Consider the following 121896-nt stretch of genomic DNA (forward strand, 5'->3'; position numbering starts at 1 on the left):
CTATCAAAACCAGAGACTTCACCAGAGCAGGGCGAGGAAGACACACTCCTCCATTCCATATCCGACCGCTTCCTTGAAAGATGGCAGAGACTGGCCAGCAGCACACGAGGGAAGCAGACCAGCCTGCCAAAGGAGGGCAGAGGCAGAAGATCCCTGAAGCTCTGAGAAGGACAGAGCTTTCATCCAAGTCCTCCTGGTCCCCAGAGAGAAAGATTATGAACAAGATAGGCCAAAGTTAGCTTGCCCCTCACTGTAGTCACAGACACTTCATTAACATCTTAATTCAAGTCCAGTTTAAGGGGGGTGGGGAGAAATGGGTGAAGGGGTCAAAAGGTACCAACTTACAGTCACAAAATAAGTAAGTCCTAGAGATGTAAAGTAGAGCATGGTGACTACAGTTAAAATACTGTATTCCATATATGAAAGTTGTTAAGGGAGTAGAACTTAAGAGTTCTCATAAAAAAAAAAAAAAAAGTTTGTAACTATGTGGTGATAGATGTTAACTAGATTTATTGTGGTGATCTTTCTCCAATGTACAGAAAATGTTGAGTCATTCTGTTGTACACCTGAAATTAATATAATGTTATAGGTCAGTTGTACCTCAACCAAAAAAAATGATCACTCTCAAAGAAGGTCTACTCCTCTCAAATCCATTTGCTTCACAGAAGCCATTAGACTTCCTGGAATTTTTATTCATTACACTAATTAGCCAGCAATAATACTAGAACCCCAAGACCCCTGTTACCTTCGGAGGGTGGTGGGAGACATAGTAAGAGGTTTTGGAAAGTAGGCGGAAGTCACACTGCTGAAGACTGAAGGAAGAGGTTGGGAAAATGGGGACATTGAAAACAAATCAAGTCAGGGCACAGTCTTGGTTAAGTGTCTGACTCTTGGTTTTGGCTCGGGTCATGATCTCTGGGTTGTGGGATCAAGCCCCACATGGGACTCCGTGCTCAGTGTAGAGTCTGTCTGAGATTCTTTCCCTCTCTCTCTGCCCCTCCCCACAACATGCTCACACATACTTGCGCGCGTGCTTTCTCTCTCTCTCTCTCTCTCTCTCTCTCGCAAATAATTTAAAAAAAAAAAAAAAGTCAGGCAGTGAAGAGGAAAAAGAGTCACACTTATAATGGGCACTATATTATCCCTTTGATGCTACTTTTTAAAATATACATTATCCATTTTTATTTCAAGAATATTATGGTAACTGAATCCAGTTGCAATAGGTAAGGCTACCTAAGGCTGCATAACATTTCTATAGTTTCAGACGTATAAAATAGATTTCTGGCACTATGCTTTTTCTGTCATTTTGCAAAAATGTGTTAAGGACTTAATTACAAGTAGACTCCACAGTAAGCTAAGAACACGGGGCTAGGGCAGAAAGACTCGGCTCCATTACAATCAGGGGCACACCACAGGCATGTCCCTGTGCCTTGGTTTCCCCATTTATAGGATGTGGAACAAATTATATTTAAGCTTTCTTCCTTCCCTAAGAACTAAAGATCCTAAGTTGAGATAAGATTGGCCTTCTACTGCCAGTGAGTTTCCTTGTGTGCTGCATTTCGACCCTATTAAATATAGCTGAAGGGGAAAAAATTCTTCTTATTAAAAATCTAATCAATAGAAGATATGCCTTCGTTTTTACCACACAATCCCTAAAAGAGCTATTTAATACAAATATATGTGGTACTGGTTAGGAACAGTGATGTATTTACTAGCAATATTTTCAGACAGAATTTATAAGCACCACTCTGAGTCTCCATCTTCTAAGGAGCGTTTCTGTGTGCTCTGAGTAAGGTCTTGATTTACAACTCTCATTCTTTTGCCTTAATAATGAGAAAATTTTCCATCCGAAGCTTAGGCTTTCCTTAGCTCAGTGTCCTAATTTCCCCTTGTCAAAATAGCCTCTTTTAGGGAGTCTCTATTGATCTCAAGTTAATTTTAACACTAAATTAAAAGTTTCATATGGTGGTGATTTTAAAACATTTTACTTCATATGCCAAAAGGTACCTCCCCAAACTACTTCGATCATAATTGTTACCATCGTTACAATAAGGTTTTCATATAGAATCTCTTTTAGGCCCCAAAGTGTTCTCTAAAGACCACACTTTGAAATTTCTGTTCTCTCAAAACATACCCCGTACGTTAGATAAGGGGTCACTGACCTCATCTTACAGACTTAATAGTCAGGAGAGCACATAACTTCCCATTGGATTCAAAGGAAATAGTGGCATTTAAATCCTAAATCTAATAATCTAATGCTATTCCAGTGGCTTACCCTCTTTTTCGCCTTTTCTTTTATTCCAAGTTTTCTAAAATCATCTGGGAAGTAATAGATCATATTTAATTGTTCAGGCTTTTATGCTGCGCCTTCAGAATCGCTTCTGATTTGTGGTCTGGCTCCGGTTCAGTATTACCCGGCGCGAGATTTGTCTCATCCGCCCGGTATCAAAGCTCCCTCACTTTAGCCAGAAATTAAAATAATAGCTTTCAGTTTCTCCTCCCTGTCAAGGAGCTAGTCAGTAACGCAATTTGCCATATTTTGTAGATGACTCTATATGCTCTCCATTAAAGTGGGATATATAATCCCTTTATTTATTTAGTGGAGGCAAAAAACAGAACCTTTCTTTCCTGACTTTACTTCCTTTTAGCACTACAAACTGTCGTGAATCCTGCAAAGGGACAACTAACAGATTTTACCCACACGTCTGAATAAAGCCTAGGATACCTGAGGTACTTTGCCTCGCATCTCTTCTAAGAAAGATTTAGCATCTCTTCTAAGAAAGATTTACGCAGACAAATGTCGAGTGAGGAGGGAAGAGTGAAGATTCCAGCAGTGACCAAAGCAGCCATACACAGTTCTAAGATGATTAAAAACAAAACACTCCAAATACAAAGATTACCAGAACAAAAGCTCTTTTGTGGTGTAAGTCCTAGAGACAGGACAAATGCCCCCAGAGTAATCTGAGCTCTCCCCTAGCATTAGCACTTTCTAAAGCCCACATGCAACTTTGATTTGTGGGTTTGTGCTCGAGGCGGAGGCCGTGCAGCCGGGGCCCGGAAGCCTTGAGGGCTGAGTTCTTTGCTCGGCTGCCTCTGAGTGACCTTGTGCAAATAACTGCCAACGTCCCAGGTACAGGAGAGGGAATCCCGCAAGCAATCTGCCTTCCACCCTGACTCACACACCTCCTGTGTCCCCAGAGATGTGATGTGGACAGGACACAGGTCCCGAGCAATTCCTCTCTTAGAGGTGACTGTTACAGAAAGCGATTAACCCTCCAACACCTCCTATGGTTCGGGCGAAGCCCCAGACTACAGCAGTTCTTACCACCTTCACTTGAAAACGGAAGGTAAGAGTTCAGGACTGCAGAGTCCATTTTCCTACTTTAAACCTCATTTTAATATAAAAGAAGTCTTCCTTACTGAAAAATTTACTTTAAAAAGTTAACTTCTGTTCACCTGCAGCTCAGATGAAAACGTGTCTGCTATGTCTGTACCCTTTTGATGTGACTTGTAGAGGCAGCGCGGATTATGAGCTAAGAGCATATACAGCTTGGGTTCAAACCTTATCCCCAACACTTACTAGTCACTGATCTTGGGCACATCATTTCAGGTCCTTATGCCTCAATTTCCTCTTCTATAAATGGGAAAAAATGGTACTGTTGGAAAATAAAAATCCAATCATGTCACATTACAAAAACAAAACCCCTCACTTGCTAACTCTTCTCAATCAAAACTACATAATACTTTACGGGCAATAAATCAGTGTTCTGACTTTTCTATTTAACTTGTACAACCCAAAAATAGTCATTGTAATTGAAATAGTAACTATCCTTGATAAATGGCAAGGTTCCAAACCTCCTAAGTTGCCAAGTACATTCTGTTAGGAATAAAAAGTGAATTGACTAAGGATGGGCTATCAAACACTTTTTTAAAATGAATGGAGATTTGCACTACCAAGGGTTTCTGGTTTGTTTTGTTTCACAAGAATTCTAAAATCTATGCGAAAATGCAAAGGGCCAAAAATATCCAAACCAGTCTTAAAGAATAAGATGGCAGGCTTTACTCCAAACCTCATCATAAAGCTACCAAAGATATCATGGAGTAATATTAATACCAATAGAAGAACAGAACCAAAGAGAGGACCCAGCAAAGTAACACAGACATGCACAGATGTTTGATGTGTCCCAGAAATATACCACGGAGTAGGAGACAACAGGTTGGCTATATAGAAGGCTCCTTCCTCACACCATCACAAATAATTTCTGGACAGCATCAACGACACGAAGGAAAGGCAAAACTACAGAGCACTTTCTAACAAAACAATTTTAAAAGACAGTATTTTCATGACTTCAGAATAGGGAAAGTTTCTCTTTAAAAAAGACACTCAACAAAAAAAACCTGTAAGTTTGCCATTAGGAATTTCTGTCCAACAAAAACACTGTGAAGAGAATGAAAAGTAATCCAGAGAGGAAGAGGGTATCCGCAGCAAACATAACTAATGATTAGTATCAAGAATGCACCTTACGGATCGGCAAGGAAAAGGACAGCTGACACAAATACAACAGAAAGATGAACAGAAGTTTTGAAGGGACACTTTTCACAAGAGGAAATCCAGTGATCAGTAAACAAGATGCTCAATGCCATTCCTAACTAGGGAAATGCAAAATAAAACCAAAATAAAGGTCTACTATCAAAACATCACACTGGCTAACATTCATGTCTGGTAATATCAGGCGCTCGTGTACTGGTACTCTCAGATGGGCTGGACCCTGGGTGGTAGGAATATTAAGTGTTGAAAATATGCATACCTTGTAATGCATCAATTGAACGCCAAGGTAAATACCCAACAGAAATGTTTATGCACACAAAGATGCTCTCATTGCAGCATTGCTTGTAATAGCCCCAAACTGAGAATACCACGGGAAGTGCTCGCCACACCAGATGGAAGTGGGATTGATGGAGTGGCACATTACACAGCTATGAGATGAATAAGCCGCACTTACGCCACATGAATTTCATAAGCAATGTTGATTGAGTCAAAGACACCAAACACATATACAGTAGGATTCCATGTTTGTAAGACAAAAGTAGGCAAAACAAACTAACCGTATTATTGCCTATGTAACTGGTACAACCATTGTTTAAAGAGGGGTTAGTATTACTCTAAAGTCAGGAGAGTAGTTAGCTCTGGGGGATAAAGAGCATACCCACAGGGGACATGGGGACATTTCAGAGTCCTGGCAATAGCTTTTCTGCATCTGGCTTGTGATTACATAGCTGTTTGCTTTACCCATTAAACTGCACACCTGTTTTGTGTACTTCTCTGGAGGTTATACTGGACAGAATTTAAAAGAATAAGGGAGAAATTGTATACCAAATATTAACCATAATTATTAAAATAATGCAGGAAAAACTACAAGGCCCAGAAATAGGCCCACAGCACAAGACACATGGGAATTTAATATCCTATAACGACAGCATTACAAATCAGTGGGGAAATGGTGGTTTATAATATTGAACCAATTGGTCAACTCTCTGCAAAAATTAAAATTAAATCTTACCTTATATGGCTTCCCCAAGAAAACCTGAGATGGATTAAAAATCTCCTTTTGAATTAAAGAGAAGTATAAAAGTGAAACTTTTAAAAAGTCCTAGAAGAAAGTAAAGATGAATACGTATCCATCCTGAGGCTAAGGCAGGCATGCTCAGACGTAACCACAAAGGCAGACTTCTGAAGAAAACTACTACACTGAGACACCACAAACTATTACAAAGAAAATAACACACTAAAACAAGAACATATGACAAAAGCTGGACATCTTAATTCATCAAGAATTTATAGACCAATAAAAAAAGCACACTGTCCAAGAAAATACAGTTAAGATATGAATAAGCAATGCTCAAAAGAATGAACATAAATGGTCAACAGACATGAAAAATCACTCACCCTTCATTAAGCAAAGAAACATAAATTTTAAAAATCATCCTTTCCTGTGATTATTCAGTTAGCAAACACTTTAAATAGCAATTTTCAGTCCTGGGAGTTTGATATTGCTTGGAGAAATAAAGGGACACAGTCTTTGTGGTGAGTGATATAGATCAAGAATCTCAAAAACTTAGCTGTACTCCCAACTAGCAATCTCCCTTGTAGAAAGGTATTTTCTGGAAAGAAAGAATTTTTGTACAAATGTGATTATCTTTTAAGATGTTGATTGCATTGTTGATTACAGTTTATGCTGTAACAAACAAATTGTTAAACAATAAATTAATTTTAAAAGTTAGGACACACCCATAAAAGTGAATATTCTGGAGCTATCTAAAATGCAAAGTATCTACTAATGGGAAAATGTTTACCATACATAGAGCAGGCTATAAAACAACTGTGCCATATGACTGCATTATTGAAAATAGAAACATAGAAGAGTATGTAAAGTAGATATACCCAAATCTTAACAGAGGCACTCTCTGGGTGATCTGACGACAGGGGACTGTGTGTCCACGCATGGGACCCCTTCCACATTACTTGGCTTTCCAGAAATGTATCATTTTATTCTCTAAGGAATAATTCTATGTTGTGAAATCTATTTATTATTGTTTTTTAAAAGGAGAAATAATGAATTTGTTAGCTCAGTGTTATTTTCATATTTTTAGGGGGAGGGCAGAAGGGTGCCAGGGCAGGGGTGGAGCAGGGGGATGGAAAGCAACAGCTGTATCTGGAAGTCCATGCTGGAAAACCCAGCCCTTCCTGGCACTCCTAAATGTGTTTGCAGGAAAATGTCTTATATGAAAGTCTCTTTTAGAGTAAGTTAAACTTAATTAAACACCCATAAAACATCACCATTAACACTGTGAAGTTGCTCTAATATTTTATTCTTCCTTTCAGCACTGTTTAGAATCTCTAACATATTAAACAAAGAAATCTCTGAAAACCATGTAATCCTTGAAAAGTACATAAATGTGTATACATATGAGACTGAGATTTCTGTAGCCTATATACGGCTCTTGCGGAGTGGGGAGAGGCGGTGTATTGACAATTCAATTGTAGTTTAAAAAAATTTTGTATTCTTACCAAACTGAACCTGTCACCTCTTAGAGCAATGAACTCAAGTCAGGTCAAGCCCAAGAACAGCTCCTCCCTTCACCTAGTCACCCTAGACTTTTCCTGTATCTTGTGTCACTTTGGGCAAATATGATCATCCAGAAAGACCGTCCACCCTCCAGCACCAACTGAAAGTACTCCTATTCCTAATCAGAAGATAACATTCTTCCTAAGGGAAGACAGAAGAAGGAAACAAACATTTCAGAATCCTGTAGGAGTGTCTTCCTAGGTATTTCACATCCAATTACTTCATTAACCCCATGCAAACATGCATAAAATTTTCTAGGCTGCTCTCTTCATTCCTTGAAAAAGGAAGGAACTCTATGTTCCTAATTCATTTTAGGTGATGCCCGGGGCAACCAAGTATTTCACTGACAGACATGTAATAAATGCTATTCCACAGAGGTAAGAGCCAGGAAAAGAGCAGTTACCTGCTTCATTTGACTTAGAGAAAAAAATCCTGTGCTTACTATGTACTAAAATATCAGACCAACACACAACATACTGCAAAACTTTAATACAGTATGGTTAAAACACAATATTCAAATATTAAACTTTTTAAGCACATGAAAGTCATCTTTTGATAAGACAAACTGGGCTGTTTTTATAGCTACCTTTGTGTAACTTTAAAAAATACCTTCCCTCGACAATGTCTGACACCGATCTTGATACTTGTTTTAAAGTCTGATGTAGGATCATGACAACTCAACAGGCAGAGATTTACATCCCACTGGCATCTTCAGAATTCATCTCCAGAGGACTGATCGTCGTCTTCATCCCTCACTTCTCGGTACTTCCTTGAAGCCTCCCCTTCGGGATTATAGCTCTGCATCTTAATGTTCAGTCTTTCAGCTAATTTTTGTGCTGCGAGTTTGGCTTGCATCTCCTTAAAAAAAAAAAAATCAAAGCAAAACATTACATATTCACATCCTTTCCATACAATTTTTTCAGCAGGAAGTCATTTAAAGTGGAAATAAAAGGGCATACAGCTCCCCTCAGTGCTCTCTCTAACAGTGTGCACATCTTGAATTGTGCCTACCATGGATGGGCGGGGCAGGCAATGCTGGTGAGGGCTACAGCCTGCCAAAGTCGTGGTCAGACGTCCATTCACACACAAGAGTGCACTGAAATACCCCACCTCTGCGTGGAAAACCGAGGAACTTGCAGAGCACTATGAGTTACAAACATGAACAGAGTTTCAAGTATGGGGACACATACACGTGTGCATACACACTCACACAGCAGTTTCAACTATCAAGGGTCAAAAATCACTAATGCTGTGTGGATTCTCCAAAAAAGAATCTTCTTTCCTCAATGAAACCATGGCTTTCAGGCTTGAGAGTTGTATTTCAATGTCACAATGAAATCAAGAAACCAATACTTTTAAAAAGCCAACTATCCCTCTCCAAATTAAGTTCCCATGAAAATTACCGTGACAGAAAGTCCAAGCAAATTTTAGACACTGCCAATGTGCTCACAGACACCCAACGAGAGGACCACAGGCTGATGGTGGTGGCAATGCCCATTTTCAACCTGGCTCTTTGCTTTTCTTATGCTTTTGCCCCTACCACTTGAACCTCTTGGTGTCTTTTCCCTCAGGCCATGAATATCCTGGAGAGGCAGGACTGAAGCGGCAGCTAACAGCGCTCTGTCGAGGAAACTGGTTTCCAAGGAGTTGAATTCAACCTACAGATATCTCAGGACAGGCACTCAAGATCGTATAAACAATTTAAAAACCTGTTCCCCTAGGGGGTAGTCGTAACTAGGCAATAATACTTTAATACTCAAGGAAGCAAAATGGCTTTTAAAAAGGAGTGCCTTGAAAATGCCAATCCATGCCAACTGCGCTTCGGTGAGAAGCCAAGTCTGAACAACAGCCTGGTTTTGTCTTGACTGGCATCTACTACCTGATTAAAATCTACGTAAGCAAGTCTACGAAGCTAAGCTGCTATTCTGGGGGAGGCTCAAACTATTACTGTAAGTACATTGGATGCTTTCTTTTCTCCCTCCCATCTTCACCTATTTTCTCCCATCTCGTTATTCTACACACAAGCTGTCCATATACACGCTTAAGGTGCAGAACTCCCAGATCTTTGAAGTAAGTGCTATACAAAATGAAGTTATTAAAAGTCGGCGATTCTTCTGTCTTCACGAGGGCCTGCACACCATGCTTTTAAGCTCCGTGTCCAAATGCCTGTTGGTAACATCACACCACTCTGATGTTACGCTCTTCCCTGTCTGGCAGGAGACAGAAACCTGGAGGAGGCTCCCTGATTCTTGGTTAGCTTCCACCACAGAGACCCTCTCACATGGGGCTTACGAGGTGGAAGACAGAGAAGCATGGCTCCTGCTAGTCTGACAGCATGGGCGTTAGACTAGGGAATTCTGCAGTGGTCTTCCCACATTTCCTGGCAAAAACCACTCCGCTGTTGCACGTAGCTGTGATCATCTCCAGCTGCGTCCTGTGGTTCTAGCAACTTGAAGACTCTCAGAAAACCAGAGGCTCACATCTGAGAGCTAATGGCAAGAGCTGACCATTTCTCAAGCACCCTTCTATTAAGTCCTATATCCTCTGTGAACTTCTGATGTAAATTCTGACTTAGCAGCATCTAAGAAACATTTGAAACTCTACATACCTCATAAGTCTGTTTCTGTTGTTTCTGAAGTGCCAAAGATTCTTCTATGGAGAGCAGCTGTGCGGGCATATGGTGAAGTGGCAGAAGCCGGGCTGCTGTGACATCATCAAGATGCTTCTTATCCCTGAGCTGCCTTTCTTCCGAGGAGATGGGAGACCCTCTTCTCTGCCAATGACTAGATGAATCATTCTGTTGTGAAGGTAATCTGGAGGGCAAATTTGTTATATCATCAGACTATTTTCTTTTTATAGACACATTTACAACATTCCCACACAGAAGCAGCCTTTAACCTTAGCAGTTAATTATCCTACAAAGATAAACATAAGTAGTTTCCAATATTTATATTCGTAAAGACCCTTCCTGTTTTTGAAACGTATTTACTCCAGAAACAGGAGTATTTAACTTGGCACCTTTTTGGAGAGTAATAGAACAATCTACTGTTTTAACAAATAGGAAGGCTGATAAGCTCTCTGCATTATCCTTTGCTCTTACAATCTTACACTTGAACTGAAGCCATCTTTCCATCTTTCCCTTCAAAAACGTGCGCAAATGGGCTTGCTGTCCAGTAAACAAACTTGTACACAGTTTCCGTGCCATAATACCACCCGTAGAACACTCCGCAGAGGTGGTGTTCACACTATACGTACTGTCACACTGGAACAGAAAGGAAACCTAAGTTCTAATGGAAGGCAGGGAGGTTGTCAGAAAAGCTTTTAAAGAGTGAATTTTGAGGAATCTTGAAATAATAAATGCTCACCATGTAAATGAGGGGAGGAGGGCATCCCAGTGGGGAGTGAGGGGCACATGGTGTGGCGCAAAGGGAGTTCAGGGTGTGGCGCAAAGGTGTGTCGTGTAGAGGAAAGGCCGTGAGATAAGGCTGGCAAGTAGACCGGGCCCAGTCCTCGTCAAAGAGTTCTGTGTAATGGGCTCAGATCTGCACTGTACGAATTTCACTCTGAGCAGTGCAGAAGATGAACTAGAGGAGTTAAGCCTAGAGTCCAGACCAAGCCAGTTTTAGCCCAGGAGAGGGAGGAGAGCCTTCACTTTGACAGGAGGATGCATATAAGAATAATTAGAGATGAAAATCAACAAAATATACTGTCGGTCTTTACGGCTGGCAGATAGGGAGATGAAGCAAAAGACACCTTGGGAGAAAAAAATAAAGTGGCGGCACTATGAATTTAGGGAATATGGGAGAAATCGTGGGAAGAAATGCGTTCTATTCTGTACATGGTTAAGTCTGAGGTGCCACAGAACACCCACATGGCCAGGTTTCATGGTAACTGGCCATGCAAATCGGAAGCTCTGGAAACACCTAAGCTATAGGGAGGTAAGAGGCAGCTGCCAGCACCCAGGAAATACAGGGTGCCCAAAGGCACAGTAGAGACCAAAGGTAGAACAGAAAAGGAGTCAAAGGCTGCTCATCCACGGAATCTCTTGATCCACACGAGTCCAGGCCCAGTCTTTCCGCATCTGCTCTAACTACACGGGAGGCCTCTGGCTCTCCCCACTCCGGCTTCTGGCTAAAGGACCACAGGAAAGGACCAGGATCAGTGTATCCTCTGACCAACTAGATGCTGCTTCTGGTTTTCTCTTCCTGGAAGTGAGGAAATACACCTCACTGCACACAAGATGGGAGGTTACTCACTTTGTACATCAAGAGTACAAACATTACTTTTTATTCCTACCTAAAAATTAATGTAATTAATGTAATTCATCTTCCTGGTTTTTCTAGAGAGAATAAAATGTTTTCAAGTTAAAAAAAATGGCAGGGTTAAACTTTAAAGACTCTATAATAATTCTCTGAAAGTTTTAGGTATTTCTAACTAGAGCTTCTCAGCTTTTCGAAGAAAAGTAGTAGTGATTCCACTTTGTGCGTAATGTAAGCCTGGTAATTACAGACAGGTAGGCTAAATACACTGGATACTCCCTGACGCGAACGTTACATCTGCCTACAAGTAAATAAAATTCCTTTCTCTTCGAAGAGCTTTTCTTTTTCTGGAAATCTCAGAAACAAAACTATGACAAGGAACTCAGAAGCATGGTTCATTTACCCTCCTGCCCCAATCTGTTTTTCAATTTCTTTAACCCCTTCCTAGCTCTTTTCCCCCTCAAGTTGTTAGGATACAGTTCAATGGTCTTCCCAGTGGGTAGGCTTTGGGTCTTCACCTAGATCCTGAATTCTTTGAGGAATGGGATCTTTACTTCTGTGCCACTCCAGCACCAGTTGCTTACCTACAGTGAGCACACAAACATCTTTCACTGTCAAGTCTATTGGCTTCTAAAGCTGCTTTTCCCGTAGCTTACAGTCTAATCAAAGGGTGAGCTACCTACCAAAAAATTATTGTGGAAAATAGTCATAATAAATTCTCTCTCCGGGTTTAATATCAAATGTTGGCTAAGCCCACCCTGAACTCTAATACTCTACCTGCTATTTAAACCCGTTCAATCATTTGGCTGAAAACCTAAGTATTTTTCAACATGAACCCTCCATTCCAGCCAGGTTATTTCCACAAGACGCTCTTTGCTAACTACAAGTAGCTCCCACACAAAAAAAGTCCACTGAACTGAAAGCATTCTTCCAATTTTTTGAGTTTAACAAATAGTATGTGCCTGTGACAGGCCTGTTTCTGATAGTACTTACACATTAGTTTTAAATTTGTGTAGTGGGGGTACTGGGTTTTTGGCTCGAGTTTCTAGCACTTCCATGAAATGAGGCTTCTTCTGTGCTCCACTATCGAACCTTGCCAAGTTCTCAGCACTCCTGTTCTCTTCTGAGTGCTCTTCACCTGAGTCCACAATTGTGATCCTCTGTAACCTATTAATAAACAGGCTGTCAGAGCTGCTCAAATTATCTTCTGCTTGACTTGAAACACGATGCTGAAGGAGACGCTCACCAGCTGCGCAGGAGGAAGGCGCGCTGGCTCTGCTACGGGAAGCTGGGCACGCGCTCACTGTGGACTCAACTTCAGGAGCCTCTTCATTGCCTTCGTGAGGAGGATGTACAAGTCCCCGCTGCTGGGAGGTGGTTTTAGATGACCCGGTGTTACTTACAGAGGAAGAGCCACAGACTAGCGATGAAGTATCAAGTATCCGGTCAGAACTCTGGGCTGTTTCAGTGTCCACATCAACAACTGCAACTGCTTTTTGCCGTAGCTTACAGTCTAAACTAACAGGATGAAACAGTCCACTTTTCCCTCTAACTTCACATTCGGCAATGGCAGCTTTCACTTTGGCAACAGAGTCTAAGATCTTTTTACCTTTGTCGGGCAATTTGCAAATGAATTTTCTGTTGAATGGAAAAAAACGAAACAAACATGTATCTGTCAAAGCCATGTTTTCAAACTTGAGATATAAAGACAAAGCATTATCCTCAAAGTGAGAAAAATCTATCTGTAAGTCAAAAATCTGACTTCCAACAGCCTCAGAACAGGAATGAAGTAAGTCGTCATCTAAATACCCTAAAAAACAAACAAACAAGGGGATGCAGGAAAAACATCCTTCATATGCCTAATTAGAATTTCAGCAAAAGTATTTTAAACATATAATACTCTTTAATATACTCCAAAACTTGCAGTTTTTAAAGTGAGATGTCCAAGATCTTCGTGGGGAGGGGAGGTGGATGGTTCTGCAAGGCCAGAATTATTTTTTTAATAGCACTAAGTCATTATTTGCCATTTCCACGTTCATTATCTTATAGGGGTACAACAGAGATTTCCAGGGGCCACATGATATGTGGTATCATTGCTCTGATGGCTCATGATTGTGTATTCTTGTGTTTTAAAGATCTCTCACCTAGAATTCCTTTTTTTTTTTTTTAATTTATTTTGAGAGTGAGAGAGCGAGCGAGTGAGCATAAGTGGGAAAGGGGGAGGGAGAGGGAGAGAGAATCCCAAGCAGACTCCATGCTGAGCATAGAGTCCAACTCGGGATTCCATCTTGAGTCTGAGATCATGACCTTAGCGGAAACCAAGAGTGGAACGACTGTGCCACCCAGGTGCCCCTCTCACCTGTAATTCCTAACACACCAGTAAACATCAGTAGATGTAACACCCATAAAACAAGAGCTCCCTGGCATGCTCAGTAAGTCTTAACAGTATAAAGGGGTCCTGAGGCCAAAAAGTTAAGTCCCTGCTATAGATTAAAAACCCATTCTCACAAAGTCAAAGTACTTGCCCTACTAGAAAGCTCCTAAATGATCATTTTTGCTGAATGACTTAGGTTCCTTTTCAGATTCTCTTTTCTTTATCCGTGTAAGAAACGGAGGGAAGAGTACACCTCTGGCTTTTTATTCTTTCACACAACATTCCTCCCCACAGTTTCAACATTAACATCCCTCTGCAGTTGAGATTCCTGTATGTCCTCAGCCTTCTCTCTCCGGGTCCTCAAGACCACTTCTCCAGTTTTTAAATAAATATAATTAACTCTCCCCTCAATTCAGTACCCCCTCCCTAAGTAAAATCAACCTCAGATCTATTCCCCAATTTTTGTTCTTATTAGTGGTTCTCTATACAAGCTGGAAACTTCAGCCATCTCCTTCACCTACATATCCAAATTACTCCATGCCTGATGTAGTTTTCCCAGTCCCAAAACCACCCTTCTACACCCCCAGGCTGGGAAGTTCTCTGAAAATAACCTCCAGCTGTCTTCTGTCTTTCATTCCTTCAAACCTTCCTACATACACCAAGCTGCTCAATTAAGTTTTTTTCACTTTCATTGTATTGTTCAGCTGCTAAAGTCGTTAAGACTGCCAGCTGAATGAGACCAACTTTTCCTGCTTAATACAGCACTCTGTGTCCCATTCTTTCGATTTCCTACAGGTCCTAGAGATGAAACTGACAAGATGTTTTGGGGACGACAAGGGCGGCAAGGGAGGCTGGGGTACACAGGTATTTAGAATACAGGCCCTCCCTTCAGGGAACCGTCACAGTGGCCGGGTAATTAAAACAAGGAGCTAAGGGAACAGCTGAAACCCCTAAGCTGCCTTTCCGCACGCTAACCATCCGCACGGGCCGTAGGTACGTGCCAAACCAGGACGCAGCCGGCTTTAAGGCTGGAGGCCCTCTACTCGCCGGCGGGATCGAAACGGATCTGAGACAAGGTCACCTTCCAGGGAAAGGAACCCGGTATGGAGGAGGGGAAGGAACGCGTCTCAGGGACACCGAACCGAAGAAGCCTGGCGGTGACTCGGCGGGACCCAAGCTTACTCGTTGCGCAAAAGTCTCTCCTGGCGCTTCAACATCTCCCGCAGCTCTGCCAAACTCCGCCGCCCCAAGTCCTCGGGAACTTGGGGCTCGAAGCCGCGGGCCAGCGAGGACATTCTGCGGGGGCTGAGGCTGGCGAGGCGGCGGGCAATCGGTTTCCTCAGCAGCCCCCGCGGCTAGCGCCGGATCCACCGCCGGCGTGGACTCCGAGGTACGAGTGGGAGCCGCCATTTTCCCGGAAGAACGGGTCTTCTTCGAACCGAATCGAGCTTTATTGAAACACCGGAAACAAACACAGGCAAGGAGAAGGGGGCGCCGGGAGGAGAGGGAAGGGGCGGAAGTTCCCGCGGTTTGGGGGAGACGGTGGGGACCCGCCGCGACTGGGCTCGCGTTTACGCCGGTTGTGTTTTCTCGGCTCGTCCGCTCTTCACGTTTATTCAAAAAAGTGTTGGTTAGCGCCACTGTGACCCCGACAAATATCCACGAGTCCTGCCGTTATGGAGTTTACCGAGGGGTGGAGGGAGACAGACATTAAAACGGTAATGATGAAACAGTATAATAGTAAGATTGGTATGGGCACCAGGGCAGGTGCCTCTGAGAAGGGAACTGTAAGTCGAACCTGAGCGATGAGTTGGTTAGCCGTTGGTGTAGTTGGGGAAATGTTCTGGACGGGGCTCGAGAGGCTTTGGCCCGGGGTGCTGCCAGGGCTTAATGACGTCCTCAGAGTTGGAGGGAACCTTGGGGGGAGTGTCAGCATTTCTTAATGGGACTCTGTGGCATTTGGAGCAGGACTTTTCATTTGCGGCACTGCCTCAGGCATTGCGAGACATTTGGTGTCTGGCTTGCGCCCGCTAGTTTTGTGGGCATCCCCAACTCGGAACAATCCAGAACGCCTTTACCTCCCCCTCCGCCCCCCACCCTCAGCCTGCTGGTACACACACATTTCCAAAGGCCCGCAAGGGATGATGGTGGGAGGTGCTGGACAAGCCACTGAGAACCCCTCCTTCATCATTCCCTGTTTCACCTGTAGAAAAACACATAATTAAGTATTATCAGGGCCCAAAACTTAGTAAGTGATAGCGCCAGATTTTCACTCAAACTCCCAGCTACTCTTTCTACAACACCTATTTGAAAATCTCCTTCTTGGCTTTATGCCTATATCCTAAAGTTTAAAATTGTTGAAAGTGCCTTTTCAGGCTGTTAAGCAGAGTACAGCAGTGTCAAACATCCCAAACAGCTCTTACTTCTCTTTACAATTCAGCTACCAGAGCTGTGTCCCAAAATAAAGAATAGGAAGCATACAAGAGTCCCAACAGCTATCAGTTGGTAGGTTGGGACACCCACGTAACCTCCAACACCACCTCCCCATTCTTTGATATGGAAAACTTAAATTTTCTCAATCCCATGTGAAGTGCTGTAATAAACAGAGCAGCTCCCTCCCAGGCAGACTGAAGCTCTAGGTAAAATCTGAAACCATGCCAGGGAGTACGGTTTAAGTCATTTCTATAGTGTCCCAATCTAGTTCATTCTGATCAGGTTAACTGAAGTATTAAAATTCTCAGCATAAGCCTTGCTTTCAAAGATATCAAGAGCCTGCTTCAGCCCAGCTATATAAGAGATACTTGAGTAAGGCCTTTGAGTCAGGTAGTTGGCCCCCAGCAAGCTCCCCAAAGCCTCCCTCAACCTGTCCCTGGGCCATAGCTGGAGGCTTTTATTAACCCGACAGTGGTGAATCCCCATCTTCTGGTCCTAGGCCACAGGTGTCCTCAAGGCAAGGATGTCTTCTCTCCAGACTCTGAATTTTGAATTTTGCCCCCTACTGTTTTCTTTTTGTGGAAAGCTGTCACTTCACCCATTATAAATCTAAATTCAAGCCTCATCTTCTCCCTGAGCATTCCTAGGTTATTCCAACCCCAATTGTTCTTTCTTTTGAGCATAACTATGCCTCTTAGAGCTCAAATCTGCTGTTACGCTTCTCCAGTCGTGTTATGCATGGTGAGTTCTTTTTCCTTTCTAACAAAGTTGTGAAGTCAGGGAGTTCTGTCAGGGAATTATGTGTATACTTTTCTGTCTCTCCTAATGTATACAGCAGGTATTAGTTGATGGAATCTCCCTCTCAATTTTTCTCACAGCCTTTCTCTCATGTTCTTCTTAATGAAGTGTCCCTTTCATATGTATAATCGTAAGCGTTTTATGTATAAGTATCAGCCATAGTGATTGTGAAGATATTTTCAGTGCTATGGGATAGGATCTTTGACACAACCTAGCTTAGAACTTCAAGATGTCCTAATACAAATGTCAGTTTTTAACAGCACCCATGCACAAACTGACTCGTTTTGTCACCAACCAAGAAGTTTGGCAAGTGAGGGAACAGCACCGTAAAACCTAAAACCAGGCTATTTGTATTTCAGTATGAAAGGTCATGTATTCTATAATCCATCAAACAAAGGAAAGATAAGTTTTAGAACAAATTTTAACAGCAGTGTCGGGGTGGGGGGACTTATGTAAAATGGAGACATTTAACAAAGAGAGAAACAATAAGTACCATAGATTTTAACTGTCTACTTGAAAGGAAGCCCACAAACCACAGGCAGCCAATCTCTGCTGAAGAATTCCAGTTGATATCAAGAGCCCATCTGTTAAAAGCTGAATCTAGACAAGCATTTTTAGTTTTTGTCTTTGGGTTTCCATGCCCTTTAAAAAAGTCTAAGTCACTTTTCCAGTGGTACTTGGACGAATATCCAGAGTATTAATTATCCTCAGAGTAAACTAATGAATTTGACTATTAGCAAGAAAAATTCAAAATGGAGAATTAAAGGAGAGGATGATTTCATTATGTGAAGTGCTGCCAGGATGACTTAGCCATCCCATTGCCGCCAAGCCTTAAAGGTGTCCTTTGAGTGCAGTTTAAAAGGACAAAAACTGGGGCACCTGAGTGGCTCAGTGGGTTAAAGCCTCTGCCTTTGGCTCAGGTCATGATCCCAGAGTCCTGGGATTGAGCCCCGCAGCAGGCTCTCTGCTCAGCGGGGAGCCTGCTTCCCCCTCTCCCTCTCTCTCTCTCTGCCTACTTGTGATCTCTTTCTCTGTCAAGTAAATAAATAAAATATTTTTAAAAAAAAATTAAAAAAAAAAATAAAAGGACAAAAACAGGCGCCTGGGTGGCTCACTCGGTTAAACCTCAGACTCTTGATTTCAGCTCAGGTCATGATCTCAGTCAGGGTCCTGAGCTCAAGCCCTGTGTGGGGCTCTGTGCTGGGGAGGTGGGGGGGCAGGGGGTGGAGCATGCTTAAAATTCTTTTCTCCCTCTTCCTCTGTTCCTTCCCCCCCACCCCTATTTGCATGCACGTGTGGTTTCTCAAGAAAGGACATAAACAAACCTGGGAAAGATTTCCATTTGTCCTTAGAGTTGAAAATAAAAATTAGAAATCAGTTGTAAAATTGGTAGCATTGGTCCTCAGAATCTCCAGGCTGCTCTTCTGTTTTCTCCCAGTGGTTGTCAGGCCACAAACTGGCCGTGGTATGCCTGGGGTCCACCAGAATGGCGGCAAAACTATTTCTCATGCCACATGTTCTTACTATGTGAATTTAACCCCCCTCCCCAAGAAATGGGATTGGTCCTCCCGATCCTTGAATCTGGGCATGCTTATGACTAGAGCAAAAGTGATTTTTCCAGTCTTCGTAGTAAAAAGTAATGCAGCTTCTGCCCAATTTTCTTGGGGTGCTTACTGTTGGAACCCAGCCAGCAAGCCAGCTATGCAGAAACCTGAGTTTGTGTGGGTCTTTGGTGTTTTGTCAGCCTAAACGGGGGTTTCCACCAAAAGGCAGCATTAACCACGAGATACTCGAGTGAACAAAACTTTGAATGATTCCAGCCCCCGACTAGAACAGCCTTCTAGGCTCCCAAACTGAGGCCTTGACCTACAGAATTCGGGCACGTAATAAAATGGTTGTTGTTTTATACCTTTAAGTTTAGGGTGATTTGTTAACAGCAGTAGTAGCAGGAGCGTTAATCAAGATGAATTCTACCAGCTGTGATCTGGATCCCATCTATTTGCCTCCTTGGGGATCTCATTCATTTGTTCACTCAACAAATAATTACTGTGTGGGGGACACTATTCTAGACTTTGGAGGTATCATGGTGAGTGAGACAGAAGTCTCCTGCCATGCTGAAACTTACATTCTATTAGTACCAGTGTCACCTAGAGAGTTAATACAGGTGGATGTTAAGGAGCTATTGGGAGGCTACCTTGATTGAGGTGATGGAAGGTGACTGAGGTTGGTTTTTCTGAGGCCATTTGTAAGCTGAGACAAGAATTAACCATGGGAAAGTCTCCCATGTAGAAAGGGAAGCATACCAAGTAGAGGGAAGAACAAATGCCAAGGCTCTAAAAGGAGAGGGAGCTCAGCACGTCCAAATAACAAACAAAAGGCCAGGACTAGATCTTGCAGGGTTTAAGCCCGAATACGGAGTTTGAATTTTGCTCCGAGAGAAATGGGAAGCCATCTGTTGTAGGCAGCCTTCAGGATGGGTTCCCAATGGTCCTGCCCTATTGTAATCCCTTCCCATTAAATGTGGAATGGACTTACTTCTAACAAATAGAACATGGTAAAAAAAATAAAACAAATGGTGAAAGTGGCGAGGTATCACTTCTAAGGTTAGATCACAAAAGATTTGAACACACATTTCACTGAAGGTATATGAAGAAATAAGAATATGAAAGGTGAGCATTGTTATTATCCATTAAGAAAAAGCAAATTAAAAACCCAATGAGAGAGCCTGGGTGGCTTAGTTGGTTAAGCATCCGCCTTTGGCTCAGATCACGATTCTGGGGCCGAGGGATCAAGCCTCCCCAGTCGGGCTTCCTGCTCAGCAGGGAGCCTGCTTCTCACACTCTCTCTCTGCTGCTCCCCCCACTTGTTCTCTCCCTCTCGCTCTCATAAATAAAATTTTAGAAACAAAAACAAAAATATAGTGAGATACTACACAATTATTAAAATGTCTGAAATGAGGGTCATGATCTCAGGGTCCTGGGATTGAGGCCCCGCATCAGGCTCTCTGCTTGGTGGGGAGCCTGCTTCCCCACACCCGCCCCCCCACCCCGCCTGCCTGTGATCTCTGTCAAATAAATAAATAAAATCTTAAAATAAAATGTCTGAAATGAGAAAGATTGACCATACCAAGTGTTGGAAAGGATGTGGGACAATTGGAACTTACACTGCTAATGTGAACGTAAAATAATACAACCGCTTCAAAAAACAGTTGCGTAGGTTCTGAAAACCTACCACATAACCCAGCCGCTCCTCTGCTAGGTCTTTACCCTAGCAAGAGAAACAAAAGCCTGTGTCTGTCTGAAGACCTGTATGTAAATGTTCATCGCAGCTTCATTCGAATAGGAAACGGAAACAACCCTACATCTGTCACTAGGTGAATGGATAAACAAATCAGAGTGTGTCCATACAATTGACTACTGTCCTCCATGCAGCAGCCTTAGTGAATCTCCGTTATCCTGAGTGAAGCCAGGAAGAGTCCTGATTGTAGAATTCCATTTACATAAAATTCCAAAAGGTGCAATCTAATCTTTAGTGACTGGAAGTAGATCAGTGATTGCCTGATGATGTGGGATGTCAAGGGGAGGCTACAGGGAAGGATTATGAAGGGGCGGTAGAAAACCTTCGGGGATGATGGATACGTTCATTATCTTGATTGTAGCGATGGTTACGTGAATACATTCATTTCACAAGTCACACCTTATCCCGTTGTACACTTAAAATATGTCTGCTGCATGACAGCTCCGTTATGTCCCCAGTGAAGCTGTTAAAAGGACCCCCTCTGTCTTCCACCCTTTTCTCTGTTTTCAGGGCTAAGCTGCCTAAAAGACTTGTCCGCACCCTCTGACTCCATTTTCTCCGCTCACCAGGGCCATGAACCCTCTCACGTCGTCCTATCCAAAGAAGCAAGTTTCAGTCTCTTACCTCCTTGCTGCCTCTGGCCTGTTGACCACTTCCTCCTCCTTACAACTCTCTCCTGACATCAATCCCATGCTACCGGTTTCTCCAGGATTTTTAGCTCTGGCGGTTTTTGCTCTCAGGCTCGAATCAGAGCCAGTGTTAGGACTTTCCCACCTGGATGTTCCAAAGATTCCTCCGGTTCCGCTCTCCAAAGCTGAACTTATGTTCCCTTCCCCCAACTCACTCTTCCTTTTTAAAATTCCCATTTAATGGCATCCCCGCCCACCTAGTTGCCCAATCCTGAAACTAAGTATTCATACCCAGCCATTCTCTTAACTCAACCCCACCGTCTAAATACCTTCTTTCTGGATACTTCTCCCTCTTCCCAGCATTGCCTTCATCGCCTCTCTCCACCTCCTTGAGTGAACTGCTCTAACAGTTCCTAAAAGGTATCCTATCCTGGCCTTATCTGTCCTTTTCCTTCTAAGTGCCGTTGTATAGTTTTCTTCCTTTAAAAAAAATAAAAAAATAAAATTTTTTTTTCTTCCTTCACTTGCGATACTGAGGAGGGAAACACCAATATCAGTGTAGCAAAAACTCGAAGTGTTCATTCCCTACTTGTTGGGCCTCTCAGCTCCCGGAGATGGTCCCGCCACCGCGCTGGCATCACTGCACAGTGTAGGTGGGGAGCACTGCAGGGGCACACACAGAAGCATGCCCAGTCTCTCTGCCTAGAATTGTCAGTGGTATATGGTCACAGTGACAGTGGTGGGTGATGAAAGCGTAGAGGAAAAATGTAGCCCAACTCCTGTCAGATGGAATCTGGGCAGCAAAATGATGGTTAGTAGGAGGTGAGTCCCACAAGAAAATGGAAAGGAGAGGATAGGCAGATATTTGAAGCAGACAAAGTCACTGGGAACAAGGATCACCAAAAAAGAAACTTTTATTACTTTTATGTGTTGGTTGCCTAGGTTATGGTGCTCAGATATTTGGACAAACATTCTTCTAGATGTTTCGGTGAAGGTGTTTTTTGGCGGAGATGAATGTTCACATCGGTGGGCTTTGAGTAAAACCAATTGCCCCCCATAATGTGCGTGGGTCTCATCCAATCAGATGAAGCCCTTCGTAGAATAAAGACTGACCTCCCCTGAGCAAAAAGGCATTCTGCCAGCAGACAGCCTTCAGACTTGAACTGCGCTAGTGGTTTTTCTCTGCCTCTCCAGCCTCTTGCCTACCTGCAGGGATAGGCATGCGAACCAAATCTCTGAGATTCATTTTAAGGAATTGGCTCCCATGATTATCTACACACATGTGCTACTGTATCTGTCTCTCTGACGAACCCTGAATGATACAGAGCCAATAACATTACTCTGTTAGGAAAATCAAGGGTCCCTCAGGACTTCAGAGGGAGAGGGCTGACGGAGGAGAGGGAGGGCTGGCCTTTGCTGTGCTGCTTGCTGTGTCCTGGGCATGTGAGGGAGACATGGGAACCAAGAGTCATAACCACGGTTGAAGCAATTTCTTTCCTTTCCCTTTCCTTTCCCTTTCCTTTCCCTTTCCTTTCCCTTTCCTTTCCCTTTCCTTTCCGTTTTCTTTCAGCATTCATTTGGGAATGGAACATGCTGAACTTTCAAACAAACCATAGTGACTGTAGCTAATGAAATTAATAAAGAACGGTAAACCTTGGACTTCATGGTACAATAACGGCTGACATCTGTGTACCGTTTACCAAACCTGCTCCTCCAGGCAGTCCCCACCTGCTTTCTCTGAGGAGCAGAGAGCCGTGGAGACTAGCCCCACTTTACAGAGGGAGACACGAGTGCTAGGACTTCCTGCCACTCGTCCTGTGACTTTGTCTGTCCGTCCCTTGGCACAGAGCTTTCCAGTCAGCTTTCCAGGAGCCTGGCCAGTCAGGGGAGAGAAATGAAGAAGGCACCAGGGAAGTGGAATCAGGCATGAGAAGAGCAGAGCGGAAAAAGGAAAGGAAGGGAATCAGTAAAGAGGGAGACAGAGCAGTGGGAGGGGCCGTAGGGATCAAGTTTCTCTGCACAGAAATCAGAAACAGAAAGCTTCATCGGGAGCCTTATGCTGAGAAATAACCTGATAAATTCTTCATTTCCCTTCTAGCTCTAAAATTCTATACTGCAAAATGTCACATATCCCCTCTTTGTATTTTACTGTGATCCCACTGCAACAAAAGGTTTTCCTCAGCTACCCAAGGGCTTAGGCTGTAAAATGCATGTACTCCGCACTAAAAGTAAATTCTTGCATTAGTTATCCAAACTGTTTGAAATGAGGAACCAAATTTTCAACTCCTATCTCCCTCTTTATCAGCAAATAGTAATTTAAAGCCATTTACTGGGGCTGTGGTTACCAGGGAACAGACTGTGGCCTATTAAAATTAATCCTGACAGAAGATCCTTGCTGCTTTCTCCAAGCACATTCAGGCCATTGGTTTATGAACAGGATGAACAGACGGCCCATCCCAGAGGGCTTGAGGGAGGAAGCACGTTAAAATGGACGCCTGCATCTTTGTTTGCTCAGCTGCTTGGAAAAACTAAGACTGAGGGAAATGGGATTAATCAAGGGGGCAGTTGCCCATGGAAAAAAAATAGGAAGACTCTGGTGAGAAAAATCCCAGCCAAATAAGGTTCAAGTTGAAGGGAAAGAATTCTTTTCTCTTCAGACTTTCACATGGTTGAGTGTTATTTGGTGACAAATCTCCCATTTCTGGCCACCACGGTGTTTTATGATCTTTGTGATAGTGTGGGAAGAGATATTTTAGGGGGAAAATAATTAAATGTTTGATTCTCAAACATTTCATGTAATTTTACCTTTAATTAACAAACATAATGAAGATTATTGGTTAGTGATTGTGATTGAATAACATCTTTCTGTGATTTTTTTTTCCATGTGCACAAACTCACGAACCAGAAAAAAAATAGTCTTGTAAGATCACATGTACTGCTCTGTGGCACAGACTGTGGGCACAGCAGAGACCCCTCCTCTTAGTTTAGGAGAAAGAATCTTGTCAGAATCAAGACAAATTCTTGATTTAAAATATCTTCCCCTACCCTTGACTCATTTCACTTCCCTTTGACACATTGACTGAAATTCCAGCAATAAGATTACTGCTTAACAAGGATTTTCCTTTGAGATCATGGATAGGCCACAACCTATTTTGATCACAACCTATCAGCCATTTACACATGAGTATGAATTGGTTCCAAACCACTCTCTGACAAAAGGCTAGTTGAGGTGATAGCCTACACTAAAAGAGTGGAATTTGATAGGAGGACAAGAGGGGAATTTGAGAGAATTTTGAACAATCGGAGAGGAAGAATAGACCACAGAGAGTATTACAACAGGGTTTACATAGCAGGAAGACCCCAGAGGACCGCCTATCCAGGATTTGGAAAAAGTGGAGATCAGGCAAAAAAGGAGAATGTCAAAACCAAAATTCTCTTAGAATTGGCTCATATTCCATGCTGGAGGGCACACCTCCTGTATGTACATGGACTTTGTCCCACGTGTGTGGGAGTACATGGTATACCAAAAGATGACTATAAAATAACTTCATTAAGAAATACACTCAGATATGTTTATACTTGTGCTCAGGGAATATGTTATCCTATATCAGAAAGTAGAAGAGTAAGAAGGTAGTTTGCAAAGTCACAAAAGAGTGAGATGGTATAATTTCAAGTGCTTCAGGGGAGGGAGTTCAGAGTTGTGCCTTCCACGGAGGGGAAGAAGAACCAGGTCCCTACTACAATGTCAGCACACCATATATCTCACTCTTTGGAGTCTCATGTCTGTCAGAGGCTCTGAAATAAAGTGGTGGCCGGCAGGAGGATGGAGTTAGAGAAAGCTGAGTGTGCCTTTCCTCTCATGAGGCCTCGCCAGAATCATGTGTCTGATCACCTTTAATGTTCTGTCTTGCACGGAAAGGAACACAGCTCTGAAAAGCTTCAACTACAGGAAGAAGGGGGGAGGTCCAAGGGACACCCATGGAATACATAGGAGAATGATTCAGAAGAAGAAAAAGTCCTTGATTTTTCTTCCTAAAAATTTGGAGGAGAAGATCTAGGACAGTGAAGGTGATCCAGATCCAAGAACTGAAGGGGCGGTTGTCAATCCCCAACTGTGTTTTTGTGGCGAGGGGGTTTACGTACCATTAACTTTGTGGCCAGTCCGTGAATTTCTCTGGGTCTCCGTTTTCTTGTTTTAAATGACGGTATTGAACCAGACAAACTCCAAGATGCCTTTCAACACTTAAATTATATGATTCTAGGATGATTAATGTTATGATACATTCTTTGGAAACATCTGCATCTATTTAAGCTCATAAATGTTGAAGAAATATTTGGTATGCAGTAAACCAGGAAGCAGGTAGCTCCCTTTAAATAAATACTCATCCAACATTGATGACGTTTCAGGTTTTATCAACCCCTTGCTGTACTCCCATACTTGCCCATATCTTCTGGACTGGATAGTGTCTTCCATCACCTAGAATTCTTGAGCTTAATTTAATTTTTATATCTAGTGGTTGACAGCTCTGAGTAATTTAAGATTGTTTATGAGGTTTAAAAAAAACCCCTGAAGTTGTCAAAATAGTAGAAGACAAGCAAACTGTAATGAATGATGTGGGAGGAACATCATTTCAAGCAGACTAGAGGAAAAGTGCTTTAAAAAGTACAAGTGTTGTTTTTTTTTTTAATAATGCATAGGAAAAAAATTAGATAATATAAATAAAGGATTGCAAATTGTGGGTCTGTGGCCACATCCAATCTACAAATGGATTTTTTTTTTTTTTTAAGAATTGAGTTTCTCAGAATCATGAATTTGAGTGACTTTAAGATGGTGTGTACTTATCATCTGGGTAAACATTCTCCCAACCAGACTATACCAGACCTTTGCACCTCTGTGCAGACCCTGGGCACCAGGGCATTTGAACTTTGGGTGTGTCATGCAAGTATAAATGAAAAATTTTGCCCAACATTTTTTTTCTGAGAGGCTACAATTCTAAGGAAACATCCTAGGTCACTAGTACAAAATACATACTTGTAACAGGAAAAGGTTCTTTACCTCCAAATGTCAGTTTTCCTAAGGTCTTCTAAGTTTTACAGATCCCCACAAACACGGTGCCTGGATGGCTCAGTTAGGCATCTGACTCTTGATTTCAGCTCAGGTCATGATCTTAGGATCCCAGGATGGAGCCCCTTGTGGGGATCTGTGCTCAGTGGAGAATCTGCTGGAGATTCTTTCCCTCTGCCCCTTCTACATACTTTCTCTCAAATAAATAAAATCTTAAAACAAGAATCCCCACAGATGATTCTCAAATAATTTATAGAATTAATGTTCCCTTAGATTATAAATTTCATTGTGATTACAGTTTTTTTTTTCTTCTAGAATTCAGTGTAAAAGGCAAATTTTAACTAAAAAAGACCCTTTTCTGGGAGGAAACCAGTTGCTTTGCTTTATAGTCAAACTAAAAAGTGCTATAGTCAAAGGTTATAATTCTGTTATTTTGAACATTTTCTAAAGAATTATTTGTATGCATCTCAAAGTCATTTTTTACAAAGCTTGATATAACATTTTTCTCTATTAAAAACTTTAAAAAGTCAAAGAAAATGATGAATTTTTATGATCTCCGTGGAAACATCTTTATGACTTTTTTTTTTTTTCTATTTTCAATTCCATTTTACGGATTTGGAGACAAAAAAAAAGGTTAACTTGAGACAGCCCTAATTTTCTTCCCCAGCTCCCCAAAAATGTTTAAATAAATTCGTGGGTACCATAAAGATATTTTATTTTAGGGTTGGGCCACAAAGTGACCAGTTAAGTTTTTCAGGCTGAATGTGTTTTGTTTAGGAGGTGGCAAGTTAAGAGGAAAGAAGAGAATTAAAATATTTGCAAGATGTCATTAATCTCCAGCAAGAGCCTAGAGTTGTTTTTTTTTCCCTCTTCATTTCAGAACTAATCCAGCTTTCTGTTATTTGGCTCAGAAAAGTCTTAAATCTGTAACAAGAGAGTAACTTCCTGTTCTCAAGAGTATGGCTGCCAAAGAAAACATTTACAAGAAAAGTCCCAGGGCCAAAAAATTGCCTACTAATTATATCTTAACCCCCTCCCACCCCTAATTCAGGAAGGTGAATGCTGTAAATGCTCTATGTTAAAACTCCGAAGTATGTGTTGAAAAATTAAGAGAAAACCCCTAAGAACTGTTTGCTATTTATTTATATTTTATTGCATTCAAATTACATGAGTTTTATGGCCCTTGGGCACAAATTAATGTTTCTTAGAATATTTTGTTCAGAATTCCACAAAGATTATACTATACCTTTATCAAAATACATTCTGGAAATTTTTACCTGGTACCTTCCCAGCTGGAGAAGGGAGAAGCAGCCCCGACGTTCAGGATCTGATCTAGTAACTCTCAGCTAGGCTCAGCTAGGCTCCAAGTTGACCTGACACTCAGCAGTGAGAGGTTTTTTGTTTGTTTCTTTGCTTGTTTTTTGTTGTTGTTTTGTTTTGTTTTGTTTCGAGGTTTATTTGAGAGATCATGCAAGTGGGGGTTGGAGCGGACGGAGAGTGGGAGAGAGAATCTTAAGCAGGCTCCCTCAGCACGGGACCCAATCCTAGGACCCATGAGATCAAGACATGAGCCTTAACCAACAGTCAGACACTTAACTGAGCCACCCGGGTGCCCCACTGAGCAGTGAGCTCTTGGTGTTCTCCTTGATGATCTGTCTATTCTGTGCAATGCCAGTCGAAATCCCAGAGCCTTTGGTAGACATGGATGGACTGTAAAACTCATACGGAAATGCAAAGGACCTAGAACAGCCAAAACAACTTTGAAAAAGAAGAACAAAGTCCTAGAGCCTATGCCATGTGACTTCAAGCCATATTAGAATAAAATGGGCAAATAGATCAGTATATCAAAGTAGCGAGTACAGAAATAGACCCAATGCATCTATAGCCAGTTGATTTTCAACAGTGGTACTAAAGCAATTCAGGGGAAAATGGGTAGTCTTTTCAACAATGGTGCTAAAACAATTTACACTCTACACCATGTATTAGTAATCTAATCCTGTCCCCAAATTTAATGGCTAGTCTCCCTCTGGTCTTTTTGCCCCTGGCCTCTCTTTCCAGAAACATATCTCTAGTCTCCCTTTGGGGCTTTCCCTTCTCTGACCAATTCAAATGAGTTGTCCTCAAATTCGAATATGAGGAAAAAGTTTATTTACTTTTATTACAGTTTATTGAATCTGTTTATCCATTTTCCCCCCATATCCCTTCTGCACAGTCCCACTCACTGAGATTGAGTTTCTAGTCTGTGTCCAATAAGAAATCCTTAAATTTGCAAATATTCCTGATGCAACAACACCACCTTCCCAGTAATTATAGTGATAATGGCAGGTATCAATTGTGGGCATGTCTCTGGCGCAGTGCTGGAAAATTTTTCGAGGGTCTTTCATGTGAGCTGCACAGCCAGCCTATGAGGGGGATGTAATTCCATTTTTAGGCAAAACTGCTTATGGGAGCCCTGAGCCTGAAACAGCCTGACCAAATGGGTATTGTGACTTAGTGGCAGACCTGAGACCAACTCCAAGCTTCCCTCCTGTGTTCTGGAATCAGGCCCACGTGGTTTCAGGCAATTTACATCTCTCTTTGAGTTCCATTTTCCTAGTCTGCAAAATAGCACTAGTAGGGCGCCTGGGTGGCTCAGTGGGTTGAGCCACTGCCTTCGGCTCAGGTCATGATCTCAGGGTCCCGGGATCGAGTCCCGCATCGGGCTCTCTGCTCAGCAGGGGCCTGCTTCCCTTCCCCTCTCTCTGCCTGCCTCTCTGCCTACTGTGATCTCTCTCTGTCAAATAAATAAATAAATAAAAATCTTTAAAAAAAAAAAATAGCACTAGTAACCACAGAGAATGAGTGGTTGCAGAGATTTAGTGGATATATGCTGGGCCTAGCTTAGTAGCTCTTGGTCTCCTGTATTAACCCGGCCAGGGCTCTTTCTGGAAGACTTTCGATTTGTAGATTTCTTCATGATTATCGAGGTTTGCAATGAATCCCCTCCTTGATGGGAAATTACCCCCAAAGAGCTTGCATCACAGGAGAGACAGGAAGTGGACGTGATGATCAGTTATTAGATGTAATAGGACAAGAGAAGGCTCGGAAAAAAGCCCCCTGGGATTCAAAGACAGTTAGAGATCAGGAGGAAACAGACTGGGAACGATTTTAGAGAGGGAGGGTCTCGAGGTGCATATACCTGTCTCCCCCCCCCCCCCCCAAATCTGGCAGGTGGCACCTGACATGTGCTGATTGAACTGAACTGGGCATCTGAGTCTGGATATCAAGAAGAGTACTGTGGTCTGATGTGGTCTCAGCCAAGACAGGAAGGAATCCTGCCCTTCCTGCCACGTGCCCCCACCTCACCCCCTGCCCTTGGGGGACCACCCTGGAGCTCCTGGAGCAGGAAGATAGCATTTGTTGGAGAGGAAGAGGGTTCCCAGGGTAGACTCCCCGTCCGCTCAGGGGCCAGCCTTGGTTGGTGCACCCTCTAGAGGGAGGAGGGCAGGTCTATCACGCAACTCCAAGCACTTCTTAAATGTGCCTCTTGCTGGCCAGTCCTGAAATCTCCGCTCTGGGGCAGGTCCCACCCAGATGCAAACTCAGTCGCATGACCTGAATTTTTTGTTTCCATGGCTGGCTCTTGCCTCTGACTAAGCAGCAGGCTTTCTCTGATTCCAGGATCCTGAGGGAAAGCCCCACTCCCTTGCAGCCCAGGCCTGTTTCCTGTTTGCTGCCCATGCTCTCTCTGGGCCCTGGGGACGCCTACAGGGCCTGCAGCTCACACCTGCACAGTCCCTCAGCTCCGGGATCCAAAGGCAATATCCTGAAGGAACTTTTTTCACTGCCTGTTTGGGGGACGGGTCTGCCTAAAGCAAGCAACTTTATACACTCCTTCATTTCTCATTCCCAGTGTTGGCAAAGGGGTCAGGAAACCCCATTCTCATCCTGTTGTAAGAATTTACGTGGACACAGATTTCAACAGGCCCAACTGGACCATATGCACCAAAAGACTTAAGTTTGCATGATTTTTGACCCGACCTAATGATTCCTCTTCTAGGAATTTATCCTGAGAGAGTAATGAGGCAAGTGTACAAAGGTGTGTGTACAAGATGGTTCATCAGAGGACTGCTTAAAAAAAGTAAAGATAACTTCCCAAATCCCAACATGGTTGGGTAGGTCGAGTAAATCATAGTACATCAATAATATGGAATCCAGGTAACTGCAAGAAATGGTGGCCTGGATCTATATATCCATACCTGTATAGAATGATCATAATACAGTAAGTGAAAAAAGGTCACAAAGTATGTCATGAGAATAGCATTTATTAACTGCTTACTGGGTACTAAGCACTATTCGAGAACTTCGTGGATAGTAACTCATTTAATCTTCCCACCAACTCCAGCTAGGAAAGAACGATCATGTACCCCACCTAACAGGAACTCGAAGAGGTTCTATAACTCGCCCAAAGCTCACACTAGTGACTGAGCTCAGTCTCCAGAAGCCATGTTCCTAAATATCATGATTTTGCCTTTCAATACAGTGCCATATGTGTTTTAAATACAAAACAAGATAAATAGTATGTGCATGTGTTTTAAGAAAGCCAAGAAGGATTGAAATGAAAACATTGATAGAGGCATTATTATTAGGATGTTATTATTATTATTTTTTTAATTTAGGACAAAACCTTGCATACAAAACTATTTCTCACTTCAGGAAGATAAAATTACTATGTAATAATTAGAGTTAACTAGACAACTTCCAGGGTTTACACACACACACACACACACACACACACACCCCACCCCCAACCCCCCCATCTTAAGGTTTATAAATACCTCTATGGACTGTACTGAAAGAAAGATCACTGTACCCTGACTTCAACACTCCCGAGCCCCATTCTGTTCTCTACCCTTGCTACTTGGTCATGGATGAAATCCAGAGACAATGTAGGTAGAACAAAATATATGGCATTTATTTAAACATATGTAATGTAGGTTATATCAGAGTAGAACATGCATGAACAAATTATTTAAAAAAAACAATTGATACTGAAAACATTCAATGATTACCTTTTCACATAATAGTCTTAACATACAAAAAAATTCTTTCAGTTAAAGTGAGAAAGGGAAGAAAAAATCACAGGTGAAATAAATACACTGATTTCAGTGAGCCCCATGAAGGCATAAGGCACAAATTAAACCAAGGATTAGCACATGAGAACGAGGCACTTGTGCCTGCAGGAGGCCAGTCTCCACCCGTGGCTCCCACAGCCCCACACAGATCCTGGGGACCAAGAGGAGTGAGCACCCTTCCCTGGCAGGGTCAGGTATCCCCAGGTGCCCCTATGCCTATGGACAGGCTTCTTGGCACCAGAGAAACATCACTTCTAATACTTTTATGGGTGAATAAAACCTTCATGCTGTAACAAATGATCCTGGTGTGAATAACATGAAATTTCAAATTAATGCCCTTTTTCCTCCCAACCGAAGGCTAGCGAACCAGAAAATAAATTGTGAAGGAATTCTCCTGACAGAATTTCAGTGTCTACTTGGAAAGCTAATGATGGCCCTGTAAAGCATGGTTGGGTATTTGAAATATGACCTTGTAAGCTCTCTCTCCTGGCCGCCCCCCCTTCTACCTCACTTTTTCTTCATGTTTTAGAAGTAGATCAGAACCTCAACAGTCTCCTTTCTGGCTGAAACTTGGATAGGAGGAAGCAGAAGCCTCCCTTCCCAGACCTCCAGCCGCACGGTTCTAGGGCTTTTGTCCATCCGTACAAAGTGTGTGTCTCCACGTGCCTAAGTCAGTGTCTTCTTCGTGGTTAACTCCAAGACCCGTGTGTACGGAGTGTAGTTCCTGGAAGGTATCGAGATTTCACGAGTCCTACCTGTTGGGCTGAGAAATGAGAAAAGGCCAGTCAGGAAGATGGAACAAAACGGTCCATACTCTTCATTGTAAGACAACTCCAGGAAGGTTTTGCCAGCGCTGTACCCTATAGTTTTATAAACTGATAGTTGAATTTTCTATTTAAGTATTAGAAGAGGGGCCTTTATTTTTAGCAACTTTGTAAGATTTATTTGAGAGCAAGAGAAAGAGAGCAGAGCTGAAGGAGGGGTAGAGAGAGGGAGACAGAGAATCTGAGGCTCCCTGAGCCGAAATCAAGAATGAGACACGTAACCAACTAAGCCACCGAAGCAACCCTTCAGCAACTTTCAAAGGTTATGCTAGGCATCAATAATTCAGGGGAAAAAAAACCCATGTATTTAAGGAACTCCTAATTTAGTGGGAAACAGATGTACAGAAATAACTAATGTGTTAGGTGCTCTAAGAGACACGTGATGAGCTCTGCTGGATAGTCTCCATTTGCCCGTTCCGATTACTCTCCCCTGTCTCCACCTCTGTGCCTTTGGGAAACTGATCAGTTTCAGTGGTCAGCATCAATGGACTCCCTTACCCCTTAGCTTCCGGTTGATTCTGACCAGTTGGGAACTGGTAGCAGGGGATGAGAGACTGGAAGGACAGAGCGGTCAGGACCTGTGTTCCCTCCCGGCCAGGCTGCAGCTTGGTAATTGGCGGCGTTCCCCTAGCAAAGGTCGCAGCTTGCAGCTGTCCCCATTGTCTGTCCTCCTGGCTTCCTCCCCCTGCCTCTTCAGGCCCAGGCTGGTAACCACTTCCGCTGTGCTAGCCCCAGAGTGTGCCACTGCCCCTTGTTCTCTTCGGTCTTCCTGGCCTGTCAGGACCGTGAGCAATACAAGAATTGACATATCATGGGCACATTGAGGGCAGAACGAGTTAGCAGCACTTAGGAGGGCATCTGGAAATGTGCACAGAGAGGGGAATCTTGCAGGGTGCCTAGGCGTGCCTCAAGTGGTCAAGGAGGAGATGGGAATTCAGGCAGAAGGGATAGGGTGTGCAAGGGCAGAACGTGAGCACAGGGACTGTGGCTGTGGAAAGGAGACACGTTTGGCAGAACTGGAGCGAAGAGTTCGTGGTGGAAAGTGACAGAAGACGAGGCCCGGTGGAGAAGGGCTCTGTGTGCCCCGCTAAGGAGTTTAGAAGGGGACACAGAGCCACTAAATATTTGGAAGGAGAGGCAGGATATGCTCATCTTTTTATTCGAGCAAGATTCCTCAGCTTCACTGAGGAAGGACTGCAGAGGGCTTAGTCTGGAGGCAGAATGTTAGGGTTTTTTTTGTTTTTTGGGGTTTTTTTTTTTTTGCTATTTAGAACATGGAAGACAAATCGTGAGAACTTGAATTCTAATTGTAGCACTGGAGGTCAAGTAGCAAGGAAAGGGTAAGGAGATACTGGGGAAGTAGAATTAACCAGGATTTGGTGGCTGAGATGGAGAAAATCTTCCATTTCTTTTTCCTCCTGGACTCATAACTACCTTTCCCAGCATCCTTTGCAATTTGATGGGCCATGTGCCTAAAAGGACGGAAATGATGTATATGAAACTGGAAGAGAGAATTTCCTCTTCCAGGTTTAACTCATAAAATCCTCTTACATCATCCTCCCTGCCCAGTCTCTTCCCTTTTGTGCAGAAGATAGAGTGGGGGGTCCTAGAGGACTCCAAAGCCCAGGCAGGGTGAGCAGCTGGAAGAATCCGGGCTCAGAATGACTGCAGTGAGGCCCAGGTCAACCAGCCTTGCTCTGTAACAGGAGAAATCAGTCTTGATGTTGCCAAGCTGAGGTCTGTGGGCTTTTGTTACAGCAGCTACATTCCTTCTCCCCATAATGCCATGGCGGGTATGAGATAGGAGTCCGCTCCCTTCCCTGAACAGCCTGTGCGTAGCCTGTCATTCCCAAAGCGATGTGGATTCTGCCTCCTTAACTGTTTTGTCATGTCTTCTCTATTCCATCAGCCACTGCCCTGGTTCAGGCTCTCAGAATCTCTCTCTGAGTCCTGGAGTAGTGTTCTCAATGGTCTTCCTCCTCAAACCCTCTACCCAGTTTGCGGTCTGAGATCTTTCTCATGAGCGAAGCAGTAATACCGTTCTTAAAACTTTTCCAAGTCTCCCCATTGCTTCCAGGATGAAGTCTAACCTCCCGTGCAGAGTCTTAGAGGTCCTCTGCCATCTCCTGTCGTATCTGCTGCCTGGCCTTGCTAAGAAACACAATTGTCACCATAGCCACACTGCCATTCTCATGCCGTCCCCTCTGTCTTGACTGTTTCCCTAATCCAATGGATCTGATGAATCTCTGCCTGCATTTCGAGACTTAAACCAAACATCACCTCCTGTATGACAATTTTCCAGATTCCCTACTCCAGGGATCGAAATGATCTTTCCTTTCTTTTTGTGCTTTTTGTCCATTTCCTTGAGCGGTGGTGCTCAAATTTTCTGCTTCCACGAGGTCCACTTTTGCTAAACTTTCCTAGCCATTAACATTTCCCACTACGCTGCGGTGATTTTTCAACCGTAGGTGGCTTATAGCTGCTTCATGGTGTGTATTAGAAGCTTGGGGGAAATTCGAAACTTCACATGTCTCTCCCCAAGAGATTCAATATGTCTTTTCCATACCCTCCAAACTACCCTCCCCACATAGACCTTGAAAAGGACTGTCATATAGGCTTTTTTTTTTTTAATATTTTATTTGAGCGAGAGAAAGCATGCGCGTGTGCAAGAGAGAACGTGAGAGAGAGGATGAGCTGGGGGAGAGGGAGAAGCAGGCACCCCACTAAGCAGGGAGCCCAATGCTACGATGTATGGGGAGGCTTGATCCCAGGACCCTGGGATCATAACCTGAGCCAAAGGTAGGTCCTTAACCGACTGAGCCACCCAAGGCCCCTAGATTTCTGATGCACCGCTGGAAGCACCCCATTGTCCCCCTCTGGTCTGCACATCCTCTACTAGTCTTAGTTTCCTGAAGGCTGAAAACCACACCCATCTTCGTGACTCCAGCAGCTCCCTCAGGCCAGGCACAGAGCTATCACGAAATGTACGGATGTTGAAGGAAACCAGAGGACAAGGGATTTCCAGGAGTGAGTGGTTAGAGTGTCACCCGCCACAGAGGCGCCCACAAGATCTGGGAATTCAGGGGTCCCCAGCGACCTGACTGGTCAGGTTAGTGGAGTGCTGGGGCAGAAGCCAGATGGTGACTTTGCCAACCACTATGAAAATTCCACATAGCAGAACTGGTCTCTGGTGATAATATTCTAAAAGCCTGTAAAAGGCAGAAATATTCACAAAGGTGAGTTTTCTGGGTTTCCAAAAGAGGCTCGGATATCCCAGCCTTTCAAAAAGCAGTGAGGTATTTTATTGGGTTGATGACCAGGGAACAACAGGATTTCAAAGAACACAAATGATTGGAACCACAACTGAAATTCAACCACTTTCTTTAACAAATTTAAGCTATTGGTAACCTGTTAGTCCAGAAAGAGGCAGGTCCCCTGGGGGAAACAACAGCAGAGTCAGCAAATTAGTGACAAAAACTACTTTGTGTTCTGGTTTCTACAACAGAAGTATGAACATGTTGGCACTTTAAAGCACTTACTATGTGCCCGGCACTTATGACCACAGGGAACATTTTTCATTACATCACACCCATTAAGACATAATTTCTGAGCTTGCTGGGGACCAAGTGTCACTAAGGGGCAAGGAGAAAAAATTTCTTTTTCTTTCTTGTTTTTCATCTTTCTCTTTGAAGGAAGGCTAGCGGGCTGGAAATTGCTCTCAGTGGCTTTCACTAACATGTATCAAACCTTTAAATCAAACGCTTGTGTCTTTTCTTTAAAAAATAGCTATTTAAAAGCCTCTGAAATCACAGTGAATGCCTTCTCCCCCCCTTCCCTCCCTCCTTGCTCTGCTGTAAGATCTCTGCATTCTAGAAACGTATGGAATGCAAGGGTTGGATGAAGAGGGGAAGGAGTTGAGGAGAAACTGGAGGCAGAAGGTGTTCTTCAGTTGACTAGACCTAGAGAGCCCAGGTCTCCAGCAGGCTGGTGACAGTGGGACTGAAGGGAGGAGACAGACAGCCCTGTATGGGCACTGAGGCTGTCCTGGGGGCACCGGTGTCTGGAGTGAACCAACCTCAGGGACCTGGGAAGGTGGTGGCAGCATTAACGGAAATAGGAAAATGCACCCATCCTGCTGGGCGCTTTATGCCTGTGTCCTATCTCACCAGCCCAGCAGCCTCCCGAGGGAATCACTGTCAGAATCTTCTAGTTCTGGCTGAGAAACTGAGAAAAAGCTGTAGATATTCGCAAGAGGCAGATCCTCCAACACAGGTTTATGGAACATCCAGAAAGTGCCAAGCTAGTCCTGTACGGGCACTGGCCTGAGAGCCCAGGGTCCCTGTCCACTGGAGTCCAGAGTTGGCACACATGGGGAAGCGGTGGCAGTGTGGGGAGGAGGTCACAAAAGGGGCTTAACTGGCTCTGTAAGTAAAAACTGATTTTGAATTTTTCCAGCATAAAAATGGAGCAGCAGTCATTGTAAGGGAGACGCCGTTAGCAGTAGGACAACATGAAAAGGCCTCCAGGTGGAGGGAGAAATAAGTCCGAGGTGGCCCGCTCCTGTCCCATGAGGCTGTGTGCCCAGCCCTGGAACATGCCAGGGCCACTCTGACATCTCCGCTGACAGAGGCCTCATCCATCATGGGCCTTCCAGAGTTTTATGCACTGTCTAGACGGTTCCAAAGCACGGAGAGTTTAATTGGAGAGCTTAATGCATACTGAAGCACCATTTGATCCGTTGAGCAAAATCACTTATAACCACCAGTAAAAAGTGAATGAAATGGTCTTGGCACCCCCAAATTCACTTATATTTGATGCATTGTCTTACAAGAAAAATCAGAGCCTTGGTGTAGTTAATAGTAATAATTGCTATTCTTTACTAAGTAAGTGCTTAACCAGTTACCATGCTAAATGCCGATTATACATTTAGTCCCCCTAGAAACCTTCTGAGATTTGGTAGTGTCCTCTTTGTTCCCACTTTAAGGATGAAATAATGAAGGCTTCAGAGCAATTAAGTGCTTGCCTAAGGCTGTGCTTGGCTGGCAGCTGGCTGGGCTGCGCAGCCCCATAGCCTGAGGCTCCCGAATGGACTACACTGCCAGGTTCTTTGTGAGAGAACAGGTAGAACAAAACTCATCTGCAGAAGAAAGACTTAATGCAGTACTTTGATCTAAAACATTTTGGAGGGGGCCATTTTCAAAATATTCTGGAAAACACCATGGGACCTTGTATTAGATGCAAGTTCAAAGTCCAAGTAAGAACCAGGAATTTGGGGGCGCTTAGATGGCTCAGTGAGTTAAGCCTCTGCCTTTGGCCCAGATCATGATCTCAGGGTCCTGGGATGGGGCCCCGCATCGGGCTCCCTGCTCAGCAGGGAGCCTGTTTCCCTTCCTCTCTCTCTGCCTGCCTCTCCACTTACTTATGATCTCTGTCAAATAAATAAATCTTAAAAAAAAAAAAAAAGAACGAGGAATTTTGTTAGAACATTCACAATACAATTTAGCAACCCTGTTTATTATTTTAAAATGACACACGTACCACACCAGGACTCCAAAGGCTTGCTTCCGATCCTGGCTGTGTGGCTTCCAGTGAATCACTTACCTCTCTGAGCCTCAATTTTGGGATCTATCAAACATGGGGATTAAACCCAACGAGGGGGTTCCATTTTCTTTATTCAAACAAAATCTTATTTGGGATCCAACATCTAAAACACACTAAAAGCTGCGTTTCTCAGTTTTGTGTCATTTTTGTTTTTCAGGAGGGGAAGGGTCCCCACAGGCCAGCTCTTTGCTCCCCTCCCGCACCCTGAGGCATCCGGAGGCCTCTCCCTGAGCCCCAGCATGGAGCCCGGAGCCTAGTGAGGCAGCTCAGAGAAGCACAGGTGGGAAACTGCTGCTCTGAATTCTCTAAAGACCCCGTGCTCCTTGCCACTCAGACCCGTGTGGCACCTTTCGCGTAGTAGGCACTTAATAAATATCGGAGAGGAAACGAATGGAACCTTACCCTGCCTTTTCGGAAATGCAGACGCGTAGCTTTCATTTCCTCTGCTGACTGACCTACGCAGTGAAAGTGCTAAGATGGATCCTGGGGGAAACCAAATGTTACATTTATGGAAAAGCTGCTTTTAGATGCTGAAGTGGCTTCCAAGTTCACCATGGCCATAAGTTAAGGGTCTGTCAGCACTTCCATTATGAAAACCGCTTTGTGGTTTCATAACTTAGCCATAAAAGTTTGCTTCAGGCTATCCTTCGGCATACAAATTGAAAACCTTGTTTTAAGCCAAAACGTGGGAATTAGAAAACAAACAATTTATTGGTTTCAGACATAGTTTTGCACCCATCTCAAGCCAAACAAGATTTATTATGTGGGCAATTAAAGTGGACTAAACGACTTGGTTCCTGAAAAATAAAAGAGAAGAGAAATGGCCAAACTATTTATATATCAGAAGGAGGCCCTGGACATGACCATTCTTTTTGGCCACATTTTTATTATGGACTTTGCCCCTGATATTAATGAGACGTTGAGTCTATTTACGTATCTTTTTCCCTGCTTGAGCCTGTTAAACCTGAGAAATCTACTCAAAACCACTGACTTTGCAGATTGGGAAATGGAGGCTCCAGCAAAGACGGCCCGGCCTGATGGCCTCGTGCTGCTCGCGAGGACTCGATCCAAGGTATGTGACATCCCAGCTCAGTGATGGGCTCACAACCCTTTCCCGCTAGATCGAACCATTCAAGGTTCCAGGATTCTGCACTTCTGTGGCCTGCTGCTATCTAACAGCCCCGTGATCCCACGGGAATTCACCCTCCTACACACAGTCGTTGGGGTACTTTGGGACTTTGGTTACCCAAATCACGGGCCACAAGCCGTCAGCCAAGGGCATCCTCATTCTCACCTTGTTTTACGTCCTCTTTGGGCCGAGCACAGCTGCAAGCACCTGGAGATGGTGGGTGGGTTACTGGGTCCCAGATTCTGATTTTACTAAGGAGAGACCCAGGCATGGGTGTGTGGAGCAATTTAAGGACAAATAGGTCAGTCCTCGAGCTCAGAAACGCAACTGGACCAACAAGGTTGTGGTCCTTGTTCACCTGTCATGACTGAAACCGCTCAATTTATTCATGACACTGAGCCAGTGCTGGACTGTGTCATGGCTCCGGGGCAGAGATGAATTTGTTCAAGCTTTAGACCCTCCCTCCTCTGTGCTACCAAAGCACCTCGCAGGTCCCTCCTGCAGTGTTGTAAATGCCTGCCTCTGTGTCTGTCTCCCTTCCCAGACTGTGGGTTGGGAAACCAACTTCATTCCTAAGCCTCTGGCACAGGTAAGGTGCGCAGCAGATGTTTGCTGAGTGAATGAATGAGTGCACAGAGGAACCAGTGCATTCACTTTCTTCAGCGCCCATGTCTCTCTCTCTGGGACGTGGCTTCCCCAGGCTTCTCTTTGCTACCCCCTCCGCCCTGCACAATGCCCCCAGCTGCCGTTTATCTTTGCAGAACTATTTTTGATAGAAAGAATGCAGTTCTGGTAATCACAGCCCCATAAAGTATTTTTCTGAAGTCAGAGAGGAATTTGAGTCAGGAAAATAGGAAATTCCCAAATACCTGGGGAGAAGATCGCAGCCCACTCCAATCTCTCTGGTCTCCACCTCAGGCTTGGCCTGGGTTTCTATTAAATAGTCCAACCTGCTTTGTAGTTCGTTATTCTAGAGAGGAGGAGAAAAGTACTTTTAGTCAAGCAAATAGGTTCCCCCACAAACATGCATGATACAATTCATACGTGTCATCCGATTTTCCCCTATACCATGGACATCTATCATAATGTATTTATTGAGCATCTCACACAGTAGGAATTACAGAAATAGATTGCTTGCTTCCTTACAGATAGCTTTCTGTGCATGTACGCACATATGTATCCAATTTTACATCAATGGAAACAAACAAAATATCCTTTTCTATGTTTAATTTGGGGTTTTCTTCACTCAATTTGTTGTGAATATCCTGCCATTGTGTATTAGTTTTCTTTTTAGGTCAGCAAGCTGTTGTAGTGGGTTCATTGCGTTCCATTGGGTGGATGTCCATTATTTATTTAACTGGTCTCTTATTGATGGCATTTAGATATTTATCACTTTTCTTGCAATTATAAATAAGGTACAGCTCATGTTTTAATACTCCCTTATTAAACTATAAAATGAGTAAGTCTATTAATTTAATTTAGTGGGAAATACCTCTATAACTTAATAATTAGTATTTCATGGGTTTGGAAAAATTCAGAATCTCAAACATATAAAGTAGAACAAGCTCCTTGGGATTAAAATTAGCATTCTAAACAGTTTTTTTCAGGCCAGAGCCAAACATTACATAGGTTGATGATTAGATGCTCAGGAATTGGAAATATGCCCCATGGGGGAAATGAAGGACAAAGGAGCAAGAGGGTTAAGGCTATTGGAATGAAAAGAGGAAGAGCAATGGTGCCTGATGCCTAAAGGACAAACATACACAAAATCCAGAGATTAAACCACTGTTATCTTGGGGTATTGAGTTTTTAAGTTCTTCTGTATTTTTCTATAATTTTTCTACATTTTCTCTTTTTGCATATTACTAGTTTAACTTTTTTTTTTCATCATAAGTATCCTCTTTAATCCCCATCACCTATTTCCCCCTCCCCCAACCCACCTCCCCACGGTGGCCCCACCAGCTTGCAATCCCCCGACAATGCAAGACGGTTCCTTTTTGTCCACATCCTCACCAACACTTGTTGTTAGATAGGTGTTGCCTCATGAAAATTCAGTCTATCTTCTTAGCTATATTCTCAGAGCAGGGCATGCCCAGAGATGCAAGATAAATATTTATTGAATAAATCAGTGCATAAATACTTTTATAAGGAGCATGTTATCTGCATGATTAGAAAAAGATGAAAGCATTTGTCTTTTCTTTTCAGGTGGACCGGAAGCTCACGTGTTCTTCTAAGACACTAGGTGAACATAGGAAAGTTCTTTGAAAAAGAAACTCCTTTGTTTCTAAAGGAAGAATGTGGCGTTCTAGCTCAGCAGCTCCTGCTCTGAATGGGCAACACCACGGAGCAGAGCACCAGCTCTGGTACGAACTCAGGAACTCACTCACGTTCTGTAAAGAAGGTCTGTGGATCCCTTCAGTGGGAATGGGACATGGTAGATGGGAAGAGAGTGCATTCCAGATTCCCTAGCAGCTCATGAGCCAGGACAGAGGGATGGGCTCCAGATTTCTCACCTAATGCTCAGGATGGGAGAATGTTGCTGGCTTACTGCCTGAGGTACAACATTTACACACACTCAAGTACACACAGCTTCCCCAGCAATGTCTGGATTCCCCCATTCTTAAGAAAGACAAAGGCAGAAGAGGCTTGCCCATCAACAAGCTCCAGAAATCCACCGCCTTGTCTCTTCTCAGTGTAGAGTTTAATAATTTCACATGATTCTGAGCTGACTACCTATAGTTAGGGGGCGTGAAAGGAAGACAAGGTGAGTAAATACGCCTTACCAATACACTGAACACAGTGCGTAGGGGATAAGGAGCCACAAATCCTTTGTTCTATTTCAGAGGAACTGTGTGTGTGCACACCAGACCCCCCACCGAAAGCAGAAATGAAAAACTGTACTCTTAAATTTAAATGCAAAAAACAAAAGCATCAACTACATATCAGGGAGTGTGTAAAGTTAGCTTGAGGGGAGCTGGTTAGCTGTTAAAGAACTAGGGCATGACTGGCACCCCCTGAGTTTGGTCTTGTGGGGGTTCAGACAACCAAGCAGAAGATAACAAAGCCATAAGTCCCATGCCAGAGGGACCTACCGAATATTAAGTGAGAAGTCAGAGGGGACGCCAAACTCAAGATAGGGAAAATGAGTGAACTCCATGAAGGTTTGCTGGAATTATGCAGGGGAAAGAGAGTAAAAGAAACAAAGGGATGAGTATTCCAGGATTGTGGAACATACCGGGTTGAGAACAAGCACCTTGTTGCAGCATACAGGTAGCAAGAGACAGTTACAAAGGGCTACATCTGCCTTTATAAGGACTTTGTATCCAATTCTATAAGGCCAGAGTCAACACTCGATTTTATTTCAGTCACTGGGCTTCCAGGTGAAAACCATCCTGGAAGGAAATAAAACTGGGCAAAAGGAAAGAAAACTCCTTAATTAGTCAAGGAGGTCACCGCAATTTCCTAGTTCAAGGAGTGAGCGCCACATTTATAGCCCTGAGGGCGGGCCCTTAATCAGTGGATCCGCCAGCAAAGAATAGTTATAAACTCTGGAAAGAAAAAAAAGAACAAAAACAAAAACATCTCTTAACAGTCTTTGGAGACTGAACAAGGACAGGCAGGCTGTAGGGGGGAGTGACAAGCTTAGAATAGGTTTTCTGTGACTCGTGTGTTTGTTTTTGTTTGCAGCTTTGCCCAAGAGCAGTATAGTCATCGTGGCAGCGGCACAGACACAAAAGAAATTCAACAGAAACATCATCTTGCTGGTAGATAAAAAACAGTAGAAGGAGCCCAGCATAACCAGGACTGCCAAGAGTAAAGGGGGAGCCAAAAAGGGGAGAGTCAGAGAAGGCAGAAACTTTAAATTCTGTGTAGAGACTCCACTCAAGTCTCTGGCAGATCCCCTCGAACCAGGCATGTGTGAAAGAAGTTTGCAGCCAAGGCTTCGAGAACAGAACCGAGATCTGAGCCATCGCCCAGTAGAGCACGGCAGGGTTGGCGGTGGGGCTAACCAAATCCACTGCCTAAAACAAAAACCTCAGCGCCATTCAGAACAGTAAAACAATCCAAAGCCTCCACAATAGAACATTTCCAATGTCCAGGATATAATCCACAGTTACTGAATTTGTGAAGAGTGAGGAAAATAGGATCCATTTCCAAGGAGAAAGTGAACCAACAGATGCTAATCCCAAGAGGACGTGGATGTTGGACTTTTCACACAAGGACTTTCAAGCAGCTATTCTAACTATGCTCAGTGAGGTAAGAGAAAATATTACTAATTGATGTAGTAACTACACACACACACCAAACGGAATTTTTTTTTTAAAGATTTATTTATTTATTTGACTGAGAGAGATCACAAGTAGACAGACAGGCAGGCAGAGAGAGAGAGAGAGAGAGAGAGAGAGAGAGAAGCAGGCTCCCTGCTGAGCAGAGAGCCCGATGCGGGACTCGATCCAGGACCCTGAGATCATGACCTGAGCTGAAGGCAGCAGCTTAACTCACTGAGCCATCCAAGTGCCCCCTAATGGAAATTTCACTGCCTGAAATTTTAAAAAGTCAATAGACTGAAGAAAACAAGGGAGATGACAAAGGAAGGAGTCAGGGAACATGAAGACCTAGTAACAAATCATTCAATCAAGGGTGTCTGGATAGAACAGTCAGTTAAGCACGCACTCTGGTTTCAGCTCAGGTCATAATCTTAGGGTCGTGCGATGGAGCCCCACGTGTGGCTCCATGCTCTGTGCAGAGCCTGCTTAAGACTCTCTCCCTCTGCCCCTCCTCCACTGCACTCTCTCTAAAATAAGTCTTTTGAAAAAAATCATTTTGATCAGAATAAAATGAAGATAGAAAAGATTGAAAATAATAAATGGAGCTTCCTGGAATTATGGGACAATTTTTTTTTTAAGATTTTATTTGTTTGACAGAAATCACAAGTAGGCAGAGAGGCAGGCAGAGAGAGAGGGGGTAGCAGGCTCCCTGCTGAGCAGAGAACCCAATGTGGGGCTCGATCCCAGTACCCTGGGATTATGCCTGGACCAAAGGCAAAGGCTTTAACCGACTGAGCCACCCAGGTACCCCATATGGGACAATTTCTAATGCCTAACATAGGGATACTAGAATCATAGAAAGAAAGGATAAAGAAGCTAGAGCAGGAAAAATAGTCAAATAATGGGTAAACATTGCCCAAATTTGGTGAAGGACATAAATTTGAAAATCCAAGAGTCTCAGCAAACACCAAACAGAAATCTACCATGGCACATCCTACTGAAACTACTGAAAATCATAAAGAAAAAAAATCTTGAAAGCAATCTTGTTTTATATATAGGGGAACAATAATTTGGATTACCACAGAAGTCTCCTCAAAAAGCATGGAAGTCAGAAGACAGCACTAAGAGAAAGAAACTTGTCCCTGAACACTCTGTGATTCAGTCATGAAGGTGAAAGGAAGAGCTCACTTTCAGATAAAGAAAAACTAAGTTAATTTGTCCCCATGCTGCTATCCTATACAGAATGCTACATAAAAGGTCTTCAGGCTGCAGAGCATTGATAACAGAGAGAAAGAGGTTTTCAGGAATGAGTGAAGAACATCAGAAATAAATACTGTATGAGTAAATATGAAAGACTGTATTTTCTCTTAATTTCTCTAAAGTACATGTGACTATTAAAGCAAAAATTATAACAATGTATTGTGAGTTTATAATTCATGCAAATGTGATACCTATAATAACTATGACAGCGGGGGGGGTAAATGGACATATATCTTGAGAGATTTCTACATTTTACACAAAATAGTACAATATTACTTTTAAGTGGACTATGAACAGTTAATATGTCATGATCTGCAGAGTGATGGCTAATATATTAGAGAAAAGACACAGCAAAATGCCAATAGATATATTAAAATGGGATTCTAAAAGACAAATAATCCAAAAGAAAACAAGAAAAAGGGAACAAATAAGCAAAACAAACCAGAGGGAGTAAACAGAAAACAAACAACGACAGACCTAAATCCTCATACCGATTATTAAAGGTCAATGGACCATATACTCCAATGAGAGAGACTATCAGAATATATTTTAAAAAAGCAAGACTTAAGTATGTATGACCTACCAGAGATGCACATTAAATACAGAGACATCAATCAGGTGAAAATAAATGCATGGAAAAAGATACACTGTACAAACAGTAAACTTAGAGGGCAGGAACAGCTATATTAATAACGCGCAGTAACAGACTTCAAGATGGAATATGAACAAGGCAGGGACCAACATTTCATAATAATGAAAAGGCCAATTTACCAAGACGTAACAATCAAAAATGTATAGGTATAATTTTTTTTTTTTTAACTTCATGTATTTTGAAGCTAAAGGGGCACCGGGTGGCTCAATAGGTTAAGCCTCTGCCTTCAGCTCAGGTCATGATCTCAGGGTCCTGGGATGGAGCCCCATCGGGCTCTCTGCTCAGCAGGGAGCCTGCTACCCTTCCTCTCTGCCTGCCTCTCTGCCTACTTGTGATCTCTGCCTGTCAAATAAATAAAAATCTTTAAAAAAAGGAAAAGAGTAGATGGTCTAAAGCCATAGTAATGGATTTTAACACCCCTCTGTCAGCAACTGTAATTGTTGTCAATTACGCAAAGATCAGGAAGAACATAAATCAGATAAACAATACTATCACAAAAAACTAAGTCTGATATTATAGAACACAAAAACAGCAAACTGTTTTTTTTATACTAAGCAAGAGAAACCATGTGCTGAGCCATAAAACAAGTCTTGATAAATTTAAAAGAATTTAAACCATACAAAATATGTTCTCTGACCATAACAATTAAATTAGAAATCAAAAAACAAATCTAAGAAAACCTCATATTTGGAGGTTGAACAACATACTTCTGAATAATACATAAGTCGAAAGAAGAATCTCAAAGGAGATTAGAAAATACTTCAAACTGGATGATAATGAAAATACAACCTGTCATTGCTTGAAGGGTGCCACTGAAGCAGAGTGATCAGGGACATTTATAGCTGCTGATCGTAACAGAGAAGAGAGCTCTAAAATCAATGGCCTAATGTCCACCTCAAGGAGCTATAAAAAGACGAGGAAAGTCATACAAAATAATTAGAAGGAAGGGAATAATGAATATCGGAGCAAAACTCAATACAATGGAAAATATCAACAAAGCCAAAAGCTATTCTAATTTTTTAAAACATTAACAAATGGATAACCCCCCAGCTAATCTGATCAAAGAAGGGGGGTACAAATAATAAGAGGGGTCAAACTAAAAGGGAACAACTAGATATCTACATGGGAAAAAAATGTATTCCCTTTCTTCACACCAAACACAAAAATTAGCTCCAAGTGGATTACAGATCACCATTAAAAAGCCAAAACTATAAAATGTTTAGGGAAAACCCTAGGAGAAAATCTCTGATTTTTTTTTTTTTTTGTAGTAGGCAAAGATTTCTTAGCACACAAAAAGCATAAACCGCAAAAGAAAAAAATTTATAAACAACTTTATCAAAAAATAAAAACCAAAAACCACGTCTTGAAGAAAATGAAAAAGAGGGGCACCTGGCTGGCTCAGTCAGGAAAGCATGGGACTCTTGATCTTGGGGTCATGAGTTCAAGCCCCATGTTGGAGGAAGAGTTTACATAATAAAAAAAGAAAGAAAGAAAGAAAGTCATGAAATGAGAGAAAATATTCACGATACATGTATCTGACAAAGATCTGATATCCAGAATATAAAAACCACACTTACAAGTCGATAATAAGAAAACAAAAAACTTGATAAAATAGTGGGCAAAAGATTTGAACAGACACTTCAAAACACAAAATATGTAAATGGCCAAGAAGCATTTATAAAGACACGCAACATCACCAGTGACTATGGAAAATGCAAGTCCAACCGCAACAGGACACCACTCACGCACCCTGCAGGATAGCTGAATTAGACTTGACAATACTAAGGGTGAGGATGTGGAAAACCTGGAACATTCAAACCGCTGTTGGGAATGCAGAAGACTACAGCCCCTGTGAAAAACCGTTCAACAGCTCCTTAGAACGTTAAACCTGCATCTACTATTAAGCCCAGCTAGCCCACTACTAGGAATTTACCCCAGGGGAGTAAAAGCCTACGTCCACGTAATGACTTGCCCAGTAATGCTCACCGCAGCTTCATTCACAGGAGCCCCACACCGGAAACAACCCGAATGTGGATGAACAAACACGTAGAGACAGAAATACAGCAGAGTGCCTGCCCCTCTGGGATAGAGGGGGCTGCCTACGACACAGATGCGGTCAAAATCATCACGCGGTGCGGGAGACGCTCGGTGCGAGAGTCCGCACTGTAGGATTTCATTTGCAGAGAATGCAGACAAGTCCACAGTGACAAAAAGTGACAAAGTGACCCCTCCCACTGAAAATAGAAAAACAGATCACTGGCTGCCTGGAGTGGAACCAAGAAAGGGAAACGGAGTCTTTCGGAAGTGGTGGAAATGTTCCGTATCTGGATTGCGCGGTGGTTTCATAGGTACACACAACTGTCAAAAAGTCCCTGAACTAGATACTTCATTTTTTTTTAAAGCTGTAATTGACAGATAACATTGTAGTAGCTTCGGATATACAACATGATGATTTGCTCCTGGTATATACTGTGAAATGACCACCATTATACATCTAGTTGCCATCTGTCACTACATACTTTACATGGATGAGGTTTATTTATGTGTAAAAAAAAAAAAAAGAAAAAAATCAACATGGTTAACCAGAAAAACCAAAACAAAAACAAAACACAGAGAAGGCGAGAGCCCTGAATATGGGCAGTAGGAGACAAATTAGAGAAGGAGGACGGATTAAGAAAGAGTTAAAACAGAAAAGTGCCAGGACCCGGTCCTCCGTGCGTCCCACAGACTATACTTGGGGTGAACTCAGGAAGGGCAACCTTGTGGAGGCCTGGCTCAGGCTCCCTGAAAGGCTGCTTCCTTCTGGGACCCTACCTCCAGTTCCCAGGTCGTCCTGCTCTCAAACACCGCCCCCTCGTGTTTAGATGGGAAATGCAGCTTGGGAGGCTGAAGGCCTTCCAGGAAAGAAGGACCTGGTACCTCATCTTTTGGCATTTTTTGGAAATCATGTCACAAATATACGGCAGCCACCTCCTCCCCCAACTCCCTCGGGCCCAGGAGAGCTTGCAGCCGGAGCCATAGCACATGCACTAAACAAGAATGTTTGCTCAATAAAATGCGGCCGTGGAGCCCCGGTACCCAGTGCTGCCGCCCCACTAGTACCCTGGAAAATGAGTAACAGTCCCAGCAATGCACAACGGACACGTGGGAGGTTTACGTGCCATACAACACACATTAAATGCAGGATGAACAAAACCAAGACGTAGCACTTCTTTCCTCTGACCTTTGAATTTTGCTGTCAGTTCAGGATTTTCAGCAGAGAAGAATGGAATCAGTTCTGAGTTTCGGAAAGCTGATCAACATTACGGAGGTATATACTTACGGTTTAAGTTCAGTAACAAGCTTCTATCAGAAATAGGGAATAAGATATTCCTTCTTCAGGAGGTGGGCAAGTGTAAATAGGGAATAAGGATAAAAGAATGGACGTATTTTTGTATAGAAAGATTTTGAGCTGGTTGATGAAAATGCAGTCTGATGGGGCCAGGCTAGAGCAAACTTCTGGGGATCTGGTGGGACTGGGGGGCTCAAAATTTGATAAGTAATCCTCAGGAAGTACCAATGATGGATTCAGAGACCAAGAGTATCCACATTTTCTGTTTTAAAAAGGAAAAGTAGGGGGAGGGGGAGAAGGAGGAGAAGGAAATATGTATCCATGACAGTGAAAGGAGACCCTGGGGCCCAGACAATTGGAAAAACAGTAAACACATACGGCATTTACAATGAGCCATATACTTTTCGAATCACTTAATATTAACTAATTTAATCCTCCTAATAAGTCTACAGAGAAGACACCATTTCAGAGAAGACACCCTTTAACAGATGAACAAACTGAGGCCCAGAGCAGTTAAGTAACTCGCTGGAGATCCCATAACCAGTAAGTGGTAGAGCTGAGATTTGAACTTGGGCAGCCTCACTCTGGAGCCTGCAGTTAGGGCCTTAATAAAAAATAGCTACTTTATTAAGATGGCATATAAGAGGTTACCAGGTATGTCTATCAAAACTTCGTAAAGATATTTGAAATACCACTTCTGGCATCAGGAGGGTTTAAAGCAGGTGATGGAAAGCTGTGGTATAAAAATGACTAGTGTTAGAAAGGCCAAGAGTATAGAAAGTCTTAGTGGCCAACAGAACCCGTATTGTAAAGTGATGTAATTAAATTTGGAAAATGTCAGTGTGACTTCACAATCTCAAGAAGACCCCTATTGCCCCCAGTTCTGTCATGACTAGTACTGGCTTAACAGTAGCCATAGAGCTTTAGCCATGACCAAATCCCGTGCCCAAAGTAGTTCTCAGTATAGCTCACCACTAAAATAAACCACGGCTCCGTGGACACAAGCCAATACTCTATGTTGAAACAAGACAAAAATGAGGATGAAAAGAATGAACCCAAAAGGATCAGGAGCCCTGCTACACAGGCAAAGAAGCTGATGGAGGAAAACTCTCCCTAGCTGAGTTGCGACAATTGACAATCAAAAAAGGAGGAGGAGGGGCGCCTGGGTGGCTCAGTGGGTTAAGCCACTGCCTTCGGCTCCGGTCATGATCCCAGGGTCCTGGGATTGAGCCCCACGTCGGGCTCTCTGCTCGGCAGGGAGCCTGCTTCCTCCTCTCTCTCTGCCTCTCTCTCTGCCTGTCTCTCTGCCTCCTTGTGATCTCTGTCAAATAAATAAATAAAATCTTTAAAAAAAAAAAAAAAAAGGAGGAGGAGAAAGAAACTATTATGATGGAAACAAGGGGAGTCTGAGAAATGCCTTGTGTTCAACAGTGTCTCTCAAAGGGAAAGTTCCTAGGAAGTGTACACGAAGATACTTTTTAAAAAAATAATTGTTTCAACTTGGTCCTGACAATGTAGATTTATAGGGCAATTTGTTTTGTTTTTTAAAGATTTTATTTATATATTTGACACAGAGAGAGAGATCACAAGGAGGCAGAGAGGCAGGCAGAGAGAGAGGGGGAATCAGGCTCCCTACTGAGCAGAGAGCCCGATGTGGGGCTTGATCCCAGGACCCTGAGACCATGACCTGAGCCAAAGGCAGAGGCCCAACCCTCTGAGCCACCCGGATGACCCCTGAAGATACTTTTAATAGGAAAGAAGGGTGATCATAAAATGTTAGGTCACAATTTATGTTGATTTTTAAAACTAGGAAGCCTTAATATATAAGGTGATATTTCTTTTATAGAGTATTAATTGTATGTATGTTTATAAAATTTGTGTCAAGTAAAAAAGACTAACAAAAGGAAACAGGTCATCCCAGACCTTAGAACCCACTGAAGGACCACTTGGCATTGGTAATCCTACAACAACCAGGAGGAAAGAGCGGCAGAGATCTACCGCCATTAGTGGTCACACACAGTTAACAAGGAACCAACAGTCAGCAGTGTGTTTGTACCATGGTAGGCTAGTCAGGCAGCCTAAAGAGGAAAGCCAAGTACTCAAACTCAACCTCTCATCTCCCAGAAGGTGAAATCTCTACCTGGCCCAACAAGGTAGAGTAAAATATTAATAAGGAATACGTAAATTCTTAATAGTTCTGACAGCTAGGTCAGTGCATCATGATAAGGGGTCCTGACCTTGAATCACCTTGAAGCCACCTCATCCTGAGGGTACCACCCACTCCCACAAGAATCAGCACCCTCTGACCTTTCAGAAAAGCTGTTCTGTCACCTTTGGATCTGAAAGATCCCTGCTCCTGTCTGGAAAGTGTTATAGTGATGTCAACTCTGAGAACACAGGGGGATAAGTAAAACAGCTTTGGCAAGATACAAAAAATAAGCACAGAAACAATGAAGAAATAAACTACACCCAAGATAGTTCATATTTTAGAGTAAGTTAAAGTATAAACATATTATTAAATCTTGTCATTATGCGCCCTATTTTGTGTGTGTTTCATCTGCTATTTAAGTGGACGTAGGAAGTGATCAAAACGAATCAGCCATACTACGTATGTTCATAGTGGGATTTAAAGAGCTTATGGGAATTTAATCAAACAAATTTATAATCAGGATTTAAGTGCTCAAGGAAAACTGGTTCTCAAAGTCTTGCTTATTGGACACACACCGAGGACGCTGCTGGCCCCGCCCATACCCTCTGGACACGCACCACTGCCTGACCTGCCACTTGTGACTCTGCCTGGGGGTTTCTTCTAACCACCAGACTGTACCTGGCTCTCAGGGCAGGCCATAGCTGCCGCATCCCCCAGAAGCAAGGCCTCAACCGATGGCAGACGGGTGTTAGTGGACCAATGCCCAGCTCTCTGACCTTTAGCTAAGGACAACTCCGAGGCCAGTACATCACGTCTCCCGGAGTCCCCCCACGTGACTGAACTGCGGCTGCCCACAATGGCGGCCTCCTCAGCAAGACACCACCCTCTTCCTGACTCACCCCCCACCCCTCCTCTACTGGGGCTTCCTGGGATCACTCACCAGATCTATTCTGTGGACTAATATCCACATCTCAGGGTCTGGGCAAGAGAGGAGTTTCAGAACTCGAGCATTAAACAAACCTCCATGTGGAATGTTCTCTATACACAGGATCCCCTCGCGCTTTCATAATCTACTGCAGAAGAGCTGTCCTGAGGGGCAGAGCCAGGGGAGGGAGAGGGCTGGTGGGCACTGCCTCTCCTGTCAGCACCTCCTTCATCTGTCCTGGACCCACAGGCGCCCACATGGACACCCCCTCTCTGATCTCACTGGGGAAGAAGGTGTGATTCCTCCCATGGGTTGTTCTGATTGGGGAGGACATTCTTAGAAACGTCCATATGTAAGGCTGGAGCTGCACCCAGGGACCACGGAGGGGAAGGGAGGAGGGGGACAGGGCAAGTGCCCATTTACTCAGCTGTTCCCACAACAAGACCCATGAGCTTGAATCTACCGCCAGGTCCCTGTGGGCCATGACTTTTCTAGGCGGTTCACTCTTCCCACAAACATGGCGATTAAGAGTTCAGGCTTTGAATTCAGGCTTATCCATTTCTACCATCACCTTGGCCCGGCTCCTTCATGCCCCTGAACCTCAGTCTCCCCGCCTATAAAGTGGGAGAAATACAATCTAACTCCTAGGGTTGCCTCTTAAGAAACATGCCAGGCACTTTCTCTGCACTCTCGCTGCACCGTGACACACCCGCAGGTGCACTTACCGTCCTCATTCTGTGATTCTAAGAAACCTCCCCAGCGTCACCCAGCTAATAAGAGGCAGATCCAGAGTTCAAACGTGGGCAAGTCTGATTCCACTCTTAGGCTCCAAGTTATACAAAGGATGTGGAAAGCAATTAATAGCGCCCAGAAACACCAGCTGCCTCACCAATGTCCTCTCTGTCCTGTCTCCATCCTTCCTCACTGTCTCCTGAGCTGTCTTCCTCGGGGAAGAACTACGCTGAGGTGCACAGATAGGAGAGATTCATGAGGCTCAGAAGGAAGGGGCTCGATGCCAAGCTCTTAATGAAGAGCCTCCAGTGCAAATGGATTTTGGCTTCTGCTTCCATTAATACCTAAGCTCTTAAGATTCTTCCAGCTCCATAATTTCCTTTTTTGGATCCTACACCACATCTTCATAAGGACTTTCAAGAAAGCCAGAAAGCCGGGAAAACTAAGCATCTTCAAAGTTTCAGGTGAAATCGAGTCACCTCCAAACCTGTTGACTCACTGTCACAGAGAAGTGGAGTCAGAACCCTGTCTCTCGGCCTGGCTCCGGCCTTACCCAAGCTGGGGGATCGTGAGCAAAGCCACCTGCTTCCTCTGGACCTCCTATTCTTTCTTTATTTTTTTTTCCCCTGTGCCTCCTTTTGAAACATTTGTTATTATAAAGACAACAATCCTTGTCTTGCCTTTCTTAAAGTTGCGGAGAGAACCACGAGAGGAATGTCCATGAAAATACCTCCCAAGTTATAAAGCCCTACATACATGCGGGAAATTATCAGTGTTACTCAACAGCTTATCAGACTCGCTAAGAAAATTCTGGAACAAGAAAAATGAAAGCCAAAAAGCAGAGGTGGGCAGCAGGCTGGGATAAGGAGAGTCGTTGGTAAAGAAAAACTAGCTGTCAGAATCCCATTTTCAGTGCTGGCAGTTAACCTTCAATCAATTTTATAAGGCCAGGAAATAGCCATATTTTTAATTAAGTGTCGGCGGTAGGCTCGGCAACATAAAATTTAATGGTAGAGAAGACACCAACTTAAAGAAACACAGCTTCTTACCTCTCCTTCTAAGAAAGAGATCTTTTCCAAAAGCTGCAATATTAAGAGCTGTTTCTGCTGCACCTTCTTCTTCAACGATTCAATCTGGATAGAAACAAATGAAGAACTGTTAATGAAAACCACACACAACGGTAGACACACACAAGTTAATCAACCAGAAGAGATGTCTTTGGTTGTCCTCCAATTAGAACCCGCCCTTCGGTTCTCTGTGTGTCTCAAGGAACAGGGTTAACACGAGACGCTCCCTGAACAGAGGGCTCGGTGGCCACATGATTTTGGAGTCGCACCCCATTAGGTTTGTTTGACCTGACGTTTCCAAACTGATTTTGCTGTGTAACCCTTATTAACATCCCATGTATGGGCCGGAGAGCATGCTCTGGGAGTACACACACACACACACACACACACACAATACTCAGCTTAAATTCGAGAGTCAGCCCGCATTTCAGACATTCAACACTGTTATTCCTGTTAGTAGATTCATTCAATCAGGTGTCAGAAGTTGTGGTCTGGGAACAGGGTCACTGTCACTAAAAAGTGCAAATGGAATTGAGAGGATCCAAGATTCATGTGGCTTGGGACAAAGACAGAGACTCAAGCTGGGTGTTCGCCTTTGTTTTTACAACGCGGTCTATCTTAGCTACTCTAACTCTGCTTTTCATTCATGTCATGTTCCACAGACAAACCACAGATGCCCTAAGAGCAGGAACCGGGGTGCTCCATTCCAGGCTATGCCGTAGACAACAGGCAATCATGGGAACAGTGTGCGGGTTTAGTCAGTAACCGGTGATTTGGAAGAACACACTAATTTCCCAACAACCTAGTATATTCAATTTGTGCATTTGCAAAATCTTAAAAAAAAAAAATCCATCTCAGTGCAAAAATGACACACATCTCCCTTTAGAAGTGAATCTAGCCAGAGCTAGGAAAAGACAGAAGTACAATCACATTGCCCTTTGACCCAGCAATCCCATTCCTAGAAATAGATCCCCAAAGACACATCGGCTAAACTACAAAATGACCTGGACAAAGGATTTGGGGCTTTGACAAGACACAAAGAAAACAGAACTCCATCAATCAATAAGTGGTTGATTAAATAAACCACGGTTCATCATGACAACGGATGACTGCGAAGATCTCTGGAGCAGATAAGCTGTTTCATAAGAAATACATGGTACGCAAGCTTTAGTGTAAAACCGAGGAGGCCATCGGAATGCATATACACTTGCAAAAAGAAATCCTGCAAAGGAAAAAGAAACCTTAATTATTAAGAAATAGTTGCCAATAGGGAAAGAAGGAAATCAGAAGCAGAAGAAAAGACTTTTTGGTAATACCTTGTTACCTACATTTAATTTTGAAAGCACATTTTACAGATTCAAAAAATAAATCTAAACCAAAAAGAAAAAAAAAAAGCGAACCTGAAAACTTGAAAATGCGTCAAAATAAAGGAGCTCCACTATATATCCAGTTGGTGAAAAGAATCAAGTGTAGTTTGAACAAGCTAATTTGGCTCTGTTTTTAGTGGGCTGTATTCTAAAAACAGAACTGCAAAGAACTCTCTTATTCGCTAGGAAAACTGTTGGTAATAATGTTAGTATTGTTGTTTTGTGTTGTTTTGAAACTATTTGAGATATTGCAGTATAATAATGTTTGGAACCAAGGTTTTTAGTGTAAAAGAAGGAAATACAAGTGTGAAATCAAAGAAATAAAAAGTTTTGTTAAGTTTGAAATGAAAATATTAGTATGAACTCATAAGTAATATTTTATTTTCCTCTGTTAAGTATACATTTCTTAATTCTGTCCACTGAGGAAGCTTAGAAATTTTAACAATAAACACATAACATACCCAAATTGTGGCATCTAAATACTAACCCTCACCAACCAAACATGGGTCATCTTCGAGGAACGGCTCATTTCAAGGGGTAAAATTTTCTAGGGGAACCCAAGACACCTTATGCCTGAAAACAAATGCATGAAGGGTCTCCCTTGGGCTAAGGATTATGACAATTTTAGCATCAAAAAGAATAATGAATGTAATTGAGTAAAACACATGGAATAAATAGGTTTTTAAAACCCTGAGTATGTTATGATTCTTCAAAAACCAAAACCAACAGCATTGACTAGGGAATGACTAGGGAACCAACTTCTTACTTAGAAACTTGGCAACTTAGAGGCAGACTTAAAGGCATGTAGCCTGCCTTTCTTGTACAAACTGCATTTTGAGATTGCTAATAAGTCCTAGGTAATGAGGGAAAGAGTTTTTCAGAAGAATACCAGTGAATAAATGGGGAAAGGATGATAGATGTAGAAAATCACCATTGTGCAATCCCTAGGAAGTAAGTGGCTCATTGTATTAGATGAATTAACAGATGAACCAGTCAGAGGCAAAGGTAAGGAAGAACTTTACAACTGCATTTTGGGCTGTCCCCATCTGAGTCCGTGATTGGCCTCAGCATCCCCCAAAGGGGGTCAATCAGACATGAAGACAGAGTAAACAGCACAGCACCAGGAAGTGTGCTTCCTCCCCACGCCAGCCCCCAAGAAAGGGAAAACTGAATCTCACCGTGTGCTAGAGCTAATGAACAAAAAGTGAATTCCCGAACGCAGAAACATTTATAGGACAACTGACCTGTCTCCTACAATGTCTCTGGGTGGGGGAAACTCAGCAGGGGAGAAGGATACACAGGGAGAAGCCTGTTCTAGATTAAAAGACTCTAGAAACATAACCACCAAACAAATGACCTTCTCTGGATACTGACTGAAGCAAGGCTTCAGTAAAAAAGACCATTTTAAAGACATTCCAGAAAATTTTAGGACACATGGGTATTATTGCATGATACCAAGGAATTATCATTAACTTTGTTCGGTGCGACAATGGCATCATGTTTATATAAGAAAAAGTACGTATGTTTTAGAGATGGATGGTGAGGTGTATAGGAAACAGAAGCAGGATGTCTGGGATTTGGTTTAAAATGACTGCATGAAGGGGAAAAAGAGGAAAAGAAGGAGCAAATACAGCAAAGAGAGCCAAGTTTTGCTGTTTGTTGAAGCTGGTCATGAGTCCAGGGGGCTTCATCGATCAGTCTCTCTGTCCTGAGTGCATCTGACATTTTCATGATAAAATATTTTAAATTCCACCTGGTGCCAAAAAATACAATCCTCCCACGCAAAAAGTAAGCCATAGAAAACAGAATATAATAAGAAACACATTTAAGAAAAACTGTCCAATGTTGATAATAATTAAAGAAATTATAATTAAAAACAGTAACAAGTTACCCTTTAATAATGATTGAATGCGCCCAAAACTACCAGCTAAAGAAATCAGCCCTGAAAGAGCTGGGAGGGGCAGCCCTTCTCGTGTGTTGCAGGTGGCATTGTAAATTAGAATGACCCTTTGGGCAATTAAGCAATAAATATTAAGAGCCATAAAGCTGTTCATACCCTTTGACCCACTAATCCCACTCCTGGGAATTTATCCTAAGGATATAATTCAGACATAGGAAAAAAGCTATATATACAAAGATGTTCTTGCTCCTATTATTTATAACAGAAACTGGAAATAACCTTAATGTCTAGCACTAAGGCACGGGGTGGTACATTATGGAATATCAATTTGATGGAGCGTATGACACAGACACTGCAAACACACTGCCGAATGTAAAAGTGTTTATGAAAATCCTTGAGGGATAAAAACAAAATAAAACAAGAAAGAAAAACCAAAGCTTGCAACGATCAAAAGTAAAAGCTGGAGGTTAGCTCAACAAAATCATACTGAAGTTGCTGTAGAATTACGGGCAAAAGGAAAGTTTCTTTTTCTTTAAATTTCCCTCAGTGTTTTAGGAATGGTTTTCAAAAAATGGTTCTTACGGTGTTCTTCTTTCATTCCTTCTTATAGTATTAAGACCTTTTAAAAAATTGATTTGAATTCTTTAAATGAGAGGCAAGATGGGTACTGAAATGAGCTACAATATTCCAAGGAGGTCTGGGTAAATTTCATCAATTAACATAAAAAGGGACTTGGAGTACCCTTATTTCACTCTCTCTGAAGTAATCAGAGTGGTTGGTGAGTCCAGGGAAGCAAGAGATGTGATTGAAGGCATTCTAATGGGCAGTTCATAGGAAGATATTGAGGATTTTCACTTAAAAATGGAGGAGATACAAGGCAGATATGTCGTCTGCAGGATGTGGAGAGAAGGCAATTCTGTGAGTTCTGAGAGAACAGAGGGCTGATGCTGGAGCAAACAGGCCCTGCCTTCTGGGGAGACAGAACGGCTATGGGAAGGATTTGGGGGGGGTAGGTGCTGAAGCTTCTGCTGACAAGTCCTGCCTTTCAGCAACTGAAGCTTCGAGAAGCAATCGTGCTCTTGGGCTGAGGGAATGCTGGGCCCACGCATTGGCTTTCATCCTCGAGCGTTCCTTACAGGAGCATCTTCCACGGGGGTTGATATGTTCGGATTAGACGAAAAAGGACACCAAGGATGACAGACAGGACATGCCTCGGCCCTCCTGTCCTACAAGTGTGTCAACTCGGAATCCCAACTCAGCCCAACCCACGCGACCTCCTAAGAGACACCCATCATGAGGCGCTATCTCTAAGTCACATATCTGAGGGTAAGTGTGTTATTTCTGACTGCTGACTTCAAAGTGCCTTCAACTATTGTCTCCTATAGAGCCCAGAACATGATAAACACTCAAAATCTAGCTACTACTGTGTTACTGCTGGCATTCCTCCCCACTTAGACTGGGAGCTTGAGAGTGAAGACCTTGGTCATCTTTCTACTCTCAGATAATGAATGAATGAATCAGTGACTCCATCCGTCCATCTCTCAACAGTCTATTCCTTAGACTCCAGGGGAAAAATTGTCTGGAAGAGATTCTTGGGGGCCCTGATGGACCAAGGCGGATATACCCCTCCAAAGCACCCCCAGAATCAGGAGCCACTCCAAAATCCAGGATACCATGCAGCTGGCATGCAATTTCTACTCTTTCCCATACACTGAAGTCTGTAAATTTGACCTTGAAGAGCTTTGTGTCTTCTTCATGAAGCTGCATTTTGGTCCAGCTGTCACCTGGTGGTGGTAAATGACCCAAGCTCCCAGGCTCAAATCAGGGCATTAAGAAATGAGAACTAAGAAGCACTTATTTTCCAGACCTCATCCATTTACTGAACAGGAGCATAATCTTGTCCCAACAGTTAAATTTCAATATGAAACAGTAGACCCCCTTATAGAACAAAGGAAGAAACCCACCTTGGTAAAATCTGGAACCTCTTAACTAATGTTAATAGAATTTTTTCTTAGTTTTGTCTCAAAAAGCATGTTTCTTTGTAACTCAACTGAATATATGCATTGCAGCCTAATGATGCTAGATCTCTTAAGACTACAGCCCATTTGATATTCACAGTGGTGGTAGGGGGCGGAGGGGTACCTCTAGTTAATGGCTTTTCTTCACACTGGCCACTGTGGAGTCAGCTCCCTGGCTGATCTGAGCTAAGCAATCCCTCTGAGGCTATGGCCACACAACGGAAACACCTAGAGGGAGCTTTTACAAAATACTGACTTCTAGGCCTACCCCCAGAGATGCTGAATATATCACTCTCTTCCTTAAAAACTCTTCCAAACTTCTAACATTTGAACTCCCTAGCATGGACGTGAGGCCCTCCCATGGTCCCGCTATCTCCCCACTGTCATTTCAGGCCTGTCCTGTCCCCGATGAACCCTACACTTAAGCCAGTCCATTCTCTCAGCACTCCACAGACATGCAGTGGTCCTGCCTCTGGGCCTTTGCACAGGCTGCTGCTTTTACCACACATAACTTCCCACCTCCCACCCACCTCTCTACCAGGAAATCTGCCGTCACAACATACTCACAAGTCTCCCTCTTCTGTTCTACCTCAGTCCTTTGAACAAACCCCCATTAGGGCCCCTGACTGCTGCTACAATCCTTTGTTGACATCTTTCTCTTGCACTAGACAGCACACCCACAGGAGACACGTTACTGTATCAATGATCTTATACAAAAGAACTGTTCTCTTAGAAGATGTAATTGCCCTGTCAATCCACACATTTTTATAACTTGTTTTCGGGAGGTGGGGATGCTATAGTGAAAGAACTCCTTCCGATTTCTTTCGGGAAAAAGCCTGTATGTCAACTGGAACAAAATGAAACTGTGCCAGATTTTAAGAAGGTCCTGTTATGGATTTGGAGCAACCCTAGAAGTTACAAGGCTTCTCATCTTCCTGGAATTTGTTTCCCATTAGTGACAGACATTTAGGTCACAGGTCATTTCAGGTCAATGTCAGAAGATGATACAGTTCTATGATTAGAATTATGTGAATAGTACCTGATTGTGCGAGACTTGCCAAACATAACTATCGAGGTTGGGGATATGAAGAGAAAGCAACAGATATAAGAAATGCAGCAGCAACTAAGTATTAAATGTTAGACAACACTTAATGTGTTTTTTTTAAAGAAACTGTGGTTTAGGGGGCACCTGGGTGGCTCAGTGGGTTAAGCCTCTGCCTTCAGCTCAGGTCATGATCACAGGGTCTTGGGATCGAGCCCTGCATCGGGCTCTCTGCTCAGCGGGGAGCCTGCTTCCCCATCTCTCTCTGCCTGCCTGTCTGCCTACTTGAGATCTCTGTCAAATAAATAAAATCTTAAAAAAAAAATGTGATTTAGGGTGTCATGTGTTACCAGCTGCCTAGTAATAATATGCATGTCTCCGGAAAATGCCTTAAATAAAACCGTAAGCACACCGAAATGGAGCACGGAACTAGAAGTTATGTTAAAATGGACAATCACGTTGAATCGCATTAAAATCTGGCAAGGGCAAGAAAACTAGATTGTTTTCAGAGCAAATGAGGTCTATGATATAATTGCTTATTTTCTTGGGAATGTGTTTAATTTTGTTTTCATTCAAAGTTTAGGGATAACCAAGTAAGGCCCATAGGCACATATATTCAAAATCAGTGTGTGAGGGCTGTGTGTGTGTGCGCACGTGTGCGTGTACTGTGAAACTTGACCACACGTTAATAAAACTCCCAACCTCCACCACCAACACCTCTGATTTGCTACTCTTTCCCACAGACCCTCACTTCAAAAGGCTTTCTGCTTTAAGTTGCATTTATGAAGAGATAATTCATTTTCCCACTGAAAACTGTATCAAAGATGGGTAACTGCCAGTTAAAACTTCTAATCAAAAATAAGATAACCAGGATTATGAATTCTAGGTAAAAGTAAAGCAATAGGATACTTTATTATGAGTCCTCGTTGACTTCTCAGGGGAAATTATGCTGTTAGTGTATTTGAAAAGTTCTTAAGAAAAACAGTGTGAAGATTCCCCTTATTGTTTTCAAACCCCCTCCCCTCCCGAGGCCCAGTGAATCAATGAAATGACCAGAGCTGGCATGGAACAGGACTGCCAAGAATCTTCCAGAACTCACTCAGGCATGCAATCACCTTCTCCTTTTGGCTCCCCTTGTCCTGACAGGGCCTTGTTTGCCACCCACACTCTTGTTCCCCTCTGTGATCTAGAAAATAAAATTGTCCCCATTTCGGGGTGCCTGTGTGGCTCAGTGGGTTAAAGCCTCTGCCTTCAGCTCAGGTCATGATCCCAGGGTCCTGGGATTGAGCCCCACATCGGGCTCTCTGCTCAGCGGGGAGCCTGCTTCCTCCTCTCTCTCTGCCTGCCTCTCTGCCTGCTTGTGATCTCTGCCTGTCAAATAAATAAATAAAATCTTTTAAAAAAAATTGTCCCCATTTCCCTTAAAATCAGCATCATGTTCAATCTTCACGTACCCTGCCACAAGAAATAAGAATAATGGATACGCCCCACTCTTCCTCTGAAAAGGCTTTCCGTGTTTGCAACAGCTACTCTTAATTCTATCTCCGAAGTCTTGTAACACTGTAATTTCACAGTTATTGTATTTTTAAAGTGCATTCTCCTTGATAAAAACCACCGCAGTAAGAATTTTCAAAATAATAAAGTTACCCTCTTTTCCTAAAAAATAATAAAACATAAGGAAATATGACAAGATCAGAATCTGCCCTGCACTAATGCAACATAAAAGAACAGTTTAAAAAGGACAAGGAAAATGGTACATTATCTCATTCCGGGGGAGTGAAGGGAATGAATTAAGGCCACAACAAAACGAAACTGAAAAATTGCTAAATGAAGCTCTGAGTGGGGAAAATGAAAAATCAATGACGGAACGGAGGGAAAAAGGTACATTTTTCATCTTCATGATGTTTGATTGGGTTTGTAGAAATTCATTTCCAATTAATGTGTCTTGTGGCATTCAGCCAGGCTAGCTATGATCAGGGCACATATTTTAATCAATTTTTTTCTATTAAGTTTGAAGTAATATATAATAATAGAACGATACCATTCAAAAGGATCAGTTGAAACTGGCTTCTGAGGTAAAATAATCTAATTTGGTTTGATTTCTATCTTATATTAAAGATAACCCAGCTTCTCTGTGAGGAGAGGAGGAGCACCCTGCTTCTCCCCGGGGCCTAAACATGACGGGGCTGTATAAACATCAGGGAAGAATGGATACACTGGCTTTCCGATCTGACGGGGAATAATGTACCCCTGGGGAGGGAGATGGAGGGGTGTCCTGGGGACCAGGACTCTTGCTGGGTTTGCTGGTTATTCCCAGAAACAACCCTAGGTGGCGTGGTCATCCCCACAGAGGAGGAAACTGATCTTGCTAGAGTTTCATCACCCGTTGTTCCCTCAGCAATCCCCTAGGATCACCTCGGCATCAGGCTCAGTGTTAGGCACTGGGCACACAGCAGTCAGCCAGGAAGACCTGATCTCCACCTTCATGGACCACACATCCCACAAAGGCAGGCAGGCAGTGGGCAGAGAAACACCCAAGAAAGTGTAATAAAGGGAGAGGCACAGAGAAGTTTCATATCCCTGAGGCAAGAAGCACCTGCCGACTGACTGCCGGTGGGGTGAGGGCAGGGGTCAGACTCGGGGGCTGAAGAGGGTGACCGGCTCATCCCAGCTTTCCCAGTGCTGCCCAGGCTTTCACACTGGGATCTCATGTGCCAGGAGCTTTCTCACTCGCAGGCAAACCAGGACAACTGGTCACTCGAGAGCTGGATGCCAGCAGGGCTGAGATCTCCCTGAGGACAAGGCCCAGGCTCTTTCTCTCACCACACTGACATTCAGAGGTTTGCTGCCACCCTCCCCAGGGTGGTGACCTATCACTGCCACACTGCGGGGAATCAGGCCAGGCTGGGGAGAGCTGGCTGGGATCGTCCTTTACAAAGTGTCTGCTGCAGCCCTAAGTCTTAAGGCTGTTTTTTTCCCCTCTGACTTGGACAAAAGACTCTGCATTGAACAGGAATGTCCAGGGAGAGAATGGTTTCAGACGAACCTACGATGAGGCATGTGGCAGCCCCAGCTCCGCAGGTGGGACAGAGCTGGTGCCTCAGCAATGGTAGGTTTTACAATGTCCCTAAGTTCAAGTGTCCAGGAGTGTGGCCCTTCACCCGCATCAGCCAGGCCAGGCATCTCCCGGGAGCCTCCTAGCTGCCCTTCCAGCTTCTCTCCTCTCTGAGTCGCCCGGCTCCCTCCTGCCAGAGACGTCATTCTGGGGTCACATCTGACCAGGCAAAGGGCCCCACTGAGGAGGTAACACCAGACATTTTCTCAGCTTGGTGCTGAGCAGGTGCGAACCCATGACTGGTCTCCACCTCAATTCCAGCCTCTCCATTCTCCCTGCCCACTACCATCTAGTCAAACTAGACTGATAGCTCCTTGCACTCCCCCTCTACTTTCTGGTCTCCATGTTTTTGTTTTTTGTTGTTTTGTTGTTGTTATTCTGTATTTTGTCTGACATGTCCTTTTCCACCCATTTAGTCCCTGCCTAGAAAAATCCAATCCATCCTGTAAGACGTGGTCAGTTCTCATTCCCTCCCCAAGGTCTCTGCCCCCACACCAGCGCCAAGCCCCTCGCCTATGTTACATCAGTCAATCCTTACTTACAACAGCCTCTGAAGCAGGCAAGATTACCATCGTCCTCATTTGGTTGATAAGGAAACTGAATGTTGAAAACAACTGACTTGCTCAAGACAGAAAGCCTAGGGAAGAGAGGAGCATGATGCAAAACCAGATTGTTTTCTCAAAGCCTGTGAACTTAATCACTCCTGTCTCTAGCTTCCCTGTCCCCAGCATGCAGCTCAAAACCCTGCTTAATACTCGTCATAGTTTGCCTCGAGTTCTAGCAAGTTTTAGTATCAATCAGAAAGTTCTTTGATGGCAAGAACTTGATGTCTATTTTTGCATTTTGTTCATAAAAGGTGTTTCTGAAATGAGTTTTGATGGACCCATCAGGGCAGGAGAACAGAAGTACTGAAAGACAGTCAAGGGGAACAACTCCAGCTTGATAAAGGGGCTGTGAAAAACTCAATGGGGCAAGGAAGGAATACTGGCTAAATGCTATTAGAAAAACAAGCTTTCCATGAGCAGAAAAAAAAAAAAATACCAAACCCCCAAAAAACAAACAAAAATAACACACACACAAAAAGAAAAATGCAAAGTTGTTTACAGTATATACACAGAAATAAATTACACATGGATTATTCTTTATTTGTTCATCAAACATTCATTGAACACCTACTATACACCAGTGACTGTTCCAGATGTTAGGAGTCTAGCCAAGAGCGAAACAGAGAAAAGCCACTGCCCTTGTGGAGCTTACATTCTAGTGAGGGCAAGCAGACAACAAACAAGTAAGTGAAACAGAGAAATGCAGTATATCTATTCTAGGATGTAAGTGTATGGAGTAAAAGAGTAAGAGAAGATAAAGGCTATGAGTGTGGTAGGGGTTGTAACTAAACCATAAAGATGAAAAACAAAACTCTAAAATGATCACAAAGATATCCTGATGGCACAGATGAATGGATAAAGATGTGAGATATATATATATATACACACACACACACACACATACACAGAAACAATAGAATATTATGCAGCCATCAAAAGAAATGAAAACTTGCCATTTGTGATGACATGGATGGAACTACAGAGTATTATACTAAGTGAAATAACTCAATCAGAAAAGGACAATTATCATATGATCTCCCTGATACGAGGAAGTTGAGAGGCAACATGGGGGGTTTGGGGGGTAGTGAAGGAAAAAAATGAAACAATGGGATTGGGAGGAAGACAAACCATAAGAGACTCAATCTCACAAAACAAACTGAGGGTTGCTGGAGGAGGGAGGGGGGACAGGAGAGGGGGGTGGGGTTATGGACATCGGGGAAGGTATGTGCTATGGTGAGTGCTGTGAAGTGTATAAACCTGGCAATTCACAGACCTGTACCCCTGGGGTTTATAATACATTATATGTTAATTAAAAATGTATATATATGTATATATACATTATGATGTATATGTATATATACATCATATATATACTATGTATACAAAGATAGATAGATAGATGGCAAACAAACAAGACCCAAGACACAGCACCAAAGCATTAGCCAGTTTATGTAAAATGTGTGCCTTACACAAGATACCATAAACGAAGAAACACATTGGCTGGGAGAAGAAACACTGTGACAAATGATCAGTATCGCAGTATGCAGAGTCCCGACAATTCAGCAGCAGAAGTGATCGCCATATGGGAAAGTGCACAAGAGATAGAAACAGCCAGCTCATGAAAGAGGAGGAAGACTGAATGGTCAACACACTGATGAAAGGATGCTCGGCGGCACCCGGAGCCATGAGCAGTAATCTGGCTGGAGCAAATTACAACCAAAATAAAGAGGTACTATTTCACAGCCGGCTAAAATTATGGTCCAACAGTGCCAAGAGGTGGTGAGGATGTGGGGAAATCCACACTCCCGGTGGGTAGAAGTGGGCGCACCCTCCAGAGACCAACTGGGCAGTATCTAATGAAGGGGAAACTGTGCCGACCCAAGGCCCAAGCAGGTCCTCCTCCAGCCACGTTCCCCAACGACAGAAGCAAGGAGACTGCTTGGCATTGTTTGTAAAAGAACAAAAATCTGGAAACAAGTCAAACATCTGTCAATAGGACACATGATGTTACATTAATTCAATGAAATATTAGAGATCCATGAAAATAAATAGTGTAGCTTCATAGGCAACAACACCAAAAACAAAAACAAAACTGGGGAAAAGAGTAAGTTGAATGCTATAAACAATAAAATCTACTTACTTGGAGATTATAAACAAAGATGGACATACATTTTTAAACACATACATGAGGCTAAATACTGATAATAGGTAAATACGTATGCTGTAAAAACACCAAAACGTGGCCTAGATGGAGACCAAATGGCTTCTGAAGAGGGAGGGAGTGGGGAAGAAGGGAAAAGACCAGAGGAATAAAAAGAACCTCCTTCTACTTTTTTATTTTACTTGGAAAAAATCTGAAATATGCCAAGATGTTAACATTTTGGCACTTCTAGAGGAGAGTACCTGTGTCTTTGTTTTTTACTATTCTCTATCATTTTCCATATTGCAATTTTTTTTTTCAAATTAAAAAAATACACAAAAATGAGAAGCAAAGAGGGAACACTGGCTTTGGAGCCAAAGATCTTGTAGTGGCCCCAACACCATCATCATTTGCTGAGAGACTGCCAGCTACTTATTATTCAAGAGTCTAAGTTTCAGTTTTCTGTGCCCCCCCATGCCCCCAACCCCCAAAAACTATGCTATTCATATGCCCCATACGAGGATGAATGTGGGAATGTTAGGTCTAGACACATGGCCAAGAGGCATGAGAAACTTTCAGTAGCTGATAGTGACTTGAACATGAGTGCAACCTCACAAACTCTACGGGTAGAACATAGGCACCCAGGTCTCCAAGAAATATTGCACAGCCAATCGCAAACAATCTCAACAAAGAGAAGGTGAAGTCAGTGACATTTACAGAGGAAAGACTTCCTCCCTTAAAAGGACAGTTTATATCCTGAATATATTAATCAGCAGGTGTCATAAAAGAAACCTGCAATATTTCCATAACAGATAGGGAAAGAAAAGCTTCACACACATGGCGAGCTTTCTGATACCTTCTTAAAACATCACATTTTAGATAAGGTGTCTAAGATTTTAAAATAAAGAAGTCACTAATACGTCAAATATGAAAATTTTTAAACTGTAATGTATTTACTCTAAATAAATTCTGCTTCAAACACCTGAGTAACTCCTCCTTTGGGCGAGGATGTGAGGGGCCAAGGGACAAAACTGTAGCCTTAAGAATCCCAGGCTTCCTTCGCCACCCACTGCTTATTTGCTATCATGGGGCAGAAGCACCTGAATGAGAGACCATAAATACTGACAGAAACCATTTACCTGCCCACTCTGCCATGGGGAAGTGGGGGTGGAGACCCACCCAGCGCCTAAGTGACACCCTGTCCCTTAATGAAGCCACTCCCTCAGCCCAGGCTGCCAGCTCATCAGGCTAACCCACACACTACTACCACCACAGCTGCCGCTGCTACCTCTACCAGTCTTCAGTAACACTGTAAAGTTTTCATGACTGACCAGGCCCTGTGGCTTGCCTCAAGAAGATCTCTATAAAAATGAAGCAGGCATGGAGTATATTTCGCTTCAATATATTTCGACCAAATACATTTCTCTTTCCTTCAGACAGACCTCTCCTTCCCACAAAGTTAGCTGAACAGTCTACATGGGCAGAACGCGCATGGAGATACAAAGCAAACCAAACCCGGCCTCAACAAAGAGAATGCTACGTTGACTAGCGCTTTGGATCTCCATTCCAAGAGGACACCTGAAGGCCACTTCCCACATGCAAATATAACCAAACCACACGGACACCTGGCCGCTTCCGCGTTACGTGGGGGTGATCTGGTGGGGAACACTTCCTTCCCGGAGCACTCGAGTTCTTCAAGCCTGTGTCCCATCCTTAGCAGGTGTCCTCAGCAGCTTTCCAGAAGGGAGGCTTCCTTTTCCAAGATCTTAGCACCAGCCTCCACCTGGCAGTTCCTGAATTATTTTTTAGTATTATTTCTCACAGCAGCTCTTTGTTTGAGATCTAGGAACCCAAGCTTCTAAAAATATCCCTTGAGTTCTCGGGAGTCTGCAGCGTGAGGTGGGACAAGTGGCGGTGAGGGTGTGTGGTGTTTTCACAAATGAAAGCCCTACGTGGTCAAAGTTTCCTTTCCACAGCATGTCCTTCCGTTTCGTTCATCGGCTCCTCACAGAGAGACATGCCACCTCTTCCCAGCAGAGGATAAGTGTTCTTCTAATCTCGAACAGTAAAAGGAATTGCTTCCAACCCAGGCTACCATTTTATCATCTTCCAAAGAACCGGAGACTAAATCTGGAGAAGAGCTCGTGTGACATGATCTGGAAACAGGGGAATTGAGTGGATTAGGGTTGTGGGCTCAGTGCTCTGGCTCCGTTCCCCTACCCCCCATTGGTTACACTATGAGGGATGCTCTGAATCACCTAAACACAGGGAACTGGGCAGAAATGTCCTTTTGTGCGGTACATTTCAGCACAATACACAGTAGTTTTAAAACGACCTAAGTGCTAACAAACGGCTGCTCCGTTCAAAATGGAATATTCTTGGAATGGAGAAAACATAAAAAGGTTTTAGTTGTCTTGTGTGTAAATATTCTACTCAAGGGACTGGCGGCTGAGATGGAACAGAGCACGGAGCACAGGAGAGACGAGAGAAGGGCTAGCCTGGGTGGCTCAGTGGGTTAAAGCCTCTGCCTTCAGCTCAGGTCATGATCCCAGGGCCCAGGGACCGAGCCCCACACTGGGCTCTCTGCTCAGCGGGGAGCCTGGTTCCCCCCCACACACACACACTTTCTGCCTGTCTCTCTGCCTACTTGTGCTCTCTGTCAAATAAATAAATAAAATCTTCAAAAAAAAAAAAAAAAGAGAGAGTAGCATTACAAGGATTCCATTTGGCTCATAAGACTCCCAAAGCAGAGAAGGACAGCTGTGTGTGTGTCTGTCAAGAAAGCAACTTGGCTACTTTTGCTTTTAATTCCTTTAACTTGACACAGCAGGATCCCATCCACCCGTAATGATAATAGTAGCAGCTTGTGTTTATTGGGTAGTTCCTACGCTCTGATGAATATGCTGTAAGTATTTTATGTGCATCATCTCATTTAACTCTTACCAAAAATATCCTCTTGGATGGATAGTGTTATTAACCCCATCTTACAAACAAGAAAACCAACTTTTTGAAGCTTCCACAGTTAATAAACGCAGGTCTGACTCTCAAGTCCTTGCTCATGTCCATCATCTCTGCCGCCTCTCACTGTGTACCCTTCAAGGTCACTAACTGCACTTCTCCTAGGTATCTAATGCAGGGGGTGCCTGCAAATTCAGGGTCGAGGGGGTAGGTTCTAGGAACTTGAAAAAAGGAGAAGAGAAGCCCTGATTTGCGGACTGGCTCAAGAAGAGCCAGAAACCAGAACCCCAAACCACAACTCTCGGAAAAGTTACTCATCTGTTCTCTCCAGTCTGGGCTGTTTCTCCCCAAAAACTGCTGCATTATGTAAATGGCTCTCAAAACAAGCAAACAAACCAAAAACAAAACAAAACAAAAACAAACAAAAAACCCAAAAGGAGGGACGCCTGGGTGGCGCAGTTGGTTGGACGACTGCCTTCGGCTCAGGGCGTGATCCTGGAGTCCTGGGATCGAGTCCCACATCAGGCTCCCAGCTCCATGGGGAGTCTGCTTCGCTCTCTGACCTTCTCCTCGCTCATGCTCTCTCTCACTGTCTCTCTCAAATAAATAAATAAAATCTTTAAAAAAAAAAAAAAAACCCAAAAGGATGAAAATTAAATACATTCAAGTTCATTTCCTAGGAATTGCCAAACTGTTCTGCTTCATTTTGCACCTGAGAAGCAGCTATCATTTCAACAAGGTCCTGTGTTCTCTTTCTACAGAGGTACGGTGGGGGGTGCCTGGGTGGCTCAGTCGGTTAAGCCTGTGCCTTCAGCTTAGGTCATGATCTCAGGGTCCTGGGATCGAAACCCACATCAGGCTCCTTGCTGAGCAGGGAGCCTGCTTCTCCCCTGCCTGCCATTCCGCCCTGCTTATGCTTGCCCTCTCCCTCTCTCTCTCAAATAAATAAATAAATAGGTAGAGTGAGACCAAGTATAAGGTCTTGTCGATAGACAGAAGGAATTTAAAGCATGGCAAGATCTGACACCCATACCCATAAGCATGAGGGAAGGGGATCCCTGAGAACCACTGCTGGTCTCTTTGTCAGTGGCAGGTTCTCAGCTTCCAAGGCCACTAGGTGGACTAGATTTTGTGCCCTTAAGTCTAGTTATTTCACAACTAGGTATGTGCCACCTACCACCTTGAGGCCATCTCTCTAGATGCATCCGGGGAGCCTCTGGGAGGTTTTGTATCTGGACACCACCGGCCAGTACGGCAGGAAGCATGGGCTGTGAAAGCACCCTCTCCCGATGGGGCTGGCAGCAAGTGCTAGATCCCCTGAGAAGACCACACGGTCACACTGGGACCAGCTCTCTGCGTCCCTGCTCATGGTCCTTGCTCAGTGGTCTCCCTGTTTCTCTTTCCTGGTGCCATAACCACTCCAGTCCCAGTTCACCGCCAGCTTTCCAGCTCAGGGACAGCAGCTTGTGAGAGAGGCAGACTGAACATATGAGCACATAGAGACCCTGCGTGGGGACCCAAGCCGCCGCTCTAGAGATTCCGAGCACTGCTTCTCCATGCTGGCTGCATACTGGAATCTTGTGCAGCTTAAAAAAACAAAAAACAAAAAACAAAAATCCTAACCCCTGCCCTGCCCAGCGCCCTCCTCCCACTGCCATCTGCCAGGCCTGGCATGTTTTAGAGCTCCCCAAGTGAGTCGAACGCGCAGCCTGGATGGAGAAGCACTAATAGGAAAATCCACTCCTTTCCGCCTTTGCACTCATCAAACATCTAAATCACAGAGGGGGACAAGTGGAAATGGAAGGGCTTTCTGCAAAAGAAAAGTCTAAAGCCAGAATGGTTTCCTCTGCCACTGAAAGGACACCCGGCGAGAGACATGCTGCTGGAAGAACCACTTTGTCCACGGAGACCGCAAAGAGAAGCGAGGAGGAGGAGGTAAACTGGAAGCATTCCTAACGCTGAGGAGGGAGGTCAAGGAGCTCTCTATGAAATTACCATGTAGTCACTGCCTGTTGGCAAAAATGTGAGACGCCCCCCTTTTAGAGAGCAAATATGAATTTATTTTCTCCTCCAGGTAATTTTCTCCTTGGCAGGAAAGCTGCTTTGGTTGGCAGGGGACTGCCTGGCCTGAGAGCAGGTGAAGAGGTGGGAATGACCTGCCAGAGGGGCGGAGGGGGCAGAGGGGGAGGGGCAAGGAGACAGGAATCTGGCATCAGGCTCCGCCCAGACTTTTGCTCCTCCCCATTTCTGGGTTCCCTGTAAGGTAAGCTAAGAATGCAGCCTGACTCAAGACAAAGAACCTTCAATCCCAACCAGACTTTCCAACAGAAGAAGGAAGCCGATGCGCGAGGAGTCTGGAAGGCAGGTCCCATGAGATGGTAAGATCCAGAAGGGCAGGACCACACCTGTCCCCGGGCACAGAGGAAGTGCTGGTGCTTATCTGCCGAATCCACAGAGCAGTGCATTTCCCCACAGGTGCTATTTTCAGTCCCTCTATATTTTGTGGCAAACCTTAAAAGTATAAAAGGGGCATATATGGGCTCATTTTGTTGTTTTTTTTGTTTTGTTTGGGTTTTTTTTTTTTTTTTTTTTTTTGTCAGAGCCACAACCAGTTAGAAGAATTAGTGATGGGAGGGAGGTAACCAATCCCTGACATTCACCACAAAAGGAGACGTAATTTGCTAGAAAGATCTAGCCTGCAGGTGTCTGGTCCCACACGTCACAGAAGACACTATGCTTAAACTCGACCCCATAAAAGGTATACCAACCCCTCACTGAGCAGGGCCCATCCTGCACCGACCTGCGGTTAGCCCATCTTGCACACTGAAAGTCAAGGCCTTAATGGGCCAATGACTGCAAAACGGAGGCTGGCTGGTTTTTATTCATTGTATTATTATTAAGAAACTAGGTCCTACTAAAAGTGGAAAGAAATACAGGGGTTAACATTTAAGGATTCCAAGAACCTCAGTAACACCCTTTTTCAGTTTTTCAGTTTTGAGCTGAAAAAAGCAGCTCATCATTTCAGTAAACAAAGTTTCTTTGTAGACATTATGGCAAAAATGATGCCAGCAGTGGGTGCAGACTGGATCCCCACCTCTGGGAGATGTGACGCTCCATGCGCACGAGCTTTCAGACTTCTTGTGCGGCAAGCAAGACTGTCCCTAACATCTGCCACACAGAAAGTTTGCCTCTATTTCTAGGTCAAGTTTGTCCCAATATCTGGATCATGGAAGGTCACAGATAAAAATGAACTTCTCAAGTCAGACGTTATCAATCTGCTAATTGTGCTGCTTATGCAAAGGAAGGATAATGCCAAGATCACACATCCCAGTAGACAGTAACGCAGACTTTCTATAAAGAGCTTCTAGCGCAGGTCCTAAGGAGTGTATATGTGAGGGAGGGCTACCTTCCCAGGGAAGCCGATATTAGAAATGTTTTTTTCACGTGAAATGAAAATCTGAAATTTGCCTCTTTGCAGTACCACTCAGGGCTTGTGGGCTGGCCTTGCCTCGCAACGCTAAACAAGAAAGCAGGGACGCCTAGATGGCTCAGTCAGTTAAGTGGCTGCCTTTGGCTTGGGTCATGATCTCAGCATCCTGGGATCAAGTCCCACATCAGGCTGCTCGCTTGGCAGGGTGCCTGCTTCTCCCTCTGCCTCTGCTAGTGCTCTCTCTCTCTCTTACAAATAAATAAATGAAATCTTAAAAAATAATAATAATAAAATCTCTGGGGAGCCTGGGTGGCTAAGTGGGTTAAAGCTTCTGCCTTTGGCTCAGGTCATAATCCCAGGGTCCTGGGATCAAGCCCCACATCGGGCTCTCTGCTCAGCAGGAAGCCTGCTTCCTCCACTCTCTCTCTCTCTCTGCCTGCCTCTCTGCCTACTTGTGATCTCTGTCAAATAAATAAATAAATTCTTTAAAAAAAAAAAAAGCATTCTGAGACGTGAACTCAGCTCTCACGCCTCTCCTTGGCCATCTCTTGGCCAAGTCCTTCAGCTGCTCCCTAAATCACTAGAGCTCTCAACTCCTTTCCAACCTGACTCTGCTCTTCCAAATGTGTTTATTGGTCGATGCCCCTTTTCAATGTTTGCAACTTAAAAAAAAAAAAAATCCTCGCACCATGGGCTGCAGCAAATGAAAGTGTAAACCATCCTTTTGTGGCATAAGTTAACATGGTATTCTGGGAAAACACCTTCATTTTTACTACTGTTTTAGGTAGTTGCTAAAACTTAGAATAGAAAGTTGCTCTTTTCTCTCCGGTCCCCATGCACTGTGGAAACCCAGATGGGAGTGGTGCTCAGTCTGATGACGGAGTCACCCTACCTTTCAGCCTGCGGTTTCATTCTGGTGACTGTGTCTTCCAGACCCCATCAGCCAGACTTAGAGAAGCTTGTTTGGGAGACAGTGCATCATAGGTAGAAAAGGCAGGCATGGACAGTGATCTTTATATGCTTCTCTATTTTCATATATCGATTTCCCTTGGCTCCCCTCAAATGGGTTTCTCTGTTTTATTCCAGAAATTAGAAACCAGAGACTCCTAAACCACTTGAAAGTGTCTTTGGAAGAAGGATCTCTGACTTAGGAACCAATCTCCAGCCCCAACAGATAATAACCGAAACAGAAGCCAAGCGGTACGAGGCTCTACAATAAAATCTAAGAACAGGGCACACCACCTCGCTGTGGTGAGCTGGAAGAAATGCAGGTCTCCGCAGTCGAAGGCACATGGGGAAACAGGGACAGCCTTGGCCAGAGTTCCTGTGGGTGAGATTCAGAAGCAGAAAAGCCACGATCTGACAGCCGTCACCGCCTGAGGTGCTAACGAAGCATGACCAAGCAAGGCTTTTCCTGGGCAAACACGCTCCTGATGCGTAGCCGGTGTTGCTAACTGGACAGGACCCACCCATCCCTGTGGTTCCCGCCGGGTGTGCAGTGGGAGTGCAAAGGGTCTCCTCGTTCTTCTGTTCTGCTCTCTGACACTCGCAGATGCGCCAGCGTAAGACTCGGGAGTCAGCACAGTATGACTGCATTTCTTATTTAGGCAACAGATTGCACCTCATGTGTATGTTTATCCGACAAGACAATAACGTATCCCTCCCCAACCTCACGGTCCCCTGACCTTAACCTCGCTCCACTAATATCGCCAACATTTTAGAGATTAATAGGCATATTTTAATCCTCTCTTTGTCTGTTACGTGTGTAATTTATCAGCAGGCATGCTTTTAATTTCATAATTCGTGAACAGGTAACTTTTCAGAGCAGGGCTTAATATAAGGAAAGTGGGTTTTTTTTTCAGTTTTTCCACAGCCAACCAAACGTTTAATTAAATTAGAGCCCTCTCGATGCACGATAGAGAGTTAGACGTCTAGGGAATTTATAACGTTGTTAGGACTAACTGTTCCTTTTTTTCTATCCGATGTATTAATTGAGCAAGAAAGATACAAGAATATGTGACTCACTGTACTACAGCGTGGATTTCTCCTACCGAGCACCACGGGAAAGAGAGACGGATTACAGTAACACAAGTGAAAGAACTTTTTTCCCTCTGGCAGAAATATAAATGTTCAACTTACCTGTTTTTTTCCATTTAGAAAAACGGACAAGTGAGCTATGTCCGGCACACAGTAAACATGTAACTTGGTCGGATGTCCCACAGACAGACGGACAGACTAAGGATGGAGAAGAGAATGAGGGAAGAAGGGAGAGGAGAGAGGAGCCAGGGAGCAGGGGAAAAGGAGACAGCTGTCCACTGAGGAAGGAAAGACGGCGTGGTCCCTGGGAGAGAGGCAGCCAGGTGCAAGGACCTGCAGAGGCCTGAGCTGAAGGAAATGTTCCTTGTCACACCGGGGGCTCCCCTGAGCTGTAGGCCCCGCCCCTGGGGAATCGCAGCCCTCTGAAGGCCAGTGAGCTTATAAAATGCGCTTCCAGGCCTTCTTAATTGTGACACTTTGATCTGATTAGAGGGATGATCACCAGTCCCCGGGGGGTGGGTGAGGTGGCACATGCGAGGAAATTTCCCTCTGGCCATGAAGACAGCGGCCTGAGGACCTCCACTCGGGAGCCACAGCGAACTGAGCTGAGAGGCAGAGCCAGCTGGAGGGCTGACGGGTCCCCACGACAGGCAGCCGTCCTGGCCCGTGACCTCTCACAGGGGCTTACCTCCTCAACCATCTGCTTGACCTTCTTCTGCTGACAATGCACCATGTCGTCCAGGTGCCGGATCCTCTCCCGGAGGCTGGCCGACGCCTCCTCCAGCTGCTGATACCTGACACAGGGAGCAGAGTGAGGCGCCGGGCCCTCAACCAGAGCAGCCCCACCAGCGCAGAGGGTCGTGGTGGAAGGGAGCCTCTCCCGGAACAGGAAAGGCTGCTCGGCCACACATGCCTCCTACTCCGTGAGTCTCCCGGGGGGCTCACTACCTGCCAACCACCCACCCCGGGAGGAGCAAGGGACTTTTACTCATGTTCCCTCTTGCAAGGTTCACCTTGTATAAGGACAGCAACACTACTTTCCAGGGTCTGAAATGGAATTTGGGGAATACCACGTAAGAATGGGGGCTCTCTGTCTGGGGGTTAATATAATACTGTTACACTATACATTATACAAGTCAAATGCCTTGATTTGGAAAACAGAGGCAGCGGGAGTCTCCAACCACGACCCGCTATCTGAAATCAAGGGGCCGAGTCCTGGGAAATCTGGAACTCCAGTTGTCTACACATCATTTATTCTGAAAAAACTGGGAAATACGGTGAAAGACCTTCTCTGCATCAAAACAAATGGGGCCGCGTCCTAAGACACTTGACATTTTGTCTTAGAACAGCACAAACCACCCTCGGCCTTTGCTCAGTTCGGTGAGACCAAAGGAGCAGCAGACATCCTCTTCAGGGTTTGGGGGCCACTGGAATGGAGCCGGGGACATGGGGTCTGGCGGTCGGCTTACCCCTCCCCTCTCTGCCAGGCTACGTTACAGTCTACAGAAGACTGCGAAGTCCGAAGTTGCAGAGAGGAAGGGAAACAGACATTTTGCAGCACGAACCACATGGCAGGCAGCGGGGGCCCCAGCTCCCTCGCAGTTAATGACCCCATGAGACTGGCGCTCACCGTCACTCCCTCCCCTTTAAAAGGAATTCTCACGGGGCGCCTGGGTGGCTCAGTGGGTTGAAGCCTCTGCCTTCAGCTCAGGTCATGATCCCAGAGTCCTGGGATCGAGCCCCGCATCGGGCTCTCTGCTCGGCAGGGAGCCTGCTTCCTTTCCTCTCTCTCTGTCTGCCTCTCTGCCTGGTTGTGATCTCTGTCTGTTAAATAAATAATTTAAAAAAAAAAAAAAAAGGGAATTCTCACTTTGCAGATAAGTAAGGAATCTTAGCAAAGCTGCAAAGTTAAGCAGCTGGTTCAAACTGCTCGAATCATCCCAACCTCGCTTTCTTTCAGCAGAGGGCGGTACACATCCTCTCTGCCTTCTGATTTCCAGGGAAGACCATGCACTACCACCTCCTCATTTTTGATGCAGATTTTTATATGCCCACAGACAGGGCACAAGGCCAGGTTTGAGTAAACAATGTCTGGACACACAAAAAGAGGCATTTTAAAATTAGTTTCCATTGCAGTGGTATTTAGTCACAGATGATGTGTGTTCTCATCAACAAGGTGCATCCTATGGAGGTGAAGGTCATGGAGAACATTTAGAAACTGAACTTTTGCACCCGAGAGAGCCTGCAGGGTGCTTCTCTGCTCTAACAACCAGTCATGGGTTGCAAGACGTGGCTGTGAGCGCCCAGAGAAACTAGCCCCAGGGCAGAAGCTCTCAGCCCTGATGTTTGACACATAAGAGTCTGCAATGGTGATGACCAAGGGAAGGAAAATTCGAGGACCTGCTGAGCCCACGGAAACGCAGCATGTCCACCACCCAAGTCCATTACGCGGTAAAGGGCATCTGTCTTACCTTTCCTTGTCAGAGTCCATTATTTCCACTGACATTTCTGTTTCGTGCTCCAGGAGCTGGAGTTGCAGCTGATGACGTTCCTGAAACAGACACCGATATTTGAATCAGTGCATGTAGATCAAGTGATTCCAGCACTCTTGGGGTCAAGTCTATAGGACGCCCAGTGGGGTCTACGCATCCACCCACCAGAGTCCAACCGAAGCTTGAAACTGCCAAAGCTCCTGGTCTGCATTTACAGATGTGTTTATGAATTAGAGAAATATGCTGGATAAAGCCATTCAAGGTTTCTTTTTATGGGGCGACTGGGTGGCTTAGTCAGTTAAGTATCCAACCCTTGGTTTGGGCCTACATGACAATCTCAAGGTCATGAGATTGAACCCCACGTCAGGGCTCCATGCTCAGCTGGGGGTCTGTTTGAGGATTTGCTCTCTGCCTCTGCCTCTCCCCTGCTTGTGTGCACTCTCTCTCCAATAAAAACAAAGAAATCTTTAATAAGTCAATGAATAAGTATCCCATCAACCTAGGTTCAGATATCTTGTGAGAATTTATAGTTCTAGAAAATGAAAATCCATACTCCTCAGTCAGTGGCCTGAGATATTGCAAAATTCTTGAAGAATTTCTGCATCATCAAGAAAAGAATCTCTGGAATTTGGGTAATACCCTATATACTGAGCTGGGTGGTGGCTACACGTGGAGGTTCACTTGTAAAAGTGTGTTGTGACCATCAGAATAATGGGTGGCCCCCCCAGCAATGGCCAGATCCTAAGGCCTGAGACCTGGGCACGTGTGGCCTTACCCAGAAGGGATTAAGTTAAGGGTCTTAACATGGCCAAATGACCCTGGATTATCCAGGGTGCCCTTATTGGCAGGAGGAAGAAGGGCTGAAGCCAGGAAGAGACAGAGACTGGAAAATGCTACACTGCTGGCTTTGAAGCTGCCCGCTGGAGCCCCGAGTCAAGGAACGCAGGCAGCCTCTAGAAGTTAGAAAAGCCGAGCAAGGGGCCTGGGTGGTAGTGGGTTGAGTCTCTGCCTTCGGCTCAGGTCATGATCTCAGGGTTCTGGGATCAAGCCCCGTGTCGGGCTCTCTGCCCAGCTGGGACCCTGCTTGCCCCCCTCTCTCTGCCTGCCTCTCTGCCTACTTGTGATCTCTGTCAAATAAATAAATAAAATCTTCCAAAAAAAAAAAAAAAAAAAGCCTAGCCAATGGCCTCTCCTCTAGAGTTTCCAGAAGGAACCCAGCCCTGCGGACACCTTGATTTTAGCACTTTGGATCTCCAGGACCATAGGACAATAAACTGGGGTTGTTTTAAGCCACTCACAGTGGTGATTTATTACAGCAGCCATAGGAAACTAGCACATGTTTCAAGCCGTCCATTAAGATGTGTACCCTTTGCTGTATATATGCAAATTTTAAAGTTTATCCAAAAAGATAATATAAGAATATGGACTATTATTTCCTCGGACAAAGTGGAAAATGTTAATAAAAGTATAGCACCCCATTGGGGCGGGTATGTGCTATGGTGAGTGCTGTGAAGTGTGTAAACCTGGAAATTCACAGACCTGTAGTCCCTGGGGCTAATAATACATTATATGTTAATTTTTTAAAAAAAGTGTAGCACCCAGGGGTACCTGGGTGGCTCAGTCAGCTAAGCGTCTGCCTTCAGCTTAGGTCATGATCCCAGGGTCCTGAGATTGAGTCCCATGCACGGCTCCCTGCTCAGAGGGGACTCTGCTTCTCCCTCTACCTCTGCTTGCTGCTCTGCCTACTTATTCTCTCTCTCTCTGCCAAATAAATACATAATAAAACCCTCAAAAAAAAAAAGTAGCACCTATCATAACCAAAATTGCTCTAGAAATATATTATAGACCTTGGTGTCATAGATTTCCTTCAAATGAAATTTATCAAACCCTGTTCGCTGTATCGGGAGATTAACTTACATGAGACCCTCAGTACTCCTGTGCTTCTCATCATTCTCAGAAACTCTCCCAACAAACTCTTCCCTCCAGATTACTGAAAACACGGTCGCTGACACACTAACTCCCACCACTGCTGAGGCTATAAGCCGGAGTATCCAAGGAACAGACGGAAGACATGGGGGAACCATCCGCTCTCGCAGAAAGAGTATAAATTACCACTGGTGGATTTAGCCTCATGAGGGAAGACCAACTTTCAGTGGGGATCTGTTTTTGTTCTTAAATCTTTCCAACAAAGACACAGCCTTACAGCCCACCTGGGGAGAAGGCTCCCCTGTCCTCGCGGGGTTCGCGGCTGGCTGGCAGTCTACAACGGCCCTGAAATAATAGTGATGGACCTTTCAGAGATGAGCACCGCCAGTGGCAGATGCCCCCCAAACAGCCCTCTAGAGTAGGGAAAGTCCTCACTTCCGGCACACTTTATTTTTTTATTTTATTTTTTTAAAGATTTGACAGGCAGAGATGACAAGTAGGCAGAGAGGCAGGCAGAGAGAGAGGAAGGAAAGTAGGCTCCCTGCTGAGCAGAGAGCCTGATGAGGGGCTCAGTCCCAGGACCCTGGGATCATGACTTGAGCCGAAGGCAGAGGCTTTAACCCACTGAGCCACCCAGGCACCCCCCGGCACACTTTAAAAGTTCAATTTTTTTTTCCCTAAATGGAAGTACAACAAATCTTGAATGCACACTACCCAATAATTTCTTACATTTGTACATGCCTGCGAACACACTGCCCAAGCACAGACTGTCACCTTTTCTGTAGCACGGTCCCTCAGCGATCACACTCCTTAGGAGATTTTTACTAATCAGGGGAGAAAAAACAGTGTTTTGAAAATCCAAAAATGGGTGCAGACAGGACACCACACTGCCACCATTCATGCGTGGGGACACGCTGTCCCCAGAGCGGGTGAGAGACAACTGCTCTCTCTCCTACTCTGAAAGAAGGATCTCTGAGGGAGAAGCAGCCATTAGTTGGAACACCTATTCCTAGTGGAATAAAGCAAACCTATCTCTCGCCTAAATGGAAAAGAGGATTTAGAGAAAGGACAATACATTTTGATATTTTGATTCGCTACAGAAAAAGCTGACAGAACTTGGGGAACTTCCTGTATCCCACAAATGCTGGCAGGGAGGACTAGCCTTCCCACCTCCCTGGCCTCCTGCCCATCACCTCTCACACAGGCACTGCATGGAAATCAGTGGGGAAAAATCCTACTTTGAGAATCCCAAGGGTACAAAGAAGATCAGCTATTTAAAAAAAAAAAAAAAAAAAAAAAAGTCCAGCTAAAAAAAGCTGACTCTGGGGGCAGACACCTAGACAGGTCTGTAACAAAATAAAAATCAAAGCCCACATTTTTGAGCCACTACTAAATGCCAGGCACTGGGCTTGGCACTGTGTGTGGACTTCTCTTGTTTTACTGCTCACAAAGCTTTAAGTAGAAGAATGTTTACTACCAGCATGTTACAGAAGAAGAAACTCGGTTTGGAAAAGTTACTGCCCAGAACTAGAAAAAGAGTCAAGAGTCAAACCCTAGGTCTACCTGATTCTAAAACCGTATCTGTAGCCACCCCACAGGCAGGAAGTTGGCTTCCTATCCAAACCAGGCCGCCCGCTCACTCTGCGCCTGTATGTGGCCGGAAAATCTGTCACCCACGGGGAGGACTGCCATGACCAGTTGGAGAGGAGAGGGAATGTGGGAGAAAGCTCCTCTAGGTTCTAGAGGATGCCATCACTGCCCAATCTTCATGACCATCACCAGCCCATACCCTCTTCTCTTCAATAAAAGTTGGGATTATTTTCCCAAGGAGGGGAGGTGGCATTGTAACAGACTCTTTGCTCAAGTCTCTCCCAAACAAAGACATTTCCTAAGTGGGAACCCCCCCAAGCCCCAAAGCTCCAGAACACGGAGTTTCGTGCCATTCCCATCCTGGCTGCAACTTGCCTCATCAGGAGACTGGAGGGGGGTCTACGCTGTAGACACCAGAGGTAAGGAGACCGCCCTCAGAATCACTGGAAGCTCAGGCATTCACCTCGCCTGCATTGTCCCTACCCCTGGCTCGTCACCAGCCGGGGGACATTTAGCCTGAGTTACCGAGGGCTCCGACGTCACAGTCTCGGCAGGTGGTCACTGACCTGCAGGCCCACAGCTGCTGAGAGCCATTCTCTAGAAACCAGCCACAGCTTTGCCCCCAGACTACCACCCCACCCCCAGAAGTCAGCGGTCACCTGCTGAAGGTCACCCTGCCTTTTTCCTTCTTCCTGCTCTTTCTCTTTCCTCTCTCCCACCGCTCCTTCCCGTTTTCCACTTTCTGCCTAATGTCTGGTTTCCTCCCTTGCTCTCAAATGTCTTCTTTACCTCCGAGCTCCTGTCTTTCCCAGCCTACCCCCATCCCCACTCCCAATGCCCACAGAAGACGTGGTGACCTCACTCGGCTGGCAGATGTTGGGTGTCCAAGAAAAGCCAACCTTTCAGATGCAGGCCCACTCAGGGTGCAGATGGAACATTTATATAAGGCTTGCTTACTCCGTGAGTAAATGGAAGTTCGTGCTTGGGACCCCAGCAAAGCAGGGTGTGAAAATACGAATTTGGGTAAATATTTACATATGGAATGTTTTTTAAAGCATCGAAAGAGTTACCATAGGAAAAATGAGAACTTTGTCGGACCGCATCAGACCTTATTTTATAGCTCTGTCTTTCCTGTTTAAATGACAAATCGGAGGGATGTGGGGGATGGGTGCTGAGGGCGCCTCACGCCTTCAGACAGGCCTGCGGGGACTCCAGAGAGGTGGGGAGCCTGGGCAAGCGGGCGCTGGGCCTAGGGCAGTTGTCTGTCACCTTTTCCATGCGCTCAATCAGCCTGTCCAGCTCTCCGATCCTCCGGTCCTTCTCCTCCAAGCTGATCTCCGCCGCTTCCATCTTTTCATTGGCTTCCTCAATTGCTTTCAGAAAACTCTTGGTTTCTTCCTGCAAAAGAAGCACACTGTTCTCAGCACAGCCTTGGAGACCCGAGGCTGCTGACTAGGGTCCCAACAGCACCAGCCTTGCTGAATCATGGGGTCTCTCTAGAAGCACACCCTGGGGGCCTAGGCGTGTCATGAACTCATACCATGAACTCTTGTGATTCTGGGTCTCACCTGGAAAGAAAGAAATACCATGTGGCTTTTTAATGGGTCCAGTTCTTTTTTCTCCTTTCTCCCCCTGACTCCTTATATCTTAAAAAAAAAAAAGCCTGCAAATCTTATTTCTCCCTTGACTGGATGCTCGAATTGTCCGCCTATTTGCCAACAGCATAAAGGGCAGTAGGGCCATATCTGGAATTGAATGTAGAGTGTTAGACCCTTCCCACATATTGCAATGTACCCACTTGGTCAACCATCCAGCCCCCGTATAGAGCTTTGAGAACACAAGATAAGGCAGCCACCGCTCCCTGCCTTCAAGGAACTTACACTCGCTCCTAGGGAAGCCAGGATGTGAGGTGTACAGTCCAAGTCTAGTAACGGGAACAAGAGAAGGCCACAGCAAAGAGCAGAAAGAGCGTGGGCTTCCCAAACACGGAGGGCACTTCTCATGAATGGGAAAGACTTGGTGCATGGGGGCGGGGGATAGCATTTTCAAGGCTTTGCAGGAGCTCAGGGAGGAGCGAGGGCAGGGAAGGAAGGGCATCTCAGGGAAAGAGGAGCAAATGGAGGGAGAAAGGGCACAGCTGCACAGAAGCCCGGACACGCCGGAGAGTCTAGCCAGAGAAAGGGGGGTATTCAGAGGCAGAGACTGGGGGCTATTCAAGGCAAAGAGGGGGAAGCAGAGAGGGAGGAAAAGTGGGGGAGGGAAGGAGCCAGTGAATAAACACCTTGACCCTCTCCCATGTTAGCGTCCGCTGACTCCCCTCCAGGCAGAAACCCTGTTCCCGCAGCCCCCCCAACAATGACAGAGGGAACATTCTCCGTTCCTTGGTCGGAGGCTAGGACGTACACACCAGGAGAGCCTCCTTCTCGGCGCTGTGCTTCCGCTGTTCCTCCTGCAGCTTCTCCTCATACTGGCTGTAGAGCTTCTTGGTCATCTCTCTCATGACCTCGGCGTTGGCTTGCTGGGAGGATTCCACCTGTAAAGACGCGCCCGTCAGAGCTCTGGCCTTTGCCGGCCCTGGGAGCCGGCCCCTCTCACCAAGTGGGCAAGGTGTGGACACACAGCAGGGAACCCGGGATGCTGCTTCGGGACAGAAGCAGCAGGAACGCAGGGGAGAGGGACAGCGGATGGGTAGGAAAAGACAAGCCTGTACTTCACACGGTGGTTTCAGGACAAAGACCTTCCACGGGAGCAAATTTTTCAAAGGACAAATGTAGCTAAGTGCCAGCCCTGTCCCCCCAATTTAGCCACTTTTAAATTGAATTCTCTTAGGGCGCCCCTGGCTGTCACAGTCGATTAAGTGTCTGACTCCGTTTTGTCTCAGGTCATGATCCCAAGGTCGTGACATCAAGCCCCATGTCCAGCTCGGTGCTGGGCATGGAGCCTGCTTAAGATTCTCTCTCTCTCTCTCTCTCTCTCTCTCTTTCTCTCTCTCTCTCACCCTGTCCCTCTCCCTGTTAAAAAAAAAAAAAGTGAATTCTCCCTATAACGTGTCCACACTTCACTATCTTCTTAATCCCTTTTTTCAAGGACTTTTCTGGCCTAATGTCTTTTGATCCTGAAGTTTTATTATCTTTTATTTTATCAATTTTAATAAATCTTCTCTGGATAAAATATCCATACCCTAATTAACCTCAGAAGACATGCTTTTCAAATTCTGGAGTATTCTGTTGTGGGCTGGAAAAAAGATCACTACGTTATTAGAATTGGGTCTGAGTAGAATAAGCAATAAAATTTAAAATGTTAAAAAGGTTACCTATTGAAGGAAACATTAAGAGACTAAAGGGAATGTTACAGATACAGATATTATATTTCTGAATATACTGTTTTGTAAATTTGACTCTGAGTTAAGTAAATCATTTATCTGTTATAAAAAAAAATAATAAATTTCAAGAAATTAACTACCAAGGCCATTCAATGGGAAAAGAAGACTCTGAGAAACAAATTGAGGGTTTTGGAGGGGAGGGAGGTGGGGGTTGGGTGAGCCTGGTGGTGGGTATTAAGGAGGGCACATATTGTCTGGGGTACTGGGTGTGGTGCATAAACAATGAATTTTGGAACACTGGGAAAAAAATTAAATAAATGATTTTTAAAAACAGTACAGACACAAATGGCTAGCTGCATGCAAAAGAGTGATATTAGACACTAACACACCATATAGAAAAATTAAGCCAAAGTGAATCAAAGGTTTAAGTGTAAAAGTCAAAAGTGTAAAAGCCAAAGCTATAAAAGTCCTCCAGGAAAACATAAGGTAGGGGCACCTGGGTGGCTCAGTGGGTTAAGCCTCTGCCTTCAGCTCAGGTCATGATCTCAGGGTCCTGGGATTGAGCCCCACATCAGGCTCTCTGCTCAGCAGGGAGACTGCTTCCTCCTCTCTCTCTCTCTTTCTGCCTGCCTCTCTACCTACTTGTGATCTCTGTCTGACAAATAAATAAACACAATCTTTAAAAAAAAAAAAAAGAAAAGAAAAGAAAACGTAAGGTAAATATTTGTGACCTTTGGTGAGGCGATGGTTTCTCAGATACCATACCGAAAGCGCACGTGACAAAAGATACATAGAAAGACTTCATCAATACTCAATATTAAAAATTCTGTGTTTAAAGGATACCATCAAGAAAGTGAAAAACCCAGCGAGTGGGAGAAAAGATCTGCAAATCGCCTATCTGATAACTTGTGTCCAGAACACGGAAAGCATCTTGACCACTCAATAACAAAATATCCGATTTTAAAAATGGGTGAAGGCTCTGACAGAGTTCTTTGGGAAGATATACAAATGACCTAGAAGCACAAGAAATCTGGGCAATGTCATTCATTGTCCGAGAGCGCAAAGCCCCCGGGAGATACTGCCTCACTCTCCTGCATGGCCATCAGCAGTGAGGCAGCGGCAAGTGTTGGTGAGGAGGATGGGGGACATGAGAAATCTCACACAGCTGGGGGAACTGTAGAATGGTGCAGGCATATTCTAGATTAGCTTGGCTTTATTTTTCCCCTGCCATGTGCATATATTATTTAAAATTTTGTTATGTCAGAGAAACAGGGAGGCCTTTGAAGTCAGGTTGCCCGCATGGAGTTGCTGTCCCATTAATTACACTGGCCAAGGAGTAGCCAGGAAAGACTGACGCTCAACTCGTGCAAGCAATCTGAAGTCAGCCTTGCCATACATTCGTGCCTTCCTAAGTACTGCATCTAGAAACGCTCCCGCCTCATCTGGGGAACACTCAGGCAGGGACTCCTAGTGCCGGTCAGGCCCAGCTCAGAAGAAAAGAAAAAGTCAGCAGTACTTTTTGGCTTTTTCAGTAATGCACCCCTTTTTTTCAAACTCTTATTCAGACATGCAGTATATGAAATCATAAAGAGAAGAGCTGCCCTGTTTGAAGTAAAGCAAAGACCACATCTGGTCAGGGTGGTTGTGTATGGCCATTGGGACCAGGCAGACACACACCCAGGGGTGACGATCACAGTGATGACACAGTGTAATGTGGCAACCCCTCCCCCCATGTGAGGTAGCCCCACACGGAGGGGGAACTGCATGTCCCAGTTTGTCTCCCTAACTCATTCCTTTTTTTAAAAAAAAGATTTATTTATTTGGGGGAGGGGGCATGAGAGCAGGGGAAGGGCAGGCAGAGGGAGACGCAGCCTCCCCACTAAGCACAGACCCCCAAATGCAAGGCTCAATCCCACAACCCTGAGATCATGACCAGAGCTAAAACCAAGAGTCAGACGCCCAACCGACTCAGCCACCCACGTGTACCCCGCAACTCAATTCTCAATAGCACCGCCCTCCAGTCCCAATAGTGTCCTGGTTTGAGCAATCCATTATACGGGTCCAGCGCCCATGAGGAAATCTCCTCTAGGACTGCCTCATGCTGTGTTGAACATGACTGGAAAGCCACAGACTTAAGTATGAACAAATTGATTCAGGAAATAATTTACTGAGTGTCTTCTAGGCACCATCCATGGGTCTGCTCCTACCTATGGGTACAAGATCAATCCATGCTTCCCATCTAGAAGGGGCCCGAACACCTCCGAGGCAGGAGAAGCCCTGCCGAGGAACAGGCACAGGCTGTGGACAAGAGGGACACTGCCCAGAGTCCTTGGTCGCCCACGGATGTTCTTCCTGTGTGCTCTCAGACTCTTTCCTCTCACACCACCCAGAAAGACCTTGAGACGTCACAGAAAATCTAAACAGTGAAGCTTCTGGAGTCCCAGGCCTGTGGACACCCCCAGGGTGTGATTGCAGCGCCATGATGAGGGTCTTAGCAGCCCTTGAGAGGCCACTGGGGCTGGGGCAGGAGGGCCCGCTGGGGGTGTTCACGGGGAACCCCAATCTGGACTGACAGCAGCAAACACACAAAACCCCTCAATGCCCGCGAGCCCAGCCCTGTGGGGTTGGCCACAAGAATGCGGAGAACGCCAACTAGGCAAACAGGGGCAAGGAGATGGAATTCCCGAAGATGGCAGGAGAGAGGAGAAAAGGGAACGAGGAGGCAGCTCAGGGGGACGTCAGCGCTCTGCTTTACCTTCATTTTCAGCAGCTGGTTTTCGACCTGCGCCACCTCCAACTGCCTCTGCTTTTCCCGCAGCTGGCCCACGGAGGCTTCATAGGTCTGCCGCAGGTCTCTCATTTGATCCTTAATGTTGCTATTTTCCAAAGTAACATCCACCAGGGTTTTCTAGGGATGTGAAAAGAAATCAAAACCAGAGCCAGTGATGTGAGTAAATGTGGCCAGAGTCAGGCACTGGGACATCCCTTTAGCATTAACCACTGAGAGAGAAGTCAGGCCCCGGCAGCTGCAAGCCGGGGATGCTGGGGTCTGAGGGGCTGCGGGTCCCCCCACGGGGGTCACGACGTCTGCAGCTCTGTGGCTGGGTGGCCAGCGAGCCTCTGCCCACCCACCCCGCCACTGCTCAGGATGGATGGAAATGGACTAAAATGGAGTCTTTCCAAGGAACAGTGTTCCTAAGGCATCATTTCACATTAAAAAAAAAAAAAATGGGTTTTGAAAATAGTAAGGATAGAACAAATCCCATTTTGAGAAGGCAAATGTATAAACATTTGTTCAAATGCATTTATGCAGAGAAAATTTGTTTAAAGACTAGGCTGAGGGCACCTGGGTGGCTCAGTGAGTTAAAGCCTCTGCCTTCAGCTCAGGTCATGATCCCAGGGTCCTGGGATGGAGTCCCACATAGGGCTCTCTGCTCAGCGGGGAGCTTGCTTCCTCCTCTCTCTCTCTCTCTCTCTGCCTGCCTCTCTGCCTACTTGTGATCTGTCAGTTAGAAAAAAAAAAAAGACTAGGCTGAATTTCACCAAAATCCAAATACTAGGCTACCAGTAGGTGGTAGGCTTGGTGGGGAGGGGTATTTATTTCCTTCTCTGTGTTTTCTGTCACTTTCAGATCCCCAGAACAAAATAAAAAAAAAACGTGTTTTGGAGAATGGAGGTGTTGCCTTTTCTCCTTACAGGGCTGTCACCACTGTTTATGGATTGCCTGTCCAAAGGCTGAGGTGCTGGTGAAGCCCGGCAAGTTTGCCACCTTCCCCCCTTAGAGAAGGGTGGTGACAAAGGAGCACCAGGGAGCAGGGTTTAAGGACTCAGACCAGGGCCTGACAAGCATCAAAAGCCTGTAGATTTTTGCTCCCAGCCACCCACTGGAGCGAGAGCGATTGGATTCACACTGGGTTAGTTAACGCTTTGGGTACCACTTGGTGAATTCCTCGTACAGAGAATGGTCTCCATAACCCGGAATCCTTACCACTGGGGACTGGGTTATGGGCACCACCTCCCACCTCCCCAAGTCGTGTTCTACTTTCAGGTAGACAGGGAAACTCTGGGGTTGAACCCATTTTCTAATACGTTTGTTCTCTTTGCAGATGATCAGTCCCTGAAGCTTTTTCAAGTCCTTAGCCTCCCTTTTGGATAAAATGCCTCTCATTCTCCTTGAATCAGGAGAAAGGATTTTTGATGGTGTGATATTAAAAGAAACACAGAAGCCATTTGGAAGCAGAGGATCAGAAAATAATTTGAGCTGCAAGGGGTTTAGAAACCACCTGGCCCAACTACCCCTCTCCAAGGCCCCCGGGCTTTACAGGTCCAGCTCTTGTGCTCATGAGCCTACATCTGGACCCAGAGACCAGGGTTCTAATCCTGGCTCTGCTACTAACTAGACAACTTGTTCAAGGCATTTCTCTCTGCTGGCCTTGGCTTGTTCATCCATAAAACAAGGGGACTGGAAATCATCTTAGCAGCTCCCTCCCATTCTGACATTCTGTGAAATCAAACCAGGGGTCTGGTCTCATGGTCAAGAATAATGAAAATAGGCCAGTCTGACCAATGAGAGAGGTCGGAGCCTTGCAGAAATAAGAACACACCTATCTTCAGACTCGCTTGAATTTCCTGGCTGTGAATAGGGTGCCTTTCTTTTCTCCTTTTTCTCCTTCTCTTTCTGCTGCTTCTTTTTAACAATAATTTTTAATCTTTTCGCAATAAAGCTCCTTGGTCTGCACCATAACTAAGAACGAGTCAGGGTACCTGGGTCAAAGCTGACCCTGTTCTAATGGCTGACCTCAGGGCCTGGGGCACCAGCAGATGGCAGAGCGGAAGAACAATGGGGAAGAAAACCCAGAAAATCAGAACCTATACCAACCAGGTCTGAACTCAGGTGAGGTGCAGCATCGCCCGGTTGGCCAGGAGTGGGAAGATGCCCAAGAGCGAAGGAAAGGGAGCCTTGCCAACCCCCCCGATGGCAGGAGGAAGGGAAAGCCAAAGCTACTGAATAAACCCGACCCAGAGCAGGGCCACGCCTGAGGCCGGGGACAACCGGCACACACTAAGAAGGACCAGGAAAAGGGTGAGGCTCCGAGCCCCCACTGGAAACGGCCTCCCAGACAAATTGGAACAAGACGCCCAGCTGGGCGCACTGTTGTGCCCAGCTCTAGGGTTGGAGCTACTGCTGTAACAGCTGGTGATCCCAACATGAAATCTGTTTATCTGATAAGTTATTTATATAGAACCAGGAAGGACAGTAATGGCCGTGGGACCTTTAAGAGGAAGGTAGAAAGACAAGAGTCAAATGAACTTGGAGAAGAAGTAGAAACTATCATTTGCATATCTGGAGATGAAAGCCAAGGGATGCTGTTTCTGGTGAATGCTTTCAGGTTAATTTGCATATGAGGCACAGGACTGGGGTGGAAGGGTAACAGGGTGGCACGGGCCTGGTGAGCTCCCAGCAAATCAGATGACTCAGGAGAGCAATTCTCCGGGATTGACCACACACATCTGGAGTATCCTGAAGTCTTCTGCGTCCCTGTCGGCTACTCTAGGACATCCTCTGGCATGCACAGGATTTCTTTTCTTGTGAAATAATTTCTAAATTAGGCAAACGTGCTTAACAGCCTTTGGGAGATCCTCGCCACGCCTGACCACAGAATGTCTGTGATTAAGTCTGTCTCTCCTGTGTCTCGGTAGAAATTCCTAAACTGGGGCTGTTTTAGGCGCTGACACTTAAGACCCCCTCGGGTGCTTACTGGAGAAGGGGATGCCTCTAGCGCAGAGCTCAGGATGGAAATTCCCATTTTAACGAAGGCGAAAACAAATAAAACTCAAAGGGTTACAGCCCCTGCTTGGAAGCACTTCCTTTCACTTCCTTCACCAGCGTCCTGGCGGGGTCTCTACCGTGGCCATGCTTGAAGGATCCTGCATGATGGCCCGAAGACACCCCATGACTTGCTTTTCTCCAAAGGCACAGGGTCCACACCTGGTTAGGTGTGCTCGCCCCACCCAGAGGGCACCCAGGCTGACCGACAAGTACCTGCAGGCCGATGGAGTCTGAGGTTAAGGCCGAGTTCGTGGCATTAAAACTGTCCAGGGCTGACGACTGTGTCTGGATGTGATTCTTGAGATACTCCTGCTGAGCCTGGGAAGCCTGGACAGATGATGAGGTAGTTACACAAAACCACATACACCTGCAACAAGCTTCAGTTAGGCTAGAACCTTCTCCTGATAGTCCAAGTAAAGCTTAAGGTTACAAAGCCCACCCACATCTGCAGGGCCCAGAGGGGGAAAGACAAGACACTGTTCCTTCATGCCTTCCCCTGTGGGGCCTCGCTAGGTCCTCACGACACGTGTGGCAGCCAGAACTCCCGCCCTTTATGTGAAGAAAACAGAATCTGAGTTCAGGGATTTGTGCCCCAGCAGCTGAGAACAGGCACAGCTGGACCTGGAATGAAGCTGCCACATCTTCTCCTGCCATCTTGCCCTTTCTAGTGACCAGAGAGAGGAAGCTTCAAGAAGGCGGGGTGGGGGGGTGGCTCTACCGCTGCTGGAGGCAGGGAGAGTAGGGGTGAGGGTTCGGGGCCCGGTCAAGGCTGGATGCCCATGGGGTCTGTGGGCCCACAGGAGGCCGCCAGCAATGACGGAGCAGGTGGTGCCCTGTGTGTGGGGGAGCCCGAGTGGGAAGAGTAGGCCTGACCTTGGGGGCAGGCCGGTGGCATGTTCTCGCTCAGGGGCGAGCTCACTGAGCAGGAACTTTGCAGCCATCATCTGGCTGCAGAAGGCGGGCTGGCCTGCAGCTGGAGGGCACCGTGGCAGACGGACAGTTCCTGCCACCATTCTCGCGTGGGAAAATGGGGGTGTGTGGGAGATGGGGATGGAAAGCAGGGGGCAGAGACTCCCGTGTGCATCTGCTGCAACGCCAACCATTGGCTTTAATTACAGCTGATGGTGTGCGTCCCTGGACGGCAGAGTGAATTTCCACAAGTCAGTGAGGACTCCCCAGACCGCTCCCGGCAGGCGGGGGAGAACGGGCTGGGCTGGGCAGCTCTGTTTATACGCCCCCACCCCTATAATCAGGGCCACGGCTCTTACTTAAGCAGATCATCTCCCAGCCAAGCCACTGGCTAAACTTGACTGCTGCAACCGTGCTTCCTTCCGACAGTTGTTTACCTTTCTGGAAAGTGTGTCATATATACATGGACTTTTTTCTTCACCATTATGAATCGTAAGTATAAAAATCTTTTTTTTTTCCTCACAGGATTTAGCTTGTTTAAACCAGAGGAATGTTATTTTTTTTCTTAAACTCCAAAATAGTACCTTCAAGTAGTTCAAACATTTACCAAATATAAAAGGGAGACACCAAAATCAACCAACCACTCCTGTCCCCTCCACTCAGGTACCACTGTGCCCGCTCTGCCCCTCAACTAAGAATCCTGGTTAATTAGCTTCTTGATTATCCTTCTACGAACTGCTTTCTTATCCAAAGAACTAGCTAAACATACTTATTTTCCCTTCCTGTTTTACATAAGTGGTAGCTCACTGTACATACGTCCCTGTATCTTGCTTTTTTTTTTTTTTTACCATCTACTCTGTATCTTTGAGATCTTTCAGTACCTCTTTCTGAGCTCCTCTTTTTTAAATTCTGCGTAGTCTCTTGCAGAGTAGTAATTTAGCTTACTTTCCCCTTCTCGATGGATATTTAGGTTTCCGGTTTTGTTTCTGTTGCAAACAATGTGATAACTAAGCTCACACCTCTGTCATTTCGTATGTGAGAGTTTATAGAATACATTCTTCAGAACAGAATTGCTAAGTCACAGGGTAGAGACCTTAGAGACCTAAGTAATTTTGTAGATACTGCCAAGCTGCTCGTCTTCGGGGTGATTCAAAATCACAGCCTGTCCAGCAATCGGCCTGCTCCTCCACAGCACGGCTAGTACAGTGTCCTGTCCACCCCCACAGGGATGCCAGGCTCATGAGTAAAAATTACTGAAAGTTATCTATAACAAATATTTTGCCCATTTTTGAGTTGTGGCCTTTTTTTCTTGATGTCTGTGCGCTCTTCAAGTACTCGGAAAATTAGCCTGTTACCTATGATGCGAAGGACAAGTCATTTGGGCTGGGTTTATCATTGGACTTTGGTGTTTTCGCCAGCACACATCTTTCATTTCGGTGTAGTCAAAGTTATGAAACTTTTCTTTTGTAGTTTGGGATGTCATGTCAAGAGTAACAAAGAGCCTTCTCCATCCCAAGAGTATAAAAAAACTCACACACCTTTACTTCTGGCACTTTTAAATTTCACCTTCAGCATTTAAAATTTTGATCTCTTTGGAATTCATCCAGATATAAGCCTGTCATGACATCACATAAGATGTCCCCACAGTGTATAATGACTGGCCCTCCCTTTAGGTTGCTACATTTGTCACATACGGACGTACATTTCTGGGCTTTTTTCATGCATGCTTATTTATTTACGTGCCAATGGGATACTGTTTTAATCTCTGAAGCTCTCTCAATTTCTTGTAATAGTAATAGAACTAGTCTTCTTCATTGCATTTCTCTCCAGAATTTCCTCAACTCTTCATATTTATCTTCTGTCTACTTTGGGATCATCCAGTCCAGTTGCAAAAACAACATAAAATAAAAATCTGTTGGTATTTTTATGGAGTTACAGCACATTCCTACATTAATCTGAATAGTACTGACGGCTTACGATTTTGGCTGTTCCTGTCTAAGCACATGGCATGTCTTTCCTCTTGGTCAGTTTACTCCTAAATATTTGGTAGTTGCTCTTATTTCTTCTTACCAGTTGTTTTTTTTTCTTTAATTGAAATCTATTTGCTCATATCTATTAATTTTTTTACCCTCCTATCTTACAAAATTTTCTTACAGTAGTTTTATTTCATTGGTTCACTTGTGCTTTCTGGGTATATAACCATGCAGTTTGCAAACAGTGGCAGTTTTACGTCTACCTGTCTGACTTTTATACCTCTAAATTAATTTCTCTTGTTCAATTCCATTGGCTAGTCTCTCAGGTACAATGTTAAATAGTAATGATGACGGCTGGTTTCCTTGTCTTGTTCCTGATTGTGGAGGGAATGCTTTTAATGTAAAGATCATTCTTGCCACAAAAATATCCCTCTAAATAATAAATTTAATTCCGTAATAACATTCCCTGAGTTCATTTAAAATAGGATTCCACTTGCAAACAACATCATACACTCAAATATATTCAGGTAGCAGACCCTCACAAGGAGTGCTAAGCTCTACCACCCCTCCATGTTTCCAAGTGACTGAGATAGTCACTTACTGACAATTCCTGGGTGAGCTGTCGAATCTTCTGTCTCATTTCATCATAGTCTCCATACATTCGCTTCCTTACTTTTTCCAAAGTAGCTCTCACCTGCAGACGAGATGCTATTAGAGATCAAGCTATAACATTTTCATGTGAAATTTGTTGAAATCTTAATGACAGGAAGGCCCCCCGAAAACAAAAACAAACAAAAAAACAATTTTAAGAACATGACAGTTTAGGAGATTAAGGGATAAAATCACTCCTGATATCTAGTTAGAAGCCAAGGGAATTATCCAAATAATACCAGTAAAATACATATGCATTATGATTATATATGATTATAATTATTAGTAAAGGTTAATTATCCAAATAAGAACCTCTGAAGAAGGTTTGTTGAAATTCACCTATCAGCTATCAAAACACATTCAGGCAAGATTTACCCCTTTTCCTATCATGCATTTTTAGAAGTAGAAAATTTTTAACCAATTGACTCTATCAACAGCTGGCTAGGAGAACCAAAAAACCAAAACCAAAAAGCCCTCTAATTTTCCCTGTGTCACCTCTGACCACCAAACAGCAATGAAGTATCTGGAATATACAGCAGGGAAGTATGAGCCCGGAGAGACCATAAATTTGAACATTAGTTCCTCAACAATCACCAATAATACACAAGAAACAAAATATAACAAAAGTCAGGGTGAGCCCCTAAACATCTGTTTATACAACCACTGATGAAGTTTCTCTACAGTAGCACTTCTGAAGGATTAACAGGTCCTTAAAAATTTCATAAATAGGGATGCCTGGGTGGCTCAGTGGGTTAAGCCTCTGCCTTCAGCTCAGGTCATGATCTCAGGGTCCTGGGATCAAGTCCCACATCAGGCTCTTTGCTCAGAAGGGAGCCTGCTTCCTTCTCTCTCTCTCTCTGCCTGCCTCTCTGCCTACTTGTGATCTCTCTGTCAAATAAATAATTAAAATCTTTTTTAAAAAATTTTATAAATAAAAACAAAAAACCTTGACCCCATCTCCTCCCTTCTTCTGCTGCCCCTCTGGTTGGTGGTGAGCTCAGGGGTCCTCAAATAGAAACAAAGTCTCCAGGCAGCCCCCTGCAGAGAGCTCCAGCACTTCCCTGCAGGAAGGGCTCCAAGGCAGCAGTTGGTGGGAATGAGGGGTGTGTAGGAGACATTATAGGGGGAACTTCACCTTGAAGCTGTATTTGCACAACTGGCACATGGTTTTAAATCAGACTGCATGTTTATTAGGGCTGACTGTGTACAGGAGATTTCGGCAGCCAGGTGCAATCAAGGTGCCACGCCTTCCCTAAATGAATTCTGATAACAGAGTCTGTTACCTACAAATATCTTGGGAAAACGAGGCACCAAACACAACTCTTCACTCTGGGCAGACGGAATGGCTTTCACTGTAGCCCCAAGCTGGCGCTCATGCTGCTCATCTATGGGCTGTGGGCCAGCTCTCCGGCTGGGCGGCAAATACTGCAGGAAGCCAGCCAGGCCAGAGTCACTCACGTCAAGAGAGAACCCACAATCCCGTAAACATGTTTAGGCATAAACAGGCCAGGGATGGACTTGAAGGCAGCTCTAGAAGGTGGGACCTTAATTAATTTTAAGTTGCAAGTCCCAGTGGAAGCTAATAATGCAGGTCAGAACCACCCTGTGTCCTAGACACACATCATCCCTGGTTCATGACCAGCCTCCACCTGCTGTTTTTGTCTTGGGCAATTAGCAACTCTCAGCTCTGCCTCAAAGGCCTACCTGTGAAGCGGTGCCACATTGTCTGAGGTACATGATTAAGTATTTCCATGAGAAAAATAGGGGAGACTAGGATGTTCAAGTTGTTTCTAATATAGGAAAATGCGGAATGAGACACTCAAAAATTACAAGTCCTACTTGGGGAGTATGATTACTGCGTATTTGAGGCTGATGGTTGTCACACCTGTGTTGTGCATTTGTGTGGATAACTTTTTTGGCTTTTTTTCGTTTTCTCTGTTAAATATTTATTATTATTATTACATATAATCAAGACAAGATTTTTTTATTCCTTTTAATTATATAAGTATCCAACTCTTATAAGACACATGAAAGAAGGTGACCAAAACATTAATTATTTTTAATGCTCAATAAGAGATGTTCTTTCAAAAAATCCACACGAGAGCTGACAACATGACTTTGTGTCTTCTCTGCAAACACACCATATAAAAAGCTGGCAGTTTTGACTTCAGGGGTCCCCTCCCAACCTCCACAATCTACACAGGAAAAAACTGAAGCCCAGAGAGAACAAAAGCTTGGCTGGTCCAAACACAGAGGCAGACATTGAACTGAGGCCCAGGGGGGTACTGTACTGCCCCACACTGCTCTGCTTCTCATAAGAACTTTCTAGTCCACTAGACTAGGTGCTCAGGGCCCATCAGTGTCAGAGAAACTCATTTCCTCTCCATCTACTCACACTGATGTTGTCAACAAAGGCACTAGGAGGCCGAAAAACCAAAAAGGAATGGAGATGGGTAGATGGATGGATGGATGGATGGATGGACAGATGGACAGATGGAGAAACAGATGAAAAGAAATAAAAAATTTAGAAGGAAACGTTCATTAATAACTATTCTGGTTTAATGGTGGAATTATGGATGATTTTGTTTTCTTCTTTATTATACATTATTATATTTTCCAAATTTCTTTGAAAAAAGTATATACTTTAAAAATTAAGAAATGTAGTATCAAACACAAAGAAATGACATTGATTGGTCCGAGATGGACAGTGTCTACTGTGGTTGACTTCTCAGCATCTGTTTCAACACAACTGATTGGTCTGAACCAGCCATAATCAGTCCCATTCCCTCGCCAGGGGATCCATCCAGGAAGGGCCTGGGAATGGGCCTGTGACCCAATCCTGGCCAATGAGACATAAGGAGAAGCCTAATAGAGGGCCTCTAAAAAAAAAAATCAGTGGTGAGTGGCCTCTTTTCTTCCTCCAGACACCAGGATATTTTCAGTTGATGCCATGAGCCTGAGGCTGAAGGACGGAACCAAGGGAGACTCAGACAAGTAAGACTAGAGCCTAGACATGCCCTGGTGAGAGCCCAGATTTCTTTTCTGAGATGGCTTCTGTGTTTCTTACAACCCGAAGCAACCAAATGTATGCAGTTTTCAAAACTCATGTACTAGGAATGGAGTGTCCAACATAATAACCAAAAAATCTTAAAAGCCTCCATCTCACACACGGAAGAAGGGAGTCATCTGGTCTTCTGAGCATTCCTACGAAGTCCCTCCAGCAGTTCACTCTAGACCTCGCTGCACAATTACATTTAACACTACTGTGAAGATTCGCAGAAACATCTCCATCCAAAATGGTAACGCTAGGAATTCTTCCGAAAGGCCTTATCACATTCACGTCAATGCAATGCTTCCCACTCTGCCATCTAGCATGCTACAAAAGGAGTATCGATAAAACAAACAAACATCCTTAAATGACTCACGTCTCTGATGTAGTTCATCTCTTCTTTCAGCTGGTTGGTGGACCACCCGTACACCACCATTTCCTTCTGCTCATTTGGATCCGATCTCCGCACCACGCCGTAGACAACACCCTGAGGAAGTTTCCTGGTGGGCTCCCCATTGCTTAGGTCAGGCTGCTTCAAGAAGGGAGAAGAGAGGAAAGAAGAATGACAGTTTAGGCCTCTTGGGAGCAGCTGTGACGAGGGGTGCGCTGTGTATGCCGTGCAGGCTGTGTGGGCACCAAGGAGCCAGGAGGCAAGGAGAGGCTGTCGGAGACCCAGTCCACTCTCCCTTCTCCCGCTTGCACCTGGAAGAAGGGCATCTTTCTCAAATTTCTACTGAAGCCCTATCCACCCACCTTAGAGTCCATCTGCAGGCCCCACTGTTCCAGACGGGTGCCCTTCTCATTCTCATGAAGATGCCAGATGGACCTGTGTTGTCCCTCATGATAAGAGCAAGGGTCTGCACTCTCACATTCCCAGTATCCTGGTAATGCCTCCCCCACCACCACCACCACCTCATATCAGCTCCTTTGGATGCCTTCCACCTCAGACCTTATCGTTGAATATGTCCCTTGAAATGCATGAGGTTGAGATACTGGGGGAAGAATGTTGGCTGCCCTCTGGGCTGTGACCATTCATGAAGTAGTTCTGAAAAGCCAGGCGTAGAAGCAGCATGGCTTCTCTCCAGAAGAATCTTCCTGCACCTTAATTCCTTCACCCAAAGCTTTGATCTGTGTTGAAAGGCAAACACTCCTGGGAACGGGTACCATGTCCTGACACATCTTTACAAAATGAAGGCTCAAGAAGCCGGGAAAAAGGGCAGTTAAGATTTGTTCAGCTTCTACCGTAAGCCAGATATGTCTCTTAGCACACTGAATCTTTACGACTGCTCTGTGACAGAGCCATGGTCCTCTCCACTTGACAGCTGAGGAAACCCAAGTTCAGAGACGTTAAATAGCTTGCTTCCAGCCACACATCTTGATTCAAGGCCAACTCTCTTGACACCAAGTATGCTGCAGGCTTTGACAGGTGCAGGAGGAGTGAGTAAGAGCCCCCATGAGGGAGAAGGAAGGGCAGGACAAAACCAGGGACTGAGATGTCACAGACAAACCAACCTATGTCCATTCTCCCCTGGGGCTGACCCTGGTACCTTGACAATCACAGTACAGAAGCCTGAATTCCATACTGGCAACTCTGTTCTCCCACGAATTTTTTTTAAAGATTTTATTTATTTACTTACTTATTTACTTATTATTATTATTTTTTTAATTGAACATGAGCAGCGGAAAGGATGGAGGGAGGAGAGATTCTCAGACTCTGTGCAGAGCTCGACTCAGGGCTCGATTCCACAGCCCTGAGATCACAACCTGAACCAACATCAAAGGTCGGATGCTTAACTGACTGAGCACCCCCAGGCACCCCATCCACCAATCTTTAAACCACCTTCGTGTAAATTCCTTCCATGCACTCGCAAAATATTTTTGGCATACAAAACTGTAACTTACATTTTAAAAATCATTCATTTTTGGCAGACTAAAAACTTTGTAATCCCATTCATTGAAAGTTTGTCAAAGAAAAGTCTAAAAAGACACAGGACAAATTATTAATAGTGATAACCTCTAAGGAGGGGATAGTGGGGGGGGGCAGGAGAACTGGGTATCAGAATATCTTTCAATTCTTTCTTTATACCCGTTTGTATTGCTTATCTGTCTGGGTTGGGAGCTTTAAAAACAAAAACAAGAAAAACAACAAAAAAAAACCCACCTAGAAAACAAAATATCCATTGCTTCTCACCCTTCTGTACATATTTGGCAAGAGATGGGATATGGGGGGTTCTGACACTGTATTTGCTTCCAGAAAATGATTCCACTGGAGTCCATGGTGCGGGGGTCCCACAGGCACTAATGCAACTCTTGAAATCTGTACGTAAATTTAGGTGAAGAGGCTGTTCCATGGCTCTTGGTGGAGTGACAAGCTGGGATTCCAGGCCCCAATTTCCCAGACAGAGAATTAGGAAGAGGAAAAGCTGTAAAGAAAATCCCGGCAGACCAGGCAACAAAAGCAGGCTCTTTCTGTCAGACTCCACCCAGTTCCTGAAAAACAAGCTGATGAGGACAGGGGCCTCGGTGAAAGGCATTTCTGGCTTTCAGGAAAACGCTCAGGTGGCTGCATCCAGAGGACTCTGCCCTCCTGCCCGGTGGAGGGACAGGGACCACCACCCTTGGAGGAAAACACACACAAGGTCACAACAAGGTCTGTGAAACATGGCTTTAGAGGGTGATGTCTCCAACAGTCACACACATGGAAAGACATCATCTGTGAAGAGGAAAACAGTCATTTCCGGGTTCTTGGATTATTTTTGTTTTTAATGTATGTTTGTGTGTAGAAAACATCTAGAAGGATGGAATCCAGACTTTTAATCCCAGTGGCCTCCGTTAGAACGGGATTTCATTTTTTCCCCCTTATGCTTCTGTGGGTTAGATTTTTAACCAGAAGAAAGGGGGGGGACGTCATTTTTGAGTGAATAACTTACATTTCAATTTTCCAAACACTAAAAAAGTTCTTACAAAGCCAGGGACTAAATAAAGAGTCCAGAGAAGGGCCCAGCCCAGGACTCTGCTCAGGAGCAAGGCCATCCTCACAGGTCACTCCATACAGAGAGGGTTCCCCAGGCAGTGTGACAGGGAAATGGAGGGGAGGCTGGTGAAGAGTGAGCAGGGGACAAGTATTTGTCTGTTTTATTGTGCAGCATCTTCTCTCATCCTCACAGTAAGCCGGCCACATAAATATTATTAGTTCTTCCAAGGTGGCGACATTAAGTGCCTGAGGACATCTCCCCAAATCTAAGCTCTTCCCTTTGACCATGAAATCTTCAAAATAGCTAAGAGTCAAGAGCGAAACTGAATCTCACGTCTCCATGGGGCAGCTCAGACCTCAGGGGCAGGGCAGCCGAGAGCTGGGGTCCCAGTCCTGTCAGGGCCACCGGGAAGAGGCAGGCTCAGCACGGCAGGCTCCCGTCCAGCCTCCTGGGCTCCGCCTTTCCCTCCGGCCCTCACCCCCAACCTCCTTTCTGTCCTTTATCAACCTCCTTCTTGTCACAGGGCACTACACGGGCCATTCCCTCTGTGTGCAGTGCCCATGGCCGGGCCGAAATGTCTCCCCGTTGAGGACGTCCTCACTCACCCTTCAGACTGGTTAGGTCTCTGCACCCTCATAACCACGAGAGGGTATTAGTATCCTCATACACGGAAGGCCTGCTTGTCTATTCGCTGAGCCTTGCAGTCTTCTTTTCTATCATGATCCCTGACACCTGATAGTGACAGACACTTAGTGACTTTCTCAATAGATATTTGCTGAATGAAGAGGGAGCTTTAAAGCTGGAAGAAATTCTGGGGACTTTTCCAGATTATGTCAATATGGCCCAGCCAGAGGGAATATCCTCTGCTTTTCTTAGAGGGAGGGACAGGGAACTGATTTTGCCCCGGTCATAAAATTCCTATCAGAGCAGTGGCAAAGGAGCCCGAGACTGCTATCGTTCTGACAAAATGTCTGCATGATGTGGGACATGGAAAAAAAAAAAATGGAAAAAAGAGCTGCCATGTTTAGCACTGTGTCTGTGACTGCGTATTTCTCCTCTCAGGTCCTTTAAAATATCTCCCTATAAGATAAATATTAGTTTTTTAGGCATGATAACAGCACTGGGATTGTATTAAGAGATAGCCTTTATCGTTCAGAGAAACATGCTTAAATATTTATGATATCTGGGATACGGGCAGAGGAAACGGATGAGAGTGCAGACAGGGCAGGACTGAGCCTGGGCTGAGAGCTCAGGGGCTGGGTGAAGGGTCAGGGATTCAGCATCCCATTCGGTCTCCTCCTTATACGTTTGAAATTCTCTGTAATTAAAAGTTTTTTTTTTTTTAACTTCTTTCTAATGCTGCTTGGTTGGTATTACAATATCAAATTCTTAAAAATATAGTTGGCCCATGAAAAGCCCCTCGGGCATGAAATAATACTAGGCAAAACTGCTTTGAAAACCAACACCCGAACAAAGGCACAAAATGAAAAGAGGGTTGATGCCAAAGACGGGAAAAACTACCATCTGACCGAAATGCATCCATGACCCCCACGTGAGATGCGTAATTAACAACAGGCAGAATCCGAGAAACATACAGAGAATCTCTCAGTTAAACTGTTCCCCGGGATGTGCTCATAGCCGAAAATTTACCGACAGGCTCTTCTACCAGAGATGAATGTACCGGAAAGTGCCTTCAAGAGGAGGAGAAACTACAGAAAAGTAACGCCGCCTACGTTCCTACTGCAAGGGCTTTAGGGCTGCTGAAAGGGCCAGACCATATTTCCCAAACCCTAACTCCAAATAAAGGATTTCCCATGAGATAAGCTCCATAATTCGGGGACTAGAGCTGCCATATTCACCATTTTATTCCCAATACTCGACATAAAGAGACGCTCAATAAGTACGTTTTGAAAGAAGAGGGAAGACAGAATATTGGAAAGAGCTGGAGCATCTGGTCACGCAAAACACTCATCTATGCAAAGGAAGAAAATCCTTTGGTCAAGAAGTGTTCTCAGGGAAGAAATACCTTCAGACACACACAGTTTAACATAAATTCAAACCAATGGTGGTAACCTGCCCCAGGCAGCCCCTAGCCCCAGAGGCCAGGATGGGCAGCTGGTCTCTTGTTCAGGCTGCCAATGCGACTTAGATGGATGATGACATGAACTAAATGACATGCAAACTGGAAGCCAAGTTATCTCCAAAACCTTTTGCTTTGACCCACTTCTTCCAGCCAGAGGGCAGTAGCTGACCCAGGGATGGCTGAGCTGAGCCAGGGGTGTCCTACCCACCTTGCAGGCAGAGGACTGCCCTGTCAGGAATGTGCTCTGACCTGTCTGACCCGTGTGTCCAACCTAGCAAATGAGGAAGGGCCTCTGGGTGGCTCAGTTGTTAGGTGTCTGCCTTCGGCTCCGGTCACGATCCCAGGGTCCTGGGATGGAGCCCCTCATTGGGCTCCCTGCTCGGCAGGAAGCCTTCTCCCTCTCCCACTCCTCCTGCTTCTGTTTCCCCTCTCACTGTGTCTCTCTGTGTCAAATAAATAAATAAAATCTTGAAAAAAAAATTAGGAGTCCCCGGTTATGACTCACAATTGACACTGTTTCATCTCCTTGTGACAAAAATGAACACAACTACCCTGAGAGGCCTTCCCACAGCCTGGGAGGCAAATAGGAAGGGGAGAGACAGCCCAGTCTCCTCAAAGAAATGGCTATCTCCAGCTTATTAAGGTATTTGTTATTTCTGAGAATCTCACCGATGGGAGAGACCATTTTATATAAAATAGTAAACTCATGCTTGGACAAAGACCGATCATTTTTAATGCTTAAAAAGAAGGAGTAGAACAACTCGTAGCCAACCAGAAATACCAAAGGGAGTATAGTTCTAATAATAGTCTCCTGATAGGAGGTAACTTTTTATCACCTTCCAGCTTCTACGCAGACAACAGTTGGTTAGGCTCAGCAACCCCAGGGAAAAGAAAAGACTATCGGGAGGGCAAAATCAGGAACTACTTGGCTGGAATTCAGTCCCGTAGTACGCAGGTCAGGTAACCTTGACTGATAAAATACAAATATCCTCCACAGACCTTCCCTGATAAGAGAAGGTGTGAGCGTGGACGTTCCCACGGCAACACGGCCAAGGCGCAGACCCAACTGGAGCTGCGAATCCAGAGTACCAGCTGCCTGGCCTTGTGCAAGTTACTCACCGCACCGAGCTTCAGCGCCCTGAACAGGACGAATGGGGAGAAAACCACCCACCTCGCAGGGTCGTTCCGGAAATACACAGCATAATATATGTAAAACCCTGTGCATGCTGCTGGGGCTACCCGGAGACATGATTAGAGGTGGGGGCTGTCCATTTCTGAGTATCTGGGGTCCAGCTAGAGTCTATGCATTTGTCGGGAGGCTTCTGTCTGTCTGCCTCTCTCTTCTTGGGTCCTTTTGCTCTTTGCATCACAGCCATCCAACTGGCAGGGACAGTGAGATGTTCACCCCTCAACTGGCCTTGCTGCTCTTCCTAGGGCGAAATCACAATCTCAGGAGGTCAAAAACCAGAAAAGAGCTGTGTAGTCTAGTGCATTTGTAAATGGTACCCCAGCTGTCCTTGGAGTCTGACAAGGCTGGGGCGGGGGGCGGCGGGTGGAGAGTGGAGAGACCGCTGGAGCAGGTGGCTTGCTGGAAACCACAGCCCCTAGGCTCTCCCTCTTTTACCGATGGATTTCCCTACCTAGTCAGCTGAACACGGAGTTCGACAGCTAAAGAGAGTTGGAAAAACGCTGCCTCCAGGCTAACACCTACGTTTGCTAGAGAGGAAACTGAGGCCCAAAGATGCCCTGTCTGGCCCGACCTCCATGGTGGTGGATGAGGGAACCAGAACCAGGACTCAGGCCTCTTCCCATCCTCCAGGGGCTGCTATCTCCAAGAGGCACACGGAGTCCCACACACCATCAGGGCGGCCCCAGCGCCAATCCGAATTCTGGCAGCACGCTCCCTCCCCTGGCAACAGCCACTGCTGTTGTATAAACAGTCACACCAAGGACGGGGACTTAGCACGCTTACTCATCTGGGGCTTTAAAGGGAAAGAGGACTGTAAAGCTGAATGGCAAGGGTTTGCTCCTTTGAAACATACTGGGCTATGAAAGTTCTCGACTTTGCATACATACATACACACGTACTTGCTCTCCCTCACTGGAGTTCTTAAGGATCTAAAGAGCGACCATTTCTGTAAAAACACAGGTCACTAACAGACACATACAGTGGTGCAATATTAGCAGCTACTGAAAATATCATCTGCTTTGGAGTGCCTGGGTGGCGCAGTGGATTAAATGTCTGCCTTCAGCTCAGGTCATGATCTCAGGGTCCTCGGATCGAGCCCCACGTCAGGCTCTTTGCTCATCAGAGAGCTGCCTTCTCCCTCTGCCTCTGCCTGCTGCTCCCCACCCCCTGGCTTGTCTTCTGTGAAATAAACAAATCTTTAAAAAAAAAAAAAAAACAATATCATCTGCCTCAAATTACTTTGTTGCTTTGCACAAGACTTCACCATCCCACAGACTCAATCAGCAGAGCTCAAGTCGGTCTCACTAAAATTCAAGTATTCAGTGAGACCCTGATTTAGCTGATCAATCTGTAATAGCTGGTGTGAGTTCTCTTGCTGCTGTGTGTTGTGTGTGTCCAAGAATACACTACATACAGGTGTGCATAGGAATGGATACATACATTCACGAAATTCTTTGGAAATGATGGGGGTTAATTTCATCATTATGTACACCAATTTGAAGTTTAATGTTCAACAATTTTATAAACATTCTAGTCCATATTTATCAACTCCTCAGTATGAAATGTGTACCCACAAACTAAGAACATTTCCTCTCCCATATTTTTAACAATTTTTAATATATAAACAAAAGCCCACAGCTAAATTATTTGAGTTGTTACTATAATTTTAGATAACTTTTTTTTTTAAGATTTTATTTATTTATTTGACAGGCAGAGATTACAAGTAGGCAGAGAGGCAGGCAGAGAGAGAGCCTGCTTGCCGAGCAGAGAGCCTGATGCAGGGCTCGATCCCAGGATCCTGGGATCACGACCTAAGCCGAATAACCCACTGAGCTACCCAGACGCCCCTTTAGATAACATTCTCAAAGAAACTTGTTTTGGGCTGAACTGTGTCCTACAAAAAAAGAGATATGCTGGAGTCCTAACCTCTGTTAATTCCAAATTTGACCTTATTTGGAGAAAGGGCAAATTAGAATGAGGTCATTTGAGAGAGCCCTAATCCAGGATAATGGGTACTCTCATAAAAAGGGGAAAATTTGGATACACACACATATACTGGGAGAGCATCATGCAAAGGCTAGGGTGAGGCAGCCACACACCAAAGACTGCCAGAGCCACCAGCAGCTGGAAGAAGCAAAGGGAGGATTCTTTGAGAGCTTTCAGAGAAAGCATGGCCTTGCTGACTAACACCTTGACCCCAGACTTCTAACCTCCAAAACTGCAAGCCAATACATTTCTGTTGATTAAGCCATGCAGTTCATGGTACTCTGCAATGGCAGCCCTGAGAAACTTAAAACAAACATATAGATTTAAATATCTATATCTACATATATCTCAAAAGTCATTCTTGAAGCATCTGCTATGTGCAAGGCAGGGAGCTGGGCTCTGGGAGACAAAATAAAAAGACATCACCCATTGCAAATGGCTCGGAGGGAAATACCTACGAGGAACAAATGCAAGAAAACATACCTTCTCACTGGTCATTGGGCAATGGGCATGAGAGATGCCTCTGGAGGCTCACACAGAGAGCATAGGGTCGGAACATTTCCTAAATGCCATTATCTACATTCCATTCCAAACTGTCATGCAGCCTAAACCTTTGTGGGTATGTCTGTTCCTATAAAGGATCCAGATACATATTTTTAAATACCAAAATAATGGTAATGCACTGATGAGACACCTGTATTCTTAAAATACCCCACGTAGAGGACATGGCAAACTGGCCTGGCCACCAGCAGGACAGGTGAGGAAGGCAGAGCTGACGGGTAGCGTGAGCATCTCCCAGCCAGGAAAGAAGGAGCTCTGGGAGGTACAGTCTGCAGAGCAAGGAAGCAAGGCCTGAGGACATGGGTGGAGGGATGCTCAGATTTACAGAGAAGGACATAAGAACATCAAACAAAGACGCCGTGGACACAGCCCAAGAGGAAGATGCCCGACGGGCAGTTTCCAGAAGGGGAATAACTTCCAGAGGGCCTAAGGGAGAAGAGCAAAGAAGGGTCACTGCGCTTGGCATTCGAAAGGCTGAGACTGGTCCTGAGTCACTGCCTCTCTAAGCAATATCACAGGCCACTGTTGGGTCTTTTCATACAGGAAGCTCCTTTCTCTTCGCGCCCAGGCATTACTATGCTTCCTTTAAAGAGAAGGAAATGGAGTAGCAGAGAAACTGTTTCAGAGTTCATCTGGGGCTGCAAAAGGCAGTCACGGGGCAGTGGGTACCTTCTAGAAGAGGACTAAAAGTAGCAGGCAGGAACAGGAAGCCTCCCCATACACCCCTGGAACTGAGACTCCAGAAAAAGACGTCTCTGAGGTGACTGCCTCCAGGAGTCTCCAAACACTCTGTCATGAAGCTGGGCAAAATCCGCCAGGCGCTACAGCCCTCCCTGGTAAGGGCTTCCTCTGTAGTGATTTTGGCCCAACAGGCAGGGGCATGTGTGTGTGGCCAGCTGCCCCCATGGAATGAATCCCAGGGGCTCCAAACACAGTAAACATCACCCACGACGGCGTCAGAGAATAAGGCCCCGGCCTGCCCTCCTTCAGCTGCAGCTCGAACAGGATCCCAGATAATGTCCTACAGGTTCTACCTCATCGGAGGCCAGTCAGGCCTTTCCCGTCTCCCCACTAGCCCTTCCGTGCCAACTTCAAACCCCAGCCTTTGCACACCTCTGGCCCCTCCTAGAAACCCAAGTTGTCTCCACAGGGGGGGCCTTCCGGAGTTCTTGGCGCCCTGCAGTTTTGTGGGCCACCACGTCCCAGGGAGGGACAAGCATGGTGGAGACGAATCCTGTGTCACTTTCAGGGCCTCCTTGCCCATGCCTGACCCTTGACCCCAGAGACTCAAACGCAAGAGGCTGGCTGGGACATGGTGGCAAAGTCACTCAGGACAGCCTCACAGCCACCACCAGTACCTTCTGGTGCAAACGCCACCCAAGGACTTCAGTCCTGGGAAACAGACGGCCCCACCCTCGTCCTCCACTCTACCCCGATTCTTTCAGAGTGAGTCACCACAGAAGGGCGCGTGGCTGCACCCCGGGTCCACCCAGCAGGAGAAGAGGCCTCCTGGTGCAAGCTCTGCCCCAACAGCTCCTGCCTGCTGCTCCTTTCGGCCCTTGGGGGGGAAACGTTATGGTGGGGGGGTCGGGGGGAGAGGGGGCTCAGGCTTTATTCTGGTTTACATAGGAAGGCCTGTGATAATATTCGGATTAAAAAAATAAAAGAGGGTCCTATCACTTTGAAAAGTTTGAAAAGCACGGTTTCAGACCAAATGGGCAAATCGAAGTATAGGACTTGGCTACCAACACCTGCTTGGTGTGGAACACATGCCTGCTTTCCTTGGGAATACCGGGTTCCTCTCGGCGGCACCTCACAGCAGCAGAGACCATTCACAGACATCTGCCCAGGCACGCAGCTTGGGTCTGACTCCGACACACCAGACCCCCCACTTCCCCTGTTGGGCCTGTGGGGCTAGCCATTATGGCCTTGTCCTTCACCCCCTCCAGCCTGGGCCGCTTCCTCAACAAGTGCTCCTTCTCATTCCTCATGTGTTAAGCAGTCCATGAGGCCCTGCGCACAGCTCAGGTCCAGCTCCCTAAAAGGGACAGAAAAGGTGGCAGAGAGGGCAGAAGGGACACCCCTCCCCCACCAGCGGCAGAGCACCCCCCCCACCCCCATCTAGTCAACAACACGTGTCTGGCTGGGTGATTCTGGGGATGAGCTTTTACCCCCAAACTTTTTCTTTGGAGAATATTCAAAGCTGCACACAGGCTGAGAAAATAGTTCAAAGTATCATTATCCCAAGTAAGAAAAGTTAACAGTTATTCAATAATATCGAATATGTGGTTCAGATTCAAAACCGTGTAATTATCCCAATAGGACTTCAACTGATTTTTTTTTTGATCCCGGATCTAACCAAGGTTCACTCATTATATTTGACATTAACTCTCTTTAGTCTCCTTTTGGCCAGCTGTTTTTGCAGAATGTCCCACAGGTGGGGTTTCTTTGTTTCCTTATTTTTCGATATAACTGAACAAGTCTGGCATGAATGTCTCATAGGGGATACTGTCTTCTCCTTGACTGTGTCACCACGAAAGCCCACTGATCAGGCTGCCTCCTTCCTGGGAAAGCTAGACGGGAGCTTTGGCTGAAATGCTAGCTACCAGATGGCACCATTTTGCCTACAGAGCCGGGAGATAACCTATGAAGGGATATGCTGGAAGCATGTGAAAATACTGTCCCACAGTCACCCCCACCACCTAGCCTTGGCATCCACTGGTGAACCGACCCCTGGGTTACTAAAGAGAGATTCTCCAAATTTATCAGCCGAATTTCTAGAAAACAGCTTGCCCTTTTTAAATCTCTGATGATTATTATACACTCATGAATCTTTTTTCAAATTATGCCATGTGTCCAAACATATTCCTGTCATTACTTTTTGATATTCACATTATTCCAATTTTGCCACTGCAGTGCGACCTCCTTCAAACTGGCTTCTGGGTCCTTTGCTATGAGCCCCGCCGTGTGAGTGTCCACCTTGTTCTCCCGCACGGGACGTCCCAGGCTCGCCCTGGACTCGCCTTGCTCCCACCGGGAGCCATTTTTTTGGACTCATCCTTTCTCTTTACGCAGATAAGCTATGTCACTTTCTCACAGCCTGGTTCTAGTCCTAACCTCATTCTCCCTGCCTGCTTCCTCCTTCCCCTGTCACTCATCATTTGAATTAGTACAAAGAGCTCTGTCTGTAGAAAATGGGAAGAAGAAGGGCATAAGAGAAGGAGAGGAGAGAAAGACCAACATTAAATTTAAGGATTTTATCAACCATGTACCACTCAAAGAGGAGCTTCCTTTTTTACAGGGGGCTGCACTCATGGTCGCCTCCATAGCAAGGCTTGTCACTGTCTCATGATTCTACTTATAAAATGTCTATGACCGTATATCATTTTATTGTTTCATACTTACACAAAATATATATACAGGAAAAATTACCACCTACCACCCAACGCACTTGTCCCCTTCACTTGCTTGGTCTCCAACAGCACTTATTACCCTCCAAATTCTATAAAATATGATTTTTTAGGGGCACTTAGGTGGCTCAGTCAGTTAAGCGTCTGCCTTCAGCTCTGGTCACGCTCCCACAGTCCTGGGATCGAGCCCCATACTGGGCTCCTTGCTTAGCAGGGAGCAAGAAGCTTTTCTCTCTGCCTCTGCCCTCCCCACTTGTGCTTTCTCTCACTCTGTCAAATAAATAAAATATTTTTTAAAAAATAAAGTAAAATATGATTATTTAATTCTCCTTCTCCCCCTGACTAGGAGGTAAGTTCCGTGAGTGACAGGCATTTCTTGCTCACTGCTCTGTTCACTACTGTACCTACGGTGTAGCAACAGCACACTCTGCTCACACACATAGTGTCTGGAATCCAGGAGGTGTCCCGTAACCATCTGCAAGTGAGAAAAATGGCCTGCCTGGGACAAGAGGCCTAGAGACGAGGGGCGCCTGGGTGGCTCAGTGGGTTAAAGCTCTGCCTTCGGCTCAGGTCATGATCCCAGGGTCCTGGGATCAAGCCCCACATTGGGCTCTCTGCTCAGCAGGGAGCCTGCTTCCCTTTCTCTCTCTCTCTCTGCCTGCTTCTCTGCCTACTTGTGATCTCTGTCAAATGAATAAATAAAATCTTTAAAAAAAAAAAAAAAGAGGCCTAGAGGCAAGCGGCACCTCCTACGAAGCCTTTGGGCCTCTGCTTCGGTGTCACCCCCGGCAGTCAGCTGTTCCATTGCCTGTGTTCCCAGAGCCCTCCTTGGCCTTCCAGATCCAAACACTTGAACTAGCACGGTCAACACTGCTCATTGGTCTGTCTCACCTGAAAAACTCCGAGCTCCTCTAAGACAAGGGCAAGGTCAGACTTATTTTCACAGCCCAGTGCTTAGCACAGAAATCTCTGCTGACCTCCTCCACCCTCTAGCCAAGTGCCCTTGCCCCGTGCCCAGGCTACCCACCGGAGCCAGCCTCTCCCAGCGGCCTTCGCTGTGAGCTGGGCTTCCGCCTCCAGCTGCTGAGAAAGGCTCGGCTGCGGGCAGCTCACAAAGGGCCCTTTGACTCCACAGGACTGGGCTTTTGCAGGAGAAACCCCTTCCCTGCCATGACACCCGTCACCAAGCCCAGCGTCCCGACAGCTTCGAGGCCTCCCAGAGCCCGCGTCCACCAAGAAATAAGAGCAGGGGCAGGAGGAGGCCGGCAGGGCCAGGCAGGGCAGTCTGACGTCTGGGAAGATGGAAGATGGGGTGGCAAGGTCGAGAGGGCCTTTTCATCAGCAGAGTCGCGGACATTCAGACTGTGAATAGCCTGGACAGAGGGCGGGCGGGGGCCGGGGTAAAAATAAAAGAAGTGCAAAGATGAGAACTTGTCAGAGCTTTGCCTCAGAGCCGACTTACTTGTTCTTTTCTTTCAGTCTTCTTTTCACCTGCCTCGGAGGCCGGACTCTCAGGGGGGACGGTCAGCCGCAGTCTGCAGACATTCGCCTAAGAGAGACGCAGAGGAGAAGCCAGTTATGAACCCGTCTTTGAGGAAGAAAGAGCTGAGTGACCTTGTGCTTGTTTCCCTTGCTGAGCAAGGAGGTGATGTCACCCACCCCGCAGGGGAACCTGGGGCTAAGACCAGCCTTTGCCTGGCCCAGATGGGGCACGCACCACCCTGCTCCTCAAAACAAGGAATTTCATTGCATTCAAACATTTTTTTAAACATTTTATTTATTTATTTGACAGGGGGAGACATAGCGAGAGAGAGGACACAAGCAGGTGGAATGGAGAGGGAGAAGCAGACTTCCCGCTGAGCAGGGAGCCCCATGTGGGACTCGATCCCAGGACTTTGGGATCATGACCTGGGCTGAAGGCAGACGCCTAATGACTGAGCCATCGAGGTTCCCCTCAAACATTTTTTTTTTTTCTTGAAAGGCTCAGGTTCTATAACAACATGTACAGAATAGTCATAGCTTACAAGCAAAGGTCAAAACACACACCGGGTGTCTGGGCTGTAAAGGTGCTTTCTCCGGGGCTCCTGTCAGATCTTTCTCCAACAGACATAAACATGCCTAAGCACAAAGTTTTTAAAAGTCCGTGTTCATAGCAGCATTAGGCACGACAGCCCAAAGGTGGAAACAACACCAACGTCCATCAGGGGCTGAACAGATAAATAAACCATGGTATCTACGTAGAACGGAATGTTATCTGGCCTTAAAAAGGAAGGAAATTCTCACACACTGTAACATGATGAACTTTAAGGACATTATGGTTCATGAAAGAAGCCAATCATACAAAGACCAATGTCGTAGGACTCCACGTATCTGAGCTACCTCGAATAGTCAAATGCATGGGGACAGAGAACAGAATGGTAATTGCTACAGGACACAGAGGAATGGAGAGTTATTATTCAACACGTATGGAGTTTCAGTCTGAGAAGATACAAACGTTCTGCAGATGAATGGGGGCGATGTCTGTCCAACGAGACTGTACTTAATGCCACCTATGTCTACCTCACCCTAATGTCACAGCCCGGTCCTGCTCTAACTTTCCAGGGAGAAGGGATCAGGCCACTGGAAAAGCCCAAAGAGGGTCCCAGCAGCTTGCAGAGTACCCAGCCCATCACCATGTGGGCCTGGCTCACGGGAGTGCTGCTTGTCCCTGCTATAGACCGCATTGTGTCCCCCCATAATTCCTGTGCTGGAGCCTTATCTCCAGTAACTCAGAACATGACCCTACTTGGCAACAGGCTCTTTATAGAAGTTATCCAGTTGAAATGAGGTCATCAGGGGTGGCCTAATTCAAAATGACTGATATCCTTATAAAAAGGGGAACCTGAAGAAAGACACACATGTAGGGAGACCACCACCATGTGAACATGCTAGAGAGAGAAGCCTGGAACGGCTCCCTCCCATACAGCCCTCAAAGGAGCCAACCCTGTCAACACCTTGATTTTCGACTTCCAGCTCCAAAACTATGGGATAACAGACGTCTGTTGTTTGAGCCCCGTGGTTGGCAGTACTTCTTCCAGCAGTACTCGCAGATGAATATAGCCTCAACCGTGTTTGCAGGGTCTCGGGTCCACGCAGGTCCAGAGGGTGGTCTCTGAGCAGAACTACCCTACAGCCTAGACACCCAGAATGGGATAGGACTGTAAGGATCTTTGCCAGCCTAGAAAGGAACCCCCACATGCACACACGTACCTGGCAGGTGGACGCTGAGACTAAGGAGAGCACACACGTACCTGGCAGGTGGACGCTGAGACTAAGGAGAGCATTTTCCATCTGCAGGTAAGAGTGCCCACGTGGGACAGGTGTTAGCACTTCCATATACACTGTTACCTCCCTTCGAGACATCCCATATTGCTCCCCCATGTCGCCAACTTCCTGATGATGAACTTGCATCTTCCCACTGAACTCCTATCTAAGGGACCCAGGGTTGCCCTCAGAGATGGCAACAGAACTCCCTTTCCTCTACACTGGCCTCCTTCCCTCTGAACGTCTTCTCCTCCGGATTTAAAAACCCCAGCTCCTTCAACTAAATGACTTGGTTTCATAATTATTCTCCATCCTCACTCTCCACTGGGCAAGCTACATCCCCCAGAAACCCCAGAGCACTCACTGCCCCTGATGTGGCCAATTTGCACTGAACCCTTCGAAACTCACTGCTAGTCCTGCTGGCCAGGGACAAACCACCCATTCCAGCCAGAAGGCAGTTCTCTTCACGGACAGCCAAGAGCACAGACAGGGAATCAGATTTCCTCCAGGGGAAGGCAAACCCCTGACTTGGGGCCACCTGGACTGGTCGAAACGAGCTGGCATTTCCACAAACACCAAAGTGGGACTCACAGCAGGTAGGCAACCCAAGTCTGACGGCCAATAATCTTCTGTGATAGGCTGATCTAATCGGCAGCACCATTCTGCAGAGAAAGGGAAGTGCTCTCCTCCTCCACCCCACTCTAGACACACGTGTGTACACACATACACATGGGTAAATACACGTATATGCTTGCACAAGTGCCCACACCTACAGATATCAACGCCTCCTGGCTGTGCTGACTATGGGCAAGCTCTTCAATCTCTTTGAATCTCAAGTGTAAATGCAGATAAAAGGAAAACTGCCACACAGGAAGCCTCTACTGGTATGAGATATTTGTATTATTACCTAGATGCAACGATCATCCTTTAAGTTCCAAAAAGAAATAGTCCCACTCGGCTTTATGGTTCTGCTTTTCATGAAACAACAATTTGGTCATGGATCTACTGTAAGTGATGCCTTTTTGGAGGGTGATTGGTCCCTAATGTAATTTTCAGAATAAAGACTAAAGAGGGCACAAAGCCCAGAAGGGACTCCACTGGTCCAATCACCCAAAAGTGTACTGTTTCCCTCCCCTGTTTGAGACAATTCTTGATCTGTCCACCCAGAACCCTGCTATACCTCAGCATACTTCCCGCAACACTCAACACTGAGCCAAGTGTACCCTGAGGAATGACAAAACCCTACAAGAAATAGAATGTTTTCCCTTAAGCCATCAGTTTTCCCTGGTGAGAGATAATGAACGAAACTAAAAGGAACCTGTAAAATCACACATTTGACTTCAAAGCTATCTGGCAACAGTAGCGGGTTCTTGAAGTCACAGCCAGCCCCTGTGTCCAATGTTTACTCTTGTCCTTAGAGGTGCTGTAAGGTACGGGCTACATGTGGGGCCAGCACTCTCTCATCAGTACTGACCCGCTGACGGGCAGACTGCACAGACACAGTGGAAACCCAGCATGGAAGAAGATCAGACGCCTTCCTAAGATGGTCAAATGTGTTGTCATGTGGGGGGGAAAAAAAAAAAAAAAGGAAATTGCAGGGGAAAATGTGAATAATCATCTCATTTTTGTTTTTTAAATACACTCTGATAATTTGCATAGATTTATGGAAAAAAATCTTGAAGGAAACACAACCAATGGATGGTGGTGATGGTTGTCCCTGTAAAGTGGGATTCCCACATTGTGTCCAACTCTTCCAAGTTGCCACACAGGAAGCCTCTATTGGTATGAGATATTTGTATTATTACCTAGATGCAACCATCATCCTGTAAATTGTGGAATTTTGTGTAAATTTTTTAATTAAAAATAATAGTAGTGATAGCAATAATAAAGATTGAGAGACACTGTATCTAGAAAAGAGAGACAGATCAAGCTTTCCTAGATCCACAGGAGTGCCTCATGAGCAGCAAAGAGAACCACCCAGAGGTCTAGAAAATATCCTGAATTCCTCAACAGAAGCACTAAGTAACCTTTGAAGGAACCCACGAAGTTGACCTAGTGTAGTTTACCTCCTTTATTCATTCACTTTCAGGCAATCTCCCTGTGGGAAAATTTCCCCCTGAGTAAGATCAAGGCAGGGGAGCTTATCTCTCTTAGCATTTTATGATGCTGATCTTTATGGTTTCCTTAAACTCTGATACATGATCCCCAGAGCAGCCGAGGCTGGGCAGTACCTGAGAAGGGCAGGGTCCTTTATTCCCAGGACTCCCACAGTAGCTGGCTCAGCCCTATGCTCTGAACAATGAGAAGAACTAAATCTTTCTTACCCTGAACACCACAGCTACTGGATTAGTTGTCCCTACAAGCAATGGTCTGTTGCAGTGAATCAAAAGCAGGAAGGTAGACTAAGTGTATTTCATCATTAGGTTATGGAACACCCACTCTTATAAAATAGTATTAAGGGCAATGAGAGTACCAAGATGAAAAAGAAACAGCCATGTTCCCAAGAGCTCAGCATCCAAAAACACACCCAAACAAGGCACATAGGAACACTTAATATTACCAGTATAAGGTCCTGAGAGGCAGGGGAGCCTGGTGGTTAAGGTTGGTGGAATTGCACTTTCTTACAAAGGAGTAGGAATATAAAAGGAACAATGGTCTTAATCAGAGGTGGGAGTAGATCAAAGGCTCCTGGAGATGGCATTTGAGCTGGGTATAGAAAGACAGGAAAGACTTTGTTGTTCATTGAGATTTGGAGAATACATCCTCGCAAAAGCAAACAACTATGAGGCAAGGCATTTGCTCCAGGCCAAAGGCACAGATGTGAGAATGTTCTGAGAACATTAAGCGGGTCTACAACCTACACTAGAGTGGGGAAGGAAAACAGACAGGTAGGGGCCAAACTACAAAGCTACTAACAAGCTACAAAGAAAGGCCTGATGGAGAAGCAAGGTCTCTAGTAGAAGCAATCAGGAGTCATTCACCGCTTTGCAGGAAGGGACTAACACTCAAATCTGAGTTAAGTGATTCAACAGCAGTTACTGGGTGCCTCCTATTACAGTCCATGCATTGCAACATGGACGGAAGGGGGGCTGGGAAATAGGGGAAGAGATCACGCAAGCTTTATGCTTTAATTGCTTTTGTCATCCTTTGGGCTTAGCATGGTATCAACACATAATAGGCACTTACTCAGTAAATTAAATATCAGTAGGAGTTTCTTTTTTAGGTTGAAGTAAAACACAGTAAGGCAAATATATCTGAAACTCCCCAGAGCACCTTCCACTTTCTTCAAACCAACCCCCCTGGGAGGGACATCAAGGGAGGCACAGATACTATTCAAGCCTCCTCCACAAGAATCACACAACCAAGCCCTTGTCTGCAACTCAGGGCACCTGAGAGCTAGGCAGGTCCTCTGGGGCCCTGTTTCTGCCCACCCCCACTGTGGAGACAGAAGGCTGGTCTCCATTGACAGGAGAAACTGGGGAGCCACATACCATCATGCTCTCGGCTTCACCACATGGGCTCACCCAGAGAAAAGTATCATCAAATAAAAAGGGGTGGAGAAGATGACCCAGGGAGGGGGTGGGGATACTCATGAGTTGCCAGAGATGTATTTCCCTAAAGAAATTAGCCACATGCATTTCCATTTCTCTACGGCCTGGTCCACTCGGTGACGGTGGCTTCCTGCCCTGTTCCACCTAACAACAGGAGGTGTGGTTCCTGTGTTGTGGCTTGGAACACAGGCACCACACTCTGCTCGGCCCAACGATAAGGCGTCTGGACTATGTGGGTCAGACTGTGTGGAGCAAGGTACGCCCCTTGGAGTTGACCTCTTAGCTCCCCTGTGGTCCTGAACGTGCACTCCATCAGAGTGGGGCGGATCTTTTCTGTAAAGGGCCAGGTAGGAAATATTTAGGTTTTGCAGGCCACTGGAAAAGCCATTCTTATCTCAGAGGTATACAAAAGAAGCCAAGAGGGCCAAATATGGCCCAGGCGGCATGAGCTGATCTGCAGACTTGGACTCTTTGTAGGTGGTATAAGGGGTTCTCGAGCCCCTCTTTCCTGTGTTGGGATGGACTCAGGACAAAAATTCATAAATATAAGGACAATGCTCTCTCCTGCCTGTCCTCACCGGCTCACTTCTATACAGGCACACAATGCGCCCAGGAATGCCAACATGCAGAGAGAAAATGCCGGTCAGTGAATGCGCAGAAATACCAGTGTGACCTGGAGTGTTAGGAACCCCTCTCCCCACTCTGCCCCCACCTCCACCTTGACCTTCCACAAAGGCAATGCGACCTTCCAGAGCACCATCCCAGGAATGTCTGTATTTCCAAGAAAGCTCTAAGAAGACAGCTATGATTCAAGAAGTAGTTCCTATTCTTGGCTGCGCATCAGAATCACCTGGGGAGCTTCCTGAAAAACCCGGGTATTACTCTCTACTTTCAGAGGTTCCTGTTTAAACTGTCTGGGGTGGGGCCTGGGCACAGATATTTTAAGCTTCTCAGTGATTCTATGTATAACCAGGGTTGAGAACCACGGACTTAACCAAAGGAATGAGACGTCAACTTGTGCAACAGGATGGGGCAACTATTTGGAGGCCTTCCCAGAACTGTCAAACTCTTCAACTGGACCAGCACTCCCAGCTGTCTGTCACCTGCTTCCTGCCCAGGTGGGCCAGAGGTGACAGGCTGGCTTTATCCCAAGTTTCTCTTCCTTGTTTCTTGTTTGCTGATTCAGTGTGAGTTGTGGCCCCTGTAGGACCCCAGTGACCCCATTCTCTTTTTAAGCACCAATTACACCAGGCCTGGGGAGGCAGGGTCCCTAACCCCTCTCCTCAGTAGTTAATCACAGACAATGTAAACAATAACCAGGTGTACAGGCCTCCAGGGAAACACGGAAAAGGCGAATTCAGACAGGCTCCCTGGAGGAGGTGACCCCTCCTCAAAGAAGCATGAAAGAGGTGAGGAAGAGCATGGAAAGCTTGGGGGATGGCAAGCAGTGTGGATTATCTGGGAAATGTGTGGGAAGGGGACAAGGGAGGCAAAGGCCAGATCAGAAAGGCCTGAATGCTCGAGTATGGAATTTGGACTTGGTGCTGGTAGGACCAAGGAGGGCTCCTGAAGTGGGGTCATCAGCTGACTGGGAGTTGCATTTTAGAAAGGGCACTCTGGCCTTAAAGTACAAATAAGAGTCAGCAGTATGACTGAAATTCAGGAAATAATCACTCAGCGACAGCAAGACAGAGGGAAATAGCCCCGTGTCCCTCTTCTTCCTGCTGGAGAACATCAGAACTGTTTCGGCTGGGGTAGCCGGCCACCGGAAGCTCGAAGACCAAGACACACGTATTGGCTGAAAGTATTTCAGATGGAAGCTTTTCAACATGGTCTCTGGTTCGTTAGTCCTGGATCCACAACTCCTCGAGCACAACTAGACCATTTTTGAGGTGGCTGACCTGAAAGGCTTTTCCAAGTGATCAGAAGCTCAGGCATTGGGGTTCTTGCTCAGGTATGGGTACTCAGGACAGGTGAACTGTGACACAGACCATGTATGCAGCCCTCTTACAGGACACTGAAGAGAAGGAAGGGTCCAGAATCCCACTTAATACCCTCTGCAGAAGCACCATGGGTTCACCATCTTGAGGAAATCAAGTGTCCTAAGAGCCTCCAAGACTCAAGGTCTGTTCATCCTTCCTCTGACACAACAAGTTGGGTTCACCCAAGGAAGGGTCCAGAGATTGGGACATTTTTTTCTGAACCTACAACTGTCACACTTGAGTGAAAGAGGCTTTTTGGCTAAGTCCTAAGGATGCCCCAGTTCCAAAACTTTGCAACTTGGCCTGTCAAGGACTGGGTCCAGGGGGCCCTGCTGAGGAGCCTGCCTGTTTTCTGGGGGCAGTGGGCCCTCTGCCCACGCATTCCTGGTGGGTGCCGCCACCAGCTTCCTTCCACCAGACACTGAGGCCCCAGAGTGCCACGTCCCTTCCTCAGAGCCCACAGATACAGAGGTTACACACACAGATGTTTCTGTGAAAAGGAAGTAAATACCTGTGTGACCCATTCACTGGCCAGCTGAAGAAAATTCTTTATTCTGAGCCAATCAGATAGAAATGTGTCCTAGGAGAGTGTGTGTTAGCTAAGGAGGGAGGACCAGCAGGCCAGCTGGGTTTGGACAGAGGACACCTTTGCCAAACAGAAAGATCAGCAAGACAGTCCTATCTTCTGGCCTTTTTTGGGTTTGCTTCTGTTTTGTTTTTCTTTTTATGAACCACTGAGGGATCACGACCCATCACACCAGCCAACAATCTCTCATTATCAAGACGGCGTGGTGCTGGAGGAAACCCTTGACAGATCTCGGTCTCTCACAGCCCCAGCTGAACGGCTTCACCAGAAGCATTTGGCTGCACGAAGCAACACGTGCCTTCCCTCCTCGACACACACAACCTGGCCACACAGCAGACCTTTCATTTCAAAAGGCTCATTCAGTGGGATTAAGTTCGTTTGCAAAACTCCCTTCAAAATCGAGAAGGGAGGTCAGTGTTTTTGTAAACGTCTCCCCGGCACTCTCAAAGGGCATCGCGCTGTCTGTGGTTATTCTGCAGCCCATCTATCTTCCTGCCGTTGCCATAGATAAAACTATTTTTAGTGCACAACTGGTTTGAAGGTAGATTTTTTCTTTTTCCACAACCCTTGCTGGTTGGCTTCCATAAATGCCTCTTTGCTTATTAGCTGACAGAAATTACTTTCCCACCAGTTTTGGTTTTTTTGTTTCTTTGAGAGATGATTTCAGATAAGAAGGAAATACAAGTTGTCGGTGGCAGCCATGGGACAGGGGATAACCTGTGAGAGTCTGGTCCAGCTACACCACCCTGGCTGGCTGACTCAGAAAACTCCCTGCTCAGTGTCAGCTGTCACCACCATTTCTAGCTGGCTTGACTATCTGGACCAATATAGCCTGGTTTTCCCACAGTCCCTAATTTGGTAAGCTCTTTGGATAAAAACAGAAATGCTATGATGGTCGCTAGCATGTTCTTGTTCAAGACCATCACTTGTCCAATATCCAAGAGGAAAGGTAGGATGACACAGAGTTTACTGACAAACTACTTTCGACATCAGGAACAATTTTTAGGATTACTTGGTCTACAATTTTATTTTCAAGATATCCCATTCTTGTTTCACCAAAAACATAAGTGTTTGCAAATTCAATATGCCATTATGATACAGTGTATGCCAAGACTTACATTAAAATGAGTAACATTTCCTCCTGTCAGTATCCCAATGCCAATCATCCCACGAACTCCTATTCACCCTGCAAAACCAAACTCAAATGGCTCCTGAAGAGAGAGGTCTTCCTCAGTTGCTTTGGGAAGAACCCTTCCTTTTAGCTTCACCCAACTCTGTTAACACTATAACAACTATCACTTTGTACGATGGTAGTCTGTGATAAGGACTGCCTCCACAGGTGGAGTGGATCCCAATGCCTAGCCCTGTATCCTCCAGGATATCTATAAATGTTGTTAAAAAAAAAAAAAAATCAATCGACGGATCCCATCTTCCCACCTTGCCCCCCCCCCCCACACACACACATTGCCAGGACCTGTGGTATTTGTAGATCACGAGCAGAGGAAATCTTAAAGGGAATCCTAGAACCTTTAGATATCTTCTTTCCTGAATAAGCGTGCCAGTACTTGTGTGCTCACACCAGCCCCACATGGTCTGACTTGGGTCCCTGACCCCTCTAGCCTAACGTACTTTGGTTGTCTTAATCAAAAGGCAAAGCTTTCTCAACAGTCTGTCCACTGTGCCACTAACAACTAAAGAAATACTTGACAGTAAACATTTGAGAAAAACAATCTTCACAAAGGTTATCTAGTGTGCTAGTCCCAGATGCAGTGCGCCACCCCCCCCCCCCGGAATCTAGCCACCCATTTCTGGAAGGGCCCTTGACACTTCCATGCAGTCTGGTCCCACGTATGCCTCTGTCCAGGCTCAGGGCTGGCTTTTTAGTGACTTCATTCTTTCTCAATCTCAACTATGTTCCAACTGAGCAGGATTTCCATAGAAAAAAGGCCAATGCCTGTCTTGGAGTAAGGCTGGGACTGTGGTTGGAGACCCACTTGGACCTGATGGGGATGTTGCTTTACAAAGCTAATAACCAGACGAACAGAGTTCTGTCAGTCCCACATGTCTGCACACAGAGACACACACACACAACACCCCCCCCCTCAGAATCCATCACTTGGCCCACACCCAAGAGTAACACAATGACCTTCTAGAGATAAAGCACAGAAGGTAAGTCAGTCCCTCGTCTGAAGTATGGAAATGCATATAGGCACGTGGGCAAGACTAGAAGTCGGAGGTGGGGGCCAAAGGGGGTCCTGACTTGGACTTAAGCATCTGTTTAGCTAAAACTTGGGGAACATAAGAGAAGTCTCAACCACAGAAAAGAGGCACCAAGTGATAAATGTAAGTACTGTGAGAAAGGGATGAACTAAGGAGCCACAAGGCCAGCCCCTGGCAGGGTGCTCTGAGGCCTGATCTTGGAAGAGATACAGAACCAGACAGGTGCAACCTGCATGAGCCTAGCATCATTTCACAGAGCATCTGGAGAGGTAAGAAAAAAAATGCAACCAAGGTGAGGGAGAAACAGAGTGCTTCTAAAGTGCAGCCTTCCTGGAGATGGGGCCCAGGACTCCTTGGTCTACCTCCGCAGCCCCTGTGCTGGTATTTAAATCAGAACCAAGAAAGTGGTTCGCAGAAATCCGAGTCCCATACCACTGGGCTCCTGGGGAACCTGCTGCTGATCTCGCTGTTGTAAGGTGAAGCCCACACATTAGCTAAGCTCACTCCAGAATCGGTGTTATTCTATCACCAGTGGGGACAAGTGACCTTTTGTTCAATCGCCGAAAGGAGGCAAAGTTGGGTGTTAAAGACATTCATTCCCTTTGAGCCTCAAGTAAGGAAATGCAGGAATGTTTCCCCCTTGCTTTTTAAACTCGTGCCACCAATTAACGTGGCCTAAGAGAGGAGACAGGAAGGAAAGAAAATCTCTGGGAATTCCAGAAAGTCCCTTAAGCTCCACGAGCCGGTGGCTGGCCGTCCAGAGGATCACAGCCGGAGCTGGGACGGGATGGGAGAGTTGAGTCCAGAGTGGTGGGGGTGCGGGTCAAGGCTGGGGGTGAGGGGCGGGGGGACCAGGGAACTGGCTCCCGCGCGTCCCCAACGCCAGACCCCGTTAGGGTCCTGGCCGGGTCGGGGAAGCGGGACGGCGGCGGCAGTCGCCCCTGGCTACTCACCCTCCTGCTGGGCGCCCCGGCGCCGCTGCCCGAGAGCAGGGTGACGGTGGATGTGGAGCGCAGCATCCCGCAGCGGCAGCCGGCGGCTGGCCCGCAGCAGCGCTGCCCCCAGCCGAATAAGCGCGCGGAGCCCGCCCTGCGCGGGGGCGGTGCAGGCTGGGACCGAGGGGGCGGGGCGGGGCGGTAGCCGCTCGGGCTGCGGCGGGCGGGGCGGGGCCCCAGCGGGCTCGCTAGACTCGTCCGGCTGCATTTTCTCCCCCGGCGCAGACCCGGCCCGAGTGGCGCGCGGTCTTCTGCTCGTGGCGCAGTACCTGCCCGGGGTCCCTCCCGGGGCAAGCGGGAGCCCTAGATACTCTGGACGCCCAGGCTCTGTCTCTTGCTTGCGCTGTCAAGGTCCTCTGCCTGTTCATCCTCACGGTACTCAGTGGCCCACCGCCAGCCCCCTAGGAGCCGCATCTCTGGAACCCTCAGAGATGTCATTCATTATTTACTGTGTCTCTTCCAGCACCAAATCAATCTACTGGCGCTGTCTCTCCTCATGATGTTTGCAATCTGGTCGGAATACCTAGGGGCGACAGGTGTTGGTACTTTGGTAGAAGAGGAGATACCAACAGGTGCACGCAACAGGCCCCTGGGAGCTGTCCCGTGCAGGGAGGTGGTGCCTAAGCTAACACCTGAAGGAGCCAGCCAGGCGCAGAATGTTTATCACAACTGCTCATATTTATTCAGTGATTACTGTGGTCCCAGCCCGAAAGCTCTTTGCATATATAACTCATTTAATCCTTGTAACCACCCTCTGAGGCAAGCACTATTATTTCCCATGTCCCCATTTTGCAGATGAGGACACTCACCCACCCAGAGATTGAGTAACACAGCAGAAGCCCCACCAGCTGGCAGGGGCAAAGCTAGGCTGGACCCCAGGGTCGGATCCCATGGCTCTGCTGCACCCCTCCCCCAGCAGAGGGAGGCGAGGGTTACAGACCAAAGGAACTGGCATATGCAGAGATGGGCACCAGGCAAAAGAAGGTGTGATGTATTTTTTAGGTCCTTAAACTATCACAGTGTGAGGGGCCCTGATGGGAGCAAACGGAGAAGCAGCAGAAGGAGGCTGAGCCAGGTCACGAAGAGCCTGGTAGACTTAGCTAAAGGGCTGAACCTTTATCCTGAAGATAAAGTGTCTTCGGCAGGGAAAGACAATCTCTCTCTACTCACTCTTCAAAGCCCGGGTCCAACACCGCCTCCCCATCAAGCTCTCCAGGGCCCACTTGCCCTGAACACTCACACTCATGAACCTAGCAGCTCTTTGGCACCTTGTCTTCCATTAGAGGTGTGTGTGTGTGTGTGTGTGTGTGTGTGCGCGCGTCCCCTTCCCCAGAGGCGAGCTTCCAGAGGGTGAGGGCCAGGCCTTGCCCTTCTCTGAACCCCCAATGTAGCACCAACACGAAAGGTACTCAAAAACTGAGGCCGCGCAGATTCCCGAATGCTCCTGCGGGACTCCATCATTCCACAGATAAGGAAACTGAGGCCAGAGTTTCTAAGCAACGGTCCCAAAGTCACCTCACCTGCTGTCATCACCACCACCCCTGGGCCTGCGTTCTCCATGCTCTGTATGCATTTTCTCATCCAATTCTCACCATGACCCCAACAGACGGATACTCTCACAGTCCCCCTTTTGCAAATGAGTCGCAGGGATGTCAGGTTAACTGGTG

General features: G+C 45.4%; 2 protein-coding genes and 1 long non-coding RNA gene across 7 annotated transcripts; 1 reads left to right on the forward strand and 2 right to left on the reverse strand.

Annotated features, from left to right (window-relative positions):
* Nucleotides 1–6849: 6849 nt before the first annotated feature.
* Nucleotides 6850–15129, reverse strand: POLR2M (RNA polymerase II subunit M). Its single transcript, XM_044231914.1, has 4 exons — nucleotides 14943–15129; nucleotides 12380–13024; nucleotides 9736–9940; nucleotides 6850–7985 (listed from the first exon to the last, which is right to left on the reverse strand). Exons 1-4 carry the CDS (start codon nucleotides 15053–15055, stop codon nucleotides 7839–7841), a joined length of 1110 nt encoding a protein of 369 aa, XP_044087849.1. The 5' UTR covers nucleotides 15056–15129; the 3' UTR covers nucleotides 6850–7838.
* A 15786-nt stretch (nucleotides 15130–30915) lies between these two features.
* Nucleotides 30916–120270, reverse strand: LOC122894293 (myocardial zonula adherens protein). Of its 4 annotated transcripts, XM_044231911.1 has the most exons (14): nucleotides 120188–120270; nucleotides 109055–109141; nucleotides 95765–95920; nucleotides 92290–92382; nucleotides 89020–89133; nucleotides 85732–85884; nucleotides 82062–82187; nucleotides 80924–81052; nucleotides 76118–76197; nucleotides 74335–74440; nucleotides 53017–53100; nucleotides 39520–39620; nucleotides 37924–38004; nucleotides 31772–31859 (listed from the first exon to the last, which is right to left on the reverse strand). In XM_044231911.1, the coding sequence occupies exons 1-13, from the start codon at nucleotides 120251–120253 to the stop codon at nucleotides 37977–37979; spliced, it is 1323 nt and encodes a 440-aa protein (XP_044087846.1). In that variant the 5' UTR covers nucleotides 120254–120270; the 3' UTR covers nucleotides 31772–31859; nucleotides 37924–37976. The 4 variants fall into 4 exon arrangements, with proteins under 4 accessions (XP_044087845.1, XP_044087844.1, XP_044087846.1 ...); XM_044231910.1 differs by lacking the exon at nucleotides 37924–38004 and having other exon boundaries at nucleotides 30916–31859; nucleotides 95765–95917; XM_044231909.1 differs by lacking the exon at nucleotides 37924–38004 and having other exon boundaries at nucleotides 30916–31859.
* On the forward strand, nucleotides 37329–44907 carry LOC122894295. 2 transcript variants are annotated; one of them, XR_006381763.1, is made up of 5 exons: nucleotides 37329–37801; nucleotides 38520–38593; nucleotides 40856–41051; nucleotides 42338–42907; nucleotides 43977–44907. It is a non-coding gene; the product is annotated as an uncharacterized LOC122894295 (long non-coding RNA). The 2 variants fall into 2 exon arrangements; XR_006381762.1 differs by lacking the exon at nucleotides 43977–44907 and having other exon boundaries at nucleotides 42338–42955.
* Nucleotides 120271–121896: the final 1626 nt, after the last annotated feature.

This window comes from Neovison vison, chromosome 13 (genome assembly GCF_020171115.1).
Source record: "Neovison vison isolate M4711 chromosome 13, ASM_NN_V1, whole genome shotgun sequence".
NCBI lineage: Eukaryota > Metazoa > Chordata > Mammalia > Carnivora > Mustelidae > Neogale > Neogale vison.

Coding starts and splice junctions, on each gene's coding strand:
- POLR2M (XM_044231914.1), bottom strand. CDS start 15,055: ATGTCCTCGCTGGCCCGCGGCTTCGAGCCCCAAGTTCCCGAGGACTTG. Junction 9,941..12,379: donor CACAAATTTAAAACTAATGT/GTAAGTACTATC, acceptor TTTGCCCTCCAG/ATTACCTTCACAACAGAATG. Junction 7,986..9,735: donor AACAGAAACAGACTTATGAG/GTATGTAGAGTT, acceptor TTTTTTTTTAAG/GAGATGCAAGCCAAACTCGC.
- LOC122894293 (XM_044231909.1), bottom strand. CDS start 120,253: ATGCTGCGCTCCACATCCACCGTCACCCTGCTCTCGGGCAGCGGCGCC. Junction 95,921..109,054: donor AGACTGAAAGAAAAGAACAA/GTAAGTCGGCTC, acceptor CCCTTCTTGAAG/CAGCCTGACCTAAGCAATGG. Junction 81,053..82,061: donor CCGAGAAGGAGGCTCTCCTG/GTGTGTACGTCC, acceptor CTTCTTTTGCAG/GAAGAAACCAAGAGTTTTCT.